We start from the raw sequence: 144,179 nt of genomic DNA, 5'->3' as shown, positions 1-144,179 counted from the left end.
CGGATCATTTCAAAATACAGTAGGGAGGATACTGAGGAAGCCAGGTCTATGCACATCTCATGTTTCAATTCTCAGAACACGAGGGACTTGTGACTTTTGTTGATTAAAACTGGTTAATTGCACCTGGACCCCCTTCTGGAGCTTTGGACAGAAATAGAGATAATGTAACATCTTAGCTAAATAGCCATTGGGGTATTAGTCAGTTTAACTCTGTCAGCACCATCCTAATTCCTTCAAAATGTGTTGTGACCTTGCGGGTTTTGCCTTTATGAGCCTGCCCTCCTGCTCGTGTCTAGAGCACACTTTGAACTTCAGTCCAATCCCTAAGACCCCAAATGAACCCTTTAGTTGCTAATAGCCTCTTCTCCTTGGTCAATCAGACTTTACTGTCATATAAAATAAATATGGTAAGGACCTAAGGAGACCTAAGCAATGTGCTATGAGAACCTTTTTTTTTCTTTTAAAGTTTTATTTATTTATTTGGGGGGTGGGGGGAGGAGCAGAGGGAGAGTCTTAAGCAGACGCCGTGCTAAGCACAGAGCCCTACCCAGGGCTCAATCTCATTTCACATCCCTGTGATCACAACCTGAGCCAAAACGAGAGTTGGCCACCTAACCGACTGTGCCACCCAGGCGCCCCGAGAGCCATCTGTGGTGATGGAAGAAGCCAAGAAGATTTCAGGGAAACCATGGCATTTGGTCCAGGCCAATGGATGGGTAGAATTTTGACAGAGATGTCAAGGGCGATCGAGGCAGAGGAAATGGAGTGACCAAAGGCATAGGAGGTAGGAAGGTGCAGGTGACCTCCAGGAACTGGTCAATGGTCCAGTTTGGTCAATACACAGGATACAGGATTGCCAATTTCAAATGTGGAACATCGATCAGTCCATAATGATGCCTTCCACATTTCATTCACTCATTCATCGCCCAAATACTTACAAGGTGCCCACTCTTCTTGGCAGGGATTTAAGAGAATTAAAAAAAAAAAAAAGTAAATGAGGGGCACCCCGGTGGCTTGGTCGGTTGAGCGTCTCTCGGTTTCAGCTCAGGTCATGACCTCAGGGTTGTAACATCAAGCCCCTAGTTGGACTCTACACACTCAGTCCAGAGTCTGCTTGTCTCTCTCCCTCCCCCTCTAGCCCTCCCTCCCAGCTCGTGCTCTCTCTCTCTCTCTAAAATAAATAAATAAAATCTTTAAAAATAATAAAATAAAATATAAAAAATAGTTACAAGTAATCCTGCACTAATTTTTCACGACCCTTCACCAGAGTTGTTTATCAAAAAATCACCATGCAGGGACGCCTGGGGGGCTTGGTCGTTAAGCATCTGCCTTCGGCTCAGGTCATGATCCCAGGGTCCTGAGATCCAGTCCTGCATCGGGCTCCTTGCTCAGCAGGGAGTCTGCTTCTCCCTCTGCCTGCCCCTCCCCCTGTTTGTGCGTGAGCGCTCTCTCTCTCTGACAAATAAATAAATAAAATCTTTAAAAACAAAATCACCACACCTGTCTTAGGATTACAATAATATCATAGTTGATGTTGCTAAACATTTCTGCGTCCAATGTGACCTTTGTGAAGAAGTTGCATCATTCCAAGGGAGGAACAGAACCAGCTTGTTGGAAGAAACTAGTTCAAAGCACAAAGTATCAATGCATAAGGCATTCGGGCCATTACCACATCCCAACTGTACCTCCCAAAGCCTAAAGAGTTGGGTGTTTAAAAGGGTGAAATGTATGGGACACCCGGCTGGCTCAGTAAGTAGAACATGTGACCCTTGATCTCAAGGTTATAAATTCGAGCCTGGTTGGGTGTAGAGATTAGTTAAAAATAAAATCTTTCAGGGGCACCTGGGTGGCTCAGTCAGTTGAGCGTCTGACTCTTGGTTTCAGCTCTGGTCCCAGTCACATGGATGGAGCCCCACATTGGGCTCCATGCTCAGCAGGGGGATTTGCTTGGGGATCTTCTCCCTCTGCCCTTTCCCCGCTCTCTAAAGTAAAAAAACAAATCTTTTAAAAAATGAAATAAAGGGTGAAACTTAACCGTTTCGCTTAGAACTAGCCACTCTGTCAATTCACTTAAGAGCTAGACATGCACCTTTCATTTGAAAGGAAAAAAATAATATCCTCAAACAATATCGTCCAACTTGATGGATAAAAGAGAAATAGAAACACTTGCTGGGTCTACTCCATGGATTCAATGTAAGGATCAAAAGTGAGGCAGCAACTGAGAAGTGACCTGTAACCCACAAGCCCTGAGTAAGTATTAGCTGAGTCAGGGCCTCCACAACCCTCTCCCTGAAGATGGGCCCCGGCAGGCACCACAGGGCACACACTGTATTCTGCCAGTTGGAAGGCTTAAGCTGTTTCTTGGGTTTGGGAAGAGGGTGGGGAACTGTGTTGGCCACCGATCGGTCCAGGGAAGCAGTCGCAGTCACAGCAGCAGTGAAACTCAACAGGTATCTCTGAGAAGCTGCAAATTTGCTAATTACTCGGGAGTTTCATGGAGCCGTATCCTTGCCAGTAACATTGAGATCAGGGGGCCGCCGGAAGGAAAACTGAATCCAAGGTAGGGTGAGAGCTAGAAAAGGCGCATCCATCCAGGAGTCGTGTGAGGCATCACCATTGGTTCAGAGTCATGTCACACGCGTAGTTTGGCTATATTAGCTGAGCCCCCAAATGAACAAGGACATCAGGTCAGCACAACTCATTATAACATCATATTTGCTGAAACTGAGTTACCTAATATTTTTCTAAACCATCTTTGCTGGTCAAAGGTTATTAATTAAAGACAGACAGATAAAAACCAACAGTTATTAACTGGTTGTTCTGTGCCAAGCACTCTAATTGGTATTTACACATTAATTATCTCGTGTCACATCCAAAAGACAGATGCATGCCAGGGGGTGTATGATAAAAAGTAATGCTTCTGTTTCTGCTAAGTTGTTATAAACATAAGTCTCTGGCTGGGACTCGCCCAGTGTCCCTTGACCTCTTCCCCCTCCCCCCCCCCCCGCAGCATTTTCTAGGACTTTTAGAGGTCATCTGGAAGACTAGAGCAGAATTGAGGATGAGGCCAAGTCCGCAGAGATTTGCGACTGCTTCTCTGGGGAGTCAACAAGGAGGGTCCGCAGAAACAATTACTGAGGGCGAGTAGAAGGGATTCACCGCAAACAGATCAACCTGACATCCTAGCTTCTTCCAGGGTGAGGAGAATAAGGGACACAGCCTCAAGATTCCCATGGCCTTCTCCGGGAGAAGAAAGAGGTAGCTACAACAGTAACAACAGATATATTAAACAACGCTCAAATTTAAAAGGCTCCTCTCTATGGTACATTCTCCAAAGGACACAGAGGTTAAGTTCTTTGTGAAGGAGCTTGCTTTCTTGAAAAATCCACATCGGGGGAAGTCCATGGGTTGGCATGGACTAGAATAAGGAGGTAGAGCTCCTGGTTTGTAGATAACCAACAAATGAGAGCTCTGAGAACTAATTTCGCTCTTATTCTTACCCATAAAAGACCTTCTCTTTTCATCTTCAAGACAATGCTACAAACTCAGCTCCACCGTGACGACCTCCCTGCAAAGTCGCCAAGCCCAAAAACCACATGATGAGACCCCTGAACCGCACTCCCTTCCCAGAACCAACATCCTCCTCCCTTCACTGCTTTTGTAAGAAAACTGACGTTCTCCTTACTGAGTCAGTGCATTGGAGATATTCAGGAAAGACATTTCACTTTATAGAATACATGGAAATTATTCATCGAAACCCACAAAATAACTATTAAGTGTAATACTATAATGCTATGATCATAACAAGGTATTTCTTTATTATTTAACCATTTTAAATATTTAGACTAATTAGAGAATCAATCTGAGAGAATATCTTAAGTATTAGCAAAATGGGTTTCTGAAGATCCCATTAAGAGACTAGATGTTTTATACACGCATGGAAACTCTGTCCATTTCTTCCATTGGACCCTGTAAGGACCACAAATATCTTCCTGTGAAGTGGATTTTAGGGTGGTCTGAAGAGCAGGTGAGATCATTCATGTGAAAACATTCTAAGCCTGCAGGACATAATGCAAACCTAAAAGATTGGCTCCTTTTCTGTCATGCCTGTTCTTCAGAAGAGACTGACTCACAGGCAACAGGGATAGAATCGGAGGCTGTCCCCCTCGTAAATAACACAATGTCTCAACTGCTAAAACATAGTCACGACTGCTCTATGCTAAGGTTGCATTCAAATTAATGTGGCGTCTACCAAGAGCGTCAAATTGAATTATGCAAAATTGCCGATATTCAATACAAGAGTGCTCACTTCATCGTTCGACCAAATACAAAACATTAGCTTTACTTTAAAGATCCGGTGAAACGACAGACTTCATAAAAATTCATTTTTATTTAACCTGGGTTAAGCATCGGACTCTTGATTTCGGCTCAGGTCATGATCTCCGGGTAATGAGACTGAGCCCCATGTTGGGCTCTGTGCTCTGCGTGGAGTCAGCTTGGGATTCTCTCTCCCTCTCCCTCTGCCCCTCCCCCTGCTTGTGCTATAAATAAATAAATAAATAAATAAATAAATAAATAGTTTTTTCATTCATTATTATGATTCTGATAGGATTTGTATTTATAGATGAGTAAGAGCTATACTGTTCTTCCAAATGTGTCCTCCATAAGAACTGGGAGGAAGGAGATAGGGAAGGGGCAGCTTTTCCAATTGAGTCTGATTGGAACTTACACATCAGGAGGGGACCAGCTTTGTAACGGAAACCCCAGATATAATACAGTCTATGCTGTCATTTGGAGACATGTTGCTATCAGCCTGTAAAAGGATGTTGAAAGACTCTCTCTTGTTTCACAATTTCAACTAATGCCCAAAGCTGGGGATAATAGGCACTAAAAATCCCCACATTCTAAAGAGAACTGACAGACACATGTCTACAGAACTTAAAAGTCGTGCAACTATCACCCTTGAGTCCCGCCGGCCTGTATAAGTGATAGATTTGAAATTCTAGAATTCTCATGTGTTACTGAGTTGTTGGCCTAGCAATGGTTCTCAAACTGAGTGTGAGTTGGAAATGCGAGAAGGCATTTCTGGGAGTGTTCTTGGCATTGAATGGGCAGGATCCAAGCATGCTAAATATCCTGCAATACAAGCGAGACCCCTGGACAGCGAGGAATTTTTCCCACCCAGATCTCCTGTAGCACTCCCATTAGGAAATACCGGCATAAGGTGAACGTCCTGTGGCTTCTCCATTCCCCCAGGGACAGGGTCACTCTCTTACCCTAAATCCAAGCAGTAGGGATTTAAGAAATTAACAGTGGCTGCAAAAAGGGGGTGACTGACATCCATTCCCCATGTGGACTCTACCTATGAATGGACTTCTTAATTGGTCTCTGTGCCCCTTTGAGAAGAGAATACAAGGGAATCGATTGTGGGAAGATGGCTGGCTGAAGAGAGGGTCAGCAATGGAATGGACTGCCCCCCACCTTTAGTTGTACCTCCTGTAGGCCAAGTGGACACCAAGGAAGTCATCCAAGCTTAAGGCAAGTGGCCAGAGGGCTGCTCACTGAGCAATAAGAGCATGGTCATTTGATGTCTGCCACATGGAGAGCGTGGCTAGCCAACGAAGAAATGCAGGACTCTTATGTAGGAGACATCTGTTCTTCCTCCGTTCTGCCTCCCAGAATCTAATGCACTAGAGGAAAGGCAAGTCCCAGGAGAGAGAAGGAAAGAGTTAGAGAAGGAGACAAGGAGCAAGCCAGCCTTCCACCAACACAGACCTTGTGAGCCCCTAGCCAAGCCTGGTGAAGAAGGGTACTCTATAAGATAAGAGGCTGGAATTGTAGCCTGATTGAATTAAGCTGAACTGGACTTTTATGCCCCAAAGTGTCCACAAAACAATGGGATCTCTCCAAGGTAGAGTTGAGATGGGAAAGACTTGACAGCTCATGTTCAATGGCAGAAAAAAAAAGAAAAAAAAAAAGGAAATAAGAAACAAAACTGTTTCATACTTGCATCTCACCAAATCCTGGCTAATAAGGAACATTCCTGGCTGATAACTTTTCTATATAAAGTATAGCAGTAATGCTAATACATGAACAGAGAGATTTTTAAAGAAACTAAAAACTGCTTTTAAAAGTTTTAAAAACTTAATATTAATAGCTATCTGTGTTGGCCAGGGTCAATAACCACAACCATTAGCTCTCTTAGGGAAAGAGTAAATTTACCAAAGAATATTACAAGCCTATAGTGTTCATTTATTCAATAAAAACCTACCAAGTACTACTATGTGACAGGTATTGTTCTGGGCATCAGGATACAAGGATACAGGATACAAGGGACAAGTTCCCTCCCTTCAAAAAGCTCAACTTCCAAGGGGCGCCTGGGTAGCGCAGTTGTTAAGCATCTGCCTTCGGCTCAGGGCGTGATCCCGGCGTTCCGGGATCGAGTCCCACATCGGGCTCCTCCGCTGGGAGCCTGCTTCTTCCTTTCCCACTCCCCCTGCTGTGTTCCCTCTCTCGCTGGCTGTCTCTCTGTCAAATAAATAAATAAAATCTTTAAAAAAAAAAAAAACCTCAGCTTCCAATGGGAGACTCAGATAAAACAAATAAGAAAATAAGAGCATGGTAGATAACTCTTAAAAAAGAAAAAAAAAGCACAGATGAGGAGAGGGAGTTTGCTTGGGGGATTGGAATGCGTATTGCATATTTTTCCTTTAAATAAGAATGGTTCTGGAACATAACATAAAGTTGACATTTGGGCAAAGACCCAGCGGAGGTGGAGGCACTCGGTGAAATGCCACCACCGCTAGATGCTGCCATCGCTACAGATGAACACTGAGGGCTGCAGCTACCAACAAATTCTAACCATCTCTTCATTTTTTTCTCTCCCATTTGTTCCACCCCCTCACTTTTGAAGGGAGGGGGAACATCTATGTGGCTGAAAGAAACCAGAATATGTCACCCCAAGTATGCCTCTTTGACATAAAAAGATTTTGAACTGAAGGCAATTAAGAAACAGCAAATGCAAGAAAAGTTCTCTCTATCCTCCCCGCCCCCTTTCTGGAGACAGAATCTTATCAGCCCAGAGACAGAACCAGAGGAACCTGCAAACAAATCTCACTCCATTAGTTTCCTCCCATCGATTTATCTTCCCATGGTTTGCTGTCCTTGGAAGCCTAAAATCCCTTTCCTTTCTCTATCACTTCTCCACAAATGTATTGTTCTTCACTGAAGATGCTAAACAAGCTGGAGTTCTAAGCCACCACTTTGAGTTACTTTCTATAAAAAGTTGTGCACTGCACACATTGACAAGCTGTTTGTCTCTTGCTAATGTTTTTGGAAAGAGTCCCAGCTGAAAACCTAAGACGGGAAGAAGTAAAGTTTTGCCTACCCTATATGGCCAAGCCAGGGTTATGTGTCCCACTGCCCTGTATCAAAGATGGGTGGAGGGAGGATGGGCTGCAGTGACATTCACTGGGGTTCCCTCCAAATGGGAAGAATGGATACACACCACACTGCTGTCTTTGAGAACCCACTCTGTGACACAAACTTGCCGAGAGGTGATTATGACTTGACAGAGGTTAAATGGCTTGCTCTGGCACTGTGAGGTGGAGTAGGGACTCAGAGTCAAGTCCCAGCTAACTCCAAAGCCAAAGCCTGTGACCCTAATCACAATGAGATGTGCTTCTATAAGTGATAGATTACTCGTTTTCTCACCAGTATGTATGGCAGGAGGAAAGTGTCCTCGAGGCCAGTGTCGACCAAAGACTCCCTAAAAAGCATCTCACATCAAGTCTCAAGACGCTCACTCTCATTTTAGGCATTCCTTCTAGGTTTCCTCACCTCCTATTCTCTCTGCAAGTGGCCGGTTCCTGATCAAGCCAGGTAGTAGTCTGCTCAGTGTGGTCCTCATAACAGCCTCACCAGCATCATGAGGGAACTTGTTAGAAACGCCAGTTTCAGACCCCACAGCCAGATCTGCTGAATCAGAAACTGGGGGTGGGGGCTGCCATCTTTGTTTTAACAAGCCCTCCAGGTGATTCTGATGGAGGCTTAAGTTTGAGAACCACTGCTACAGGTCTTACAGCTGTTTGAGATGCTATAACTTCCCAGTGTGGTTCCCCACACCTGGAGCAGCCAACTGCCTGCCTCTCATCAGACCCCATCCCCCTCTCCCAGGCACCTGCTGACGTCTCTCATGAAGCTTCCCCACCCTGGGCACAGGAAATCTCTGCCTTAAAAATTCATTAAGAACCTGTCCTTACCTTTAAAGTTCACATCAAGCCTACAAAACCTTAAGAGAATAAAACATGCAATATTGTATTTGACAACCAAAGGTAGGATGGATGCCATGGTACCTTGAGTTATGAGGCCATGGAGAAAAACCACGTATTTTCTGTATGGCACCCAAGACGTCGGCAGTGCTTAACAAATATTTTCAAAATGCTTATCTACTTATTGGAACATTTGAATCCTGACTGTATTGTTGGGTAACCACCTATCATAGGCTCTCTTCAGGCACAGAGTTCACTCACAGTATGATGAAATCCATGTAATGGTGAGATGATTAAAAACAAGGTTTTAGTAAAAATTTTATAGCTTTTTATAAATGCAAATTTATACCCCTAGGTAAAGCTTCATGTGGTCCTTTTTTGCCAGAGCAAAATTAGACTCTTCATGTTTCCATAGATTTATAATTCTCATGGGTCTTGAGAAAAACATTCTAGTATTCTTCCCCAGTGAAATTTTACTTCAGAATACCTCATAAAATGACTTTTTTCCTACTTCTCTCTAATTCCCTTGCACAGGTCTTTTGATAAGTTAATTTCTTTATTAATAACATTTACTTTTTCTTACAGAAACTATATATATATATACATACATATATATATATATAATCACTATAAAATGATAGATTGATTTCACATCAGTATTTTGTGTTTTTTTATTTTTATAACTCAATTTTGTACTTAATAGTATTTACCAGGAGAAAGGAATAATTCTGTAGGTCATAATTCAAGAAAGCAATTTAGACCATCTTTCTTTAATGCCCAAATGACAATCTCTCTCCTTATTTTTAAAAAGATGTTGATCACCAATATTTAATAAAATGCACACTGTATTCCAGTGGAAGTTTATGGTCAAATTAAGTAAAATATAGTTACTTAATATGCACTGACTATCTCTCTATATAATAAATGGAGTCACATTTTTGCCCAAACTCTTAAGGCAATGAATACAAAACTCCCCCCCCCCAACTTTTCCAAGGATTGAAACCTGTTTCACAGATGATTCTCCTGAGAAAATCTAGGACCAGGATGGTCTCTAGAACCCAACAGGGCCTCCAACCAACAGACGCTAAGAAGTGTGGTCCCTGTCGTTCAGACACAGGAAATGAATTCTGCCAACAACCTGAGTTTGGAAGCAGACTCTTGCCAGTCGAGCCCCCAGCTGAGAATGCAGCCCATCTAATACGTCAACTGCAGCCTCATGAGGGCTGAAGCAGACAGCCCAGAGACCCTTGCCTGGACGCCCGGCCCACACTAACTGTGAGATAATAGATGTGCATTGTTCCAAGTCACTAAGTTCATGGTAACTTGTTACACAGTGTGGAAAACTAACATACAGAGTCAACATGGAGTCCTTTTCACTTCGAATCAACCAAGCTCAGTAACCTCCTTCCCTCATTTATATGTGATGATTCCAGCCCTCCCTGTAGGATGTGCGGCATTAGTTCTATGAGGTGTCCTTCCCTTCAGAAAGGTCTGAAGTTGCAAATTAACCCCCAGAGAGAGGCGCCTGGGTGGCTCAGTCAGTCCACCTCTTGATTTCAGGTCAGGCCATGGTCTCAGGGTCCTGAGATCGAGCCCCCACATTGGGTTCTGCACTCAGCGGGGGGTCTGCTTGTCTCCCTCTTCCTCTGCCCCTCTCCCTGCTTGTGCTCTCTCTTTCTCTCTCTCAAATAAATAATAAACAAATCTTTCAAGAAAACACACACACACACACACACAAAACCCAGAGATACCTTTTCATTCTTTCACAGAGCTAAGGATCACGTCTACTGGAAGACTACTGAATTTAGTATAGCTCCATGCTCCTGTTAGGCTAACTGTAAACGATGGAGAGAACTAGAAAAATCAAGACTAGAATCATTGATCTCTTCACACCCTCATTCTATAAAGCAAAAACATAAGGATTTACTTAAACAGCAACAGTGACTCGGTTAGCTCTTCTTTCAATATACACAACGCAAGAATAGAAATTGCAAAATAACCCCTGAACAAGAAAGAATCCCAAAGGGGCTTTTATCTTTATAACTTTCGTATACTTTTTGTATGACAAACATATATGGAAACATGTACTTACCAGGCTCAAGGGGTCAGAGATGATTTTTCACTCATTCGACAAATATTTACAAAGATGTCTATGTGCCAGATATTGTTCTAAACACTTTTTTTTTTAAAAGATTTTATTTTTAGGTAATCTCTACAGCCTGGGTCTCAAACCTACAACCCTGAGATCAAGAGTTGCACACTCTACCAACAGAGCCAGCCAGGTGCCCCCCTAAACACTTTTTAAGTATTTTAGTCAGTAAATAAAACAGCAAAGAACATTGCCCATTGAACGGTTTAGCTGGAAGAACAAATAATAACCCATAAGACTAGAAACAACTAAGTTATGCCTTTAAAAGTGATAAGCATAATAAAAAAATACAGTAAGGAACGGGTAGCTGAGCACGGAGGAGGGGGGCTGGGGTACAATACGAGAGATAGAGGTGAGCGTAGGCCTCCACACGTAAGGACTTACCACAAAGGATGATTTCAGTTAAGCAGAAATCTGAAGGAGGCAATTTCGGATGGAGAGAACAGTGAGAGCAAAGGTCCTGCGGCAGGAGCACGTCTGCCATTCCTCGAGGAAGATCAGGGAACCACTTACAACGTTAGCTCAGAAGTTCCCTAATTTTCTAAGTTCAAGTCCCTCTTTGTGTCTCGGTAATTTTTTCACCCCTATGCCACAATACCTAACTGCTCCTTTCATTAAGTCGTAACATCCAAAAAGCCAAATAAGTATTTATGTCCTAATAGTCGAGTAGCCATTTGGAAAAACGATTCCCAGACATCGAAGGGAAAATTGTTCCATTTAATTATTAAATAACCGTAATTAATTACTTACGAAAGAGATGTAGATGCCTCTTGGATACTGCGTCACTCCTCAAACATCGGCATCAGGGGCACCGGGGTGGCTCGGGCGGTCATGATCCCGGGGTCCTGGGATTGAGCCCCCCATTGGGCACCCTGCTCAGTGGGGAGTCGGCTTCTCCCTCTGCCCCTCCCCTCCACTCGTGCTCTCTCTCTGGTTCTCTCTCTCTCTCTTTCAAATAAATAAATAAAATCTTTTAAAAAATAAAAATAAATAAACATTGGCACCAGATTAGACAATGACATCTTTACTAACTATTCCACACTGATTTTTTAAAAGATTTTCTTTCTTTCTCCCTTCCTTCCTTCCTTCCTTCCTTCCTTCCTTCCTTCCTTCCTTCCTTCCTTCCCAGCACCCTGGGATCATGAACTGGGCCAAAGGCAGATGCTTAACTGACTGAGCCACCCAGGCGCCCCTTCCATACTGATTCTTACACAGACTTGCTTTCTATCCCCTCAACATCTGAAGACCCAGCTTTGCAAAAATAGGATGTCACCGGAAGGAAAGTAGTGCAACCTAACATTTCTCTCAAAAATCAGAATGTTTCAGAGTATCCCTGTGAGTCCGCTGTCGTGCCCCCCGGGCTGTATAGCACACAGTTGAAGAACTGGGGAGTTAACATATACCTAAACTCCCTCTCTCTCGGGGCACCTGGGTGCCTCAGTCGGTGGGGCATCTGACTCTTGATTTCCGCTGGGGTCGTGATCTTGGGGTGGTGGGATGGCCCCCAGTCAGTCTCAGCACCGAGTCTGCCTGTCCCTCTCCCTCTGCTCCTCCCCCTTTGCATGCACGCTCTCTCAAATAACTAAATAAATACAATCTTTTAAAAATTAAAAAAACCCACAACTTTTCTTTCTTTCTCATGGATCCAGCTACCTCTAGCCTCATGAGTAGCTTCCTTTCTAAAATTTCTCCTTCCCAACTGCCTTTTTGAGTAGCCCACACCCTCTTGATATAATAATAATGCACGAGTGGGTAGGGGTGAAGATGTAGAGTTATATAGACCACTGTGCACCCGATTCCGTGAATGCAATTGTTCCAAGGCCTCCACCCTGGAGAAGGATTCATCCCCCTCACTCCCTGAGTTCTTTAAAGGACTTAAGCCCCTCCCCCCCCCCCCCCCCCCGTCTGAACGTTTTAAACACCAAACAGATCAGAACGTAATTAATACATTAAAACAGGTCCTCTCACACCTATAAACAATGGAAGGCTGAGAGGAATATTCTGTGTCTCCACAAAGATAATTCTAGGTTTCCTGGAAGTCAATGATCTCATCTGCTAGAATTTGCTTTTAGACATGACCTTAAGGCTTGACTGTTCAATTATTTTCAAAATCATATTAACCATCTGAGTGGCTGCAAACTATTTTTAAAGGGCAAAGAAACATTTTATTTTATTATTTATTTATTTTTAAAGATTTTATGTATTTATTTGACAGAGAGAGAGAGACAGCCAGCGAGAGAAGGAACACAAGCAGGGGGAGTGGGAGAGGGAGAAGCAGGCTCCCCGCTGAGCAGGGAGCCTGATGCGGGGCTCGATCCCAGGACCCTGGGATCATGCCCTGGGCTGAAGGCAGACTCCTAACGACTGAGCCACCCAGGTGCCCCGGAAAGAAACATTTTAGCCCATTATGGTACTTTCCAAGGATTAGGAGAAAACGAACACAGTTGACCTTTGAACTAAGCGGGAGTTAGGGGCGATGACCCCGTATACAGTCCAGAATTCCCATAGAACTTTTGGCTTCCCCCAAACAACTAAGAATAGCCTACTGTTGACCAGAAGCCTTACCGATCACACAGCCGATTCACACGTATTTTGCACATTATATGTGTCAAGCTAGAGGCAAGAAGATGGTAAGAAAATCATAAGAGAAAATACCATTTACAGGGCTGTCCTGTGAGGCGCAGTGCAAACCTGCCTTGCTCAAGGGTCAACTGGACTTTTATTCCAATGGAAATTAAAGTGACATTAGCTTCAGAGAAGGAAAGACGTTCTCGTTGTTAGACTCGATCACGCACCCTCATTTCTCCAAATCTCAAGTCACCTTCGACTGCTCCTGTGACACAGCGTTAGCGGCAGGAGGGAGCCTGTCATTGCCCCTTACCAAGGCCACACGCGGCGAAACACCAGCAGCCGGACAGTCTGTCCCTCAACGTGAGAATTAAATCAAATTGAACTCGCTTTATGCAGAGGTAAACCCACACAGTGGATCCTTACCCCACCCTTCAAAAAATAAAAAAGGTCGTGATTTCTTATCAAGTGAAATGAGGAGGAAATGACTTAAAACTCTTGCCTTCTTGACCAATTACAAAATCAGAGAGGTCCGTCCCCAGCCACCAACGCCAGGGGCCCGTCTTCCACGGTGACATAGCGCCATCTAGTGGCAAGATCCTCTTAAGGGCATTCCAAAGCACGTGAGGGAGTAAGGGGGTCCAAAAAACCGTGGGTAAAATAAAATCAAATCAACAAATATTTATTGAGCACCTACTATATAAATAGGATACGCCTGGCTCCCCCCCCCCCAATTCTGCATGAGCCTTCTGAAGCTTGGAGTGCCCTGCGTTCTGTGGAAATTATTTACATTGTGGTCGAAGGAAAGACCGTCTCTGTTGGAAGTTTCGCCAGCGATTCTATCAACATTAAATATGAGTGTGGAGGTGGCCATCAGGCGGCTCAGCTTGAGCAGAGCCCTGATTACATTTACTCCACCTCCTCCCAGAAAAATATGTGGCTACTTAGCATTTATATTGCACTTTGCATCTCCAAGCCACTTTGCAGAACCTCTCTGATTAATTCCCCCAACGCCCTCGCAAGTACTTATTACTCCATACTATTAGCTTCTTTATGAAAGCTTTTGATGGTCGTTTCCACTGCATGTGGGTGAGTCGCATTTACCAAAGAGAATTTCTCCAAAGACTCGTGGCCAGAGTCAAGGAACAATTACCATCTGAAACCTCCATGTTTTTTCCCTTTTTCCAGAGGGGAAAAAAAAAAAAAAAGGCGGCTCATAATTAATGTAAGCAGTGGACATAGTACCCCTTTCCTCTTCAAGAGTAAGAATGTGAAAATAAAGGAAAGCCTTGGATTGTATTAGGTTTCTCTCCAGTTCCTCCTCACTGCTACCCGAGAACTCTCCCCTAAAAGAATGGCGTTGTTGTGTCCTCAAAATCAAGAAAGCCCAGGAAATGAGTAACAAGGGCAGGCTGCTGCGGAGGTCCTTATAAATTAAGACTCTGAGACATCGAGGAGCTGACTTTTTTTTATTTCCAAGCTAAGCATGCCTCACTCGTAACTTCCTCCCCTTTCATAACCCGGCTATTCCTCGTAACATTTAAATGAGCAGTGTGATTCGGAACCAAAAAGAAAATAAAGAACATGGGAGCGAAGTTGTATTTTAAGTGAGTAATATTCACATTTTTTTCTGTACATAATTCAAGTTTGAGCACCCTAACTGGATCCTTCCTTTTTAAAAAAAGAAAACAATAAGGCATTTTTAAAAGCGCATCTCCTAGAATGACTCCCACACAATATGCGATAAAATGTGAGTGTCCCAAGAGAAACGACCCACGTGAAGAAGCATCCCAGGGAGAAACAGGACAGAGCAAGGAGGACAAGCAGGATTCTAAGCAAAACTGTGACATCGGTCAGGGGAGAAGCCAAGACAAACCAACATCGTCAATGAAAGGCCTGCCCCCATCCCATCTATTTTTTTTTTTTAATTTATTCATTAAAGAGAGAGATCACGAGGGGGAGGGTCAGAGGCAGAGGAAAAACAGGCTCCATGCTGAGCAGAAAGCCAAACGCAGGGCTCCAGGGCTCGCAGGGCTTGATCCCAGGACCCCCACTGGGGTCATGACCCGAGCCAAAGGCAGACGCTTAACCAACTGAGCCACCCAGGCACACCCCCCCCCCATTTATGTTTCTGCTTTCGTGTTTATTTGCCTTCATCCCTGGGATTACCAACCAAACAGACACATGTGACAGGGATGTCAGAACGCACATCTGATGATGGGAAAACATTTGACATTAGAAATAATCATCCAATAATTTCGGCTAAAAAACCCCCAAAAAACAAAAGCAAAACAAAACAAAAAAACTGTTCCGAGGTATATGGGAAACAGTAAGTCAGAATTAATGTATCTCATGTTATTTCCAAAATCCTTTCTGCAGAGCCGAGAAGACAGTTTTGGTGATGTCTCAACACCAGTTTTTTCAACAGTCTCTACTTCTAGCCACTTCCGTGGAAGGACATTCATCACCATTCTGTTACCCAATGTATTTTAGGATATTTTAGGATTTAGGAAGAAAAAGTAGATAGTGGGAATGGAAATAAAAGCTCCAATGAACATATTCATTAGGCCAGATACTTTCCTAACCAGAAAACTTGTAATTTTCATTAACAAGAGATTTTACTTTGGGTTGTTGAAGGGAGCAAAGACAGGTCCTGTTCTGGGAGCAGTGAGTCCTGCTTGGACAAACTGGAAAGTACTAGTGAGTAAAAGGGAAAAGAAGGTGTAGTCACAGCACAGGTGACACTACCAACCAATGCTCGAAGGCCCCCCACATTGCCGGCCAGATGAAGTTTAACTCCTTAGCTGGTGTAGGCTACTCATTTACTCACTCTGCCTTCCCCTGTGGCCAGAAAGCTTGATTTCTTCTTCCTAGAAGGCCGGCCTGATCTTCCTCCTCAAGCTCCCACCTAGCTGAGAAGCATGGAGAATTTCGATTTGCAATTAGTAATATTTTTTTAAAAAGATTTTATTTATTTATTCGACAGAGGTAGAGACAGCCAGAGAGAGAGGGAACACAAGCAGGGGGAGTGGGAGAGGAAGAAGCAGACTCATAGCGGAAGAGCCTGATGTGGGGCTCGATCCCATACCACTGGGATCACGCCCTGAGCCGAAGGCAGACGCTTAACCGCTGTGCCACCCAGGCGCCCCGCAATTAGTAATATTTTCATCGCTTTTGTTTGCACCAGTTTAAATGACTTCATTGAAATACTCTTGTCTATTCAAAGGACAGTGAGTTTCCATGACCTCCTTTGGATGACAGAGACCCTTCCACCAAATATTCAGTCTTACAGATTTTGCTCCTGCACCTCCAACTTCCCCAAGATGCCCACTGAATATTACTGTCCCCTCCTGGCAGCAGCAGGGCGGGGTCCTCAGGCCCCCAAGCCTTCCTCTGGATCCACTCTGATTGTTGTTGCAAAGTGGTGAGATTGCCTAAACCCCTGAGGTGTTATTGGCCACATCTGGCTGTTTGGGGTGATGGGAGACCATCCACCTCTTGGTCCCAGCTATTTGTCCCCAATGTAGAGGGCCCTACCCATGGTAATCTCTCCATTCCCACCCCAGACTGCCATTAACTCCTCGGTACCTACCCATCTGGACTGTCCTATAATCCTTGACACCTGACCCACGTGGCTTCCTGTCACCCCTTCCGTGGAGGGGATGTCGGGACCTCAGACTTTTCTTCCTCTTCGTCAGTGCTTTCAATCCTTTTCCATAACAAACACAAATGTGGCGGTATTTGGTCTGCACACTAGGCTAAACTGGAGGAGATCTGGCGACATCTACAGGTGGCTTTCTGAAAAACGTATCACATTGTTTTTATAATAGGCGATTATAATAAACAAAAGGCCAAGTATTAGGAAAGTTACTAAATTTTGTATGTTTATAAAACACACAAAGAAGATACTCTCTAATCTTTTAAGAGAAACTCGACATTGATCCCATGCACATAAATTGTATATCAGCTCAACATCATTCGCCCTCAGGGAAAATGCGAATCAAAACCACAATGAGACATCACCTCACACCTGTCAAAATGGTCAAAATCAACAACACAAAAAACAGCAGGTGTTGGCAAAGATGTAGAGAAAAAGGAACCCTCTCGCACTGTTGGTGGGAAGGCAAGCTGGTGCGGCCACTGTGGAAAACAGTGTGGAGGTTCCTCAAAAAATTAAAAATAGAGCTTACCCTACCAGCCAGGAACTCATGCTACGGGGTTTTTACCCAAAGATACAAAAACGTGAATTCAAATAGATATATGTTCTGCTTGGCTTATTGCAGCAGTATTTACAAGAGCCAAAATAGGGAAACACCCCAAGCGTCCGTCAGTAACTGAATGGATAAAGCAGATGGGGCATATACAGAGTGGAATATGACTCAACCATAAAAAAGAATGAAATCTTGCCATTTGCAATAATATGGATGGATCTAGAGAGTATAATGCTACGTGAAATAAGTCAGTTAGAGAAAGGCAAATACCATAGGATTTCACTCATGTGGAATTTAAGAAACAAAACAAAGAAAAAAGGGGACAAACAAAAAACCAGATTCTTAACCATAGAGAACACACTGATGGTTACCAGAGGGAAAGGGGATGGGGGTATGGGGGAAACAGGTGCAGGGGATTAAGAGCACACTTACTCTGAGCACTGAGAAATGTATAGAAGTGTTGAATCACTGTATCGTACCCCTGAGACCAATGTAACACTGCATGGGAACGATATTAGAATGTAAATTAGTTTAATCATTAATTTATGCTCGAAACAAAAAATAAATAAATCTTATATCAGCTTTTTTTCCTAAAATAGGCCCCCAAGCAATCCCTGGTCAAGTTTGTAATGATGAACTGTTCAAACTCCAGAGTTGATATTGATGAAAACTCTATTACCACAAGTGGGTGATACATTTAAAACCCTTTTTGACACCCAATATTTTACAACCATGTGAAATTTTGGAATTTTCCAAAACTCCAAAAGTTACAGTAGTTGAAATCACATTTAAAGACTCTATTGGCATTTTCTTTTCTTTCGTGGGTGAGTGTACGTTAAAGTTTTTGGTGATCACTCAAAAGCACTTGAATTCCAATCAAACTTTTGCCCACATTAGGTATTTGGACTAATGGTAAATTTCATTGGCAGGAGGCTCGTGCGTTGTGAGGGCAGCCACTCCGTTGCTAGGTGGGGCGCTAGAAGAGGGTGCCTCTGTTGCACTTGGGCAAAAGTAGCTGACGTATGGAAAAACAGCTTCAAGAGGTCTACCAGCACTCCCGCCAGGCCTCCCCCCTCCTCTGAACCTTGACCACAAGCCCTCAGATTGCACCCCACGCTCCTGAGCTCATCCTGGAAGAAGAACAACCCCCAGCAGCATCAGAGACTGTATCCACAACAGACAGCAACACACCCTACCCCTTGGCTCGCTGCTGAAGTCCATGCGCGAGTGTAGAGCGTCTTCTAGGCCAAGCACAGGGAGAGTGCCTGACTTCATTTTGTTTAAGTCCCAGACAAAACTGTTCATGTCCAGGGGCGCCTGGGTGGCACAGCGGTTAAGTGTCTGCTTTCGGCTCAGGGCGTGATCCCAGCATTATGGGATCGAGCCCCACATTGGGCTCCTCCGCTATGAGCCTGCTTCTTCCTCTCCCACTCCCCCTGCTTGTGTTCCCTCTCTCACTAGCTGTCTCTATCTCTGTCAAATAAATAAATAAAATCTTTAAAAAAAACCAAAAAACTGTTCATGTCCAGAAGCTACCAGCCAAGGGGCATGGCGATCTCGGGTCTTTTTCCCAAAGACCAAGGGTTGGAAGGTGCCTCTAACCTACCAGCCTGACACAGGTTGGAAAGCTCCATTCTGTCTTATTCTTGATTCCCATGTGGACATCAAGCCTCTGGGCCCAGACAGGCCCCAAAAGGGACCAAGGAATCTTTTAAACACTGTAGCACAATCCTATGATGTGAGGCCTCTGGCGTCTGTTCTCTGCCTGATAAAGGAAATCAGAAGGTTGTCTTCCTTTTAAGACAAAACCTGGCTTCCGAGCTCATTGTCTTGCTGCTAAATTCTCTTTTGAATTTCATAAGCTAAATATTAACACTGACTTTTCATTTCCATCTTAACTTTCAGAATGCTAAGTCTCTGCTCCCAAGGAAGTCGTAGGCTTTGGCTGAGCGCAGGGAACATCAAGAACGTGGGGATAAGAAAGGGAAAAGCTCATCACTCTTTTTCGGCTGACCCTGCTGCTCGGGTATTCCACGAACCTCAGCCTCGGTCTCCACCCTCATCTCTCCCTGCCCTTCTGCACCCTGGAATGTCCCCAAACTAGACAACAGGGCATTTCTGGAACAGGTACAGTACAATCCCCCTTTGCCTGGAAAACCCTTCCCTTCCTGTCTCCAGCCAAAAACCAAAACCAAAACCAATCTTTCCTTTTCCGTCAAGACCCATCTGCCGAGGCTTCCTGTTTCTTTTCTCCATGCTGCACTTGTATGTCCTTCACCTCAAAACTCCTACGGCATTTTGCAATCCTTCTGCATTTCTCCAGCTTGACCTTGTGCTGGTGCGAATTGGCTTGTGGGCTCCACGTGAGTAGCGATGAGGTCCTGTTTCCCTTTGTGTCTACCCCGTACTTAGAGACTCGAGTTTGAAATGATTAGGATAGCAGGTGTCAGTTAGAAGCAGGTTTAGCCTTACTTAAAGACAAAAGACTAGAAGCTTAAACACAAAAAAGGGAGGATGGTATCAGAAAAGATGAGCTGAGCATAGGGCTGTTTGCTAAGGGTAGGCAGCCCAGGGCAGGGATTTTTGCTCCAGGAAGTTCTCAGAGACCCAGCCTCCTCTTCGTCTCCTGCCTTGCCAGCCCCAGAATCTGACTTACACGGTCAAGGACATCTTGCAGCTGCTCCCATTGTCATATATGAATTATAGTCAGCCAGAAAGAGAAAACAGGAAAAGGAGCAAAAATAGTACACCTATATCTCCAAAAATAAAACCTCAAAAACTGAGGAAAACAAGCCACACACACCTACACACACAATATACTCGACAGAAATAGAAGTCACAATTTGTGCCCGTTGTTTCGGGGAGTGAAGGGACACGAGGGAGACTGTCACAGGCAACCTGGAGAACAAAGGATTCAAATTATTGGCTTTGGTGCTTCCAAGTCCAGATATGAAACTCACAGATGACTACTTCCAGCGAGACTTTCCCACCCACGACGGGGGCTGTCTCAGCTGCAGAGTATAGTCAGAAGGGAAACAAGAGGACCAGAGGCTGGTCCTGATTAATTGTGTCCCTGGTGACCACCTGTGCCCTCTTCAGCTGAAAGGATCCAATGTTGAGTTTGGGGATGTGTGATCAGACAAAATCTGAACTTTGCTTCCTAAATGAAATCCTAGAATTCACCCACACTCTGCAGTGGTGGAACAGAGATGGTGACCAGCCAGAGGGAACTTAAGACAGCCCCCACTGAGGTCTCATGACCCGCTGTGGCTTGGAAGAGCATCACAAGCCTCCTTCACCTGATCCCGTGGAGACCCCATGTAGCAGAGAAAGCCCAAGAACCTAAAGAAGTCTTGAGGTGAGTCAGACTGAAGAAGCAGAGAGTATCTTCTAGAACTTGCACTTGAATCCATTTGCGAAAGCCCATGTTTTGCAGAGGCCAGCAAGGATGGAAGCTGATGACCAAGACGGGCAGGAAGGAGCCATTGTGACTGACATGGTCACGTGCCAATAGGACCGATGACCCAAGAATAGGATTTGCCTTTCCCTCCCTATAAAAAGAAGCAGGATGACTCAGAATTCACTGAATGGGGCTCAAGTTAAATGTTCAATTCTGTTTTTTAAAAAACACAGTTATATTTTTTATATATAGTGTCTTTAAAAACTACACCATGCCAACGGTGAGGAAGTAAGTGCCTGATCCTTTTGCGAAAAGGCTTGAGGAGGGGATGGCGTGGCTGGGCTGAGGAGGCTTCACAAAGCGGCCTCAGATCCAAGGACGAGGACCGACTAAAAGTCTACCTTGCTGACGAGATGGAGTCACAGGAAGACGTTCTTGGCGGAGGGTCCTCGGACGTGGAAGGGGTGGTACCTCCAAGATGGAGGGAATTGCCCTTGTGGGAGACATGACCTGGGCTCCTTAGATCATTCCCACCCTTCTCCTTCCTTGGGTTTTGCTTATTGACACTCTGGTCCGACTGTGTGGCGTTCTTCCTTTAATTCAGAAGTCCTAGCTCCTCCGAGAGTACACTCTGGCTCTAGAGAAGCAAAACCTTGATGGAATTAAAAATTTAAAGGAAGAGCTTTGGATACTAACTAGAGAAAGTGAAACTGATCTGCTTATGGAGTCCACGTGGGTGTTCGTGTCTTCCTAAACTGGAGATGTCGGACTTCAACAAAGGCATTTTGAGGAGGCACAGTTTGGTGCATAAAAATGTTATTGACCGGGGTGCCTGGGTGGCTCAGTCACTTAAGCATCTGTCTTCAGCTCGGGGCATAATCCCAGGGTCCTGGGATCAAGCCCCACAGCCTGCTTCTCCCTCTCCTCCCCTCTTGTGCTCTCTCTCACTTTCTCTGTCTCTCTCTCTCTCAAATAAATAAATAAATAAATAAATAAATAAATAAATAAATAAAATCTTTATAGAAAATGTTATTGACTAATTACTTCCTGTCAGAGGTTTTGAGGAGTTCTGTAACTGTTTGTGTAACAACTCCAGAATACACCATCCTCCAGGACCAAGGGTGAGAGGAAACATGTTTTGTCTAAAGCACCTCAGCTTTGGAGGAGTACCATGGGCATGTTTGACAGTAGCATACTGTTCTTATGTGGTCATCACTCCTCTTCTAACTTTTCCTCAAGAAGGTCAAATAAATATATTCCATGAGTACACAGCCATACCCACTCAGAGATACTAATTTACAGCCAGACTACAGTTAAAAGGGAAACACTCTCGAACTGTACTTCCATGGGGTAAAAGACACTTGGAAGACTCATCCGTCAAAACACTGCAAATTGAACAGGTGTTCTTCTCCACTACCTGCCAAAATCCCCAAAATAACATTAAAGAATAAAGGGGTTAAAAGAACTAAAGGACAGAACATAGGAAGACGATGGATGAGCCATGACAAGAAAATTCTAGAAGATGGAGAACAGAGGAATGAATGGTCTTTGACTACTCTGGTTAACTATGGGTGGATAACAAATTACCCCAAGACTTAGTAACTTAAAACAACTATTTCTTGGGACGCCTGGGTGGCTCCGTCGTTAAGCGTCTGCCTTCGGCTCAGGGCGTGATCTCAGGGTCCTGGGATGGAGCCCCGCATGGGGCTCCCTGCTCCGCTGGGAGCCTGCTTCTTCCTCTCCCACTCTCCCTGCTTGTGTTCCCTCTCTCTCTGGCTGTCTCTCTCTCTCTGTCAAATAAATAAATAAAATCTTAAAAAAAAAAAACAAACTATTTCTTGTGTGCTTACCAATTATGCAAGTCAGGAATCTGGAAAGGACCTGGCAGGGAAAGGGACAGCTTGTCATTCCACCATAATGTCAGAGGCGGCAGCTGGGAAGACTCAGAAGTTGGGGTTATTTGACAACTGGGGTCTGGAACTATCTGGAGGCTTTGTGACTCATGTCTGGGGGGGTGAACCCTGACTGCCAGCAGGGATCTCAGTTTGAGCTGTTGGGGGAATGCCTGCATAGGACATGTCTATGTGGTCTGGGCTTCTTCAGAACATGGCAGCACAGGACTTCTCACATGGCAACTCAGAGACCCAAAGATGAGTGTCTCAAGAGAACCAAGCAGAAGGTCTATCTTTTCTGATCTAACACTTCGCACTGTTTCACTGCACTCTACTGGTTAACCAGTCATGGAGGTTGGCCCATATTTAAGAAGAGAAAACATAGACCTCGCTGCTACCACTTTTCATTGGTAGGAATGTCAAGGTATTTGCAGACAGCTTTTAAAAACACCATGTTGGGGCACCTGGCTGGCTCCATCGGTGGAACATGTGACTCTTGATCTCGGGGTTGTAGGTTCAAGCCCTGTGTCGGGTGTAGAGATTACTTTTTAAAAAAATAATAAACAAAATCTTTAAAAGCACCACATTGACTTAGCAGAGTGGAAAAGCCTGGAACTTTCGAGTTTGTAAAGGGGGACACCAATAAAAACAAGGCAATCAATCCTGCAGAATCCCACTAAGTCTCAGGAATTAAATACACCAGATACCAACATGAGGGGACAGAAGGGACGGATGAGGGTGAAGCTTGGAACAGGAGGACTTGGGGAACCTCTGCATAAGGAGCACTTGGACCCCCAGATCCTTTCCCCAACCTGCAAAACAGACTACCAACCCATTCCCATCCCCAGCAGGAGGAGGGGAAGTATGCTTCCATGAGCAGCTCTCAAAGTGTGGTGTCCCCAGGACATTTTTGGGGGTCTACAAGGTCAAAGCTATCTTTACAATAATGCCAGAATATTATTTGCCTTTTTTACTCTCATTCGTCAAGAGTACAGTTTTCCAGAGAATATAAGCAGAGCAGATATAATCCAGCTCTCTTCTATTTAAACTAGGCACTTAAACAATTTGCAAAAACATAAAACAATGCTACCCTTCTCACTAAATTGTTTGCTTGTTCTGAAAATTTTAACTGTTTTTCATAAACATGTGTTTTTATTAGACTACAATGTGCTTATTATAGTTATTTTTAATGAATTAGTAACTACTCTTTAACTCTCTGTTTTAAATTCTAACATGGTTAAATATCAATTGATATTTAGTCGACGTAAACAGACACTCTCTGGAGGTCTCCATCATGTTTAAAAAGATCACGTAGAGAGATTTTGAAAGCAAAGACTTCGAAAGCCCCTACGCCGGAGAATCAAACTGGAAAGACTCTGGATGTGGGGTCATCCTGAAAAGCAGAAGACAAAAATGAGGCACAAAACAACAACAAACGTCTGAAGAGCCCACGTACTGACCTACAGAACCTCTCTACCCCTTCCTCCATTCAGCACCCAGGAATCTGGGATTCTATCTCCTCACCCCAGGCAGGAGGTGGAATTCTTTTCTGGAGAAACCAGCCAAGTAAGGGGGAAAGCCTGACATGTGGGAGTTCCTAGTTCCCTAATAAATAACCCCGGACCCCTAGGATCATCCTATAATGAAGCTACCAATAGGCACAGAGCCTATGTCAGCTTGTTAATGCCTGACTTAGAAACAAATGGACAACTTGGGGAAAGCTTCCAATGTGAGCGATAAGATCAAGACAGGCCAACCAGACAAGAGAAAGGCCACGGAGAAAAGAAAAGAAAAACTTAAAAGAGAAACTTAAAAAACAAAATGATCATTGACATCCCAAGCAAGAGACGACTTCAAGCAACAAGGAAGGGTCGCTTCACGAAACAGAGACCTTGGGAATGTAAAACAAATTTGTGAAAGATCAATGGAAGTTTGGAAAATCAAGTTGAGAAAAATGTCCTAGAAAATGGAGCAAAAACAGAAAAACACGGGAACCAGGGAAAGGAAAGGCAGCTGGAGGCCTGGTTTAAAAGGTGCAGCGTCTGACTTGAAGAACAAAACACAGACCGATAAACAAAGCAAAAGAAACAGAAAATATAAGAGACGAAATTATTAAAGAAATAATTCAAAATAAAGCTTTCCCAGAGCTAAGTGACATGAATTTCCATGTAGAATGGACTCACACAAGGATTAGCCTCTAGAGAGGAAAAATGTCATAAACAAAGGATGAGGAGTCCAGATGTCATCGTAACTTCCCAGGAACACTGGAGGCTTCGTGACAATTGAACGATGCCTTCAAAATATTAAGGGGAGCATTATTTGGTCATAAAAAAAAAATCTGCCATTTTTGACAACACGGATGGATCTCGAGGGCATCATGCTTCGTGAATTAAGTCAGACAGCAAAAGACAAATACTGTACCAACTCACTTATACGTGGAATCCGAGAACAAAGCCCAAAAAAACCCAAATTCATGCCCAAAAGAGAGTTTCCGAATGCCAATCAGAGATCAGCAAAACTAAAATACAGGGTATTCTCTCTGTTAGAAGACATTATAATGAATCAGAACCCCTAATCATGGAAATTTGTCTTTGAGACAGAATCAAACACTCAGGAGCATATCTAGATACACGGACTCCCCACACCAGCCTAAAGCCATCCATACCTGGTATCCTGCTGACCACGGCCATCCGCCAGCGATTAACCTCTGCCCGCCCCCCGCCCCCACCACCGTGGAATGCCAGGAGTCAGAGACGATATGGTTGTGAGGACTGAAGATCTGTAGCTGCCCCCAGAGGACAGAGCTGGCAGATGAAAAGAAATTCTACCCCATTTCCGTTGTCTGACCCCCTAACTAAGCCACTGTGCCTTCCCCTAGGATTCCTCAGTCAGTCATCGAACTACCAGTTTGGGGGAGGCCAGTTGGACTCTTTTTTTTTCCTTTTGGCCACAACTGAAAAAGTCCTAAATGATACAAAAATAACAGGATACTTGAGGGGTGCTTGGGTGGCTCAGTCGGTTAAGCATCTCCTTCGGCTCAGGTCATGATCTCTGGGTCCTGGGATCGAGCCCCAAGCAGGGAGTCTGCTTCTCCCTCTGCCCCTCCCCCCACTCATGCTCACTCGCTCGCTCTCTCTCTCAAATAAATAAAATAAAAATCTTTTTTAAAAATATAAATAAAAGGATAGAGGAGATTTCCCTTTAGCAGACGATGGCCTGCCACGCCGTTACTCCAGCCCAGCTCCCCACAGGGGAGACTTCTGAACCTGGGATTCCAAAGCTGCCTCTAGCTATGATGCAAGTGTGGCGAGAAGCCTCATTTATCAGCTTTATCCCTCATGCTAGCATCTGCTCTGCTGCTCCACCAGCATTAGGTAATAGGTTAGTTTTCTGTCGCTGCCATGATAAATCGCCCAAAATAGGGCGGCTTTAAACACTGGCAATGTATTCTCTCAAGGCTCTGCGGGCCAGAAGTCTGCAACCAAGATGTTGGCGGGGGGGCCCCCCTCCCTCCAGAGGCACTAGGGGAGATCCTATTCCTTGCCTCTTTCATTCTTGGACTTGGCACACCATTCCAACCTCTGCCTCCGTGGTCACGTGGCCTTCTCCTCTTCTCTCTGACTTATGGCCCTCTGCCTCCCTCGTATGAAGACACCTGTCCCTGGATTTCAGGCCCACTCAGATAATCCAAGATGATCTCCTCACTCAAGATCCTTCATTTAATCACATCTCCTCAAAGACCCTTTTTCCAAATAAGGTAACAGAGGACATGGACGTATCTTTGGGGGTGCCACCAGTGAGCCCACGACAGGTAATTAATGTCCTGGCAAATCTGTCACAGATCATGAAGTGTCTGCTTGAGGAAACACTCTCGGGCAGGGTGCTGGCCTGGCGGCACCCCATGCCGACTACATTACAATGTCTGAAAGTGAGAACCCGGGAGTTTTTTAAGATTTTCCAAGTCATTCTGACACGCAACAAACTTTGGGAGCCCTTGCTTCCTTTTTTTTTTAAAGATTTTATTTATTTATTTGACAGAGAGAGAGACAGCCAGCGAGAGAGGGAACACAAGCAGGGGGAGTGGGAGAGGAAGAAGCAGGCTCATAGCGGAGGAGCCTGATGTGGGGCTCGATCCCAGAACGCCGGGATCACGCCCTGAGCCGAAGGCAGACGCTCAACCGCTGTGCCACCCAGGCTCCCCAGCCCTTGCTTTCTTAACAGCTCCTTGTTTCTGTGTTTTTTCACTCCTCTTCGAGTTCAAAATGCTCCAATCTACTTTTTCTGTTTGTTTATTAAGACTCTTAAATGTTTTCCTTGTGGTTTCTCATATTCAAATGAAGTCATTTTACAAAAGCAAAACAAAAGAATATCTTCTTGGCTATTTGGTTATTCCCCTCCTCCCCACCCCCCGTGGTGGTGTTTCTAAGAACTAAGAAGAGCTTTCACCCTAGAGACCCATACATCTGCCCTTCCCTCTGCCTCGAGTAGACACATCTCTGTCAAAGGCAAAGGCAAGTTGCTTTGGATTGAATTCCTTTGAGTGAAGCTTTGTACCCATTTGAATTACATGCCATTTTCAAAGAATTGCTCTAAATCCTAAAAGGAATGATTAAACATTTAATGTCTGTAAAATACAAACCCCAGAGAAGAAAAGCAAGGGATGGGGTTTTGCAGGAATCTTGATATGAGTGTGGAAAAGAGATACTCTTATTCCTTCTATTTCTAGAGAGGTGGTTTGGAATGTTTTCAAATGAGGTCTCTGATCTTCAAGAGAAGTGTAGGGCGCAGCATTGGTCCTGAGACTGAGGGCATTCAGGTAGATACCTTGCCTCTTTGTACAAATAGAAATTTACGGGGCGCCTGGGTGGCTCAGTCAGTTAAGTGTCTGCCTTCAGCTCAGGTCATGATTCCGGGCTCCTGGGATCGAGCCCCAAGTTGCGCTCCCTGCTCAGTGGGGAGTCTGCTTCTCAGTCTCCCTCTGCCCCTCCCCTGCTTGTGCTCTCTCTCTCCCCCACTCACTCTCTCTCTCTCTCAAATAAATAAATAAAATCTGAAAAAAAATAGAAGTCTACCTTGAGACGCATGTAGTTAAGCTAGTCTCATGTCACCCATCTTTTCCCTTTCTCCTCGTTAATTTTTTAATGAAATTTGCCATCATTCTAGTCAAATATTTTAGGCAAAAATATTTCCCAGTATACGTCTCTCTGCTCACACTAAATCTGGAAGTTCTCAGGAAAGATATAACCAAAAGTTGTTGCATGATCCAAAGGCCCAGAACCGACTGGAACACAGTTTATATTTACCAAAAGAAGGACTTTGTATCTATTTTTTTAGCTATTTTATATTACTGAGTGATTTTCCCCACATTAGAAATTTGACACCAGTAACAAATGAGTTACTGACACTGTTCACTTTACTATGTATTGACTAGATTAAGAAGACTTTTACATCATACTTTAATATTCGCTAAAGACTTGAATAAAATCCCAGATATCGCACTCTCTGTCTTCCAAAGTCGTATAGCCAGAGGACGCAGGAGAACTCAGAGTAAAGTCAACAAGAGCCATTATTTCTTGAGTGCTTACTGTATGCAATGCATTTTTCCAGGAGTGAGATACCAAGAAGTCCAATGCCCCTCCCCCCCCCCCCCCCCACGTCCAGGTGGGAGAGATCTGCCGGTCCATGACTGACAACGAGGACTCAGATAAGAAGAGCAGCTAAGCAAGAAAATCAGTAGGAGAGTAAAAGCCACAGATACGGAGCTACACGTCCTGGGAGCAGACGTCTGGTTATTGTTTGCCCCTCGTCCACAACATCCTTTTCAGGCAACTGCATACAACGTCCCTTGGAAGATCCACTCTCAGGGGCCACAGTTACGGATGGTGACAGAGTGATAGAGTAGGTAGGTCGTTAGACAGGAGCTGGAGGCAAAGGCGGTGACAAACAGGTGACCCAGAAGCAGCCCGATCCGGGCACAGCATCCGGATTTTGTGGCTTTTAACATCCTGACCTTACGGTTTCCATCCAGCTACCCGGCTGACAGACCAAGAGCCAGGGGTGCAGAACACACGCTCTCCTCTTCCATCTGTGCCCCAGGGGAACCTATAGCTGCATTAGAATACATTTACATTGTGGTCTCAGCCCCCTCTGGGGGGAAGATGGCCATGACAGTTCCGGGAAGAACATGGTAGGGACAAAAACTCCCCCTCCCGACCAGCAGGGGGAGCCCTTGAGACGACTGGAAACCACCTGAGTGGGAGACCGCCCTAACTATAATCCACACCCCTGCAAACATAAAAAGAGAAAACACCCCTAACCTTGGTGCAGTTGTCCCCTCTGCCCTCTGTCCCTTCTTGAGAGTGTACTGTCCTTAATTCACTCCTTTGTGCTTGCTGGCTTCCTTCTGGCTGCCTTCATTTGAACCGGGATCCTCACGTGAATCTTTCGTGGGGAATCCAAGAACCAAGACCTCTATTTGCCCGACACAGACTCTCCCACCAGTAGCAAGAAGACGCAAAACTCCCGGGTCAGAGTCAAAACACTTGGTTACTCACAGCAATGGCAATTGCCAAAATATTTGCATTTCATTTATTTATTTATTTTTAGCGGGGGGGGGGGGGCGATGGGGAGACACGAGAAGGGTCAGAGGAAGAGGGAGAGAGAGAATCCTAAGCAGGCTCCAGTCGGAGCCAACTTGGGGCTCAATCTCACAATCCTGAGGTCATGACCTGAGCCCAAATCAAGAGTTGGTTGCTCAAATGACTGAGCCACTCAGATGCCCCATTATTTGCATTTTCTTATGCCAATTCCCTGAGCCCCAGTTCCCAGAGGGCAATGCAGAGGGACTCAGGGGACACCTGCACACAGGGAAGTGTGTGAAAAGTTGACATGACTGCAGCCATTTTAAAATAGAGCCAGAGCTGGTATTGCAGAGAGATTGCCTTTCCCACCTTTGGAGTGGGCAGAAGGGCAATTGTTTCAAGCAATTGCCGGGAAAGTCAGCAAAAGAAAGGACGTCCTGATGCCAAGACTGAGAGTTTTCGACTTTTCGAAGATAAAATCAGTAGCCAATGTCTAACCCAGAGTCGCTTAGCTTGTTAATACCCATAGGAAGCTTTTTTCTTTCTTCCTTTTCTTCAACTCATGTAGCTGCCCCCTTACCTTCTCCTCATAAAAACCTCTTGCTTTCAGGGCACCTGGGTGGCTTTGTCAGCTAAGCTTCCGACTCTTGGTTTCAGCTCAGGGTCTTGAGATTGAGCCCTGAGTCGGGCTCCATGCTCAGAGGACAGTCTGCTTGAGGATTCTCTCTCCCTTTCCTTTCTCCCCTCCTCCTCTCTGAAATAAATGAATCTTTTTTAAAAACCTCTTCTTTCACCCTGCAAGTGGGACACTATTTGGACACTATTCTACCTGAATCTATGCTCCACAAACTGCAATTCTTATCCCAAATACGCACACATTTGTGCCTTGTTGTCACTCTTTATTTTCAGGTGAACAGGTGTGTTTGCAGGAACCCAGCTTTTTATAAGGGCCTTTCACCTGCCAACTCTGTTCCAGAGGGAGACCCTGCTTCTGTCTTCCAAGGCTGTTGGTATCCAAACATCACCGAAAAGATAGCCCAAAACAAAGTCACTTGGTGGCTCTGCTCACAAGACGGGCAGAAACGCAAGAGACACGGGAAAAATTGTCCGGCAATATTGTCTGCCTGTTTCTCTTTTTCTTTCTTTCCTTCTTCCCAGGAAGGGTGCTGCGTATACAAGCACTCAATTAAAAATGACTCGTCGGGCGCCTGGGTGGCGCAGCGGTTAAGCGTCTGCCTTCGGCTCAGGGCATGATCCCGGCGTTATAGGATCGAGCCCCGCATCAGGCTCCTCCGCTATGAACCTGCTTCTTCCTCTCCCACTCCCCCTGCTTGTGTTCCCTCTCTCGCTGGCTGTCTCTGTCAAATAGATAAATGAAATCTTTAAAAAAAAAATGACTCATCATCTAGAGCTTGTTTCCTTAATTCACCGGGGAAAAGTAAGGACCAGAATATCTATATTCAGTGCTATGCTTAACCACATCTCAGAAAAGCGCAGAAGCCTTGCTGGGAAATTTTGTCCCAGACGACGATCCCCAGACTTTAGCTCCTGAGACAGGGCTCTGGGTTTCACAGGGAGAGACGGCGTGCAATCATTTTAAGAAATCATCTATGTTGTTTCACTGGGGTAGAAAGAAGAGTGTCTTCTGTGTTTCTGTAAATAGTTGATTTCATTTGCTAGGTTACGATCAAAAGATCTCATTTTCAAGATGAGTCTGCATCATTGAAATAAAAATATGTCTTTTCTCATTTCATTGTTGGTGAAATAACAAAGGAAAACACCTGTGCTTGAAAGAGGTGGTTTTATTACAAATAAAAGGAGGGGTTTTTTTCTTAATGAAAAACCGTAAGCAAAAACTGAGGGAGACCATGACCTTGAAGAGATCATGCCAGTGTGCTTGCTTGAGGGCCACAGAATCTAAAATTGGAAAGTAGGGGCACCTGGGTGGCCCAGTGGGTTAAGCATCCGACTCTTGGGTTTGGCTCAGTTCAGGATCTCAGGGTCATGAGACGGAGCCTCGCATCAGGCTCCATGCTCAGCGTGGAGTCTGCTTGAGATTCTCTCTCCCTCTTCCTTTGTCCCTGGCACTCGTGCTCTGTCTCTCTCTCTCTCAAATAAATCTTTTTTTAAAATTCTTAAAAACTAGAACAATACACAGAAGATTAGCAAGGATGTGCAAGGATGGTACATAAATTGTGAAGTATCCCATATTTTTATTTGTGTACTCCTGAAACTAATATAACACTGTACATTTATACTGGAATTTTAAAAATAAATAAGTGAATGATTTTTAAAAAGATCAGGCCAGTGGATTTTTTTTCAAAGATTCAGACACATTTCTGTGTGAGAGATGGAAACCAGCTTACAGGGAATACTTAAATATTGGAGGCAACTATACCTAGCCGCGAGATGAGCTCTACCGTGACATTAAAAACATAAATACTAAGCTACTCCGTAACTGGTTTATTATGTTTCATGATCTTATTCTGACCTCTGAAAGTGGCATTTAATATGATCGAACGCAATGGGATTCTCGTTAATGACCCACTCATGTTAATGACCCATTCATAGCATTGTCTTTTTTTTTTTTTTTTTTTGGCTCGTTCCTAACCAGGTGAAATCATGATTCACCATCTACTGAAGAATGTGCACATTCAGAATAAAGTACGGCAAGTACACAGTCCTAGGACTCTCACAGAGAAGCCCCTCTCTCAGGACACCCGCCGTCTACCTACTCCCCGGCGGTTCCCTCCGGTTTATGACCTCACACAAGGCAATAGATAGTTCACATTTTTTAATGAGAGTGAATATTTATGAGCACTTACTAAACCGTTTATGCATATTAAAACCACCCAGAGGAGCTGTTAGATCCTCCCACCTTCCGAGGAGGACACTGAAGCGTCCAGCGTCTAGCCCGAGCTCCAGGGCAGAGAGTGGGGGAGCGAGGAGTGAAGCCCAGTGCCTATGCTCTCACCTCTGCATGCACCTGCCTTAGGAATCGTACTTATTACTCCCTACCTGGTAAGATACCAGTGAGAATCAACACCCCAGGGTATATACCATTTTCTCAACACGTTTCTAGAATTTTAAAAAATGTCTAAAACTGTCCCAAGGGTTTTCTTTCCCTAAATGTTGTGACTATCATTTGGCACGCTATCTAGTTTGGGTTTTTTAAGTGTTTTATTGATTTCTTGGAGCTGTAAATTTCTCACCCTTCGCTCAGATGGGCAGAGAAAATGTACATTTTTTTTTTATCATGACTTTATTTTTTTTTTAAAGATTTTATTTATTTATTTGACAGAGATAGAGACAGCCAGCGAGAGAGGGAACACAAGCAGGGGGAGTGGGAGAGGAAGAAGCAGGCTCATAGCGGAAGAGCCTGATGTGGGGCTCGATCCCAGAACGCCGGGATCACGCCCTGAGCCGAAGGCAGGCGCTTAACCGCTGTGCCACCCAGGTGCCCCTTATCATGACTTTAATTCTTCCGATAGTGCTCACAAGCACCCACCAGCTAGTAGCAGAGGGAAAATTTTTAGTGCAATCTAGCAAATCTGTCTGGGACTTTGAGGTATTTCTTGAAGTAGTATCTCTTTTGAAGACTGCAAGGCAGAGCCCCCGGCCAGGATCACACAGGAGATAGAGCCAGATTTCTGCTGCGGACTCCCGGGCTGGAACAAGGCCAGGCTTTCAGAAAGCCTCCCATCCACCACCCCTGCCCTCAGATGGGGGCACTCACTCATGGCAGTGGAGAAGAGATCTCTGATCTAGGTGGTATCATTTTGCTTCTATGATCTCTACATCAACCACCCAAGTTGGACTGGTCACTTCTCCCTATGCCGACATTTATAGCATAAATTTACACTTACAGTTATGGTACCTGGTATAATTCGTGGTTTGGTCTCTTGGGCTTGCTCTGGGCTTAGCAGTGTTCATTGGCTTACTTGGCCCCTGGAAGACTTGCGTGTGTAGGGGCCAAGGGTAAGGCACCCCAAGATAAGCCACTTTGGCATGCCGATAATTTCAAGCTGAAACGATTAAGGCCCAAAAGACTCCAGAAGAAACCCTGACCTTCCCCTTAACCACCTAAAAGAATTTAGGCATAGAGGACCTGTTCCAGGGAAAGAGCGATCACCATAGATCACTACATTATAATAGGAACTAGGCGTGATAGACAGGGAGGAACCTACCAAGGCCTGTTTGACCAAAGTCCTCTCTCTGTCCCATTGTTTCTGAGTGGCCCAGCAAACATTTGTTTGTCAAACATTTATTTCTTTTATCTCCCTGTGAATTGCATTCCCTCCCTTCGAAGTCCCAGATCCCTACCCCTTCTCCTTAGTTCAGGATGATATCTATATCTATATATAGGTATATATATATATATCTCATTCTGTCTCACTGTCTTTGAAATCTCAAGTTTATGTGGATTTCCTATAAGTACAAAATTAACTTACTAATGTCAACTTAATTCTTAGACCAGCCAGAAGAATTTTGAAGGGTAGGGGAAATTTTTTCCTCCCCAATATGTGTCTCCTGCGTCCTGGCCCAGGGACTCTGCCTTGCAGCCTTCAGCTACATGGAAAGTCCCCCACTCTCTGCCCCAACCTACAGCAAAATTTTGTGTCCTTCCTAGAGAATTTTGGAGGCTTCTAGATCTTCTCTAAGGCCTCCCACTAACGAAAAGTGAGTGGGAAAACTAAGCTTTGGTCCCTTTTTTATGCCTAACATCACTGAGTCACCAAGTTTAATTTGATATGGCTTCTGCCACAAATTAGGAGGGAAAGTACAAACAATCCCCTACCCTCAACACCAAAATACCAATCAAGGATGCACCTCCCTGCCCTTGGCATTCTTTTCATATTATTTAATGTATTTCAGCCCAGAGAGGAAAGATTGGGATGTCTCTCACTCCCTACCTACCCTGTGTCTCTTGTCCCTCCTTTTTCCATAGTCCCTCAGGAAATAGGATTTCATTCCATCCTTAGAGCACCAAGTCTCATGAAATAGGCATCATAGGTAGATGGGAGAATTTTATGGAAGAAACTCTGACACCCTGGTCCAGTTCTCCCTGTTTGGTTCTTGATACGCTTAAAATTTGAGAAAATTGTCTCTTCCTCAATAAAGTCTATCTTGCCTATTTCCTTCAAAATTCTGTCTGCAATGGCAGAAATTGAATGGTAATGCTTTCCGTATATTCTTTATATGCCTGCTGTCACAACAGCCTATGAATACCTCACCTCAGCCGTATGAATCCCTCAAGGTGTACAAGAAAACTACATGGAGAAACACAAAAAAGAAAAACACAAATATTTTTAATGCCACTCCAGCTCCACTCATATTTTTTTTAACTAAAATAGAGGATGATTTTATTTCCACATTTCACAACACAAATGAAAATTTTTCTTTCTTTCTTTCTTTCTTTCTTTCTTTCTTTCTTTCTTTCTTCCTTTCTTCCTTTCTTCCTTTCTTTCTCCCCCTAGTCCCCTACAAAAAATATTCTCTTTGATAGGAAGGGGGAGCAAGTTAGAAAACACCCAGAGTCACAGCACCATGATTCCTGATGAATAGAACAAGTAATATAAAAGTAATATAAATGGATATAAAGAAGTTCCCATCTCTCCTTATCTGTCTGGCCAAGTCATTCCTGGCCGAATGGGCACCATCATGGGAAGGGTGGGAGGTCTCTTCACCTGGGTCCCAGGCATCATTGGCCTGTGGCAGCCTCATTCCAGGAGGAGGAGGGCCCATTGTTGGTATCATGGGAGGGCCCCTATATGGGGTGCTGGCATCGTATCTGGGCGAGAAGGACCCAGGAGACTGGGGGGAGGCAGGATCATTGCCCCTGCAGGAGGAGGAGCAGGGAATGGAGTGGGAGACATCTTTCCTTGTTGAAATGCAATGGTGGCTGTGTTGATCAGGCTCTGAGCCCGCTTTTCCATCTGTTTCTGGTAGTAACCTTCACATTCTCTTTGTGTTTCCTACCACTGCAGTGTGTCTGTCTCGCAGATGGAGAGTCACGAGTGAGGTATGGGTGGCAGTGCTCACAGTAAAACTTATGCATGTTGCTCTGCAGGTCATTGGCCACTTGGTCCCACGCCTCCCAGAAATGGCCCGGTTGCACTCACACTTGACAGCTGTAAGTGTGTGCATATTTTCCATGACTCTTATATGTAAATACTATTCCTTTTATTTTTTCTTTAAAACGTTTCCCTATTCAACTTTGGAGTCGTTCTTTTCTCACCCGTGCCTCTTACAAGCTTTTCGTAGAGCAAGAAGGTGCATTTAAGTCTTTACTATTGAGATAAAACTCCTGGGAATAATTAAATTAATGCCAGAAAGTGTTCTTCATCTTCTCATCATTTAGCAACACTTTGCTTTAGGTATTGTTTCATTTCTGAGCCATTTTGATCCCAGTTACTGTGATTCTGATGGTCTGATTCACAGTGTATTCAGTGGGTGTGGATTTTCGTAGGTGAGGAACTTACCTCCACAGTTTCTCTCCGTATCAAACAGCAGCAATAGGAAGGCAGTGGGGACACCCGGGTGGCTCAGTCGGTTAAGCATCTGCCATCGGCTCAGGTCATGATCCTGGGGTCCTGGGATTGAGTCCCATGTCGGGCTCCTGGCTTAGTGGGGAGTCTGCTTCTCCCTCTGCCTGCTCTTCCCCCTGCTTGTGTGCACACTCTCTCTCACAAATAAATAAATAAAATATTTTTTAAAAAATAGGAAGGCAGAAGCAAATGCCTATGAGCTTAACTCTTCGGCACCAAAGAGAAGCAGCGTGAGTTGCTCTAAGAACTTGTAGAGAAAGCACAGAAACGATGGCGGCTTCTGTGTGGGGGGAAGAGCCTAACTGAGACACAGGAAAGTGCTCATTCTGAGGAAAAGCCCAGCAAAGTGTGTGTGGTGGGGGTAAAATACACAGTTCTCACTTCCCAACACTGGCTGGGGACAGGCTCCAGCCAGGAACCGCTGGGCGCTCACACTCAGGCTCAGAGCCCTGAGCTGCCTCCGGAAACACGCAGCTAAAGCCAAGAAGAACATTAGGATTTGGAAAGTCAGACTGACCAACACTCTCTAAAGTGGATCGGGGGGCGCCTGGGTGGCACAGCGGTGAAGTGTCTGCCTTCGGCTCAGGGCGTGATCCCAGCGTTCTGGGATCGAGCCCCACATCAGGCTCCTCTGCTGTGAGCCTGCTTCTTCCTCTCCCACTCCCCCTGCTTGTGTTCCCTCTCTCGCTGGCTGTCTCTCTCTGTCAAATAAATAAATAAAATCTTCAAAAAAAAAAAAAAACAGGAAAAAAAATAAAAAATAAAGTGGATCGGCAGCAGACTAATCTGAGAAAGATGTTGTCATCAGGAAAAAATTGTTCAACTAGCGTTAATGTCCAGGCTCTGCACAGCAGACTACCAGACTGTGTCCAAGGGCTTGAGAAGATCCCCCTGCTCTTATGCTGGGACGCTGTTCAAGGATGAAGACATTAACCCAAATGAGAATAATGCTCCAGCCCCACAAACTGCAGATATCATGTCATTTTTCAAGATGAAAACGCTAAGCGTCTGAACAGATAGCGGTTCCCCCGTGTCTGGGCAGCATTATTCACAACAGCTGAATGGCGGAAACAACCCACATGGGTATCGACAAGTGGATGGATAAGCAAAGTATGCTATCCACACAACAGAATATTCTTCAGCCTTCAGAAGAAAGGAGACTGTGACGCATGCTACAAAACGAATGAAACTTGATGACGTAGTAAGTGACGTAAGCCAGTCCACGAAGGGACAAATATTGTATGACTCTACTTACGTGGGGTACCTAAATATTCAAATTCACAGAGTCAGAAGGAATTGAGATTGCCAGAGCTGAGGAGAGAGAAGAATAGGGACTCAGTGTTCAGTGGGTAGGGAGTTTCAGTTTGGGATCAGGGAAAATTTCTGGGGACGGATGGGGGCGATGGTTGCACAACAGTGTGAATGTACTTAGTGCCACTGAGCTGTACATTTAAATATTGTTAAAAGGGAAGATGTTATATTATATATATTTTATCACCACATAAACACAGACACGCATCCCAAAGCTGTGTCCTTGCACTGATGTAAAACGTTCCTCCGCCATGCTCTTATATTTGCTTATGTACGACTGAGGATTTCCTTTTCTTTCCAAGGTCCCAATCATGGAAAGCACACTTTCACCAGTAGTAAACCCACTTCTTCTGCCTCAGGGGCAAGCTCTCAGCCCACGCACGTTGGATCGGAGGAGGAGGACGACCCCGGGACCTCAGTCTCTCAGGCTAAAGCATCTTCCTTCACCTGTGTCACCTCCCTGCTTCCCCCAGGTGACAGCTACCACTCTTGGTGACAGCTGACCTCAGAGGGCTCCTTGCCTGCTCAGAAAACAGCCTGACAGTGACAGGTATCACTCTGAAAGTGCATTAAAGATTCAGAACAGCTTGAAACTTTACAGTGAGAAGCAGGGAAGGACGACAGCCAGGACCTCCCGGGTCTCACCCTCGCTCCTGACTGAGGAAGGAAGGGGAAGGGTCCTGATGGGGAAGTTAGAGAATTCTCTAGTTCCCCTTCCTCCTGAGCTTGCACAAGACCATATGAATGCCCTCTAGGTGGACCCTGACCTGCATGGAAGTACCCTATTACCCCTACACTCAAATGCCAGCCACATAATGGAGGAGCAAGGGTTACAACCTAGGCATTGTGCGGCCTTAAGAACGTGCCTTCTATCTGGAATTGGACTATGACTAGAAACATATGCTGAGGTCCTGCCATCCAGACAGCCCCATTGCCCTGGGCTTCATCCTGGCCCCTCTGTCAACATCTCATCCAAATGGGGGACTCCAAGTATCAGACGTGAACTTCCTAGCTGGATCAATGTAATAAACGGACTTTTTAAAATATATATAAATATGCCTTTTGACAAGACTCGGTCAGTCTTGGTGTCTTTGCAGAGCTCATTCATCTCAAATCTGTCTGCGTGTTCCAGTGCTCACAGTGACAAGGTCTGGGACCTGAGACCTTTTGCGGGAGATTCAAGGCAAGAGGCAAAAACAACACAATCTGAACGGGGACAGGAAAGCACTTGGGATTGGTTCAGCTCAGGCTTAAATTAAACCATTCAATAAAGCTCTGAATTTCCTCTAGGCATTTGGCAGCAATTTTACCCACAAATGGCTTACAGCGTCACTTAATTTCCCATTGGAACTTTAGAGGAAATAATGATGCTAAGAATAAAATGAAATAATAGATGTGTAAGCACCTAGCTCAGTGCCTGGTACAATGTCAGCACCTGGTTGAATTTGAAAAACAGTTCTAATTTCTTTCATTCAACCAGTGATAAAGCATTTTCCTGTCAACACTTAATAGCAGTGTTGAATGGGGATGTTAATCTGTCTGTTGGTTGCTTCAGTCTCAAACACATGGAACTCCTGGGCCTGTGACGGAAGACACGCACAGGGCCCCTACACCCCCCCACTTAGCAGGAAGCAAACCTAGAGGGTTCAACTCAACTCTCTCTCCTAACCTCCAAAAATCACAATGCTTCAGGAATGGGACAAGTCTAAGATGGAGCAACTGGATGAAAAACATCACGTGACTCCATTCTCCCTCTTCCCCAAGCTTATGCATACTAGGATTAAAAATGCTAAGCGTACAGTACACCCCATGGAAACATGACTAATTTATCTTATGGACTTAGGGAAAGAGCTACAGGCTCCTTGCACATCATCAGCCCTCTCAAGAGTGAAAGAGAATTGCCAGGCCAAGTCAACTGTACCGATGAAGGCTTGTTTTCCCAAAGGATGACACTTAACATGACAGGGCTTAGTTTTATGAGCCTAAATGGGAAAAGCTTCCACAGCAGATATTGAATTCCTCCTTATTCATAACTTGCTCAGCTTAATGGCCTGTTTCTTTTTTTTTTTTTTAAAGATTTTATTTATTTATTTGACAGAGATAGAGACAGCCAGCGAGAGAGGGAACACAAGCAGGGGAAGTGGAGAGGAAGAAGCAGGCTCATAGCAGAGGAGTCTGATGTGGGGCTCGATCCCACAACGCCGGGATCACGCCCTGAGCCGAAGGCAAACGCTTAACTGCTGTGCCACCAGGCGCCCCAATGGCCTGTTTCTTATATCACCCGAGCCACCTGAAAGTTTTCACTTTTGATGTAGCCCTTTGGCTTTGAGCACTAGCCCAGCCTGCATTTCCTGGGTGCTTTCAGCATTATTTATTTTACTTGGTCTTATTTTCTAAAACACTGTTGTCCTAGATTCTAATCCACCCTGGAGCCCATTTTTATGCTTGAAAACTGATGGTGGTTTCTTTCCTTTGTTGTTGTTTCCTGATTTTTATGTTGAGTGGGTATGAAGCCTCATGTTATAGGGTATGCCAGTGTCCTCGTATTATCCACATTCTTATTTCAGAAGCTTCTAGAATGACCTTAGAGAATGTGCAGGCAGAGAAGAGAGAAACTGCAATGAAGCCATGCCTGGTGCAGGGTTTGTAGAGAAGACAGAAATATCTGAATATGTTCAGACCTTCTCTCTTGATCACGAAAAGAACACGAATTTTCTGGGTATAAGGTATCTTTCTTGAGCCCACAACCGTGTCTTCCCCTCTCAGAACCATTTTTTTTTTAAAGATTTTATTTATTTATTTGACAGAGACAGCCAGCCAGAGAGGGAACACAAGCAGGGGGAGTGGGAGAGGAAGAAGCACGGTCCTAGCAGAGGAGCCTGATGTGGGGCTCGATCCCAGAATGCCGGGATCACGCCCTGAGCCAAAGGCAAACGCTTAACTGCTGTGCCACCCAGGCGCCCCAGAACCATTTTTAGAAGAGATTGAAAGCTTTGATGAGAGGCTCTGGGTTTGGGCTGGTGCACAACTTCAACACTCAAGACCTTACAATTCTGCCTTAGCCTTCACCTCTTGCTTGCCTAGGGCCTCAAGGCCAACCAAAGGTGAGAGACGGAGGCCTTCTCAAGTCTTTTCCGGGTGTGCTCACAATCCCATTGATGCACATGGCCTTCTAGATTCCCAGGAATAAGTCAGAACTTTTCAAAGCCCCCTGTGTATATCTTCTTTCCCAGATTTTCGTTTTAAGTTTCTGGCCAGGTTTGTTTGCCCCAACTGGTATCACAGCTTCCAGAAGCAAAGATGTCAAACAATTGCTGTTTATTGTTCTTGACAAACGCCTTGGAGATAAGAGCTTTTCCCACAGTTTTGAGAGAGGTCATGTAATTACAGTGCTGTTCCTCTGACTAATTGTATTTTTTTTTAAAAGATTTTATTTATTTGACAGAGATAGAGACAGCCAGCGAGAGAGGGAACACAAGCAGGGGGAGTGGGAGAGGAAGAAGCAGGCTCCTAGTGGAGGAGCCTGATGTGGGGCTCGATCCCATAATGCCGGGATCACGCCCTGAGACGAAGGCAGACGCTTAACCGCTGTGCCACCCAGGCGCCCCTGACTAATTGTATTTTGTTTCAAAATATACAGTTATTCTTCATTAAAAGTATGCTGTTTATGTTAAAATGTAACTAGTGACTTTTTAAATGAAATAAATATTGAATACATTAAACATGGATACATTGATAGACATCATCCACATAAACAGCATCTCTTTTGAGTCCTCAATGATTTTTAAGAATGTCAAGGAGTTCTCATATCAAAAACTTTTCAAACTATCGGTTTAGCTAAAGGTAAGAGTCTAAGCTTAATGGATTTTTCCTTTAACACTTCAAAAACGGTTCTACATTCTGTTTCTGTATTCCGTGTCATTGAAGAGAAGTGAGCATCCATTTTATTCTTGTTCCTTTATGTTCTTTCCTTTCATATCCCTATATGTTCTTTCTTCCTGGGAACTTTTAGAATTTTAAGTGGTTTTTAGTTCTTAAATTTTATGACGGTACACATAGGTATAGGCTTCTTCTTATCTATCCTATTTTGTACTCGATGAATTCTTTCTGCTTTCACTCCTTCTGGAAAGTTCTCAGTCATTATTCCTTAAAATATTTACTTCTCTGCCTATTTTTTTCTTCTCCTTTGAAGCTTCCTATTTTTATGGAGATGCTAATACAGTTCCTTTTACTATTTATATCTCTGGACTTTTTGTTCATATTTTCTACCTTTTTACCTTTTCCTAATCAGTGGAAGTTCCTCCAAGTAATCATATAGGGTTCTAATTTTTATATTTATATATATATATATATATATATATATATATATAAAGATTTTTTTTATTTATTTATTTGACAGAAATAGAGACAGCCAGCGAGAGAGGGAACACAAGCAGGGGGAGTGGGAGAGGAAGAAGCAGGCTCATAGCAGAGGAGCCCGATGTGGGGCTCGATCCCATAACGCCGGGATCACGCCCTGAGCCGAAGGCAGACGCTTAACTGCCGTGCCACCCAGGCGCCCCAAATTATTATATTTTGGAGTTCTCATTATATACAATTATTTTCATCTCTTTGGTTGTGAAACACAGCAAACACAGAGGAAAATACGTAAATATAAGTATATAGTGTAACAAGCTTAACAGATTATTACAGAGTGAATACTCGTACGCTCACCCCCCCAAGACTGACTTCACAGGCATGAAACCTGTGCAGTCACACAGGGACCCCCACTTAGAAGGGTGCCATGCTTGGTCTGATGACCTGCTGTCGCTGTCTTGGTATTTCTAATAATTTTAAAAACAAGGGGCCCCACATTTCCATGTTGTACAGACGTCACAATTTGTGTAGTTCACCCTGATCACTGTCCACGTCAAGAAATAAACAACTGTCATACTTCAGAAGCCCCCAGCTTGCCCCTTCCCAGCTACAATCCCTTTTCTCCCCATGAAGATAAGATCTATCCCGACTTTTATGGTAACTACCTCATTGCTTTATGACCTGTGTATGATCCTCGGTACTACAGTTGGGTTTTCCCTGCCTTACTGCACATCTCATATTGTGGTACACCATTACGATGACAGAAGCCACTAAAATACTATTTGTGAAAATGATAGGGAATGGAAAACCTGACAAGATGGCTAATTATCATAGGCTCTTGCTTCCTCCCCCCAACCAACCCTGACGATGATATATTGAAAAGAGCCATGAACGGAGCTAAGGAATTAATATAAAAAGAAGGGGACAGGAAGGCGACAATATCCCAAACAGCATGTCACGATGGTGCACCTAATAGGGTACCCGCACAAGCAATATTGAGCAAGGCGATCACACAATGAATGTGTGTGATAAATGTTCGAGGAAAAAGAACCTGGTGCCGCAAAAGCAGATCATGGGGATCTGCCTGAGCCTGAAGTATCTGAGATCTTCCCAAGAGTAACTTCGGCTCTGCGGTCTGAAGGAGTTAACTGAGGTGAGATCCCTGCTTTTGGAAGGAGCACGTCACAGCTGAAGGATTCTAAGAAGACAGCACGGGTAGCCATCAGACAACCCTGGAGAGATAAGCAGGGTCCAGACCATACAGGCTTTATCCCAACTGTAAAGATTTAAGATAGGTCAATGATGGGATCCAATTCTGTTTTAAATGGTTACTTGAATTGTAAGAGAATATGCTGGCCGGGAAAAGTAGAAAGGGAGAGACCCATTACGTGGCCACTGCAGTACTCCAGGTGAGATATGCTGATGGCTCGTCTAGGGCAGTGGCGATGAAGGTGGAGAGATAGACAGATTTGGAAGATATTGAGAAATAAATATCTTGATATTTACAGAGGTTGAAGCCAAAGAATGTATCTGGATTAAGAACAATGCCCAGTTCCTGACATACCCATCTGGGGGAGCTGTGGTGCCATCCGCTGAGCTAGGAAACCCAAAAGGGGGAACATGGTGGGGGGGGCCAATAATGAGCTTGGTTCAGTTTTTGACATGGTGATTTAGCTTTCCTTCAAGACATCCGATGGAGACGTTGAGCAGGCAGTGTGGACCTCTCATGTGGCTTCTGATCACACTTAGTTGTTCGTCATTTTGAAAAAAGAAAAGGCACAGACACAATATTCTCTTCATGCACCTTTCTTACTCCTTTCTCCAGTTTCTAAGGAAATTATTGAAGGCACAGGCACTATTCTTACTAGACAGTCTCTTTCCCAGGCCATGACTCCATCTGAAGGGCACTGCAGCCTGTAATGTCTGCATAAATATTCCCAATCCCTGGACATTAAATAACACTAATACTACTAAAAAAAAAAGAATGGATTTAATTCAAAATGACTTGAGGGAGCTCTTTAAAGAGCATTGTATAGGTTCTGATCTCTTATTATTGGGTCCTTATAATCATATTGAATATATATTTTTAAGATTTTATTCATTGGGGGCACCTGGGTGGCGCAGTCCTTAGGCGTCTGCCTTCGGCTCAGGGCGTGATCCCAGAGTCCTGGGATCGAGCCCCACATCAGGCTCCTCCACTGGAAGCCTGCTTCTTCCTCTCCCACTCCCCCTGCTTGTGTTCCCTCTCTCGCTGGCTGTCTCTCTCTCTCTCAAATCAATGAAGATTTTATTCATTGATTTGAGAGAGAGAGAGAGTGCGCACAAGCAGGGGGAGGGGCAGAGGGAAGAGAGAGAAGCAGGCTCCCTGCTGAGCAGGAAACCCGACGTGGGGCTCCTCGATCCCAGGACTCTGAGATCATGACCTGAGCAGAAGGCAGACGCTTAACCAACTGAGCCACCCAGGCGCCCCGCCTGTAATCATATTAAACATGGGTACTCAGTGGGAATGGCGATGAGACTGTACACAGAGTTTTCTTACTAAAAGAGAGCAATTATGTAGAAGAATGTGACTTTCTATACCAAAGACAACACGTGCATCACTTTTCCTTAAAAAGCTGCAAATGTATTCCATGTGAACGTAATACGTACTGATCGTTAATAATTCAAGAGTTCCCCTCATACCATTAGTCTAACAAAGTTTGAGGACTTCCATAGCATCAGTGATCAGTGTCTGAAAGATGAACATTCATTCTACCATCGCAAGGGGATGGCGGGTAAGCAATCTACCCGGCCGGCATGTTGGCCAAGGTCAAGCCACCCTTCAAGCTTTCCTTTTGTTCTAATAGCATGTCCCTTATAGAAACAATCATTTCTTACTTGCTGTTTCTGCTTCTCCTTGCATGATACATTAAATTCTCTTAGCACCAAAGTATTAATTTATTAATTATCACCGAGTAAAAATCTGTTAAAAATACCCAGAGGACGGGTCCTATAGGTTCACAGCTGCAGACCCAACAGAGTTTATGAACTCGTTGCCAATGAATTAGTTGGCTTCCATATGCTCAGAGGCCATTATCTGAACCAAAAATAAAATTTCTAATTATTTCCATCTATAAAATGTCCAGCCGAACACTAGGCTGTGCTAATTTTAAGAATATAGAGGAATGTAACAGATGTCATGGGTGGGCTACTACCTGGGAGGGACAAAATCCTTCAGTGAAGGAAGCATTCTTTTTGCCATTATCATGTTTCATGAGTTATGAGCTCTCATTATCGAATAAGAAACAACAGTGCATTATTGGAATGCCCTCTTCGTCCCAGACTCTGAGCCAGGTATTTTCCATGATATCTTGCTTAATCCTCACAACACCTTATGAGGCACATATGACCTGCGTTTTACAAAGGCAAACCCCGAACACATTAAGAAACTTGCCCCAAGTCAAGCTGATAAGTAAACAGCAGAGCCGTAAATTAATGCCCTGTCTTTGGACTACAGAACCTCTATAGGAAATAATGATAAGGAACAACTGGTAACCTGCATATATTAGAAATCTTAGAGAGAGAAAAAGAAAACACCCAATGACAAAAATTTTCAATTGTTTGGGGCGCCTGGGTGGCACAGCGGTTAAGCGTCTGCCTTCGGCTCAGGACGTGATCCCGGCGTTATGGGATCGAGCCCCACATCAGGCTCCTCCGCTATGAGCCTGCTTCTTCCTCTCCCACTCCCCCTGCTTGGGTTCCCTCTCTCGCTGGCTGTCTCTATCTCTGTCGAATAAATAAATAAAAATCTTTAAAAAAATTTTTTTTTCAATTGTTTTTTCACCTCAATCGATTCTTGATCATCTCAGGATACAGAAATCAGAAAAGCTCTAAACCATGGAAATCCTGGGAAAATCTCCAAATTTGCTTTACCGATTCCTTTTCTTATTTGGTGTAAAAGAGGTTACATTAGGTTGCAAAGAACGAAAGCACCAAGATCTAACATTAACTTGAGTTACAGGGAAATAATAGTCAAATAGAATTGGAGTCAACGGTGCATGTAAGCAAATGACTTCAAAATTATTCTAATCTCCCTCTTTCTCTATGTCCAAACCAGGAATTAGACATTTCCTCAAAACAGAAGAGCATTGAATAGCACCACATCTTCGCAATGACTTTCTTTCTCGATCATTGGATTGTCAAAACCACTTGCTTTAGAATATCTCTGCCACAACCTTCATTTTCGTTCTTAGTTTCTGGATGTTTAAATTTTGGTTGGGGGGGGGTGCTTTCCACTGAAACCTTGGCTTCATATAAAATCTTTTCTTACAAAACGGAAGAATCCTCTATTATGTAACCATACTGGTTCTGTGAGGGTGCTCTCTCAGGGTCTCGGCAACTCTGCAAGTTATCTTGTTCTGGGGACAGGGCTCAGACAAGATCGGGTGGCCACATGATCCCTTTCAACATCATCTCCCTTGATACCTTCTGGAATAGAAATGTGCCCAAGGTCCTCCCTAATTCTCCCTGATGTACCCATGAGATTAATCCCTTCCCAGTATCAGAGGATACAGGAGTCAGCTCTGAGTAGACCTCTTCAACTGGCTTCAAACGAAGAAGATATTCTTTAACCTGTGGTGTGGTATTTAGCTGTTTCCTAGTTTCATTATAGATATTTTCTCCCCATATTTGATTCTTTCTGTACATTTCTGTAGTTTTCGGCGAGAGGAATAACGTAAGCTTGCTTTTATTTTATCATCTTTCTAGAAATTTCTCTAATTTGAATATTTAAATATCTAATAAAATAATTGACTAGCCATCAAAATATTGATTAAATATTGTATATTTTAAAAGGCAGAGCCATCCACTTTTAAATATCAAGAAAAGACACCAAACATGCAAACACCTGCAACCTCTTCTGATAGTCATTGTGGAGAGGACTTACCTAAGCTTTGTTCAAGTGGGAACCTCTGACACGGGCTTGGGAAATCACGTCACTCCTCCCTCTTAACCACTGGCTTGCCAGGAGCACTGGTCTTGTCTACACTGTGCTAGGACCCTGCAGGAACACAGAGATAGCAGGAGGATGACTAGTCCGCTTGCACATACTATACGTACGAATCAGCGATGGCGTGGTCAACAGGTAAGTAAGTAAATCGGTTTGAACTCTAAGAAGGAACCACAAATGACTGGTTTGCACGTCATCTACTAAGGAATTACATGACAAGCAGCAGCAATGAATTTCAGGGCGTGGATTCCATAGTTAGACCCTGCTTATCAACTGAACCTGGACCACAGTATGAACCGGCGCCAAGACCACGTGGCCTGGGTCACCAGACCACATCACAAGCCTTGACACAATGGGCTACTCGCTCCTCTATATGGCCCACAAACAACCTTCTCCCTGAACTTTTCCATTTCTGCCTGTCGATGTTATCCTATCCCTCCACATCCAACCCAAATTCTTTCCCCTGCAGGAAGCCCTTATCATCACTCTCTCCAGTCAAAATGGGTTGATTTCCGTACTTTGCATCTCCATGCTACCATCTGCCCTATTTCTCCATCCATTCCGTAATGATTACTCAGCACCCACTGTATAGGCCAAGCCCTATTCTAAGGAGTATGGCTACAGTGCTGAAAAAGGCACAATTCTTGCTCTGGGAGCTCGTCTTCAAGTGGATGATACAAACCAACAGTCAAAAACAATCTCATGTCAAGTGCAATTTGATGGTGTGAAGCAAAATTAAGCTAGGTAGAGGGTAAGATGAACAGCATGACCCTGGAAGGGGTCTAGGAAGACCTCTGTTGAGTAAGTGACATTTGAGCAGAGACTAAATGGAGTGCGGGAGTGATCACGCTAAGGTGAGTAGAGAGCTTCCCAAGTAGAGAGAAAGGCCTTGCAAAGACCCCAAGGCAGGAACCAAACACTCGACTTCTTTAGGAACCGTTAGAAGGCTAGCACTACCCTGGGGGGTGAGCACAGTGGAAGGACATGAAGTTTACAAAGGCCATGTCGAGCAGAGCTTTGTAGGCCATGATAAGGACTGTACCAACTGCACTGGACCCCTCATCTTCCTTTTCTTTGGTGAATTCCCACCCTCCCCCATGTGGTTCTATGGAATCTCCATCACGATACCCTGCCCGATCCCTGGCTGCAAGTACAGGACCCACGTCAGGCCCCTTCTCAGTGAGGAAGTGGTCACATGACCCACACAAGGTCAAAAATTTCAACAACCGCATTGCTATCTCGTGCCAGAGGCTGTCGGCACCCGACTCACCACTGCTGATGGGAGTCGTCATTGTCAAGCCATAATCCAGATCCAAAATCCTATCCCATCATCTGCATGTCGGGATTACTTCTGGCACCAACCGTCACAGGTTGGGTCCGACTCTGAGGAGGAGAATGGCACGCAGGGGTGTTTAGTGACAGACACCAGGAAGGGGGAGGCAAAAAAGCAGAGCTGGTCAGAGGAAGACGAGACACCAGACAGTCTCTCTGGTGGTCCCTGTCCTCCCCACTGGAAGTCTTGAGGCTGGGATGACTCTTCGGAGTTGTCCGGAGTTGGGACATGAGGGCCGAGCCTTTACGCCCCAAGCATCAATCGGCCACTGGAGATGGGCCACCCCGGGAAGGGGACATGACTCGGGCAACGCCACTCTCTTCAGGCGGAGCAACACCTGTGAGGCTCTGACATCTAAGGGCCTCTGTCCGCAGCCCACCCAGTACTGGGGGAGTAAGTTCTTCCTTCCCAGTGGGGCACCGAGTAACCAATCACGGTGTTCATCACAGAAACTATGACTAGCAGGACGTAATGCATTCTTATGAGAATGTTTTAAGACACATACAGGGCACACCTGGGGGGCTCATTCGGTGAAGCGTCTGCCTTCGGCTCAGGTCACGATCTCAGGGTCCTGGGATGAAGTCCCGCATCGGGCTCCCTGCTCAGCGGGGAGCCTGCTTCTCCCTCTGCCTGCCACTCCCCTTGCTTGTGCTCACACACTCTGACAAATAAATTTTAAAAATCTAAAAAAAAAAAAAAAAAGTACATATACAACAATAACGTCAATGCTCAACTATTATGTAGTTGAAAAGCCTCCATTCAACGTGGCATGTCCCTTATGTGCCATCCATACTGCTTATACATGTGTTTATAGGGTCACCGTGGGCTCTGCAAAGAACACAATGCACACAATTGTGTGCTATGTCTAAAGCCAACCAGGGAAGGGCGTGGGAGGGGGTTAGTCACAAGGAGGAACTAGGAACTGCCCTCCTTAACTAAATAAAGCCCTCCTCAACACCACCACCATCGGGCAGGGGAGAGGGACCACCCTTCAGGTCATGACTGTAACCAAAATATACAAATGTCTCAGAACCAAAGAATCTAAAGTCCACAAGCAGTACCACCCCCGGTCCTTGCGCGGCCAGAGGCGCAGCCTTCAAGGACAGTTTGGTAGGAGAGCCCCGGCTCCCGCGCTGTTCTTCCCCTCAGCGCATCCTTCTGACTTTTCCAAAGCTCTGGTGTCGGTCAAAGCTCTTCCTTAACCTTTTGGGCATCAGGTTGTCTATCTGTAAAACGAGATGGAACTAGGTGATTTCAGGAGTTCCTTCCAACCTACAATGAACTTGAGGACTTGCCATTTAAACCACGATGCTTTTTCACTCAATTAAATCAATGAACCTTGTGATTGGTGTTTGAAAATGCGCACAGCAGCACCATCTAGCGGCAGAAGGTAGTAATACCAGCGACAATGAATACAAATGAACTGAAATCTCACAATGAGAAAGTAGAACATTCCAGGGAGGATCTCTTAACTTTTTGTAGATTGTGGGCCTCCTGGAGAAGCTAACAAATGTTATGGACCCTCCTGTCACCCAACAATGCAAAAGGCACTCATACCAAAATTCTGTGTATAATTTCAGGGAAGACGTGGCCTTCCGCAGTCCTCCCCAATCATCCATGGCTCACAGTTTAAGAACCTCCACTGTACATGTTATTAGGAAAATGAAAAATCATCCTGTAATCATCAGGAATCAACAAATGTAACAGATCCATGACTTTTTTTTTAACCTAACTATAACCCAAACCTCCTTTCTATTTGAGGGTATAGTTTCTTGTTTTACAACTGGTGGGAGGCAGAAGAGGCCAGATCCTTTTTTTATTTTTTTAAAGTAGGCTCCATGCCCAAAGTGGGACTTGAACTCACAACCTGGAGATCAAGAGTCACACCCTCTCCCAACTGAGCCAGCCAGGAGCTCCTCCCCTTTCCTGCCCCGGAACCTTCTCTCTCCTACTGTTTCGCAGGAAGGGTACCCATTTGGCCAGTCATTTGCTCCCACCAACCTTGATTCTTCAGAGAGTGTAACAAAAATACAGGGGAGGCTGGAAAACCACTGAAAAAGAAATGAGAATCTAGCATTGGTAGTGTCCAGTAGCAGCAAAGTCAGGGGTGAGGTCCTGACCCAGCCTTTCCCTGGCTCTAATTCCATCCCCCCCTGCCCATTTCCATACCTGATTCTTCAATCCCATCAATTCTGGGAACTGTTTGACACCCTTCCAATAAATCCCTTTACCACTTTAAGTCAGAACGTGTTACTTAGAATTAAGTAACACCAAAGTTTGTGATTGATACACACACCAAATTCATAAGGGTGACCAGAAAAGTAACTCTTCCTCAATGCAACATATTTTATTATGTACTTAATAGCACTTTCACTTAAAGCAAAAGACCAAAAGCTAATTAAAATTTCCAGAACTTGGGGCACCTGGGTGGCTCAGTTGGTTAAGCAACCCACTTTTGATATTGGCTCAGGTCATGATCTCAAGGGTGTGAGATCGAGTCCCGTGCTGAGTGTGGAGTCTGCTTAAGATTCTCTCTCTGCCCCTTCTCTCTCTCTCTCTCTCAAAAAAAAAAAATTTTTTTTTTAATTCCAGGAGCCACATTTTCTCTAAAGGTGATCCAAGTATTGGCACATTATGGGTGCCCTTCCTCACTGGACGACCAACCCTACACTATGCTGTTTAGACAGTCCTCCAAGAAATCATTTCTTGTGTTGTTATTTTCCCCAACATGTCACACCAGAATTTAAGACAATCTCAAATCCTTTTTGAAACAAGACAGTATTTTACATATTTACATACTCACATAAGGGTTTCTGATAGTTAGCCAGGATAAATTAAGAGTGGATGAAACATGTTCTTAGAAAAAATAAATTGTAACTATAGAATTGTTTTAAAAGAAATTATTGCCACATGGAAGAGAAAGAACCACCAACAGTAAAAACAGGTGTTTGTTTTTTTAAACCCAAAGATTATAGGCCCAACTTTTTTTAAAGATTATTTTCTGGGGCACCTGGGTGGTTCAGTCAGTTAAGCACCTGACTCTTGCTCTCAGCTCCAGTCTTGAACTCAGGGTCGTGAGTTTGAGCCCTGCATTGGAGCTCCCCACACAGCATGGAACCTACTTTAAAAAAAAAAAAATTAAAAAATTAAAAAAAATAAAGATTATTTTCTTGATTTAAAAATACATTTGGGGGTGCCTGGGTGACTCAGTTGATTCAGCATCCGACTCGATTTTGGCTCAGGTCATGATTTCAGAGTCGTGGGATCAAGCCCCGTGCCAGGCTCACACTGAGAGTGGAGCTTGCTTGCGATTCTCTCCCTCCCTCCGCCCACCCACCCCCTGTGCGTGCTCTCTCTCTAAAAAATAAAGTTAAAATTAAAATAAATAATGCTAAAAAAAACTTCTAAAAAATAAATAAGTTTTAAAAAATTTACTCAGCTATAGCTACAACCATTTCTAGACCCAAATCATCCTGCTTACAGAACTATATGCTCCATGGGTAGCCAAGTATACTTTAAAATAATGTAATATAATTGCTCATACCGTTTCATCTAGTAATACCATTCCTGGGTACCTGTCCTAATGAAATTATTTAAAACAAGAAAATGTTTGCAATAATACTATTTATAATAGGAAAAAAAATAAAATAATGGATTTTATTATAATAAATAAAATGTATTAAATATCGTATACCCATTACTATGAATGAAACAGAAGTCTGCAATAGCATGGGGGAAACATCATCCTATAATGTTAAATGAAAACAAATAGAATACAATATTACACCATACTAAAAAGAGACTAAGTAAAAGTCATATGGAATAATGACTTTTTCTTATTTTCTTTATTCCTCTAAGTAATTTCTTAAACAATTATGTATCAAATGCCTGCTAGATATTGTGCCAGAGACTCAGTCTATAAAATGGAAAGATTCTCCAATTCCAAGGAGTGTAGAGTCTGTGCGGAAGGAGGCAGGACATGAAAACAAGGAATACAATTACTGTAACGAAAATATGCAAATCGGGAAAAAACTAAATCAGTACCTAGGAGTGGAATGTGGTTAAGGACATGTTTAACCTTTTCAGAAAATGTCCAGCTACTTTCTAAAATGGCTGTATCATTTTACATTCCCACCATCAGTGGGTGAGAAGTCCAGTCCCGCACATCCTTGTCAGCACTGGGCAGGGAGAGTCTTTTTCATGCTAGCAGCTCTCATCGATGCTGGATGGTAACTCACGGCGCGTTTTAGCTTGCATGTTCCCAGTGACTAATGGTGTTGAGCATTATTTCATGTACTTATTTGTCTTCTATCTTCTTCGGTGAAGTATCTGTTTAAATGGCCCAAATTTTTAATCGGGTTGTTTTTTTCTGAACTGTAGAGTTTTGAGAATTTTCTTTAGGTTATCTGGACGCAAGGCCTTTATTAAATATATGTCTTCCAAATATTCTCCTGCAGTGTATGGCTTGTGTTCTCTTTCTCTTAACAGTGTCTTTTGAAGAGCAGAAGTTTTAGAATTTGATGTAGCCAAATTTATCTTTTTGTTCTTTTAGAGATAGCAGATCTAAGAAATCTCTGCATAAGCCAAGATAAGATTTTCTCCTGGTTTCTACCAGAAGTTCCCTAGTTGTAGCTCTTACCTTTAAGCCTATGATGTATTAGGAGTTAATGTTAGTATATCACGTGAGACAGAGATCTAAGTTCATTATTTGGCATAGGGATAGCCAATTGTTCCATCACCATCTGTTGGAAGGACTATACTTCCTCCATCACATTGCCTTTATGTCTTTGTTTTAAAAAAAAAAAATTCAATTGTCCATAGATGTTGGGTTCACTTCTGGACTCTCCATTATGTTCCATTGATCTGTCTATCTTTATGCCAATATCAAGTTGTTTTGTGTACTATAGCCTTGTAAGTCTTGAAATCAGGTAGTGTGAGCCCTCCAAAGAGGTTCTTTTTCAGAGGTGTTTTGGCTAGTCTAGATCCTCTGCGTTTCCATATGAATTTTGGAATCAGTTTGTCAGTGTCTACAAAAAAAGGCTGCTGGGGTTTTGATTGGGATTGGGTTAAACCTATAGATTTTGGAGAGAATTTACATCCTAGCAATACTGAGTCTTCCAACCCATGAACGAGGTAAATCTGTATTTGTTTTTTAGGTCTTCTCTAATTTCTCTCAGCAATATTTTGTATCTGTCGGCTTGTAAGTCTTTTAAATGTTTTGTCAGCTATTATTCCCAGGTATTCGATATATTTTATGTTATTATAAATGGTATTGTTTTCTTTTAACTTCCAATTGTTTGTTGCAATTACATAGAAATTTTAAAATATTTTGGGGTACAGAGGTGCCTCCGTGGCCTAGTCAGTGAAGGATCTGCCTTCGGCTCAGGTCATGATCCCAGAGTCCTGAGATCAAGCCCTGCATCATGCTCTCTGCTCAGCGGGGAGTCTGCTTCTCCCTCTCCCTCTGCCTGTTGCTCCCCCTGCTTGAGCTTTCTGTCAAATAAATAAATAAAATCTTAAAATATATTTTGGGGTATTTTGACCTTGTAGACTGCAATCTTGATAAACTCACTAATTAGTTCTAGACAGTTTTCTAGAAAAAAAAGTTCTAGTTTGGGTATTGGATAGCTAATAATTTTGCCAGCCTCAGAGTTTTCATTCTGGTAATATTTGATATTCCTTTAGAGAACAATTTCTCTCCTATTCTTGGTCCATGTGTTTGGGGTGAGCATTTGTTATACATTTAGCCAATTACCATAGTGACTGTGGAGTGGTGTGGAGATAAGCACATGACCATTTGATCCAATGAGAGTCAATCCTGGAACTTATGGGAAAACATTGCGTTTTCTAGCTAGTTTGAAGTCAGACATTACTCATTTATAATTTAAGACCATTGTGGTCAGAGAACACACTTTGTAGCACTTGAAGCTTTTTAAATTTATTGAGAATTTTTTTAAAGATTTTACTTATTTTGAGAGAGAGAGCACACACAAATGGGAGGAGGCGCAGAGAGAGAGAGAGAGAGAATCTCAAGCAGACTCCACGCTGAGTGAAGAGCACGACACGGGGATCCCATGACCCTGAGATCGTGACCTGAGCTGAAATCAAGAGTCAGAAGCTTAACCAACTGAGCCACACAGGGGCCCCAAACTTATTGCGATTTTTTTTAAAGATTTTATTTATTTATTTGACAGAGACAGCCAGCGAGAGAGGGAACACAGGCAGGGGGAGTGGGAGAGGAAGAAGCAGTCTCCCAGCAGAGAAGCCTGATGTGGGGCTCGATCCCAGAACACTGGGATCACGCCCTGAGCCGAAGGCAGACGCTTAAGGACTGCGCCGAAGGCAGACGCTTAAGGACTGCGCCACCCAGGCGCCCCATGTTGCCATTTTTAAAAACAAAATTACCATATTGATTCAGCAATCCCACTTCTGAGTATATATACAAAAAAATTGAAATCAGGATCTCCGGAAGATACATGCATTCCACGTTCACTGCAGTGTTCTTCAAAATAGCCAAGACACTGAAACAACCTAAATGCCTATCAACGAATGAATGGTCAAGAAAACGTGGTATATGGGGCGCCTGGGTGGCACAGTGGTTAAGCGCCTGCCTTCGGCTCAGGGCGTGATCCTGGCGTTACGGGATCGAGCCCCACATCAGGCTCCTCCGCTATGAGCCTGCTTCTTCCTCTCCCACTCCTCCTGCTTGTGTTCCCTCTCTCGCTGGCTGTCTCTCTCTCTGTCAAATAAATAAATAAAATCTTTAAAAAAAATGTGGTATATACGTACATTGGAATATTATGCAGTCTTAAAAAAGAAAGAAACCCTGCCACACACCACAATGTGAATGAAGTTGGAGAACATTATGTGAATTGAAATAAGCCAGGCACAGAGAGACAAATACTGAATCATGCCACTTACATGAGGTATAGTCCAAATCATAGAAACAGAGAATAGCAGTTGCCAGGAAATAGGCAGAGAAGGGAACGAAGGGCTGCTGTTCAAAGGGCGGAAAGTTTCCATTATACAGATGACCGCATTCTAGAGATCTGCTGTACTGCATTGTGCCTGCAGTTAACATTATTTTGCACTTAAAAATTTAAGAGGGTAGATCTTATGTTAAGTGCTCTTACACAATAATAAATACATTTGAAATTTGTTCTGTGACCCACAAAATGGTCTATCATGCTAAATGTTCTGTGTGCACTTAAAGAACGTGTATCCTGCTGCTGTTGGGTGGTATGGTCTGTAAATGTTAATTAGATCAAGTTGGTTGATAGTATTCTTCCAGCCCACTGTATCTTTTCTGATGCACTGCTTATTTCTTCTATCAATTATTGAGAGAGGGGTATTGAAATCTCTGACAATAATTGTGAACTTATGTATATTTTCCCTTTCAGTTCTATCAATTTTTACTTAAGTATTTTGAAGCTCTTTTATAGGTGCCTATGTGTTTAGGATTATTATATGCATTGACCCTTTTATCATGACTAAATGACTGCTTTTATCCCTGATTATATTCTTTGCTCTGAATTCTCTTTTGCCTGATATTAATATAGATATTAATTATAGAGGCTTTTTTTTCATTAATGCTAGCAGGGGATAACTTCTATTTTTTTTAACTTTTGTGTCTTTATATTTAAGTACACTTCTTATAGGCATCATGTAATTGTGTCTTGATTTTTTTATTCTACCTAACAAGTTCTCTCCCTTTTAATTGGGATTTTTAAATTTTTTATAATTTATTTAAGAAATCTATACACCCCTGGGGCGCCTGGGTGGCACAGTCGTTAAGCGTCTGCCTTCGGCTCAGGGTGTGATCCCAGAGTTCTGGGATCCAGCCCCACATCAGGCTCCTCCGCTGGGAGCCTGCTTCTTCCTCTCACACTCCCCCTGCTTGTGTTCCCTCTCTCGCTGGCTGTCTCTCTCTGTCAAATTAATAAAATAAAATCTTAAAAAAAAAAAAAAAGAAATCTATACACCCAATGTGGGGCTCAAACCCACAACCCAGAGATCAAGAGTTGCACACTCCACTGACTGAGCTAGCCAGGTGCCCTTTAATTGGGATTTTTAGACTTTTAATATGATTATTGATTTTGTTAGGTGTGAGTCTATCATCTTGCTACTTGTTTTATTTTTGTTCGTTATTTTTGTTTCTTTTTGTTATTTCCATTTGTTGCTTTTTTCCTCTTTTCTGCCTTCTTTTCGATTTTTACAAGTCTGGCTCGTGGGAACAGGTACTATTCCCTTTAATCCTTTCAAATGATTCTTTTCCTGACCATTTCTGCACACACATGCATGGGTCAGCACTCTGCTGAATATTCCAGGGGGACTGTCTACGCATCTCTGGGGTTCTCTCTGTATGCAGTTCTCCCTCTGGTATTCTGTTCTGTGAACTCTAGCTGTTTGGTTTCCCCACTCTCAACTCTATTGCCTCAGCTCAGGACTGTCAAACTCTGCTTCAACTCCCCCTCCCTATTCCATGGCCTGGAAATCTCACAAGGCACTAAGTTCGGGCAGGTCTCTTTTTTTCTCATCTCTCAGGGATTACTGTCCTTCACTGCCTAATGTCCAGTGTCTTGGAAACCATTGTTTCATGTATTTATGTATATTTTCTTTCAGGCAAGAAAGTAAATCTGGCCCATGTTACTTCCTTTTAGTTAGAAGTGCAAGTCCTTGGGGCTCCTGGCTGGCTCAGCCAGAGAGCATGTGACTCTTGATCTTGGGGTCATGAGTTAAGTCCCATGTTGGGTGTAGAGATTACTTTACATAATTTTTTTTTAAGTGCAAGTCTTCACTACCCAATTTTTAAAAATTGCTCTAAAGCACCAATAATCAAGACTACAGTGGAACATAATAGAGCCCAGAAATAGAGCCAAACAAACATGGCAAACTGATTTTTTACAAAGGTACAAAAACAATTCAATAAGGAGCAGTCTTTTCAACAACGGTGTTGGACCCATTGAACATCCACATGCATAAAAATGAAGCTTAACCTAAATATCACAACTTGGACAAAAATTTTTTTTTTAATAATAATTTTTTATTATGTTATGTTAATCACCATACAGTACATCCCTAGTTTTTGATGTAAAGTTCCATGATTCATTACTTGCATATAACACCCAGTAAAAAAAAGGTCTTATAGAAATTTGACTTTGAAAGTAATGATATTAGGCAGTAGCTAGACGACTATGTAGGATCAAGGGAAGATTTTTTTTTCATGGGAAAGACTTGAATACATTTATATTCTTAAGGAAAGGAAGGAACTGAGATAGATATGGGAGAGAATGAACTACTTCCTAATAGATGAAGGAACAGATAAATTTATTGGCTTACCACCTACTGTATGCTTCACTGACCTAAATTAGCGATTTTTTGGATCCTTTAGTTCTTTTTTTTTTTTTTTTTAATGATTTTTTATTATATTATGTTAGTCACCATACAGTACATCCCCGGTTTCCGATGTAAGGCTCGATGATTCATTAGTTGTGTATAACACCCAGTGCACCATGCAATACGTGCCCTCCTTACTACCCATCACCGGTCTATCCCATTCTCCCACCCCCCTCCCCTCTGAAGTCCTCAGTTTGTTTCTCATAGTCCATAGTCTCTCATGTTTCATTCCCCCTTCTGATCACCCCCCCCTTTCTTTATCCCTTTCTTCCCCTACTGATCATCCTAGTTCTTATGTTCCATAGATGAGAGAAATCATATGATAGTTGTCTTTCTCTGCTTGACTTATTTCACTTAGCATTATCTCCTCCAGTGCTGTCCATGTTGTAGCAAATGTTGAGAACTCGTTCTTTTTGATAGCTGAGTAATATTCCATTGTATATATGGACCACAACTTCTTAATCCAGTCATCTGTTGAAGGGCATCTCGGCTCCTTCCACGATTTAGCTATTGTGGACAATGCTGCTATGAACATTGGGGTGCATATGGCCCTTCTCTTCACTACGTCTGTATCTTTGGGGTAAATACCCAGTAGTGCAATGGCTGGATCATAGGGTAGCTCAATTTTTAACTTTTTAAGGGACCTCCACACTGTTTTCCAGAGTGGCTGTACCAACCTGCATTCCCACCAACAATGTAGGAGGGATCCCCTTTCTCCACATCCTCTCCAACAATTGTTGTTTCTTGCCTTGTCTATTTTTGCCATTCTAACTGGCGTAAGGTGGTATCTCAGTGTGGTTTTGATTTGAATTTCCTTGATGGCTAATGATTTTGAACATTTTTTCATGTGTCTGTTAGCCATTTGTATGTCTTCATTGGAAAAGTGTCTGTTCATATCTTCTGCCCATTTTTTGATTTGTTTATTTGTTTCTCGTGTATTGAGTTTGAGAAGTTCTTTGTAGATCTTGGATACCAGTCCTTTATCTGTAGTGTCATTTGCAAATATATTCTCCCATTCCGTGGGCTGCCTCTTAGTTTTTCTGACTGTTTCCTTGGCTGTGCAGAAACTTTTAATCTTGATGAAGTCCCATAAATTCATTTTATCTTTTGTTTCTCTTGCCTTTGGGGATGTGTCATGAAAAAGGTTGCTTTGGCCGATGTCGTAGAGGTTGTTGCCTATGTTCTCCTCTAGAATTTTGATGGATTCCTGTCTCACATCGAGGTCTTTCATCCATTTGGAGTTTATTTTTGTGTATGGTGTGAGATAGTGGTCAAGTTTCATTCTTTTGCATGTAGCTGTCCAATTTTCCCAGCACCATTTATTGAAGAGACTGTCTTTTTCCCACCGGATATTTTTTCCTGCTTTATCAAATATTAGTTGCCCAAAGAGCCGAGGGTCCATTTCTGGGCTCTCTATTCTGTTCCATTGGTCTATGTGTCTGTTTTTGTGCCAGTACCATGCTGTCTTTGTGATCACAGCTTTGTAGTACAGCTCGAAATCCGGCATTGTGATGCCCCCAGCTTTGTTTTTCCTTTTCAACAGTTCCTTGGAGATTCGGGGCCTTTTCTGGTTCCATACAAATTTAAGGACTGTTTGTTCCAGTTCTTTGAAAAATGTCCTTGGTATTTTGATCGGGATAGCATTGAAAGTGTAGATTGCTCTGGGTAGCATGGACATTTTAACTATGTTAATTCTTCCGATCCATGAGCATGGAATATCTTTCCATCTTTTTATGTCTTCCTCAATGTCTTTCAAGAGTGATTTATAGTTTCTAGAATATAGGTCTTTTACGTCTCTGGTTAAGTTAATTCCAAGGTAACGTATGGTTTTTGGTGCTATTGTAAATGGGATGGATTCCCTAATTTCTCTTTCTTCGGTCTCGTTATTCGTGTATAGAAATGCAACTGATTTCTGAGCATTTATTTTGTATCCTGCCACGTTACTGAATTGCTCTATAACTTCTAATAATTTGGGAGTGGCTTCTTTTGGGTTTTCCATATAGAGTATCATGTCATCTGCAAAGAGAGACATTTTGACTTCTTCTTTGCCAATTTGAATACCTTTGATCCCTTTTTGTCGTCTGATTGCTGTTGCAAGGACTTCTAGTACTATGTTGAATAATAACTTGGACAAAAATTAACTCAAAATGGATCATGAATCTAAAAATATAAAATTACTTTTATAATTATATATATATAATAAATATACTATATTTGTATTTTATATTTCTATTTATTTCTATTTATATTATATTTTATATTAAAAAAACTTTTAGGAAGAAACATAGAAGAAAACCTTCATGACTGGGGATAAAGCGAAGAGTTCTTTAGACATGACATCAAAATCACAATCCATAAAAGGAAAAAATTGGTAAATTGTAGTTCATCAAAATTTAAAACTACAAAAAAATACCATAAACCTACAAAAAATTACTGTGAAGAGAATAACAAGACAAGCTACAGGCAGAGAAAAAATATTTGCAAATCACATAACTGACAAAAAACTTGTACTCCGAATACAGCAGCCCTCCCTACCCAAGGTTTCAGGTACCCACCGCCACTCTCAATCCAGGAGATGTTCCTCCTTCTCGGGTACGTACCATCAGGAGAGTAGGACCCAACACTACAACACAATGCCTACATCATTCCCTTCACTTCATCTCATCACGTAAGCATTGTATCATCTCACGTGATCACAAGAAGGGTGAGTACAGCACAGTAAGGTATTTTGAGAGAGACCACATTCACATAACCTTTGATACAGTATATTGTCATAACTGGGTATTCTTGGCTTGTTCCTGATATTCAATGAGACTCGTTAGTTTTTGGGGGTTTTTTTTAAAGATTTTATGTATTTATTTGACAGAGAGACAGCCAGCGAGAGAGGGAACACAAGTGGGGGGAGTGGGAGAGGGGGAGAGAAAGGGGGAGTGGCAGGCTTCCAGCAGAGCAGGGAGCCCGATGTGGGGCTCGATCCCAGGACCCTGAAATCACGCCCTGACCCGAAGACAGACGCTTAATGCCTGAGCCACCCAGGCGCCCCATGAATCATTCAGTTTTTTACCATTTTGTGGCTGTCGATTTTTTGCAGGTATGCTTTATCGAATTGAAGAAGTTACCCTTTATCCTACTTTGTGGAGCACTTTTATTGTGAAAGATTGTTTTATTAGTTGTTGTTAATCTCTTACTATGCCTAATTTATTAAACTTTATCATGGCTGTGTATATATAGAAATGTAGCCCTGTACGTAAAGGGGGAGTACTCTATATAATGAACTCTTAAAACTCAACAGTAAGAGAACAATGGATTTGATTTTAAAATGGTCAGATCACTTGGAGAGACACTTCACCGAAGAGGATAAATGGGTGACTGCGATACGCTGAATGTTTGTGTCCCCTTCCACCATGTGAGGACACAAGAAGCAGCCAGCAGTCTGCAACTGAGAAGAGAGCTTCACCCGGAACCTGACCATGCCAGCACCCTGATCTTGGACTTCCAGACTCCAGAGCCGTGAGAAATAGATTTCTGAGGTCTGTAAGCCACACCGTCTGTGGTAGTTTGTTAGAATAGCCCGAACACGCTGAATGACAGAATGAGCACATGGACGGATGCTCAACATTAGGGGCCGTTAGAGAGACACAACCTACAACCATGATCGGGTACCACTGCACATCTAAAAGAATGATAAACGCAAGAGATATTGACAATAGAATGGCTAAAATCAAAAACACAGGAAACAACAAATGTTGGTGAGGATGTGGAGAACAAGGAACCCTCATGCACTGTTGCTGGGAATGCAAACTGGTGCGGCCACTCTGGAAAACAGTATGGAGGTTCCTCAAAAAATTAAAAATAGAACTACCCTATGATCCAGTAATTGCACTCCTGGGTATTTAACCAAAAATACAACAACACTAATTCAAAGGGATATATCACCCCTATGTTTATTGCAGCATTATTTATAATAGCCAAATTATGGAAGCAGCCCAAGTGTCCAACAATTGATGAATGGGTAAAGATGAAGTGGTACATATATACAAGGGAACACTATTCAGACATAAAAAAGAATGAAATCTTGCCATTTGCAACAACGTGGATAGAGCTAATGAGTATAATGTCCAGCAAAATAAGCCAGAGAAAGGCAAATAGCATACTCACTCATATGTGGAATTTAAGAAATAAGACAAACAAGCAAAGGAAAAAGAGAGAGACAAACCAAGAAACAGACTCTTAAACTATAGACAACACACTGATGGTTACCAGCAGGGAAGTGGTGGGGAAAGGGGGAAACAGGTGATGGGGATTAAGGAATACACTTTATCATGATCAAATAAATAAAAAGAAACGAAGAGAGGTTATGAACATATCCTTCTTAGATACACTGGATTACCTCAGCAGGTGTCTCGGTTTAAACTGATCAATGACAGTGTATTTATATTTATGAAGTTACGGTACCAAATATGACAAAATCACATGCAGAACAGGCATTTTGTAGTGATAGTTATATTATTCTTCAGTGGAATTTAGCAACGATTTCATAAAATTGATGTGTATTTTCAACTTAAAGAGAAAAAAAATACTGACCATAGTAAGTGCTGTCGAGCATACGGAGCACCTGGAACTCTAAAGCATTGCTGGTAGGAATGCAGACTGGTGTAGCCACTCTGGAAAACAGTTTGGCAGTTTCTCATAAAACACACTTACCATCGTTGATTCGGCGATCCCAGTCCCAGGTATTTACTCAACAAATGGAAACCTGTTTCCACACAAAAACCTGTGCACACATGGTTAGCTGTTCTAGATACCATCACGTGGGTATGATTGACAGGTAAATGTCTTCAAAAAAATGTGGCACATTCTATACAACGGAATACTACGGGGCAGGAATAGAAAATGAACTTTGATAAACACAATCTGGATCAATCTCCAACGCCTTATGCTGAGTGACAGAAGTCAGTCCCACCAGGTTACATCCTGTAAGATTCTACCTGTATGATGTTCTCGAAAGGAGAAAACTAGAACAGGGAGCAGATCTATGGTTGGATGGCATGAGTGGTGACAGGAAGCTGTAACTCAAAGGGTTGGCATGAGGAAGTTTTGGGGGTGAAGGGACCGTATCCTAATTGAGGTGAAAGTTCCATAAATCTGTGTTTGTGCCGCATTGTCCACAATAGCTAAATCGTGGAAGGAACCGAGATGCCCTTCAACAGATGACTGGATTAAGAAGTTGTGGTCCATATATACGATGGAATATTACACAGCTATCAGAAAGAACGAGTTCTCAACATTTGCTGCAACATGGACGGCACTGGAGGAGATAATGCTAAGTGAAATAAGTCAAGCAGAGAAAGACAATTATCATATGATTTCTCTCATCTACGGAACATAAGAACTAGGAAGATCAGTAGGAGAAGAAAGGGATAAAGAAAGGGGGGGTAATCAGAAGGGGGAATGAAGCGTGAGAGACTATGGACTTTGAGAAACAGACTGAGGGCCTCAGAGGGGAGGGGGTGGGGGAAGGGGATAGGCTGGTGATGGGTAGTAAGGAGGGCACGTATTGCATGGTGCACTGGGTGTTATACGCAACTAATGAATCATCAAACTTTACATCAGAAACCGGGGATGTACTGTATGGTGACTAACATAATATAATAAAAAAACATTAAAAAAAAATTCAGAGTTGCACATCTAAAGAAAAGTTGGCTTTACTGTACGTTACTTCTAAAAGTTAAATAAGCTTTACAGAAAACTTTACAGCAAACCTAACAACTACATGGTGACAACCAGTTGGCCAAACAGATATTCTGGGAAGAGCATTCCAGGCAGAGTCAACAGCTCACACAGGTCTCTGGGCTGGAACAGGCCCAGTATGATCAAGCATCAGTGGGGAGGCCGGTGTGGCTGGAGTGGAGGACGCAGAGGAGGGGAGAGACGGCCAGAGATAGAACGGAGGGCCGAATCATGTCATGTTGGTGCCATTGTAAGAACTTTGGCTCCTGAGAGAAATGGGGAGCCACTGCGGGGTTTTGAGCAGTCAAGGAACGCAAACTGACTCTTCTGAAAGGATCATCGGTTTCTGTGTGGAGAACAGACTGGTGGCAGGGGGTAGAGGTTGAAGAGGGGATGCCCCTTAGGAAGCGATTACAGTAACCCAGGCGAGGAGGACTAGGGCTCAGTCCAGGGTGGCTGGGACAGATGTGGGGAGAAACGGTCGGGGTTTAGGTCTATTTTGAAGGTAGACCCAAGAAAATTTTCTGCTGGGTGAGACTGAGAGAAGTGAAGACGTCAAGGATGACTGCAAGGTTTCTGGCCTTGAGCGATCTCAAGGATGGATCTGGCGGCAGCTGAAGAGCGAGCAGCTTTAGGCGGAGCAGGCTGTAGGAAAGCACAGTAGTTCCATTTTCAATACGCAGCATTTGTGATTTTATGAGACAGCCAAGTGGAAATTTCACTCTTGGCTGCAAAGACCGAGGCACGCCCAGGGGCCCTGGGCAGAAGTGAGTGCACTGTGTGTGGTGGGCCTTTGTGTGGAGAGCAGCTGTGGAAAGTTCTGGAGCACGGTGAGCACGTGTACTGCGGGAAGCTCACAGACTGGAAGGCGTCGTCACCTGTCACTGATGTGTTCAGAGGCAGGATGTGTGCCCCGGTGTTGATTCAGGGTGAAGCTCGTTTGACTTGGTCCTCCAGACTCTCCCTGTTGCAGGAAATAAGGCCTTAGATGGTGAAGAAGGAGCCTCTGAGCTCAGTCTTAAATGAATCGGTCTTTTCTTGAAGTACGCACTTGAGATTTTGCTTTTCTGGCTGCCAAGCTTTGCTGTAATTGGTAGAGTGAGGCTGGGTGTGCAGTGGATACAAGGGCACGTTACCAAGATGCAGTGTCCTGATGGAGGACACATTCAAAAGATTTTATATTGAACACATGCCTTGAGCTTTTTTTCCTTCCCCTGATGGTAATAAGGCAATTTTTTTCAAGGAGGAGATACTGATATGAAATCACCACCTTCTGTATCAATTTAGTATTCTTCAAGGTGTTTGAAATTCACGAGTATCTCAAGGGATACTGTTGATCATTGTTACCTTAGCCCTATTATACAGTGTCGGAAATAACAAGATCTAGATATTTTTAACAGAATTTCATTTAATAAGTATATTTAAAGTTCATCTCTTCCAAAAACAGCATTTTAATTACATTCAAATTGTGTTCATTTTAAATATCAACAAACTCATCATTTACATACAGAGCTAGATATTAGAAAACAGAAGGAAAGTAAAACAAGTTTTATTTTGTTCAAAGTCCTCACTTCCAAATTTCGAACACCGTAAACTGCTAAATATATACCTCGACAAAATGTATATACATTATCAGAAAAAACACAAGTTGCTCTAAGAGGAAAAGAACTGTAATACGCATACAGCAGAACATAATTCACATAGGCTCCATTTACAGGCATATCTCTCAGAGTATCAAACAAACCAACAAAAAACCAATAACTGCAAATGTAGGCAAACAGCACAGCTGCCATTCTAAACTACTGTGCTAACAGACAGTGCTTTCCAAGAGAAAGAAGCGTTCTCAAGATCTTACGCTGACCCATGACTTTTCACTTCTTTGTTCTCAAATGCAGAAGCGAAAAACTTAGAGGAGCTGTCTTCCTGTCTTTAAATTAGATTCAGGTTGGTTTTTCTTCACATAGCAATAACCCAAATATATCATGAGAAGTGCTATCAAAGCTGTTCTCTTTAGACTTAGGAACTAAGACATTTCTTTCATTTTTCCCTGTACCTCTACGTCCCTTCAAAAAGCCTCAGGGAAAACTTTCTAGACAGGGGTGGTAAAGATATCAAATAAAGCTGAGATGAGAAAGAAATAGGAGAGTTGGCACTAACACAGGTTTATAAAAAATTACCTCCCATTTATTAAGCCATAAATGCAAAAAAAAAAAAAAAAGAAATCCAAAAATCTAAGTAGGACGGAAAGTCCTAGAAAACAAACAGGAGGCATTTAAATTGTGGTGCTGTGGGCTTTAGTGTGAAAGACAGACACCAACCAAGCTCTCAGTAAACTGCTGGGCACTTATTTTTTAACGCGTTTAATTCGTTTCCATTTTTAACTTGTTTAAATCAAGTTTCTCTAGCCAAAACGAAGAGGACGTAATGACTGCGCTCACGTTAGAGAGGTGTGAAGGCTGCACCACGGAAGGAAGGGAGGGGTGGGGCACACACCGGATTAAGAGGCAGGGCCAGGAGTAAGACAAGCACAAATCCGATCTGATCAAAGACAGGGAGGGACACCCAGGGTTTCCTTCAGATTTTACTGCACTTCATAATCAAAGATAAAGAACATCTCTCCTTTTCTTCTTAATGCATCTCAGGTTTAAAATGGCAGCATGAATAGTCCTTAATCAGCACACACTATTTTCAAAAGGGGCATTTTTAGAATTGGGTTGTTTGCTTGTTTTTTCCCAGCAAATCTTAAGCGCTGACTGTTCTAAAATGGTGCTCAGATGTACGGATACACTCAGGCTTTTCTTACAAGGAAACCATTTCCTTTGCACTAGAAAAAAAATCCTCAGTAAGAGTTATAAGTCAGTGTTCTCAACAAATGAAACATTTAACTTCAAATCGAGTATGTTTCAAATAACTGCTGTTGTGCCAGATAATGAAACTACTACTATTTTATTCAATTATAAACATATAATTAACGAACATTACATAATCATTCTTTACAATCACTATAAAAATTTAAATTACCCTTTTCTCTTTTATATGAAGATGGTGGGTCTTAAGGGACACTCTCGACCAGAAAAGCCCATTCACTCATAACACACACGTCCACCTCGGTTTCTGGAAGTCAGCGCTTCGGTGGTTTTAAATAGGTACGATGTTCTTCTGTAGCTAAGGGCTCTGAAGGAGGTTTAAAAAAAAAAAAAAAAAAAGATAAGTAACGTGATGGGTGTCCTTAGGGACCACAAACAGTGCCAGTTCTCGGAGGCGAGGAGAGCGTGACCTGCGTTCAGTCGGCTGCGGCTTTGTCCCCCAGCGGAAGGCGCTCCCATAACTGCAGCAGCTGCTCGCCGACCTGGGGCTCCAACTCCTGCACGAAGCAGAAGGCAGAATAAACACGCAAGGGTCTGGACTGAACTTTTTTAAATCCCAAAACCTATGCGGTTAAGAATCTAAGAAAAGTCCACTGCATTTCATTTTTCTACCAGAACGTGATAAAATCATATGGCACACACTGCTCTAACTCTCTGCGTTGGGGTTTGTGACGTTCCCTTGCAGACTTCAAGATCAGAGCTAGCCTGCGGATGTAGCAACTATTTGCGGCAAAATGGTAATTTCCATGGAGTTCTCCCAGAACTTCCATCTGGAAATAATGGATTTCCTTTTTAATGGAGATTTACCAACAGCACTCAGCTTCAGCTTTCAAAGGTTCACTATGAAACCTAGCTTATTAGACGTTTGGGGGTTTTAAAGAAATTATCGAGAGTATATGATATTCTTACCTTAGGAATTAGATTTTTTTCAAAATCCTTATGATAGAACAAAAATTAAAATATTCCAATACAATTGAAAAGAATGTCATTTATAGTCCTCTTGTGACACAATGTACATTTAAAAAGAATCCGAACACTTTTCATATGGTGATTTAAAGTGAGTCACACTGGTTTAAATAAATTATTAGCTGTGTGACCTTAGAATAATTTCTCCTGTCTATTTCTCCTAACTAAAACTGGGCTAATAACTCGATATGCATTAAATTAAATTACTTCGTATAAAGCAGCTAGCAGCATGGTCCATATATATGGTTATTTCCATCCCCTTAACTAGTTCAAAATGCGTGTCAGCAGCATGATAAAGGCAAAAGCAAACGTAACAGAAATAAAACAAGCCACAAAAATATAAAAAGGCTGTTATTTATGTTACATAATTAGTTAAAGGTACAAAGAAGTCAGGTACCATTGTTATCCTAAGACTTTGGTGAAATTACTTCAGAAGCACGCTCAGTTTTGAGCATATCTTCCATTAGTAAGACACCAGGAGCCTCCATGAAGTAACTCATGAAAGATTTTATGTGTATGTAATGACAGAGGGAAGCCAAAGTTACAAAGTGTCAGAAAGCCATGCGCTCTGTCAAACATGGTGCAAGCAGGTTTTCACCAGCTCTTTCACAAAGGTGACCCACCATCTCCCGTGTGCAATGGAACCTACGATCTGTACTCTCACATTTCCTCCTCAAACCACCAAATAACAGCAAAACGAAACAAAAAGAAAAGCAGAAGACAAATATCAAATGCCACTGTATACCTGGCCGTCTCTGCTGATCTGGACTTTCTTGTTGTCGTTCCAGGGATTGAGTAAGTGGTGAGCAAACTGAAAGGGAAGACTTTCCTTCCGGACCCACTCCACCTTGAATACTCCTCCCAGTCCAGCTGAGCCCCAGTCCTGGCTCTTCTCCCTTCCTATCTCAGAAGACATCCTAGAAAATCCCTGTGGGTATAATGAGGGCAAGGGGAAAGGTGAGGATGATATTAAAATTGTCTGAATTCAATTTATCTGAGAAAGCTCTGAGGTTTTTTAAATTTCAAGGTAAAAATGTAATACAAAAGTAATAGATATCTCACAAAAACGAGTTACTTATTGCTTTTTATAAAAAGACGTATTAGCAAATTTTAGAGGGAAGACTGATTCCAGCCCTCTAACATAATTTCAATATGAACAGATACTTTCTAGATAATGTATTAACAGCCCTAAACCCACATTTATTCCATGATAAACAGATACACTCTAACCTGTAAGTTTTTACTTCCAAAAATTATAATAATATCAAATAATAAATTCCTTAGTTTCTAAATTCAGATAGACATCGAGTCAAGAGGAGTTAAGAAACACACTCAGTTTCTGGATTATCAATTCTAACTTCCTTGCCTATTTAAATAAATATTTTACCAAAAAGTCAAGCTTCTCCTTACTCTTAATCCACCTGAAATAGTAAATCTAAAGTTGTCCTCAGAAGGAGAAATATCTTATCTAGAGAGGTTCTGGTAAGACGAGGAAAACAACGGGATCCCTAGAATCGTTCCCTTGAAGAGGTAACGCTACCTCCCTCATGCGCAGTCAAGCGAAATGTGTTCTTGCATCCCGATACAATAAAAAGCCAGGGTGATTTTGGGGTTTTGTTTTAATCTGCGTGGTCTAACCTGCAGCCAGAACAACCCCATTTTACTGGTTCAGGATGGCTCACCTGGAAATGTCCAGATCCTTGAACAGAAAATACCAAGTAAACCATGCTGCTTTCCCAAAACGCTCGATTTAGCTTCCGCTCATTACTAGGGGTTGTAGACCAGATACCCTTCTGTTGAGAAATTTCAAGGTTTCTCAAATTGCTACTCTTCATTATGAAGTATCGAATAGGCATGTTTGGTCTTGGTGAAGGAGATTTTGAGCCCTATAAAAGAATGCATAAGTTCTTGAAAGGTAATTTGACCTTTCGAAATCAATAGGCTCCATTAAATAACATCTTCATAAACATATAAACCAAAATATTTTACCAAATGTTCAACAAATGCAAATAGCTCCATCACGCCTGAAAAGCTACAGAAGACTCCATCAAAATGAGGTTAAAGAGCCAAAACCAAGCACTCATTTTCAAGAGCATTCGAAATCCCTTATCAGGAAAGGATCCTGGATTACGAACTTTGATTTATGCTCCAAACGTACTTTCAGAAAATATTTTAATAAACTTGCAAAGGCTGAAAACAAAACAAAAATTGCTCCAGCTTACGTACGGCCTGGGTACAGTTTCCAGGCAACAGTGCAGGGACAAACAGAACCCCGGTCTCCCTGAACGGCAGAGATGGAGCCTGGAGTCAAGAGGCCCAGGTAGTCAGTCAGTTTGCACAGCAGCGTGCTGGATAGAAGAGAGTTGCATAGAAATAGGGTTCCGAGGAACTGCAGAGGGGTCCCCACAAGTTTCTGACTACGTAGTTAGTGACCTGTACAGGAGTCAGAAAACATGACCTAACGCCAGGGAGATCCAGTGGAAAGCAGGAGACTCCACCATTGCCCGGGGCTCACACAGGGTTGGAAGTATCCCACGTTATCCCCAGCTAGAGCGCAAAGAACTGCTAATACAGAGAGCATTAGCCCACAGAAGCCTCACACCTTAGTACTGAAACTAAATTAATACCAGAATGAAAACTGCTCTGGACTTGCCGTAACATTGCTAAAAAGTAGATCTCGACATGATTAAACGGATTCCAACTAACTTAAGCTATGTACCAGAATGATGTCTGACAGTACTTAAAGGAACACAACAAAAATCCAGCAGCCAAACAAAACTAGAAGGAATGCAAAGAAACAGGAGAACGTGACCCATAACCAGGAAAAAAATGAACAAACAGCGAAAGATTCAGATCTGGCAGATGATGGAATAGGAGATGAGAATGTCAGAGCAGCTATTATAAATCCAGGCACTGTGTTGGAGAAAGTAACGTGAACTTGAACATGCTTTTTGAAAGGAGAAATGGAAGGTATTTTTTGAAAGACCCAAAGGGCACTCTGGAGATGAAAATATGATACTTGCAGTGACAAATACAGTAGAAAGAATACACAGCCAATGAGACAGTACAGATAAAAACCTCAGTGAACCCACAGACATTGACAGAGAAACCATCTCAAATGAAACGAAGAGACAAAAACAACTGAAAAAAGTGAAGAAAGCTTCAGTGACCTGTGGAATAGTATCCAAAGTCCCAAAAAGGCGGGGGAAGTGGTGAGATTAAAAAAAAAAAAAAAATGTGAGGAAATAATGGTCCTAAATTTTCCAGAATTGATGCAAACTATAAATACATAGATTAAATAAGAACTACAAATAGTAACATACCAAAATCAAACTGCTGAAAATCAGTGATAAAAAGAAAAGCTTAAATGCAGCTAGAGGAAAAAAAACCAAACATTATATACAGGGAAATAAACATAACAATGACAGGAAGCCTCCCTCAGAAACTGTAAATGAAAAGATAAAGGAATGACATCTTTGCATAAAGAAAACCACTGTCAACCTAGAATTATATACACAGTAAAAACATCTTCCAAAAATAAAAGTGAAAAAGGTTTTCCAGACGAAAGCTTAAAGAATTCATTTCCAGAATATCTGTACTAAAAGAAATGTTAAAAGATTTCTAGATAGGAGGCACCTGGGTGGCTCAGCCATTAAGCGTCTGCCTTCAGCTCAGGTGATCTCAGGGTCCTGGGATTGAGCCTGCATCGGGCTCCCTGCTCAGTGGGGAGTCTGCTTCTCCCTCTCCCACTCCCCTTGCTTATGTTCTCTCTTTGTCAAATAAATAAATAAAATCTTAAAAAAAAAAAAAGGTTTCTAGAGAGAAGTGTATTAAGGAGGGCACGTATTGCATGGTGCACTGGGTGTTATACGCAAGTAATGAATCATGGAACTTTACATCAAAAACTGGGGATGTACTGTATGGTGACCAACATAATATAATAAAAAAACATTATTATTAAAAAAAAAAAAAGAAGTGTATGATCCAAGATAGAAATTCACATCAACACAAAAGAATAAAGAGCACAAGAAATGGTAAATATTGAATAAATATGGAAGACATTTGACTCTTTTTCTAACTCTTTGTAATTTACTATGAAGTAATAAAAATTAGTCGTCTGTGTACATTGTAGTACACTGTGACATTTTTAACATATGTAGAAATAAAATGCATGAGACCAATAACACAAAGGACTGAGGGGTAAAATAAAAATACACTGTTGCAAGCTTCTCAAACTATACCTGAAGAGGCATAATACTGATCCGAGATATGCCAAGGAAAGTTAAAAAGAGCTTCAGGAGTGAATTCTAGCAAACATTTAAGGAAAAAAAATCGTATCAATTCTAGGCACCTCTTCCAAAAACCTTAAGTGAAAGGAAGACTTCCCAACTAATCTTATGAGGCCAGCATTACCCTGATACTAAAACTATGCAAAAATCACACAAGAGAAGAGAACTACAGAATAGCCCTCATGAACAAAGATCCCAAACTCGACAGAAGTTTTGATTAAGCAAAATCAAACCCAATAATACTTAAAATAATCATCATGACCAACTGAGGCATAAAAATTTAAAAATCAATGAAATCCACTTTATTAATAGAAGAAAAAAGAGAATTGTGTTATCATTTCAGTAGATGTAAAAAAAAAAAAAAAAGAGCACTGAACATACTTCAACATTTATTCCTAATAAACCCTCTCAGCAAACTAACTCCAAAAGGAAATGTCCCACAGTTATGTTATCATAAACGGTGACATGTAACTAGGGACTACCTTTTCCTCTAAGGTCAAGGCAAAGATGTCTACTCTCAACACTTTGTATTCGACATTTTGCTGGAGGTTCTAATCAGAGAGAACAGGCAAGAAAAGAAATAAACAGAATCAATACTAGAGAGAAAAAAGAAAAACTACCTTTATTAACAGATGAAAGGATTATGCATGTAGAGAATCCTGAGAAATCTACATAAAAAGCTAACAATAAATGGAATAAGATCATGGCATGCAGGGTAAATACACAAAAGTCAAATGTATCTCTATATGCTAGCAAGGAACAACTGGAAGTTAAAAATTTTAAAGAACAGCATCAAAAATATAAAATACTTAGAGATCACCTTAACAAAAAAATGTGTAATACCTGAGCTCTGAAATTTACAAAACGCTCTTGTGAAAAATCAAAGAATATCAAAAGAAATGCAGATGTATACCATGCTTATGGATTAGGAAACTAACAACTGTTCTCGGTTTTCTTCCAACTGACCTACAGATTCAATGCAATTCCACTTAATACCAAAAAATGTTTCTGTAGCAATTAACAAGCATTTTCTAAAGTTTATATGAACACCTAGAACACTAGAACACCTAGAATACCAAAACAATTGGACAAAGTTGGACAAAAAAAATGTACTGGTTTCAAGACTTAATATAAAGCTACTATAATCAACTCGCTGTAACAGAGGCGAAACGAGAGGTATACAGATCAATGCAACAGAATATAGTCCAATAAACAGACCACATTATTTATGGTCAATCGATTTCCGACAAAGGTGCCAAGATAATTGAACAGAAAAGGTAATCTTTTCAACAAATGGTGCTAGAACAACTGCACAGGCAAATGCCAAAACATTGTGACCCACTCATACTATAAACAAAACTGAAGAGCATATAGCCAAATATAAGAGCTCTCGCTGCGACATTTCTAGAAGAAAACTTGGGGGAAAATCTTTGTAATCCTGAGTTAAACAAAGATTTATCTTTTTTTAAGATCTACTTATTTGAGAGAGTGAGCCTGCGCACACGCACGCATCAGAGGGGAGGGGAGGATTGTCAAGCAAACTCCCCGCTGGGAGTAGAGTCCCATGGTGGGGGCATCTCGATCTCAAGACCCTGAGATCATGACCTGAGCCAAAACCAAGAGTTAGATGCTCAACTGACTAAGCCACCCAGGCATAAAGACTTCTTAGGACACAAAACACATGAACCATAACAGAAAAATAGATGAAACCAAAATAGAAAAAAAATAGCTACAATGGACTTCATCAAAATTAAAAGCACTGCTCTTCAAAAAACACTTGTTAAGAAAATGAATATGCAGGCACAGACTGTAAGAAAAAGCTGCAAAGCATATATAATTAAGATCTGTATTTAGAATATATTTTTTTAAATCTTACTATTGAATAAAAAGGACAAACAACCAGTAATCAAAAAAAGCTTAACAAAAATTTGAACAGATAACTTCACACCAAAGAAAATCCAGGAACGGCAAATACGCACATGAAAAGATGCCCGACTTCATTAGTCACTGGGGAAACGCAAATTAAAACTACAATGGGGTATTCACTATGTACCCACCAGAATGGCTAACATTAAAGAGATTGATAATGTCAAGTATTGTCAAGAATATGGAGCATATGGGACCCTCATAGATGACTGAAGGGAATGGAAAAAAGTACAGCCATTTTGGAAAATATGGATAGTTTCTTGTAAAGTTAAACCTACACTTAACCATACAATCCCACAATTCTACTCCTGGGTGTTTACCCAAGAACAGAAACCATACGTACACACACAGACTTGTCCTTGAATATTACCCAGCTTTATTCATAACAGCCAAAAAGTGGAAACAATCCAAATGTCCATCAACTGGTGAACAGATAAACATTCTATGGTTATTAGCCATACTATCCAGCAATAAAAAGTAATGAACTAATAACACACTGAATAATTTGGATGAATTTCAAAAGTGAAATAAGCCAGTCACAAAAAACTACATACATATGATTCCATTCAGAGCAAACTGCAGAAAAGGCACAATTCTAGAGACAGAGAGCAGTTCAGTGGTCATCATGATTCAGGGCTGGTGGGAAGGTCCTGTACGTGGCTGTGATACGTTTACATAATTGTATACATTTGTCAAAATTCACTGAATTGTACAGTTTAAACTGGTGAATTTTATTGTGTATATACCTAAATATATTTAAATATAAAACACCCTAAAACCTAAGAATGCAAATCCACAAGAAACATTTATTTTTCTCTTATTTAACAAGAGTGTTTCAGCAGACACTTTTCCCAGAACACAACATGTACTTAAATAACCTTAATCGAATACTTACTCAGTACCAACAACACAGGAAATTAAAAGTAAACATACTCTCAACATTTGAAATCATTCGTATTACAAATTTTTTCAAAGACACATAGTTCTCAATTCCCTACCAACACTTCCTATCTTCCTAACCCACCCTATCTTGTACTTTTTAATATAACCACTGAATTGGAGAAATCAATTAGTAATTCAAAGAAACCAGTGTTTTCAATTCTGAAATCACAAACCAAAACTAATTTGAGATCATCTTGTTATTTAACAAAAAAAGGTTCTAATGATACAGAAAGGAAAGGGTGGACAGCTGAGTTACGTGCTATCGGTAAACCATCTGTTAGTTTGAAAACATCCCAAGATGGTGCTAACCAGGAATCTCTGGCAAGCAGGAAAAATTAAAGAATTTATGCAAGGTGTCTCAAGTCTGCCAGATTCAACTTATAACGAGAACAAAGACCACGATTAGTAACCGCAAGTAGAACTGTTTTGTCATCTTGCTTCCGTATGTAATGTGAAATGTGCTAGCAATCTGTTCCTTGCTACGGGAACTTGTAGATACTCTACCTTTCCTGAGGATGGAGGAGAAGGGCTAGCACAAGGACTTGGGTAGCTACTGCTGTCTGTAGATTTCACAGAAGATTGATCCGATCGGTCATCAGTGCTTCGCTTAGGATGTAAAATTCCTCTATCTTTGTACTTCTGAGGTGGGTGCAGTGCTGGAGATGGAGATTTCATCAGTACTCTTGAGTGGGAAGGAGGAAACAGAGACCAGTGACACACAACTTCAGAACACAAAGCAGATTCCATTTCAAACCAAAGTTCCAGTGGCATTATGATATACGAAATAATATTTAAAAAGGGAATTTCATTCTTCTCTCACATTTAGAAGTTAAAAAACATCTGAGATATTAGGGTGCCCTTACACAAACAATAGGTAAAAAAATATTTTTAACAATCTACAGAAGTTCTTAACTTAATGTTAACAAAGACTCAAAGTATTATTTCCCTTACAAAATTACTAACCTCTTGTATGATGCTATCGGAGAGGTCTTCAACATTATATAATTATTTAAATACATCTATGCTAATGGCCCTTGCTAGAATATCACCCACTCTACTTCCCTTCCACTTTCACAGAACATCTTAGAGCCAAGTAAAATACATTTTAAAAGCATACCAAAAAATTATGGTATGATAAAGTATTAAAATACTGCTGGACTAGAGTCAGGAGAGAAGACTTCTAGGACAGTACTAAATTTACAACTACCTAAGTTATGTGATCCTGGGCAAGTCTCTTAACTTATCTGAGCTTTAATTTACTTATGTGTTAAAAGTAATCCTTTTAAGGATTTACTAGATAAACTGTAAGGTTCTTCTATTCTAAAATTCTGTGAATAAATGCAGCAAAGTTGGCAGTCAGGAATTTTATAATTTTTCTAAAAGACATTAAGAAAAGAAAAAGACATTGAGTACTTCCTGAAGTCATGCAATACAAAGTTCACAGCACCACCTATAAAATACACTTGCCAAAATATTAGCTCTCATCAAGCCCTGAGAGCTAACTACCAGTTTAGACGAAATACACATGGTATGGCAACAAATAAGACCAAGAAGAAACAGACAAATCCAGAATGTGGTATTATCTCCACAGTACCACCAACCCACTTTCTTCAAAAAAGTGAACAGAGGGGGTGTCTGAATGGCCCAGTCGGTTGAGCATTGCCTTCGGCTCACGTCATGATCCTGAGGTGTCCTGGGATTAAGGCCCGCGTTGGGCTCCCTGCTCAGCAGGGGAATCTGTTTGTCCCCCTCTCTCTCCCCCTCCCTTCCCCCTGCCCCGCTCATGCTCTCTCTCTAATAAATAAAATCTTAAAAAAAAAAAAAAAAAAAGGTTAACAGAGGAACTACTCTAGATTACAAAAGCCTCAAAAACGTGACGACCTGATGAGTCTTCCCTGGATGCTAATTCAAATAAATGTGTAGTATGACAACTGGGGAAATTATCATTTTACTGGGATTGATAACTGGATTTTGATTATGTAGGAAAATTACCTCAATTTTTTTTAAGTAGGCTCCATGCCCAATATGGAGCCCAACACCGGGCTTGAACTCACAAACCTGAATTCAAGACCTGAACCAAGATCAAGAGTCAGATGCCTAACCGGCTGAGCCATCTAGTCACCCCAAAATTCCTCTATTTTTAAGAGATGCATATTTAAATATGGAAGGGTAAAATGACATGATGTGTGGGATTTATTTTGAAATATGGAAACCAAAAAAGAAAGCCAAGAGCAAATGAAGAAAATTTGGTTAGATACAGCAAGCAGGTAAAAATCTTGGTAACTGCTGAATGTGGGCTATGGAGTTCATTATGGCATATCATTCAGTTTGCTGTGTTTAACAATATTTATAATAAACAAGTTTAAAACAAAAAAAGATGTGTTTAATAATTCAAAAACTTCCATAGACTCCTGCAATCATAATTACTCTTCCTTCAAGAATAACTACCTCAGATCCAGGATTATTTCTTTCACAAATGAAATAAAATAGCTAATTTAAAGATATTAACAAAAGACTATCTAATGAACGCACATCTGAAACATCAACAACCTGCTAAGAAGTATAAAAAACCTTTCAGGGGTTTTTTCCTCTCGTGAATTGATGTTCAGTGCATTATGTAAATTCAACCCCCCTAAAATCACATCGTTCTTACCCTGGCAACTCGGTGACCTGAAAATTAGGCAACAGAACTTAATGCGAGTAAAATCTTATTAAAATAAAAATGTATTTTCCTGTCTACCTTTTGGTTTTCAAACTGATCTTTTAATCTGAGCTCCATTCTAGCTTCTCTCTCTCGTATTTGGCTTCCCTGGAAAATTCTATTAAGTTGGAAACAAAGCCTTCTGTGAGCCCCTCAACCTAAATTTTCATTTAAGAAGTTCTGACACGGAATTCATTTTACCTCATTTCTTTCATAGAAAAGATGCACTTGTCCTCTGCCATCAAATTATTATTTAGAAAATGACAAGCAAAAAACACATTGGTTTAAGATGGAACATTGGCAAGCAATTTCTATTATTTTAATAGTTTCTTAAACTATTTTAAAATAGTTTCAATAAGATGTTTTTATTAGGGGTGCCTGAGTGGCTCAGTTGTTAAGTGTCTGCCTTCGGCTCAGGGTGTGATCCCAGAGTCCTGGGATTGAGCCCTACATCAGGCTCATCCACTGGGAGCCTGCTTCTTCCTCTCCTGCTCCCCCTGCCTGTGTTCCCTCTCTCACTGGCTGTCTTTCTCTCTGTCAAATAAATAAATAAAATCTTTTAAAAATTAAAAAATAAAAAATAAAAATAAAATTATTTAATCTATACATCTTATCACTGTAGAGTGAAAACTGTAACTATAAATACTTTCTCTCCAAGAAGTAATCTCACAAAGACTGTTAATTTCTCCCTTCAAAAATAAACCTTCCTAAGAGTCCTCATTCTCTTCTCCACCAAGTCCATCAACTCCAGGCCTTATCTATTAATACTACCAAAAGTCTGAAGGTAGATGAAATTCCAGAACTCACTGTTCAACAGGTATACCAGAAAATGAAGAGTGCCAGGCTACAACTTGTAAGAAAATGAAAATGCTGGATCCCAGTATCACAGGTGAAAAACTAAATTTATAAAACAATGTATATCTGAATTATAACTAATATTACATTTTATAATTTTGATTTTCTTAATTGTATTAAATTTCTAACTTTTATTAAATAGGCATGTATTGGGGCGCCTGGGTGGCACAGTAGTTAAGCGTCTGCCTTCGGCTCAGGGCGTGATCCAGGCATTATGGGATTGAGCCTCACATCAGGCTTCTCCGATGGGAGCCTGCTTCTTCCTTTCCCACTCCCCCTGCTTGTGTTCCCTCTCTCGCTGGCTGTCTCTATCTCTGTCAAATAAATAAATAAAATCTTTAAATAAAAAAATAGGCATGTATTACTTTAAGAGGAAAGGAAGTTTTTTCCCAAAAATGTGTGTGTGCAAATATATGCACACACACATATACATTTGCATTGATACACACACATACACATACACACAACACACAGAGTCTCTATGAACCTAACGGGTTTTTATAGATGGCCTAGGAATAACATTACCACATAACAATTTCTATGGAAATCTAGTCCCACATTCTAAACCATTATTCAAGTAAGCTTTTAGAACCATCTTTCAAAAAGTGGGTAGTAGCTAAGAAGAAAATGTGCATTTTACTCTTCTATTGCCCGGCAGAACCTACATCAGAGAGAAACATTCAGGAACACACATTATGAGAAGATTTTCTTGGGAAATCACTGCATTATTCCTCAAATGTAATATCTGAAGAACTTGGAAACCAGTATGGATTAGTCCCCTATAACTGAAGTCTGACCTGAGAAAGCCGTATGCTTCATTCAAACATGCCAATCTGCCCAAAAGAAGACACTAACAGTCCCATCTGATCCTTAAAGAACAGTAAACATCACATATCTCTTATGTTTTCACCGTTTCTATTTTCAGTTTTTCTAACGCTGAAATATTCTTACCACACAGACTTTCTACCAATATTGCCAAAACTAGCATTATGGACAAGAATATTGTTTTTGTTATCAATTTTAACAGGGAAAAAATATTTTAACTGATACAAAGAAACTTAAATTTGGTTCTAACAAATATTCTTTCACAACAAATATTTTTGAATCATGGTCAATGATTCATTACAACCACTATTATATAATCAAAACACATTTTTGGATAAATAATTCAATATAAAAGCTCTCTTATTTCTTTTTTTTTTTAAGATTTTATTTATTTATTTGACAGAGGTAGAGACAGCCAGCGAGAGAGGGAACACAAGCAGGGGGAGTGGGAGAGGAAGAAGCAGGCTCATAGCAGAGGAGCCTGATGTGGGGCTCGATCCCATAACGCCGGGATCACGCCCTGAGCTGAAGGCAGACGCTTAACCACTGTGCCACCCAGGCGCCCTAAAAGCTCTCTTATTTCTAATTGCTAAATGCTGGAAAGAAAAGAAGAATTTGGCTAAAGTCTAACAGATTTTCCCCTTACAGTAAATTTGTTTACTTATTATCTGCCTCCCTTGGATAAAAGATGAACTCTATGAAGGAAGAGATCGTGTCTGTTTGGTACACTGCTGTATCTCTTACACCAAGAACAACACGCGTTTAATGTGTCACTGAATAAATGAATGAATAATTGATCTCCTGTAGGAATACTAGTCAGCAATATTGATACCTAGGTAAGACTTGTGAGGAGGTAGTTCTTTTAAATGGCCACAGCCCACACTTCTTGCTGTAGCATATCTGGGAAAGATATTACTTGACATGCATCAATGAAAATACGTGATTTTAAAATATTGGTAGCTTTTTAACAGATCCTAAATTTGAGAATTCTTGAAATTAAACATTTTGAGTTTTTCCTGATAAAAAAATTTCCTTATTAAATGACTCGTAGATATCAGTAGCTTAAAATCCTTCATATTATCTTAATACTTGTAAGAACTATGTCTTAAAAGTAAAAAATTTGGGGGGCGCCTGGGTGGCACAGCGGTTAAGCGTCTGCCTTAGGCTCAGGGCGTGATCCCGGCGTTCTGGGATCGAGCCCCACATCAGGCTCCTCCGCTGGGAGCCTGCTTCTTCTCTCCCACTCCCCCTGCTTGTGTTCCCTCTCTCGCTGGCTGTCTCTCTCTCTGTCAAATAAGTAAATAAAATCTTTAAAAAAAAAAAAAAAAAAAAAAAAAAGTAAAAAATTTGGGGCTCCTGGGTGGCACAGTCGGTTAAGTGCCCAACTCCTGGTTTTGGCTCGGTTTGTGATCTCAGGGTCGTGAGATCAAGCCAGGTGATGGGCTCTGCACTCAGCAGGGAGTCTGCTTAAGACTCTCTCTCCCTCTCCCTCTGCCCCTCCCCACCTCAAATAAACAAATCTTTAAAAAAAAAAAAAAGTAAAAAACTCTTCCCATTTTCTTGTACCCTTTTTGTATATTTTAGATTACAAGTAATTTTTAAATATTACAAAAGCACATGATTCTATGATAAATAATTCATTTTCCTGGGAAAAAATGTCTCCCGTTTTGATGAAATGGTATCAATTTACCTTTCGGCAGTAGCAGACTCGTCCGAAAAGTCAGTATCTGCTGAAGTTTTCCTACTATTATTTGACCTCCAAGACGATGCCAGAGGAAGTTCTTCTGAAGACATAGGCCTCGGCCTCTGGCCGATTCCGGATGGCTGCTGTAAGCCCGCGGACTGTTCTTCAGTGCTGAGAACAGCTATGATGGCTCTTATGGTGGCTTCATCAACTTGAGACCAGGGTTTGGACGGAGCTCTCATCCGGCGTAAAAACAAGCTGTGCCACTTGTGCCTGAGCTGCAGCAGCAGACTGGCCGCCTGCAACAGAACACCCCCCTCAGCCACGCCGGTCCCAGCAAGATGGAGGCCCCACCTGCAAGACACCCACTCACTAGTGAAGGTCTGCAGCTGTCTGCAAAGGACACTTGGCCACTTGTCAGGAAGTAATGCATTTCATTCTTTTTGTTGCAAGAATGAGATCAAATTGCTGCTTTACCATATCTGAGGACTAGAGACACAAAATCACATGGAACAGTCCAATGGAAGAGATGGCAAATAACGTGTGGGTAGAGTGTGATTAAAACTGGAAGAGTAACAGCAGAGCAAATAAAGAAAAATACATTTAGTTCCTTTCATATTTTATTTTAGTGCCTGTAGAACATCCACATGGTGATCCAGAGGGCAGCCAGACTCACAGGTGCAGAGAAAGGCCGGAGCTAGAAATACAGACAGACTTGGGAGCCATCCGTGCATTAATGGTTACTAAATCTACGCACAGAGGTGAGGTCCCTAGGGATTGTGCAGAGACATGAAAAGAGCAGAGTAAAGCCCTGAGTACTGGAGAGTATCTAACATTTAAGGCACAAACACATACAGCAGAGTCAGTGAAAGAACCTAAGAAGGAATGACTTTTTAAGAAAGAAGAAGAATCAGGAAAGATTAATGTCAGAGTAACTTGTTAGGACAGGGGTGAGGAGGAAAAATGGGGAAGGGCAGAATTACACAAGGAAGGGTATGGACAACAGTGCCAAACATGAGAGAAAGGGTGAATTCAAGGACAGTGGGCTAGCCTTGGACAACGTGGGGGACATGCTGACCTTGGCAAGGACAGTTTCAGGGAAGGAAGGGCTGGTGCAAATGAAAGTGGGGCTCCCGGAGGCTGAAGCGATGAGTGAACAGAGAGTAAAAAAGTAAACCTAGCCATTTGTAGACTATTGACAGCTTTGCTGACCACCTGACCCCTCAAAAAAATATATATATATATATAGTAGGATCTCTTAAACACAGAGAGAGAGCTTTTTCTATCTTTTGTAATTATGCGTCCTAGCTAAGGCACAGAAGACTGAATGAATGCAAGGATTCATTAACTCTCTGAATTTGTTACATACTAACAGTTGACCATTAGGAGTGGTTCAATGATATGAGTCACATCGCTTCAACTTTTTCTTTGTTGTAGTTTTTAAAATTATCGATTTTTAGCTATTTGACAGATTGAAAGCAAAATAATCATGCCATATTTACTACTGGAGTTCAAGTCTAAACCTGTGAAAAATTAATGTAGCAAATTTTTAATATGGCAAAGCAACCTTAAGCTCTATTTTAGCCAAGTGAAACATAATCTGAAATTACATTAGAACATTTCCCTTGTCTCCAAACTATTTGGTGCAACAACATATAGCTCGGTGGATTTCACCACTTACTGCACATCTTCTCCCTTCCTTCCCCCAATAATATGTATACTGGAAAATGTGCATTTGTCTGAGGAATTATTTTGTTTGCTACAACTTAATGAATCTCAAAGCTTTAAGTAAATGTACCTCAGGCTACTCAGATTTTTTTATGAACTTTATAACTACACTTAAAACCCTTAATTCCTGGGGCACCTGGGTGACTCAGTTAAGCATCTGACTCTTGATTTTGGCTCAGACTGTGATCTCAGGATCATGAGATCAAGCCCCCCATTGGGCTCTGCCCCCAATGGGGAGTCCGCCTGAGATTCTCTCTCTCCTTCTCCCTCTGCCCCTCCCCTCGCTGATGCACACTCTCTCAAATAAATAAACCTTTAAAACAAAAAACCCTTAATTCCTATTTCTGCATGTTTGCAAGTCTGATTGCTATGAGGTAAAAATTTATTACTCTAGGTATTCACTAGCCAAATAAACATAGTTCTTGTTTAGCAAGCATATACTGTTCCTCAGCTCTTTTCTCCAGCTCTTGTAGTGTCCTGGCATCCTTAAAATACTTTGAAAATATAGCCCTCATCCATGGACTAAATTAGTATCCGAATGAATGTGTTGATGTTTTATGGATCAGATCCATATAAATGGGAATACAGCATATATCTGGGTATTCATATAGTTATCTTTTTAATATCTTATTTTTCATTAATTACATATTAACATCAATTTTGTAATGTGTTGAGCATCTGTACTAATTGATTTGATGGCATAAGGTTAGAAAATAATGTACTGCCCCTTTTATTCCTGTTCCAAAAGGAGAAAACTATATAGAAAGATAAAGGGGGACAATAACAATATAGATTTGAATACCTTGGAAAAAAATAAAGGTGGAGATGGAATGAAGGGAAAGCTTTGTCAAGAACATTTTTAATTTGAAAAAAGAATTCATCTGCCCCAATTCAGAGATATACAAAAAGAGAAGACAGAAGAAACTCGTATCTTTTTTTCAGAAACAGAGTTATACGAAATAAAGGGAGTTCTTATATACCACCCAATACTTGGCATTTTCTTATATACACAGAAATACTCAGACATCACTGTGCTTAAATACGAGCCACACCGAGGCTTTTGAAATCCTCTACTTAAATAAACCCCAATATGTCAGAGAATGCATAAGAGCCCTGTGAAAACTGAAATACAAACTATATTCTCTAATACTAAGGGCTCAATGGTAAAGGTATAATTTTCAACATACTGTATGTCAATTCATACTCACTGAATGAAAGAAACTTACCATACTACCGAAAAGCAACTTACCTCAGGCTCTAGTTTGAAATTGAGCCACTCATCAAGTTTCAAAGCTGCTAAATTAGCAGTCGTTCTATCTTCCATTTCACTGTCACTACTGTCATTAGGAATACCATCCGCTGTCCAAACACACATTGAAGGGAAAATATTTCACTTTTACCATCTTATAGCAGAAGTAAGTAAACACACACACACTGTATTTACACAAATCTGCCCTGATATACTAACAGTTTGGGTCGGGAGCTCTTCAAATCCAACAGTCTCACAAATTAAGTCTCTAAAAAGGGGGGGAAAGGCATTTTAAAGACTACAATCTCTAATCAAAATGCAACGAAATAAAAAAAAAAAGACAAAAATGGGACACCTGGGTGGCTCAGTCGGTTAAGCTCCTGCCTTCAGCTCAGGTCATGATGTCAGGGTCCCAGGATCGAATCCCACATTGGGCTCCCTGCTCAGCGGGAAGTCTGCTTCTCCTTCACCCTCTACCCCTCCTCACCCCCCCCCACCTGTGTTCTCTTTCTCTCTCTCTCAAATAAATAAATAAAATCTTTTAAAAAAAGACAAGAACTTAAAAATCAAAACACAATCTTTAAATATAATAACTGGATGAAGAAGAAAACTAAGGACATAAAGAAGGGAATGAAAACACTATAAATCAAGAAATGCTAATGTAAATTCACAGGTTTCAATTTAAAAGAAGAAATGGAGATTTAGCGCCTGGGTGGCTCAGTCAGTTAAGTGGCTGACTCTTGATCTCATCTCAGGTCTTGATCTCGGGCTCGTGAGTTCGGGCCCCGTGTTGGGTGTAGTGATTATTTAAATAAACAAATAACTTTAAAAAAAATAGGGGCGCCTGGGTGGCTCAGTCGTTGAGCGTCTGCCTTCGGCTCAGGGCGTGATCCCGGGGTCCTGGGATCGAGCCCCACATCAGGCTCCTCCGCTGGGAGCCTGCTTCTTCCTCTCCCACTCCCCCTGCTTGTGTTCCCTCTCTCGCTGGCTGTCTCTCTCTCTGTCAAATAAATAAATAAAATCTTTAAAAATAAATAAATAAATAAATAAATAAATAAATAAAGATGCCAAATGTAATATACAATCATGTAAGCTTTCTAAAACAGCATAAAGATAACTTAAGAAATGGTACATATGAGGGGAAAGCTGAGAAATATAATAACTGAAATGCAATATAAACTGAAAGGAATCAACATGAGATTAGATGAGTAGAATGGGTCCGGGATCTGGAAGACAGGGTGGTAGAAATCACCCAAGCTGAACATCAAAAAGAGAAAAGTATTTTAAAAAATTATTCAGCAAGCTACCACGGCCAAAATCCTGGAAGTTACTGACTCCTCCCTTTCACTCACCACCCATTCAATCCAGCAGTTACTAGTACCTCCAAAGTAATTCTGAATCTACTTCTCTTCCTATCAGCTGCCACCACTGTAGTTCTGAGCCATCATTATCTATCATTAAGACCACACACTGCACACTCCTAGCTGCATCCTCCCTTCCATTCTTCCTCCTTCAACAACCCATCCTCACAGCCACAATGATCTTTTTGAACATAAATAACACCACATCGCTCCCTCACTTAAAATCCTTCAATGTCTTCCCTTGCATTTACCATGGCTTACAAGTCCATGCCTTTCTTTCAACCTTATCTTACCCCACCCTTCTCTCCCCTTGATCATCACGCTCCCAATCCCATAACTTTTCTGTCAGTGCCTAGAACATTCCCTAGTGGAGAATCGTGGCCCTCTGTGCCGTCTTCTCCTGCCTACTGGTTTATCTTCACATGACTGGCGGCTTCTCATCCTTTAGGTCTTATACTCAAATCACACCTCCTCAGAGATATTTGTTCCAGGGTCTCTTTCTGAAGTAGGTCATCCTAAGGCAGTCCTCTTTATTTCCTTCATAGTCGCATGCAGAGTATTTACTTCTTTGCTGTCTACCCCCACTACCGTGTAAACGCCTAAGGACCAAAACACCTAGTCTATCCTGTTTTCTGCTACATCTTCGATGCCTAGTATCCTTGACATATAGGAGTTGACCAATAAATACTTGCTGAATCACTGAATAGCAAAAAATTGAAAATAAGCAAGTGTAAAGGAACACTTTAAATGCATTAGGCCACTTTTAAGTGATAGAATATTTTGCAGCCATTAATATAAAGTATTTTTGAAAATTTATATTCTGCACAATGAAAACAGGAGAATGTAAAATAATACTAAAAAGTGTTTGCATGAGGGAAATGGGGTCCCGCGTCACTATTATTATTTCCCTTAAACAATTACCTTTATGCTAAACTATTATTTAATGTCAAGCGCGAGGGAAAAGTAAACGTCTTATCGGCGAGATCAATCAAAAATGCACAACTCAGGGGGCGCCTGGGTGGCACAGCGGTTGGGCGTCTGCCTTCGGCTCAGGGCGTGATCCCGGCGATCTGGGATCGAGCCCCACATCAGGCTCCTCCGCTATGAGCCTGCTTCTTCCTCTCCCACTCCCCCTGCCTGTGTTCCCTCTCTCGCTGGCTGTCTCTATCTCTGTCAAATAAATAAAATCTTAAAAAAAAAAAAAATGCACAACTCAGTAACAAGTTACCTTAGAAATCAATTTTAAGAACTGAGGTATACTTTAGTAATTTCTAATTAGTCTTAATATACCAAAATTACAACATCAATTTTTGGAATTTCAAATTTTATTTGGTCTAGTAAAAAAAAAAAAAAAAATCACTTCAAATAGATTTTTATTTCCTTATGATAGATTTACCTCGAAACGATGAAGGCTCCTGAAGAGCATTACTTGCCAACCTCGCGGGGCCACAGAAGACCAACACGGTGACGGGGGTCACTGCCGAGCAACATCTAATATTAGCTATTCTGTGGGCTCTGGTCATCTCATCATAGATAAGCCAATCTGTGGGCAGTGCCTGAATCGCAGCAGCCTGACCATTGGCTGGAGGAATCTATCAGAAAAATAAATCAAAACCTCGTTAACTGTATTTACCACCTAGTTTACTGGCCATACTTTTAAACTAAAAAGTCCCTCAGTGCAACAGACGATGGATATTAGCAGCCGGCAAACATTCAAGCAAGTCACTGCTCGTGCAGCTGGAACGCAAGTCCTCATTACCTAACACATTACCTCTTCCAACTCTAAGATTTCACCAAAATTTTGTTCCGGTGTTGGATTATACATATATAACCAATTACTTTCTTAAAGCAGGTTGGTATCTGACGCATCTTTTTGCTGATCTTCAACTACGTAAATTAGATTAGTTTCACCTCAAGGCCTAAGAGCATTAAAAATGTTTTACCTTTTTGTATTGAGGCTGACTGAGAACTGAAGTGGGATGAAACCGAACTTTTTTCTCCTTTGGCCCTGTCAATACTACATTCTCTCTGTCCACATGGACTAAATTAGGATACATGCCTGCCACCAATGCAGCTTTAACAACAGCCCAGTTCTCGGAATTTGTGTTAACATCTCGAATGTCACCACCACCTCGTGCTCTAACAAAACCTAGAAGGAGGAAAAAAACCACACCAACTTTTTCTATGGTGCAAAATATACTTTTAAACATGTGCGTTTTTTACAAAAATTGTAATAACCCATAGAAGTGTAATGATATTCAAATTCCACAATAATTAATAAAATCTCCTCTGTAAAGTTTAAAATACACAATCAATGTTCTAAGAAAGTTTAGGTTTGCTCAGGCTAAAGGAAACAGAAGATTTATTGGGGACTTGGGGACTTTTAAAAAATACACATTCTTGCTATAAAGTTCTTCATAAACTGCTATCAGAAATGTACAAAAGTCAAAAAAAGAAATGTACTAAAATCACAGCTGAAAATCTAAACCATTCCTCTGACTGGTAGCAATAACATTTTGGTTATGACAGACAGGAATTCTAGAGTGAACTCAATAAATATATTCTTGCTTGAGTTTCCAAAGCCCTTCATATTTCCCAGCATTTGAGACAACTCTAAATCCTTTTCCTTCGCTCCTCATAGTACTTTGGCACTTGAGCTCATCCATGTATCCAGGCTCCGGCACTCTTCCTCGACTATTTTCTCAATGTACTATCCTACTCAAAAGGAAATTTAAAGAAAGAATTCTAAAATGACATAACAATACTGGCATTCTCTTAAAAAAAAAATTACGTGCCTTAAAGAGATTTACTAGCTGTTTTATGTTCCACAAATATGAAGACCAGCATTTGTATCAACCAACTTACATATTTAAACCTATTATAGAGCCAAGCAACTGTTTATTAGTAGTGATAAAACAGAACTACAAGACCTAAATTGCTTTTTGCCAACAAAGATATTATAACTTGCTCATTGCCGACAGTATCAAAAGGTATTCATATGTTTCTCAGCTACAGCTTCTACAACTATCATTTTTTTAACCAACAAAAGCTGAGATCACATAGGAGTCTACAAACCAGTTCATATATATAAGATATATAATGTGAAAATGTCATAAAAATAATATAAGATGGCATCAGTTAACACTAAAAATACTACGAGGTATAGGTAAGGTACTCTCAGTGGTCTAAATAAGTTCTCTGGGGAAAATTTTACCTGATGCTCTAAGTTGACCAAGCAACTGAGTTCTCATGCCAATGATTATTTCCATGGTAGCTTGTGAAAGAAAATTCTTCTCACAAAAGGCTCGCTCCCACCCATCACTTCGGGCTTTCTGCCACGCCTATGAAAATATAATTATATAACAAGATACATTTACTAAACTCTTTAGTTAGGCAGCAAAGTAACTGAAAACCACTACTTAGCTACTCAAGGTCAATTTTCCTTCTAATTATTTGAGAAAATCTAGGCCTTCATTTAAAACCAAAAAACTCAAAGACAGAGAGATCAGACTGGTAGTTGCCAGAGGCAGGGGAGGAGAGAGAGTGAAATGGGTAAAGGGGGTCAAAAGATACAAGCTTAAAGTTATAAAATAAGTAAGTCCTGGGGAGGTAACTTACAGCATGACCATAGCTAATAACACTGTAGTATATATTTGAAAGTTGCTAAGAGTGTAGATTTTTTTTAGAGATTTATTTATTTATTTTAGAGAAAGAGAGAGTGCACAGAGGAGAGGGCAGAGGGAGAGGGAGTCTCAGGCAAGCTCCATGCTGAGTGTGGAGCCCAACACGGGGCTCAACCTCATCACCTGAAAAGAAAGATTTGGATGCTCAACCTACTGTGCAACTCAGGGGCCCCAAGAGTAGATTTTTTTGGTAGACTATTTTTTTAATTGAGATATCACTGACATTTAACATTATATTCATTTCAGGTATACAAAACACTCATTCAGTATCTGTATATATTGTGAAATGATCACCACAATAAATCTTGTTAACATACCAGAGAGTAAATCTTAAAAATTCTCATCCCAACAGAAAAAAATTTTCAAGTTATGTGCAATAATGCATGTTAACTAGACTTATTGTGGAGATCATTTCCCAATTTATACAATGATAGTATTATTATGTTTTACACCTAGAACAAATGTTATACGTCAATGACATCTCAATTTTTAAAAAATATAAATTTTTAAATCAAATATAAAAAAATAAAATCTAAGGTTTTATGATCAAACAAAATTTATCATTAATTTACACTCAAATGCTATGAAAGCCACTGAGTTTATAAAATTACAATGAGAACTAAGTATCCATTAACCTAAATGACCAACTATGTAAAAATATCTACCTTTTCAGATGTGTCTGCTAATTTTCTTCCACTGAAGTGTCAGAGGTTTTTAACTAAGCCATCATAACACTGTTTATATGTAAGGATTCTACCACTCCAGTCCTCCAAAAATAACCTCTATATCAACCTCTTAATTTATCTGAGAACAGGAAGTGGGATTTCTAGAAACCATCTTTATGCAGTATAAAAAAGCTCCTCTTTGAAAACAACTTTTCTTGCTTTGGAATATAACTAAAAGACCAAGGCAGTAATTTATCCTCTCTGCTTCTGAAGGAGCTGGGGGAAAAACAAAGAATACACAGAAATTCTACACCAAATCTCCCTCTATTATCCACTCAACTAATCTACTATAACATATGGTATCTAATAAACTTAATAGCACTGCATTACCCATTGTTCAATAATGCTCACAAAAGAGCTTGCCATTATTTTTTTTAACTATATATAATGGAAAAACCCTGAATGCCTGGAAAAGAGTACTTTCTGCATAAACAAAATGAAATTTTTTAAAAAATGTACAGTCTACATTCGAGAGAATTTAATGATAAATAACATGTCTACCTTTTCAGGAAATAACATCACCTTCTCCACATTATTTGAAATTCTAAATTACGTATCATTTCCTTTCCTCAGAATCCCATTTTCCTTATCTTTTCTTTCCCATTTATCACACTCCTCAGTTTCTCACTACCGTTATCTTGAAAAGTTTTAAGTGATATTTCGATTTTACTTTATAAAATTAACTTCTTAGCACAATGTCATGAGCACACAAGAAAAAGATGTACTCTAAAAAAGTCAATAAATAGATACTAAATTCAAGATAATTTTATTCCAAGTTTCGTTCTACATACTTTGAATAATATATACATTGATTGCTTCTTAACTAAAATTTTAGAGCATTCCCTGCCCAAGATATGATTAAAAGATAAGGAACCCGGGTATTAGAAAATGAATACAAGTAAATAAACATAAATATACATATACACATATTCCTACATGGAAAAAACTGAGAAAACAAAAGAAAAAAAAGTAGAGACAAACGGTGATAATTCCAACACATGAACAGTAGGAAAGTTATTTCTCTAAGCTAGCAATAAAATGTGACTTTATAATGAAACAAAATTAACGGAATCGTATCTCTTTTGTAATTCGTTACACTTGCCCTAGATATGTGTTTAAAAGCAGCCACATGTTCAGAAAGGAGATGACAATATTAAACAGTACCTGGAACGCTCTGAGAAGGGCCATGTGGTCACTGAAAGTTCCCGCAGTGAAGCGTTTCCTACAAAGCATAGCTGCCCGTTTCTGAGAGGCCTGGGTAGGCAGGACAAAAGGATCTCGATAGGCTAGCGTGCAGGCAATGGTGAGGATGGGGTCCAGGCACTTTAAAACAACAGCGCACAGGACCATTTTCCCAAGATGTGGTTCTACGGGCAAGTCAGCCAAATGATAGCCCAGCTCAGTGAGGTCCTCCCACGTATCCATCGCATCTATTGTCTAAACAAAAGAACACAGAACAGAACTTGACACGACCAGAAACCTAGGTTTAATCAAGTCACATGCCTAAAAATCATCAAGAAAGGAAAATGTAAATTTTCCTTTGCCACATCTTCTAAAAACAACATAGTTTGCTTCCAATATTTTATATAAAAAAGAACTGTAATTACCATGACAGCATTATTCAAAGTACATAATTGTTCGAGATAATATTTTTAAGTACAAAAGTAGGTAAGATGTATCCTCACTGTGTTTAAATTTCAAGTAAAATAGGTAAAATAAAACTATGAAGACACCAACCTTCAGCATTTGTACAGCATTTCTTACAATTAAAGCTGGTGGAGGCTCAGGAGCTTTCATTAGGAAATCAGCAATAGGACAATTCACAGGGGCTAACAGCTTAGTATGCAAACAAAGTTCCTGTAAATGAGAACAGCAAATAATTTTGAAATGTTGGAAATTTATGTTGATGCTGACTTTCAAAGAAATCATGGGAGAGGCACCTGGGTGGCTCAGTCAGTTAAGCATCTGCCTTCAGCTCTCCTCCCTCTCCCTCTGCCCCTCTCCCTGCTGATGCTCACTCTCTCTCAAACGAAGAAATAAAATCTTTAGAAGTTTGGAAGCCAGCATCTAGTTCAGCACACCAGAGAATCAAATTAATGTATTTCCGGTAGTTTTCCCTAGAAACTACAATGTCTGGCTCTTCCGTGAGGTCAGAAAACTTAAAGCATGCAATTAATAAAGGCCAGGAAATCTCAGTGGACCCATTTCCAAACTACCAAGGTTAATTTCAGCATCTTAAACTGAGATTTTGCTATTATCTTTTGGAATTTAAATAATCTGTTTTCTTTTATTTTTTTTTTAAGATTTTATTTATTTATTTGACAGAGAGCCAGCTAGAGAGGGAACAAAAGCAGGGGGAGTGGGAGAGGAAGAAGCAGGCTCCCAGTGGAGGAGCCTGATGTGGGGCTCGATCCCAGAACGCAGGGATCACGCCCTGAGCCGAAGGCAGACGCCTAACGACTGCGCCACCCAGGCACCTAAATAATCTGTTTTCTAATCCTCAATAAGAATGTGAAAGGTGAACACTATATGGTTGTCAGACTTCTAAAATGTTGATTTAAAAAAAAAACAACAATGTATCTATAAACTGTACCATAATTTAAGTGCACTCAAGTAATTCTTTAAAATTTCGGAGGTTTACGGATTAAATTTTGTCTAGAAATAAATATTAGATACATAACCACCTCCCATCATATACATTTTATAATTATGTTTTAGGAATTGATCATTTAAAAGTCCAACTGGTATTAAGCTGAAATGGTCCCTTCTCCTCCCTCACCCATAAAAATAGCCCTTTTGAGTTTAGTAAATTTCTACCTGTAATGGCATTCTCAAAAGTTCTGGAGTCTGAAATTCCAACATATTCTGGAATCGGAGTCTACTGAACAGCCGGAAACAAATTCCAGGTCTGCATCTCCCTGCCCTTAAAAGTGAAATAAAAAATTAAGATTCAAACAAGGAATAAAGACTAGACCAAGGCAACTCTAAAAGCAGTGTGCTTCAGGAGACAGAGCCATGGACCAGTGTCAGGACATCTGAGTGTGATTCCCTACTGTGGTATTGCTCCCCTCAGAATCTTTCCAGAAGGCACTCATTCATCTGGGACTCATTCGTAAAAACTCATGAATGACACCTACCTGATACACCTACTAGGGTAATGATTCAAAACAAATTTGTAAGTGACATACATATGAAAGTGGGTAAAACTAATGAAAAAATCCCTGGTGATATACATTTCATCAGCTTTACTCAACTGACACAAGCACCGTGCTCAAGCCGGCTGTTCAGAGCTGGGTAAAGTAAGCATGACACAACTCCGCGGGAGTGGCACTGCCTGTCACCAGAGAGACTTGTATCATTTTCTGGGAAGTAGGAGAAAAATACCTTGAAGAAAAGCAGCTTCTCGTCATTTCCCCCAGAGTCACTGTATCAGCTAATGGCCAGGCTGAACACGCTAAGTGATAGAGATCCAGAAATATCCCTACCCTCTCAAAGCTACAACACACTGATACGAGCTACAAAATGAGACATTGGACCATGCTTCCTTCGTCAAGCACTGTCCTCACTATCAACCCATCGGCATTCCTCCTATCCAGCCTCCTCTGAGACATTTCTATCCTTTGCCAATCCTTAAATGTTGTGTTCCTGTGAGGCTGGACCTCAGCCCTCTGCTCTCCTATTGTAGCCTCTCTCCCAAGGGGATCGTAATTATCCTCCTGACTTCAATTTCCATCCACGGGGATCCCTTCATCCTAACTCTACACCTATACTTCAGCAGCCTCTTAGCTCCACTTGGATTTTCCAGCCGACCCAAACTCAACACAACCAGAAGTTAATTCTTCTCACCAACGTAATCACTATTCCCATTTTCCCTGACGATGGCACCACCATCCACACAAGTCTCCAAGACAGACACCTGTATGACGTCCTTGACTCCACACTATTCCGCAGCCCTGGACATATGATCACCAATACTGCTCTCCTTAATATCTTCTACCAACGCTCTCGCAATCCAGACAATTGTCATCTCTCCCTTACTGTAAATGCAAGTATTAATGAAAAGAGCCTCCTCCTGGGTCCTCCTGCCATCAGCTTTGTCTCTACCAATTCATTCTTCAAAGAGCTGAAAGAATTCTAAAATCGTGCCATCCTTTGGCTTATTAAGAAAAAAGAGAGGAGACACAAAATGACCCTTAAGGACATATCCACAACTTACCTCTTTCTGCTCATTTTTCACTATTCTCCTCTAAGCTAAACTCCATCCAAACAACTCTGTTGCTCACTCTTGCCTGTAGGCCTTTGTGCATGCCTTGCCTCTGCTAGAACAGTCTTTCCACAACACCTCTTTATTCGTATTTATCTCAGATTCTACCTTCACTCCCCTAGAAGCATTATCCAGTCATAGCACAAATCACATGGTATTAAAATTGCTCACTTCACTGGATTCCAGGATGGACTGCACCATTCCCCCCCCACCTCAAACTTTACTCATCAGACTATAGTTTATTCACCATCGCATCCCTAACCCTTGCACAGTGATGGCTGTCAAAAAAATTGGTTGAAAAAGATGACAAGGAAAATTCCTACAATTTCTGATTTTCCTCCTAGATAACATACAATTAGCCACCTATAAACCTAGCTAGTGTATCAAGCCACTGTCATAAGAAAACAACTGGTATGGTAACAGCAACAAGCCCTCAAGAACATTCTATGAGATTATAAAGTACAGAAATAATGTATCCCATCTTCAGCATATGAGGCACTGCTTTAAACTCAGTGTGTGATGTTTTCCCATTAGTAAAAATGCAAAAAAAATTAGTCAAATAATTACTGAAAAATAGGATACTTTTTAATCTTCCCTTTTTTAAAAAAGAAAAAGCAATGCAAGCACGTACTAAAATAACCAAGCTACAAAAAAATAAAATGAAAATTAAATCTCCTTCCTTCAAAGAGCCCCCAAAATCCTCCTTCTCAGAGTCAACAACTGTTTTTTAATGTTTCTCTCAAATCTGACAATGCATTTCTGCCCTAAATATATACATACAAATATATATTTATTTTATATATATTTAGCATTATATATATATTTATTTAGTTCTCTCTCTCTCTCTATATATATATATATATATTTAGCACAAATACTATAGACACATGTTCTACACCTTACTTTTTTCAACCAATAATATATTCTAAGAACTCATTCCGCATAACATTACATACATCCACATCTTTCCTCGAACAGTTATCTACTATACCATTGTACAGCTACAGCATAATTTATTTATCTACAATACTTCCAGAGTTTTCACTATACAAACTGTGCTGCGGAAAACATTCTTCAACACGTCTCTGCACACATGCACAGGTCCACTCAGGATAAATTATGAGAAGTGGAATCCACCGGTCAAGGGTAGATTTGGACAAACAGTTTCAAACTGTCCTCTGAAGAAGTCACAGCAATTGACACTCCCATCAGCAAACTAGGAAAGCTTACTGGCCCACGCTTTTGCCAACTCCGTTGTAGGTACTGTTAAACATTTTCATCAATGCCAATCTGGTGATAAGCAAAAAAATTTCCTCATTAATTTGCACTTATTCTGGCATATATGAGGTGTATGTGAGGTTAATGTCTTGGTCTTTATGAACTGATTTTTAAAGAGTTTTTTGCCTGATACAGAAATTAGCCCTTTGTCCTATATTGCAAATGGTTAAAATATTTTCCTTTTAATTTTGTTTTTTAAGTTTCTTACATCTTCTGAGGACAGATTATACTAGTCAAAAATTTCTAACATAACCTGAATTCAACTTTTAAAGAAAGTATTAAAATGGCTTGCTTTGCAGAAACAATATAAGAATTAAGACTCACATGAAAATTTTAACATTCTATATAGAAAGCAGAATATACGTTAAATATGTAATACATATCAAAATGTTTCCATTTTATAGGCAACTGAATGAATGAATGTACATTAAATATACATTACCTGCCTTTTCGTTGTATGGCACTAGCTTTGGAAATCCACACCATTTTTAACATTGTAACAAAATTCAGTGCATCAAAGGATTTCTGTAATATTTAAGTTATCTTCATATTAAAACTTTTATAAAAGGTGTTTAAGAAGAAATAGCAAGAAATATTATGAATATATTTTAACATGCCAAGCTTCATTCAAGGCCCCTCTTGATTAGATAATTAGGATGGGGCATGGATTAAAGAAAAAAAACATCCAGATCTCCGGTTACAAACATTCTAAGGAAAAAGAATGAAAAATAAACTCAGAAGAGCTGTAAAAACGTCCTCATTCCGTGCCTTGCTTAGTTATTGTTTCTCTCTGCTACAGTTGGATAAGAGCAGTCAGTACTCATGGACATCAAGACTGAAGAAAACCAATCTATTCTCTTGAGGTCATTTCCTATCAGATTGCTAGCACCACAAGGGATAGGAGTGATCAGGGAAAGACAGTTTCTAAAATGCATGCCGGAGAGCTGATCTGGAGGAATAATAACAATAATGACTGAACCAATCCTATCTCCAAAGTGAAGAATTTGTAATCTGTTCCATTTTACCCCTACTGAGCTATGAACGCAGTTAGCCTATCCAGGATGTTACAAAAGAGAGAATAAAAAGGAACCATTATTACCTCATATTCCCTAAACATCTAAAGCCAAGATTTACTGTAGAGAAAGATTTTAAAAGAATGCATTCCTAACTGGAATATATACTTAATCATTCAATGACTTATACTTTCCCTTTCATAAAATAACTATATAGAGCAAATACAAATGTGGTCTCATAACAGTTTAATTACGGGATTTTAAGAAAAGATGCTACTTAAGTAGTTTTTAATAAAATGTCACATTTGTCAATTTTGTATGTAAATTAACTTCTGACACTACCATCATGTTCTAAACCGGGGTTTACCTGATGAATGACACCCAGAGAAATTTCAAAATCCACTTCATCAGCTTTAGATAATTTCAGGGCAATAAAACCTGAATTTTCACTGACTCACCATTCAGACTTTAAGTGATAATATTCATCATTATCCTCTTACAAAACAAATAAAATGTATCCCTTTCTTTATAGTATCCAACTATACTGAAATGTCCAAATTTTATACTAAAATTTTATTTTCTGTAAGATACTCCTAAAAATTACATTGAAAATATTATAAAGCAATTAACAAATTTTTTCCACGTTAAAACATGAGCATTTCTATCCACTAGAACAGACAACATTTGCTTTCCACAACACAGATAGTATCTTTCCTTGAAAATCAACCACCTCTATCACTTTCCATCCTTTCAGTGAAAGGATCCGCCAAAGTGAAGGGGATAGAGAACTGCTGAGCATTTCAATGCTGAAAGAAAATAAGCGCTGTCTTTTCTTCATATCAGGGTTGGCAGTAAATATTTTAGCCTTTGTAGAGGGTCTATTTTACAACTATTCCAGTTGCAGTGTGAAAGCTACCACAGACAACAGGCAAAAGAGTGAACAGGGCAGTGTTCCGGTGAAATTTATTTTTACAAAAGCAAGTGCTGGGACCGTGCGGCTGCTAACTGGCCTTTGCTGAACTCTGGTTCTGACCACTCACACTGTCTCAGGATGGTTCTCTTGAACGAAATATCTTTTGAAAACCTAGTACATGTGGAGCCCTGGAGATTAACACTGAACAAGCGGGACATGGTGCGTGCCCACATGTAGTAGGAAAGGACGGCATACAAAATATGTAATCCAATTCCCACACTGTGTCAAAACTTTCACAGTGTAACTAGCCAACGCTTTACTTTCTTCCTAGTATTTAATCAGCAGAAGCTAGTTTTTTTGTATAATCTGTTACAATAACTAGATCCTACATTCTGAACTGCTTAGGGTAAAATATTCACTTTAAAGAAATCAACAATTACTATGTTAAATTCATGCAGAACCAGAAATCTTCCCACTAAAGTGAATTATAAAAGCACTTATTGGAATGTAACCTAACGCTCTTCATCTAAACAAAATACAACTTATCCATACATACCTCTTTCACCTTACCAGAATCAATAACAAAGACAACATCGTTGACTGTGATGCTGGTTTCAGCAATGTTGGTGGAAAGAATCTGCAAGGGGATGTTCGTTACAGTTAATAGGAGCACAGGACCAATGACTACTGAAATGGACAAAAGAAAAGTTTATGAAGCTTACTATTTTTCGAACGCCAGCAGGTGGGTTTTTTAATACTTTCTTTTGATCAGATGTTTGCATATTTGAATGAAGCATAAAGACTTGGTATCTGTTGACAATGGAAAGGGAAAATACACTATGATACCTATCTGTTACTTAAAGCAACAAATATAAAGCTTTAGCTTTTACCTATGTGTGTTGTCAGCAAACCGCTTGTCATCAAACAGGATGCGGTCCCTCAGTCCAACAATTTCATCATATCCAGGTAGGAAAATTAATATTGCACCTTGGAGAAGAAGGATTTTTTTTAAATAATAAATCTCTGGTTTTACAAACCAGAACCAATCGACAGGCCCAGCTGTAATGAGCTATATCACAAGTTTTCAAATACTGCTAAACTGTAATACTTAGGACACTTAGGAGATTATTTATGCAATATTGCCAATGGAATTCTGTAAAAATCTGCACATGCAAAATATTAACTTCGAAATCGAGTACACAGTGCTATCCGAGTTCTTTTAGACAGCACTCACTCACCGGCGTCACAGCCGTGGCAGATATTGTACAGAAGGTGCATGATCAAATCCAAGTCGACTTTTTCGTCATCAAAACTGTGATGATACGCTTTCAGGAGCTCTCTGTCTTCTGCACTGAGGTCACTTCCGTTTGTGTGAACCAGAGAACTTTCATCTAGATTTCCAAATTCCAGTGAAGCACTTAAAAAAAAAAAGAAAAGAAAGAAAAGAAAAAAAAAATGACCAACTCATTTTCATCATCAAAAGGAGTCATCTTTTAAGGCCACATGATTCCCATGATGTCCTTCTTCCAATACGGAATATACCCTAAGGAGGGTAAGTGGTACTTAATGTCCTAGCTACAATTCATGTTTTGGCTCACAGTACATTATCCAAAGTAAACTTTGCCAATAAGTGCTTTTTGAAAACACAACCTGAAGACATTTCTCCAAAGAAAATACACAAATGGCCCATGAACACACTGAAAAGATATCCGACATCATTACTCATCAGAGAAATGAAAATCAAAACCACATGAGATACCACTTCACACCCATTAGGATGACTATAATCAAGACAGAGAGGATGGTAAGTGTTAATTTAAAGAGGGTGTGGAGAAATTGTAACCATCATACATTGTTAGTGGGAACATAAAATGGTAAAGCCACTTGGAAAAACAATGTGGCAGTTCCTCAAAATATTAAACACAGTGTTACCAGATGCCCTAGAAATTCCACCCCTAGGCGTACAAACAAGAGAAATGAAAATATATGTCCACATAAACCGCTGTACACAAATGTTCATACCAGTATTATTCATAACAGCCAAAAAATGTAAACCACCCAGATGTTCATCAATGGAAGAATGGTTAAACAAACTGTGATCTAGCCACAGAACAGAATATCACTCAGTCAGGAAAAGGATGCTACAACGTGAATGAGCGAACCTTGAAAACATTATGCTAACTGAAAGAAGCCAATCACAAAAAGACCACATACTAAATCATTCCACTTAGATTAAGTGTACAGAACAGACAAATCGATAGAAACAGAAAGTAGACTAGTTGCCTAGGGCTGGAAGAGTTGGGGAAGATGATTCCAGAATTCCCTGGGGGGGGGGTGATGAACATGTTCTCAAAATCGATTGTCGTAATAACTACACAGCAAGGGGCACCTGGGTGGCTCCGTCAGTTAAGCGTCCGACTCTTGGTTTCGGCTCAGGTCATGATCTCAGGGTCGTTGAGATCAAGCCCTGTATCGGGCTCCGTACTCAGTGCAGAGTCTGCTCGAGATTCTCTCTCTCCCTCTCCTGCCCCTCCCCCAGCTTGCCCTCCCTCTCTCTAAATAAATAAATAAAATCTTTAAAAAAGGCGTAACATGGCAAACATACTAAAAGCCACTAAACTGTACACTTAAATGGGTGAATTACACAGGTGTGAACTTTGCCTCAATAAAACTTAAAACACACACCTTTGATCATCATTTGTATTTTCTTTTTTCTTTATTTAAATTCAATGAATTCACATATAATGTATTACTGGTTTCAGGAGTACAGGTCTGGGATTCATCAGTCTTGTATAATACCTGGTGCTCATTACCTCACATGCATCATTTGGATTTTCTTAAAAGATTGTTTCTAATTGTTCACTCGTATAAACAATACTCTGAAGCAAAGTCCACATTTAAAACAAAACAAAACAATTCTACAGGCACCAGCATAACATGACTGCTAGTTTGGTTATCCCATACGAAAAGCAGATTGATTATGCTATTTTCCAAAAGCCCCAAATCAGCATAAATTACTGAAATAATAGATTGCTTCTTCATCCCATATGTAAAAATATAACCTTCTGCCATCACTAGTAACTATCAGTACGATTTCTAGGAAGTTCAGTTCAGACCAGTTTCTCTTAAAGAGCTTAGCAAAAAAGTAACTAAGCCTGCTTTCAATAGGGAAAATATTAAAATTCTAACTGCAGTTATTTTAAACTTTAAGATTAATTTTAAAACATTCCAAATTTTTTGTTTTCTTACTTCTTAACAGCTAAATGAATAGGGTATAATGTCTTTGTTTAAAGCCCTAACTTGAGGGGCGCCTGGGTGGCTCAGTCAATTAGGCGTCTGCCTTCAGCTCAGGTTATGATCTCAGGGTCCTGGGATAGTGCCCCTCGTCAGGCTCCCTGCTCTGTGGGGAGAATGTTTCTCCCTCTGCCTCTGCCCTCCCCCCACTCATGTTCTCGCTTGCTCTGTGTTCTTTCTCTCTCAAATAATCTTTAAAAAAAAATAAAGCTCTGGGGTGCCTGGGTAGCGCAGTCGTTAAGCGTCTGCCTTCAGCTCAGGGCGTGATCCCGGCGTTATGGGATCGAGCCCCACATCGGGCTCCTCCGCTATGAGCCTGCTTCTTCCTCTCCCACTCCCCTGCTGTGTTCCCTCTCTCACTGGCTGTTTCTCCGTCACATAAATAAAAAAAATCTTTAAAAAAAAGAAAAAATAAATAAATAAAGCTCTAACTTTAATGATCTATCAGTTATCAATAATCCTGCAAACATCATTAATTTAATTTTAAATATTTGAAATTTATAACCGATAATTTCATGATCTGTAGAGTAAGAAGAAAGCCCAGTTAGCTAGGATAATTAGAATCCTATTCAGATACCTGCTATTTGATCATCTGTAGTGTCTACTGAGCTATTTCCAGCATCCTAAGAATGTTCGGAACATTCAAAGCATTAGCACTAAAAGGACTGCAAGTTCTGCGTGCTATTATTGAAATGACAACAAAACCTGCTATACCATAATTTACGTTTGGGTCTGCTAAGAACTTTGTGACTCTAACCTTCATGACCATTTAATGAAATTAAAATGACAAGACTAATTTCATACTTCAAACATTCCCTTCACCTGAGACTGTTATCTGTAGAATAAAATACAAAAACCAAACTCAAAACATTTTTAGAATAAAATACAAAAACCCAACTCAAAACACTTTTATGTTCTTGTATAAAAGATATTTTAGTATATTTTAACTTCAAATCCATTTTTTTTCTTTTTTGATTCTTATAGGTTGAAAACATGCTATCAATGTATTATAAAATATATTTTCTTTGAATATCTTTTCCTTTAAAATTATCTTGTTCTCTTCTTTAGATATCTCATCTAAGATCTACATAATCTATCTATACATCTAACCTAACTTTAGCTAAAACCTTTAGTTACCTACATGAAGGATTTGTTTCATAGGATTTTGAAAGTATTGTCCAATTCTTTTTTTAAAATCAAAGTTATACATATATGACCTCATTCATATGTGGAATTTAAGAAACAAAACAGAGGAGCATAGGGGAAGGGAGGAAAAAATGAAACAAGATGCAATCATAGATGGAGGCAAACCATAAGAGACTCTTAATCATAGAAAACAAACTGAGGGTTGCTGGAGGGGAGGGGGGGGATGGGGTATCTGGGGCATTAAGGAGGGCACGTGATGTAATGAGCACCGGGTATTATACAAGACTGATGAATCACTGACCTCTACCTCTGAAACTAATAATACATTATATGTTAATTAACTGAATTTAAATTTTTAGAAAAAGAAGCTAAAAAAAGAAAAATAAGATGATGGGCGCCTGGGTGGCTCAGTTGGTTAAGCAGCTGCCTTCAGCTCAGGCCATGATCTCGGGGTTCTAGAATCGAGTCCTGCACTGGGCTCCCTGCTCAGCAGGGAGTCTGCTTCTCCCTCTCCCTCTGTCCCTCCCGCCTACTCATGCACCCTCTCTCTCTCTTTGTGCGCGCATGTGTGCACATGCACACACATTCTCTCTCAAATAAGTAAAATCTTAAAAGATGAATAAGTTCTGAAAAAAAAACTGATGAATCACTGAACTCTACCTCTGAAACTAATAATACACTATATGTTAATTAATTGATTTAAATTTTTTTAAAAAGAAAAAAATTTATCAGAGTGTGGCAGGTCCTACAGACCAAAGAAAAAGCAGAATAGGTTAAGAAGGATCAATAGCACAAGGAGGTAGGCTACAACAGCAGGATAAATTTAGGTAGCCCTCATAAACATAACATTTGAATAAAGATTTGTGTTCTGTTCCTGCTTCACAACACATTGTTTCTGTTTTATGAATATTTTCTATTAGTTTTTGAAGTTTTCTTCTGGTCACTGATGCTTAGTCCCTCCAAGTTCCAGCACATTGTTTCTGTTTTATGAATATTTTCTATTAGTTTTTGAAGTTTTCTTCTGGTCACTGATGCTTAGTCCGTCCAAGTTCCAGGGGTTTTTTTTTTGCTATTGTTGTCTGATCGTGGGTACTTTTCCCCCTCAAACATGCCTGGTGATCAATCCTTAGCACTTTGTTCATCTTCAAAGAGAATGCACAAAAAACCTCCATGTGCACAGGTGGGGACTGTTGAGCTATCTGGCTTAAAGAAGAGATAGGCCGGTGATGGGTATTAAGGAGGGCACGTATTGCATGGTGCACTGGGTGTTATACGCAAGTAATGAATCATGGAACATTACATCAAAAACTAGGGATGTACTGTATGGTGACTAACATAACATAATAAATTATTATTAAAAAAATTAAAAAATTAAAAAATAAAATTGCCATTCTGACCTCTAAAATAAATAAATAAATAAATAAAGATGGTCATTTCACTGAAAGAATATCAAACCCTCTATAATTCTAATTCTTTTCCCTGAGCTTGGTCTATTTTCCCAGGAAAGAATTCTCGCATTTTCTGCTTCAAACAGGAAACGGTGACAGGGACAGCAGCGGAAGGGAGTGGATGGTATCTCAACCTTCAGTCTGTAAGTAGACTTTTCTGTTTGATACCTCACTCGCACTCCCCCACTGTGCCTGGTAGCCCCAAGTCCAAAGCTTCTGTGGTTTAATTCTTTAATAAACTTCCCACTTCCTACCAAGTTGGGGAAGGGATATCTCATCTAATGGCAGGGGAAGTGGGACTCTCGAATTCGAAATGTTCCTCATAAAGAATTTCAATTTCAATTTCGATCAATTCTGGGTGGGCTTTTTTGTTTTCTTGTTGTTGTTGTTGTTGTTGTTATTGCCCTTACTTTCACCGTCCTTCAGATGAAGTTAAGTAAGCCTCTAAGAAGCTTGTTTGTTTCTCAATGGCACTTCCCTCTGCAGGCACTGAGCTTTCAGTTTTCTTAGCTCTGCTAAGTCAAACACCACTGATCCATTAGCCTTCTTTTTTTTTTTTAATGATTTTTTATTATATTATGTTAGTCACCATACAGTACATCCCTGGTTTCCGATGTAAGGCTCGATGATTCATTCGTTGTGTATAACACCCAGTGCACCATGCAATACGTGCCCTCCTTACTACCCATCACCGGTCTATTAGCCTTCTATTACCCAAATATGTACTCCTATCTTCCATCAGTTGCTATGTCCTCTTCCAATTTCTTTGACTTTGTCATAGCTTGCACATTTTATATTCCTTCCCTATCATTTCAATGAGGCTTTGGGAAAATGCAAAAATAAATGACGTGTGTTGTATCTACCATGTTTAACTGAAAATCCCCCTTCTGTTTTTCAAAATGAAATAAGATAAAGTACTATAGCACACTGGATCTTATTGGTATCCTACCAAAAACAAAAAACAAAATCAGGCAAAAAATTCCTTAGAATTCAAAAAAAAGAAAAAGGAAAATCCCTGCGTAAGAGACTATGGCCTACCTTGTCATAGTCTGTGATTTACATGGCTAAGCGTTTAAAAAAGAAGTTAGGTTAATTAAGCACAGTATAAACTTTTACCTGTAAGATTCTAGAAGATCCACAATTTCAGTCTGTCCAAAGTGTTTAGCCCAATCTAAAGCCATCCTGCCAAAATTCAAAGAGATCAAACTTAGAGAAATAATGATCTCAAAATCATAAAACTAGTCAAACTATTCATTCACCCCTTAGAGATGGACCAGCAACTACTACACAATAGTTTTTAATATAAAGACAAGTGTAAGGAATCAAAAACGGTATGTGGAGCTATACAAAGATCTACAAAGAATGCATGCGGTTTAAAATTACCAGCCATTTGATGCTTTACTATGAACGTTGGCTCCCATACTAATTAGCTGCTCTACTTGACTTGAAAAACCTCGTCCTGCAGCAACCATCAGAGCTGTTGCGCTGGTTTCACTATGCCTGTAATCAACTAAAGCAAGGGAAAGAGAAATACAGGTTATATGTCCAAACAGTTTTCAATCATTTTAATTTCTTTTTAGCTTAAATGAAAGATGAGTGTCAGGAGAATTAACCTGGGACTTGCTCCTTCACTTAACTACAGGAAACAGTATTATATAACCCTTGGCTCAGATCTATTATTAATATGCCCTTGTATAAACAGGATGGAAGAAGGACTATCATTTGCAAGGCAGGAGAAGGAGAGATGGTTATTTCGCTGTCTTAAGCTCACCACGATAATTAAAACAAGAGGAAAGCTAGTAACTTGCAGAACCCTTAAATAATCTTCCTAAGCCTAGATATTGTCTTGACCCCCCAAATGACAAGATATAATTAAAGAATTTAAAAGTTAAGGTTCATCAGTAACTGGAAAAGAATGCTTAAAAGCACAAATGCATGGGGCGCCTTGGTGGCTCAGTCATTAAGCATCTGCCTTCAGCCCAGGGCATGATCCCAGGGTCCTGGGATCGAGCCCCACATAGGGCTCCCTGCTCTGCTGGGAGCCTGCTTCTTCCCTTCCCACTCCCCCTGCTTGTGTTCCCTCTCTCATTGGCTGTGTCTCTCTCTGTCCAATAAATAAATAAAATCTTTAAAAAAAAAGTGCAAATGCAAAGTTCAAGACCATTTTTTGTTGTTCTTTTGTTTTGCTTTGATTCCCCCATCATTCCAGACTGTTATTTTCTGAGATACTTAATGGAAATACTGGCAGAAAGTTAACTTCCCATTAAAGCCCTCCATGAGAAAAATAATTAAAGTTCTATTGAATTTAATTTCCTTCCTAGAATATATTTCTCAAGAAATGCAATATAATTGCTTAGCACCAGTTTGCTTAAATTACAAAACTAATGATTTTAAAAAGAAATCATCACAAAAAAAAAACAAAATTCTGCAATAAAACTGAAGATAATGACAAATGAGAAATGTTAATTTTCCATAGATACCCAATTATCCTCACTGTTTAATAATACTCAAAAACTTGGTAACCATTATTAATATAAGCCAACAGTTCTTAAGGTGGGGAGGGCTTACAAGAGAATTACCTCAGGCTTTTTATTTCTGGAAGCACAGATAGCCATGACTGACTCCTAGATTTAGAGTCAGTAGGTCTGGGATGGCCAGGCACATGTAATTTTAAAAAGGTCTGAAAAGATTATGCTCTGTACTCACTATATGAGAATTACTGCTTCAACTGAATATTCGTTTGACAAACTTGGAGAACAGAACAGAACCAAAATGTGTATATTTTGAGCAGCAGGGCGGGACTAAGTGTGTGTGTTTTAAAACAGCCAACAATTCTTTAGCACTCCTCCCTTCAAGAGGCGGAGCCTAAACTGAGTATGAGTAGACTAAGTGACTCACTCTAAAGGGTACGGACAGCTTCCTGCTTGCTTTTTCTCCTCCTCTTTTGACTCGCTTACTCAGAAAGAAGCCAGCTGCCAGACGTAGGCAGAGTAAGACAGCCAGCCCTATGAAGGGGTCTAGATGGCAAGAACTCAGGCCTTCCGCCAAATGCAGAGGCGACCGGAAGCCTCTTGCCAATAGCCACGTGAGTGAGCCTCTTGGAAGCTGCTCCGTGAACCGTCAGATGACCACACCCCCTGACAACAGCTTCACTACTACTTTATCAGTCACTGGAAGCCAGAACCACTCAGTTATGCCGCCCTCAGACTTCTGAGTCTTAAAAACGACGTGAGATAACCCATGTTTTAGGTTGCTAAGGCTGGGAGTCATTTGTCATGCAGCAGCAGATGACTAGGACAGTAAGCACGACAAAGAATGCCTGTCTCACTCGTTACCAGCTGCTTCGAAGGATTCCATGGAGAAACTGATGGCATCAAAAAGAAACCTACGAAGCAGCGAAGGTTCCTGGATTACATGAAGTATTTTCCACTCTGGTGCCAATTAAGGGTAGAGATTTTAGAAGAGCGATAAAAAGATGGGAAGTCACTAACTGTTCAAAGAGCTCCTAACATTTTTGTTTACTTCACATAGCTTAAGACATTAGAATACTGCACTCTAGAAAATGTCCAGTGAAACTTTTTTTTTTAAAGATTTTATTTATTTATTCATTGGACAGAGACAGAGACTGCCAGCGAGAGAGGGAACACAAGCAGGGGGAGTGGGAGAGGAAGAAGCAGGCTCATAGCGGAAGAGCCTGATGTGGGGCTCGATCCCATAACACTAGGATCACGCCCTGAGCCGAAGGCAGACGCTTAACCGCTGTGCCACCCAGGCGCCCCTCCAGTGAAACTTTTATAAAAATGAGGGACCCAGGGATCATATGACTCAACTCGGGGTTGTGAGTTCGAGCCCCATGCTGGGTACAGAAATTACTTAAAAATAAAATCTCTAGAAGAAAAAAAAAAAAAAGATGAGGAACCTGATCCATAGGATGATGACATCAAAGTAATAGCCTAGTATACACTAAGGAACTACCTAGAAAGAAGGTCAAGAATAATCCATTTTTGCTTCATAAATATTTTAAAGCAACATGCCTCAGAATTCAAATTTTCCTAACTTTCAGTTAAGATTGCTAAACTTTTTTCTATAGAGGGAAAAAAAAAAGACTGTCAGAAAACTGGAGATAAACAAATGTCCACATTTCCAAACATAAAAAATTACTTTTCGAAATACAGATAATTTTTTAATGACCAATAAGCTGAAAAAAAGTAGAACAATAGAAACTGAAATACATTTACAAAGAACAAGAAATGCCAAAAGATCTGTTTCCTTCTTAAGAGGCTTGTTAGATTAGTAGGTGCGTGGAATTATAACCACTTGAACCACCACACCCAAATGTTGACCTCAAGCATACACTGCACGTGCTGAGTGACCCAGGCCTCTTGAGTTCATACACTGAGAAAGTTTATTAATATATTAGGTAACAATTAGAACTGAGGGGGAAAAAAAAGTTGTGAAGCAAAAGCAATGGGCCAAATCTAATTGTGAGATTTAAAAGAAATAAATAGACTGTTTTAAACTCAAAAAAAAAAATCAGAACAACAAGTAAATGATAGGAGGGATTCATTTAATAAAATCACACATTAAAAAAAAAAACTAGAAGTTTCAAAGGCAGCATGAATCAGTTAAGACAATGTGGGTGGCAAAGAGCTATACTGACCACAGGCTGAATTACTGTAAGTAAAGAGTAGACGTTTTTAGGCTGACTGACCTACTCTACCTGAAGCTAGTCACTAAGATTAACACTCAGGACTGGACAGAACGCTTTTTAAAAGGGACAAACTCCACATAACCAGAAAAGGCAGACAAGGGCAGGAGAAGACTAAACAGCATCTCGTATTAAAGACAAACAGCTGAAGTCAGGTCAGGTCTGGTCACCCAGAAAACAAAGAAAGCAGAAAGAATAACAGTCTTCATACCTGAAAGTCTGTCAGGTATAAACAGGTACTAAATTTCATTATCACCCCAAAGGCAGAAGAGGGTAGAAGCCATATAGGTAGATTTCACTTCACTCTTCAGAACATATGAAAAATGAACAATTCAAGGAAACTAAATTTGAAAAAAAAAGTCCTGAATAAAGGTAGTGAGCTTCCTATCACTAAACATGTTCAAACAGATGATCACCTGGTAGGATGCTTAAAAGTTGTATCATTTTTCAACAATTATTTATTGGGCACTTACTACAAAACCTCTGGGGATAAGAGATGAGTAAAACAATCAAGGCTTCCGCCCTCATATTTCGTTTACATTCTAGTGAATGAGACAGAGTAAAACAAAATTAAAAATACATGCTGTCAGATGACGAAAGTACAATAGTGAATAATACAGAGGGGTATGGAGAAAGAGCGAGAGAAGGGCACAGTTTCAGTAAAATGACCCCAAAGAGGCCTCCCTGGGAAGGCAAGATCCAGGCAGAGACCTCCATGAAGTAGACTTTGGGACATATGATGATCATCTGTGGGGACGGCATTCCAGGCACAGGAAACAACCAAAGCGAAAGCCCCCAGGTGAGAACGTACCCACACAAAGACGAGCAGGAGGTAACAGTGGCAAAAGGTCTAGAGTCGTAGGAAATGAGGTCAAAGAGGCAGTCAGAGACCCAATCAGGGAAAGAACTCTGATTTTTATTCAAAGTGTAATAGAAAGCCACGGGAGAGTGGAAAGGGGGGAAGGAGCATGATCCAGGTTTTTTTGAAAGGATCAGTCGGATTGTTCTCTGGAGACTACAATGACATAAGAATAAAAGCAGTTCACAGGCTACTGCAGTCGTCCTGGGAGAGAAATGTTGGCTTGGACTAGAATGGCAGCAGTAGGGGATGTGAAATGGGGTCAGATTCAGGATTTATTTAGAAGGTAAAACTATCAGGACTTGCAAATGGATTATGTGCGGAGTATGAAAACAAAGTCAATGGGGCACCTGGGTGGCTCAGTCGTTAAGCATCTGCCTTCGGCTCAGGTCATGATCCCAGGGTCCTGGGATAGAGCCCCACATCAGGCTCCCTGCTCAACGGGGAGCCTGCTTTTCCCTCTCCTGCTCCCCCTGCTGGTGTTCCCTCTCTCGCTGTGTCTCTCTGTCCAATAAATAAATAAAATCTTTAAAAAAAGAAGAAAAAGAAAAAGAAAAGAAAACAAAGTCAAGAATGACTTTATGGAGGGGCGCCTGGGTGGCACAGCGGTTAAGCCTCTGCCTTCGGCTCAGGGCGTGATCCCGGCGTTGTGGGATCGAGCCCCACATGAGGCTCCTCTGCTACGAGCCTGCTTCTTCCTCTCCCACTCCCCCTGCTTGTGTTCCCTCTCTCGCTGGCTGTCTCTATCTCTGTCGAATAAATAAATAAAATCTTTAAAAAAAAAAAAAAAGAATGACTTTATGGGGTGCTAAGCATCTGCCTTTGGCTCAGGTCATGGTCCCAGGATCCTGGGATGGAGCCCCTCATAGCCTCCCTGCTCCGTGGGGTATCTGTTTCTCCCTCTCTCTCTCTGCCCCTTCCCACCCACCCACCCCCCCGCCATGCGTGCACTCTCTGTCTCTGTCTCTCTCAAATCAAATAAATCTTTTTTAAAAAATGACTTACTTTACGTTTTGTTGCCTCAGCAACTAGGTGAAAATTCAGTTTCAAAAAGTCTGGGATGGCCAGGCACACGCATTTTTAAAGAAATCTACAAATGATTATGATCATTTAGGAAACACTAAGGAAAAGGCAGGTCAGGAGGGAAGAGAGAAGGGAACGAAAAGTTGTTTGGGGCATATCTAGTTTTATTCCCCTGATAGACATCCAAGGGGCGACGTCAAGTGACCAGGTATACTCAAGTCAGGGGGGAGGTCAGGACTGGAACAGTAAAATTAGGAGTCATTTTAAATAAATATTTAAAACTATTACTAGATGAGATCCACATTAGAAGTTAAATGTAAATAGAAGCAACACCAAAGGATTGAGGCCTGGGCCATTCCACATTTAGAAGTCAGGAAAAAGGGGAAAATTCTGCCAAAGAAACCAAGAAGTTCCAGCGAGGGAGATGAGAAAGAAGAAAATAAATCAAGCATGGAATATGAGAGGTTAACTGAAGAAAATGTTTCAAGAAAGGAGTGATCAATAATAATTATAATAATAATGCTGAGAAGTTTAAATGAGGGGATAAATTATTTGACATCTAAATCCTTTTCAGTACTGATCTTCTATGATCTTTCATTCTGTCTTTTGCCTAGAAGGCTTCAGGGCTCTGAAACTGACCTCTGGTTACCAATATCCACTATAATCAACTAATAAAATCAGGACAGGTCATTATCACACACATCACATGACATAAAGCATATGCATGTGAATTAGTACTTGAGCTTATATAATTAAAGGTATGCTGAAATTCTCCATTTACTAAATACAAAATCTAGAACAAAGTTATTAACCTTTCTTTTCCTTCCTTTTTGAAACTGCAAATTTCTTAAAAAATCCAAGATATTCCCCTGGGAGGGAAGGGGAGTCTATTTCTATGCACAATACCTGTACATAAACATACTTTTGCATATTACTGTCATATATTCACAGACCCCACATAACCCTTCTGGAGACAAATGGATTAAGAATCCCAAGATTTAGGGGCACCTGACTGACTCAGTCGTTAGAGCATGGGACTCTTGATCTCAGGGTCAAGAGTTCAAGCCCTACATTGGGCATAGAACTTACTTTAAAAAAAAAAAAGAAAAAGAAACGCTGATTTAACACAATATTTATTTATTCTACTATGCTAATAAGATCCTAATATGTCCATGTGAAATAAGTACTCCAAAAGAACAAACTATTGGTTATGAACAAAAAATGTAGTACACACACTTTGAATTAAACTACACTTCTACCATAAATAACCGTAAGAGTAATAAAAATCTGTTTTAAGAAATTATACATACCGCTAACATTTTCAGTTAAAATAAGGTGAAAGACCTGAGCAAAGGCATCAACATCTTTATGTAGCCATATGTCAGAGAGACAAGCATCCATTTCCTTTATTAACCATGGTTCAAGGCAATTCACATCTTTTTCTGTCTTTAAAAAAAAAAAGCAAAGATTATAAATTACCCAACAGCTTAACCTTTATGTGCAAAAAATGTGAGATGACCATAATGGCCACCAAGAACTACTAACCATATATTACAGCGCAGGCTTTGACATAAAAGTTTCTCATCTCAACACAAATGTTCCACTTATAATACGGCATCTTGTTCTTACATTTATCTTTTATCTGAGAATGAGTTTGTAAACAAAGGAGGATGATTCAGTCAAAACATTAACGAAATGTGCTTCTGGCAGAACGTTGTGGAAACCTGCACCCCAGTGGTTCTCTCTCCCAGCTGTGTTTTCCAACACTGATGCTGGGTCCCACCCCAGAGCAAGTCGTTAGAACCTCCGCTGATGGAGGCCAGTTTCCACAGGGCTTTAGAAGTTCCTGAGGTGATGCTAGTGCGTACTCAGGCTTAAGAAACACTAATTTTATGGTCAAAATGCCGTTCACTGAACCAAATGGATGTTCCCTGTACTATGTAACAATGTCTAAACATTCTTCAAAAGCATTTTTAGAAACATGTGTAGTTCATTGGGATGCATTAGAACTTTAAACATATCTGTTTAGGTACCTGCATATGTACTTCTCATGCTCAAAACGGTTAAATTTTCTAGAAAGCATACAGGCCCAGCAATATTTTGCCTCACACTAATCACCAATGCCTTTTAAAGAATTCTAAGCCAGAACGAAAGACCAGCCGGGACTGAGAAAACCAGCTAATTCTGGTTTTCAAACAGATTCCATGAAACCCATGGCAGCAGAGGCCGCACAAGGGATGGGGGCGGGCACTGAGGGTGAGCACGCAGGCTTCTGTGAAACATTTCAGCTGTAAAAGATTCTGTGGCAAAATAGAATAAAGAAAGGGAGCAGAGAAGAGACTGAGGTCTACGGTGTGTAACTGATTTTATAAAGTCACACAGCTGGTTGGTAGATCATATCCTCTAATATCAACAGCCTTTTCCCAATTTTCTCTTAACTGAGCTTATCTTACATTGTTTAGCTCACAGGTTCTTACACTTTTGAGATGATAAAATAGCAATGATAACGTATATGCATAATATCTATAACTATCTTCTTCAAAAAATTTATTTTATTGAAATAAGTTAAACTGAGGAATAAAACAAAAGATGCCGCATTATTTGCCCCCAAAAAAAGTACGTTAGAAAGTTGTTCTGAAAATATGTTGCAACCTAAGATAAACTAAGAGAATTACACTGTAATAATGCAGTAACAACTATCATCTCATAAGATGCTCTTTATAAACTACGATTTTCACTCAAAATATCGGTGTGAAACCAACCAGGTCTTACCAACTGGCTGAAGACAGCATCACCGCCGTCATCCAATAAGTCATATTCTTCAGTCACATTGGGAACAGTTCTCTGCCTCTGAGACTCAGGCTTGAAAGTATTCTCTTGAGCTGAATACCATTCTGTAAGGGTGGTTTGTTGTTTCTCTTCTAAATTAATACCAAAAGAAAGAATAAGTAGATAAAGGCTTCACTTTGTTTACAAAAATTAAGTGAATTTGAAAATACTAAAAAATTGGCCTAATTTTGAATTTACTTTTTCAAAATACATTAACAAAAAACATCTATGGACTCTGAGAAACAAACTGAGGGCTTCAGAGGGGAAGGGGGTGGGGGAATGGGATAGACTGGTGATGGGTAGTAAGGAGGGCACTTAGTATTGCATGGTGCACTGCGTGTTATACGCAAGTAATGAATCATCGAACTTTACATCAAAAACTAGGGATGTACTGTATGGTGACTAACATAATATAATAAAAAATTATTATAAAAAAAATTTAGTAAAATGTGTTATACTGAAACTTAAAGGACACATGAAACTGCTTAAAAACATCATCTAGTTCATGTTATTAGTGAGAAGTTTACTTCTAAGTAAGTCCGAATTCAAAGAATAGTATTTTAGCCATACACTAAATATTGCTTAAATCAGTGACTAGTATTCATACAGCACTTTGTAGAAAACCATTTACTGAACTTCTACCACCATGCCAGTTATTTGGGATAAAAGTTATATACCATTTTCACCTTCAAAAATTTAGAGACCTACTAGCTTTTTGATCTGTATATTAGTGCTTCGGCACTGCACTGTGAAATAGGCATTGCTAATTGTTTTTCTTCAAGTGGAGAATCCAAAGAACTCAAGGCATCTGTCCAAGGTCATACAGACTAAATAAAGGAATCAAAGCTTGAAGACAAATCATCTATCATGAATAACGTAGTTAAAAGTCAGCGAAAAAGGGGCGCCTGGGTGGTTCAGTCATTAAGCGTCTGCCTTCAGCCCAGGGCGTGATCCCAGAGTGATCCCTGCTCAGTGGGAAACCTGCTTCTTCCTCTCCCACTCCCCCTGCTTGTGTTCCCTGTCTCGCTGGCTGTCTCTCTCTGTGTCAAATAAAGAAATAAAATCTTAAAAAAAAAAAAAAAATCAGCAAAAAAGAATCTCACCCAACTCAAAAGCTGAGAGATAGTGTAAGTCATGATAAGAGATGTATTAATGGGCAAATAATGCTAAATTCTAAGTACATATGCAGCTCATAACAAAATCAAGGTTTGAGGGGCACCTGGGTGGCTCAGTTGGTTGAGCATCTGACTCTTGATTTCGGCTCAGGTCGTGATCTCAGGGTCGTGAGATCAAGCCCCGTGTTGGGCTCCGTGCTGAGCTCCCTCCTCTTTCCTTCTCCCTCTACCTCTCCGCACCCCCCGACCCCCTACTCAGGCTCACTCTCTCTCTCCAAAAAAAACAAAAACAAAAACAAAAAACAAGATTTGAAGACTTGACATTTGTATGAAAGATAAGCCTGTTATTACTCACATGCGACTCTTTCCAATCCTTCCGCCCACGCCCCCTCCCGTCCTATGAGCCCTGCTGTGGCATACCGCACTCTTACCATACGTGGCCTATCATATACGCAGCAGCCCATCCCCTTCTGCCCCCTTACAACAATGGTTGCATCTCTGGATACAGACACACTCCTCCTCGACCCTGGCATCCACTTTCAGTTCCTCTCTACAGATTATAATTTATGAGCACAAACCACAGTGTAAAAAGTATGCTCGGGACAGAATTCTAATATAATATTATACGATTATATACAAAGGAAAAACACTTTCAAGTGTCCTTGTACCTCTGTAGTACAAGACTCTAAAAACCCAGTATCAATAGTACTTTATTATTTGTTTGATAAAAAGCTTACCTCGTTGTTTTTCCTTTTTGTATTTTAACATTTCTTTGTTTGTGTATCCAGTAGTTCTTAAGATGTCTTCCAGGAACATTTCTTTTACTTCAAATGGTCTTCCCTGTACTAAATAATAGGAATACTTTAAAGAGTCGATTTGCATCTTAGAGATAATGCACATAAAAACATGAGAATCCTGAGTTAATGAACCCGAGTATAAAATCCAAAAGCAATTCCACAGGGCAAGTGATCCTCATGATATCGCCCTTTAAACAGAATTCTGATTTTTATGTTACAGAATTGTTCATTTGCTTATTTCTTCCAGGGTGTATGACCTACTTATCATGTGTCCGCCATCACGCTAAGGACCAGGAATACAAAGCATAAGAAGTAGCACGGCTGCCTCCTAATCACCTGCAGCTTACATGCTAGCAAGGGAGACAACATTAATCCAATAACCCAGAATATAAAGGTAAAAACAGAGTTGTACTAAGTCCTCTCAGAGAGAAGTACAAGATACCACGACATAACGGGGGATCTGAATGAGCTAAGAAAATCATCGTCTTACAGAAGATGAGGACCAAGACAAGGGGTAAACAAAATACTAAACTAATAGGAGAGGGAAAAGCATACAATGAAGAAAACAAAAGCATGTGCAAACATCCTATGTTGGGCAAGAGTATGATATTTTCAAGAAACTAAACAGCCAAGGTAGTTGGAACATGGCGGAGACAGGGAGTAAAGTAGGGATTGCAGTTCGAGATGAGGCAGAAGACACAGGTTAAGTCTTATTAAGGATTTAGGTCTTCATCCTGAGGTAAAGGTTACCCAAAGTCTTAAGCTCAAGAGAATGTTCAACATCCTTGGAATTCCATGTCAGAAAAGACCACTCTGGCTGCAATGGAGAGCACAGATTTAAAAGAGAGCAGAAGGGGGGCACCTGGGTGGGACAGCGGTTAAGCGTCTGCCTTCGGCTCAGGGCGTGATCCCGGCGTTACGGGATCGAGCCCCACATCAGGCTCCTCCGCTATGAGCCTGCTTCTTCCTCTCCCACTCCCCCTGCTTGTGTTCCCTCTCTCGCTGGCTGTCTCTATCCTGTCGAATAAATAAATAAAATCTTTAAAAAAAAAAAAAAGAGAGAGCAGAAGGGATGGAACAGACTGAGTTATCATTCCAATAATTCACGTGAAAAAGAACAACATTTGAGTGAAACTGGTGATAAAAATGAACAAGAGACAGACTCTAGAGATAGTCAGGAAATAAAATCCACAGAACTCAGCACTAAATTGGATATGAAGGCATGATAAGAAGCATCAACCATGTGTCTTGGATGTCTGGCTCACAAAACTGGGTAGATGATGATGTCATTCTCTGAGGTAACAAGGAAAGCTGAAAGCAACAGGTTGGCCGGTCGGAGTCGGGTTTGGTTTCAGACATGTCAAACATGAGGTGCCAAAACAAGCTTTCAGTTAGCAGACACACACATTTTATGTGTCTTATTATCCAAGAATATTATGAGAAGAAGGACAGGTTTGTGACTTAGGTGACTAGGTTGATGGTCTGACTAACTAAAACAGGCAACACATGAGAAGTAGACTTTGTAGAAGAGATTAAATATTTAGCTTGGGGCTTATTAGAAATGGGCTGCTTATAAGACATCTCAGCCCAAAGCTCTGAAGAGTTTGAATTGGAAATGAGGATTCAGGGGTCATTAGTATAAAAAAGAAAGTAGAAGCCAAGGGCATGAATGAGAGCTCCCAGGGACATTACCTGTGCATCTCCAGTACCTAGTAGAGTAGAGCACAGAGCAGGAAAAAAGAGGAAAAACAAATGGAAGAAGGGAAGGGAAGGGAAGGGAAGGTGAGTAAGGAAGAGGGAAAAAAAAATGGATCAAGGGAAGAATCCCATAAAATACCAATATAAGCACACAAAGGAGACCAAGAAAATATAGGCTCTAGTGCAGAATACAAGACTTAGAGGAGGCAATGTTGTCAACGAAATTGAGATGTGAGCATTTCACACACAAAAAAGGGGGGAGGGGCCAACCATGAGAAATACAGAAAACTTAAGATCTTTGTGTAAACCTGGTAAGAATGCACAAATGAACAGCCCCATGCACTACAGAAATACATATAAATCGTTTCAGCTCTTTGAAAAAGTACAGAGGCAAAATCTGTTAAAATTAAAAACAGATACACTCTTTTTACTCAACGATGTTACTTTCAGGAGTATCTCCCTAGAAATAAAAGCGCCAGTATATAAGGATATACACACAAGGATGTTTATTACATCCTTGTTTACGGTGGGGGGAGAGGAGAGTCTAGAACCAATCTGAGCATCCAAAGATAAATGGTTAAATAAATCATGGTATATTCGTATTATGAAATATTAAAACAGCTGCTTAAAATAATGAACTACATCAAAAAAAATAATGAACTATACCTACAGCTACTACCCTGGAGGACTTTTCGTGACATACCATCATATGAATAAAGCAAACTGCAAAATAATGTATAAGGCATGTGCTCATTTCTCGAAAACCAATTTCTGTACGTCTCATGTATATGGGTCTATCTGCATATGTTGTGTGAGCCTGGACAACGTGTGAAAGGATATACATGAAGCTTTAACATCAAGTAATCTCAGGAAAGTAGGACATAAGCTGGAAAAAGGATGGGGCAATTCTGAACCTCTCTCCTATATATATTGGTACTATATCACTGAGGTAAACACAGCTTTTTCAATTTTTAAAGAGGAATTTAATTTTTTTTTTTTAAAGACTGGTGTCAAAACCAGTTTGGGTTGAAGGACAGAACAAAAGTGAAGTGGCAGTCCAGGCAGAAGCACACAGGAAGTAAGCATGGGGGTGCAGGCTACTCTTCCAAGGAGTCTAGCAACAAAGGGGAAAGTGTAGGACAGAATTAAAGGGGGTACGGGACCCAAATGAAGCACATTTCCTTTTAAGACTGGAGAACCGCAGGGGCACCTGGGTGGCACAGCGGTTAAGCGTCTGCCTTCAGCCCCGGGCGTGATCCCGGCGTTCTGGGATCGAGCCCCACATCAGGCTCCTCCGCTAGGAGCCTGCTTCTTCCTCTCCCACTCCCCCTGCTTGTGTTCCCTCTCTCGCTGGCTGTCTCTATCTCTGTCGAATAAATAAATAAAAATCTTAAAAAAAAAAAAAAAAAAAAGACTGGAGAACCGCAAAAAAAAAAACTAGAGAATTGCCCTCACAACACAGCACCAAAGAGTATGGATGGCAAAGGAGAAGATGAAAAAATCTAGAGAGATGAATAATGAGTAATACCTCAGAGCAAACAGACATGCTCTCTACTTCGGAACATTCCCCAATTCCTATAATAATAAATACAGTCATGCCAAAAAGTATACTTTCATAAAAATCCTTGAAGAAATCTGATCGTTTAACTTACTATATATCACTGGGCAACTTCCAAAATATCTTATAAAAAGATTTACATCCAAGGCAGCACTAGAAAGAATAAGTTTCAAAGTTGGATGCTTTTGCAACAGATCTCTTAACTTTGTAAGTAAAAAATCACTAAATCGATCCCTTTCATGTACTTCATCCTGCAGTAAACAAAAACAAAACCACAGAATAGTTAAAACATTACGGATGACTAAGTCTTTAAAAGTATGGAGCTGCTAGGTTTTATACTAATGCAAATTAAATGTGACTAAGGCCCATCGGTACTCATGAAAATTTTGTATTATGGACAATTCAGAAATAATCAGACATGAACAACCGATTGTGGGTAACAAAGCACTGCCTCTTAGACAATGTAAAAGACACACAAACTACAACAAATTCGGAATTACTGGAGTCTAATTTAATGTATTCTTAATACATATAAAATGTATTTAAATACGCTTCCGTTAGCATCAGAGCACAGGTGCACCCTTTGGTTGGCATGCAGAGAACTAGTAAGTTTCCAAAAGCTACTTATTGCAAACTTATACAACTTAATCTAATGTTTTTCTGACATAAAAATTAGAATTTTTTAATAAGGTGATAATTCATCTACTTCATCAGTAGCTAGTTAATTTAGCAGCTTACCTATGAAGTTAAAGGACTATAAAGTGCACCCCTAAGACTGGGAAATACGTATTAGCTAAAGGAGGAATCAGATGAGTAAGCACAGAGAAAAAAGAAAACCACTCACCATTCTGGGGAATGCTAAGCACATGTATCACTTTCCCATACAAAAAGCACTTTTGAAAAACTTACCTACTTTAAAACCTGATAGTTGTGAATATCTCTACGTAACACAAGTATTTATTTCCCACAATTACAGGCAATATAAAGTAACTTGATTAGGAAAGCTGTTCAAAAAAATTGGTTCTCATGCATATCCTAGCCTAAAAATGTCATTACATATTCAAAGTTTTAAGCAATCTGAGTTGTACATGGCAAACTCAGCAATATTCTTACCACAATAACATGCGTCACAGTTGACAATGTACTATCTCCTGCCATCAACGTACGAAGCAATACCCCATTAGTGCAAAATGTCAGAAGTGTCTTTGGAGAAACCCTTTTTAAAAAATAAAAAAAAAGCATGCAATTACAACTCATATGTAATGAAAACACGATCACATTAAATGTTAGTCCCATATGTACTTGTTTCTTAAGGTTACCAATATAAGGGTGAACTGGTATGCATGCTTTATGACCCAAGTTATGTGAAATATGTATTTCATACCTGATAATCTTACAAAATTTTAATTAACAGTCTTTAATTAATTAAGGGATTATTTTGTTAAGGAACCATAAAAAGATTTTTTTTAATCCTTTAACACTTTTTGCTCAGGGAAAAAAGTGTATCATAAATGAGGAGCTTTTTGAAATTACTACATCCAAACTATTGAAAGGAAAGAAACGGTACCACTCATCGAGAAGGTACTACTAGTACCACTTCTAATAATCAATTCAGTTACTACCATTTAGTTTACTATAAACTTCACATCAAAGCTGCTTTTATTGGCCCCATTCTATAGATGAGAAAACCAAGGTTCAAAGAGGTGAAATAACTTGTATTTGATCATGAAACTATGAAAACGGATGTGTATCTATGGCCCAACTCTTTCTAAAGCTATGTATTCAAAACCTTACTAAGTTCAGTCATGACCTCAACATCTTATCAAAGACTTACTTGAAGCAAAATGATCATCTAATTTTTCAACCAACATATCCTCTGTATTTAATGAAATAGAAACATTAGTCTTTTCGAAGAACAATCAAAGATAGGCTACAGGAGAACCAGCGTTACCTGCTTTCTAATCGGATCTGATATCCAATTGTTTGACCAATCCTTTCTCTTCTCTCTGCAGCAACTCTTTCGGCCACAGCGATTGCCGCTAACCGTCTTGGTTGGGTACAAAATATACGGCAGGGGATACCATTTTTAAAGCAATCATCTAAAAGGAACTGAGGAATCTGAAATGACAGTTGTTAAGTCCTATAAGATGACATGATTGTACACCCAGAAGGCCCAAGTCAACCACAATGGAAAAACTACTGGAACTAAAAAACGATCGACAGATTTGACTAAAGAAAAATGTAAAACTAATACATAAGATACCATAAGCAAATCTAAAAAACAAAAAACTGATGAAATCATTTTTAGGATGTCTAACAGTCAACAGGCATGTACCCATAATATATAAAGATTAAAAATAAATCCAAAATGATTAAGACAAATGCAAAATGAGGGGCGCCTGGGTGGCACAGCGCTTAAGCCTCTGCCTTCGGCTCAGGGCGTGATCCCGGCGTTCTGGGATCGAGCCCCACGTCAGACTCCTGCGCTGAGAGCCTGCTTCTCCCTCTCCCACTCCCCCTGCTTGTGTTCCCTCTCTCGCTGGCTGTCTCTCTCTCTGTCAAATAAATAAATAAATAAATAAAAGCTTAAAAAAAAAAAGACAAATGCAAAATGAGATATAAACAAGCAACTCACAGAATATACAGAACAAACACAAATGAAAAGATACTCAGCTCTCTAAGAACCAAGGAAATGCACATTAACACATTTTTTCTTGCTTATCAGATTAGTAAAGGTAAATCATTGCTGCCCAAGCTTCAGAGAAATGGGAACTTTCAATACGTTCAATTCTATTTAAACACAACTCTTTTTGAGTTAATAGACAATAACTAGTTAATCTAGCTGCAAAAATCTAACTGCCACATTCTTGACCAAGCTTTTCCACTCCTAGGAATTTATCCTATGAAAACACTCCCATAAATTGGCAAAGAAGTATTAGAATACAATACTAAAAAGTACAATACAAGAATAAGATCCCTGCTCTGCCACTTCCTAGCTATGGGAATTTGGACAGATCAATACTTATAAGTTCCAGTTTTTATTCCTCACCTGGAAAAAGAGATAATAAAAGGCCTACATGTCTTGAGGTTATTGAGAGGTTTAAATGAGAGAACTCAAAAGTTCAACACATAGAAAGCTGTCATTTTTTTATCACTGTTAGTGAAAAATGTTTGGGATTACTATAAAATTGCTTAAAAAATGAGTTCTAGGGGCGCCTGGGTGGCACAGCGGTTAAGCGCCTGCCTTCGGCTCAGGGCGTGATCCAGGCGTTATGGGATCGAGCCCCACATCAGGCTCTTCCGCTATGAGCCTGCTTCTTCCTCTCCCACTCCCCCTGCTTGTGTTCCCTCTCTCGCTGGCTGTCTCTATCCCTGTTGAATAAATAAATAAATAAAATCTTTAATAAATAAATAAATAAATAAATAATCTTAAAAAAAAAATGAGTTCTATCTCTAGCTAGTGAAAAATATCCAGTATCTATTAAGTGAAAAAAGCAAGATACAAAATGCATATTATTCCATGTTTGTTTTAATATATATATATATCTCAATGCTCTAAAGAAAATTAAAAACAAAGGTGCCAAGAAAAATTTTTTTTAAAAACAGAAATACATACTCCCAAGTTTCTGACAAACATGCATGTAGAGTAGCAAGAGAATGAGAAATCTTTCACTTTCTATGTACTATTTTCCATAATGTTTGAATTTTACATAATGAATATGAACAATGAACATGAAAATGCAAAAGGCAATTAACTTCCTAATGTTACTAAAGGCAAGATGAAACTGGCTAATGATATGACCTTTAAATTCTGTTACATTTATACTTCATAAAACAGACACATCAGTAATTTTACTTTAACTCCTCAAATAAGATGCAATCTTTTCTTAAGTGTAACCCGTTAGATTGTTTCTTCTTGAAAAGCAAAAAGCAAGTAACTAATTTCTAATTCTCAAGTATCTTCATACCTAATAAAATGATATACATAAAAATAAACATACTTAATGCCCATATACAGAGATCATTTAGCAAGGATATTCAAATAATTTAAATGAAAACATATTTATTATATTTGTCAAAACTTTCATAATCTCCATTGGGTATATGTGCTGCCAAAGTAAGCACTCATAATCTCTGTTCAATGTCATTAGAACCGGTACAATTAAAACCTACTGGCAAAACTTAACTCTAATACCAAAACAACCAACAACTGAACAGATGCTCTGGAAGGACTCCATGGAATTTCAAGCCATCACAAAGGACTCACACTGAAGAAAAATCTTATATACGGTGCTCGGATAAAAATATCACCGTGTTTTTCATTATTTAGTTTTAAAGGCTCAGGTTTTAGAAACCGTCATACTTCTGTAAAAATGGTTGAGTCCTTCAGTAAGTAAGTGGTCAACTGTATAGTCCACTTTGCCTCCACCCCCTTGCCTTACCTATGGACTAGGTTTCTCACACCAACCAATATGACCATAGGAAGTGTTAAGCAACTGTCAAAAGCAAACGTAGGTGTCCATAAAAGAAAAAATGCAAAATTATATTGACTATTCTATCTGAATTTCTATCAAAAGCAAAGTAATTTTACTACGTTAACAGGTGAACACGTAAAGAACATTAACAAGGTCAAATCACTATACCATACTTATTTGCAATCCGTCACCCAGTGGGGGAAATGGCATAATGAAGTACTTTGATAGTAAACACCCAAGTCAGACTTGTCATATTAATCCCATTCTACGGTCAACTTTATTTTTCTTTAAACTGTATTATTATAATTATTAAAGAATCTACTTCTACACCTGTCATGAAGCCCAGGCTGGGTTAACAGTAATGAGTCCTGGAGGTAATTACACCCGACTCTGGACTTTCTGGTTATAAGCACCGTCTTCTCTCTCTACCTCAGCCAAAAACCCAGACTCGTGAGGCCTCAATCCCAGCCTCCCTGTTCCCAGAAGATGCCAAAGCCAACTATGTAGGAGGCTTTCTCAGAGGAGAAGACGACTTTGTCTTCCCAGAAGACAAACCCTCTACTTTATTTTATGAGGCAGATAGCAACCCCAAACCACAGACAGGTTGGGACCTGCGCAGGCCTCAATGTCTACAGTCGATTTTATATTAAGACATCATTATTAATATTGCTGTTAATTTAGCTGCTACGTACAAAACACTGATAGGCTCGTTATAGACATCTCTAAAGTTCACCGTAAACGGCAGCAATTATTAGCTCCATTTTACAAATGAGGGCTCTGGCTCATGGAGGTTACAAGGCCAGCCTCGTCCATATTCCTTTATGATGCCCAATCACATCCCCACTTCTATTTAAATGAAGGCCCAATGTGCTAGCTTAAAAATAAATATTTTCAAACACTTCCTTTCTATAAATTCTCAATATGTACTCCCAAAATACTTCTGAAGTAATCATTAAAGTAACCAAAAGAGGGTTTTTTGATTAAAATACATGTAGTATAAATTTGATATAACACTATCCTGTGGGATAAAATATTTTTTCTTCCATAAACAACAAAGAAGAAACAAACCTGCGTAGTCTTTCCAGACCCAGTTTCTCCTACAATCAAAACTACTTTATTTTCCTTAATTATTTTAACAATTTCTTCTTGTTTCTCAAACACGGGCAGAGACTGCCTGAAAGAATCAAATTCAGATTCTCCTCTTTTCACTGGAATCTGAGGTATGCCATTGTTGAGTCGCCCGCTTGTTTTGCTCATTTCCCGGTTTTCTTTGAAAATGAATAAAAGAACAACAACAACAAAAAAAATTTATGGTCAACAATGTTTAAAAAGTGTGGAAAACAAAGATAAGTAATTTCCAATGTAATTCCATTTGAGTGTTCCTTCTATATTCCGTCTACATAAAGTTAACAAGCAATGCACGACTGCTGTGCCCCTACGCTTAAAGCTCTCTAAAAACAAGTTACAAATTTCGGTTCTCAATGAAGAAGCAAATTTCTAAAAGTATTTCTGGTGCATAATGTTTACAAATGAACAAAAATCAATCACTCCATAACCACTAAAGATAAAAGGGGATTCTGATAACCTCAAAGAGTTTTCATGCTTGGTTCTATCAAAAACGACACAAAAAACTAAAATGGGAAACAATGTGCATTATAACATCTGTTATGTATGGTATGAAAACACATCATGAAAAAAAATATTCTGCATGTTTAAAGTTAAATATGTAAGATTTTGTGATCAAATAGAATAATATGTGTAAATATAAGGTCCTGATTCTTAAATTTCCTAATTGAGAGTTTTAGCCGGTATCTATATTTAATTAATAAGCACACAGGAATAAAAAAGAGGCATGATGTGTTTTATATTCCTCGCATAACTCAAACCATTTTTGTGGGTCTGTATTTAGAACTTAAATTCCTTGCTATCTATAGGACCATGTACTTTCTACACTCTGCAAACCTACTCCAACAGACAATGAAAATTATGCATATCTGTCACTTTAGGTAATTAATGATTTTCTCACTAAGAAGTTTTTTCCAAATAATAAAATTACAACTTCATTTCAGAACCTAAAAATATTATTTAGCTACCTTTCGGCAAGTTAGGGTACTGAAGACTCTGTCCTTTTACCAGAAGCTAACACCCCAATTCAAAAGCTCACTCATTAGCGTGTCTTGGCAGCATAATATAGGAAAGTCCAGACTCTGGAGTCGAATCCCAGCTCTGCGGTTTAGTGACTGGTTGAGTAGCCTGGCACAAATTATTTAACTGTTCTGAACCCATTTAATCATCCCTGAAATAGAGGAAATTCTTACCTTGCCAGGGTTGCTATGAGGCCTGATATAAACAGTTTAGCATACTGCCTAGCACACAGTAGGTGCTCAATAAATGATAGCTATCACTGTGACACTTAAAGACTTGTCTGACTTCATCACATGCCTTAACGCTGCATTTCATTCCAAAATTTTCACAGTTCTTTCTCATTTCTAACAGACGATTGAAACTGAGAAATCTTATTTCATCTTAGTTTCTTTTTTTAAATAAATTTAAAATGGTAAAAGAACAGGCATCAAATAATAGGATAGACAAGGAAGCTCCCCAGAAAATACATACCAGCTTCAACTGCAAACACATTTCCTCTTTCTGTTTTAGGCAGAAGTTCAGTACGCTCTTTATTGGTGACAGGAAATCTCTGAATTAGGCTCCTAACAGCATGTTTTGTATTATGAGTCAAATTACAGGTCATCATTGCATGAGCTGTTTCTGATCCATCTTTCTTCTTCACAGTTAGGTATCTATTTGCTCCCTTTCTGAATATTAATAAAAATCGTTTATTTACTATATATAGTCAATTTGTTCACATATGATGTATTGCCTACTTAGAAAACATGTCTCAAGCAAAACATTGAAAAAAATCAAAATGCTTTGGGAGAAGATGCTGAAAATCCCAAAAAAAGTCAATAAGGAAGGGGTGTGGTGCCGAAGTGGCCACAAGACCATTTTCAATTAGAATTTTTAAATGCTGCAAATCCAGTTTTTAAACCTCAAAAATGGCTTACTTACCCACAAATGTTAAAGTTTGTCTTAGCAGACTTCATGGTGGATGAAACATCACCAGTTGGAAGCATACAGAGGGAGAAAACCAATCTGAACAACAGAATCTAAAAATGGTAATAAAAAAGTTATGGTTCACTGTCCAGACTAATATCACCCACTGAACGTTTCCATAGTTTGCTGGTATGTCACATCCCATGAACCTGTTAAGAGAACCAAGCTTAGTGGCTGGACCAAAAAAGTATAAATCAACATTACTTATAAGTATTTTCATATGCATCTTGGGAAAAAGAAATTTTTCAAAGCTTCAGGCCCTAGCCTTCAGTTATAACGTAATGATGATTTATAACTGTTTTCAAATTATTTGATGTAGGTATATTCGTTTCTTCAATGGTCCAGGACTGACAACGTCTTTCATGACTTTTGTTGCTCCAAGAGTACTAGGTACAATGTTATATGCACAGGAAGTCCTCCAATGTGTTCTGGCTGATTTAATAAGGCATGTCCATAATCTAGTACAATATAGCACTCATAAAGCACTCAGGCTCTAACAGCATTACCAACCTGGGTCCGAATCCTAGCTCTACTACTTATTAGCTGTGGGACTATAAGCAAAATATTTAATCACTCTGAGCCTAAGATAATAGTAATACCTGCCTCAAAGAATTACTCATATGATTAAATAAGATAATGCATATAAAGGGCAACATCTGTCACAAAGTAAGTATTAAATGAATGAAAGCTATTATTATATAATCTGGGAAAAAAGCACTTATTTTTAAAAAGTTACCCAAAATATTTCATAAAATGTTCTATCATTTGTTAATGTCACTATCATATTACAGAAGTAACAAAACCACAATACAACAAAAAGTACATGTACACTTTTCCTAATTTTCATTAGATTTAAAATTTTTCAATAATATTTTCACTGTAAAAACAATATAAAACTGGAGATTAACCTACACAGTTTTAGCTGTCTAAGCCTTCTTAAGTGATTTACGAAGATTTTTAATTTCTAGAAACTTTTTATGGAATGCTTTAATGAATTATGTGTTCAGTACTGTCATCTACTCCTTAACAAGCACTTAGTGATCTTTAATTATGGGATAAAGACAAAATAACTAAATTTAACCTGACCTAGGATTTCAGTTATTTCTATGGTAAATAAGAATTGCTGGATTCTAAAGATGATCTCTGCAGTAGGTTCTTTTCTCACGGACCTTTCTGAAAATTCAGCACAGTCGTTATAGACACAATCATTCCTTCCCCTCCTATGCTATTTACTTCATAAAACTTTTAACTACAGAAGGCAGGAAATGTACTGAAATGAGCACTAGAGCCAAGAGTCAGGAGGCTTGTGTTCAACTAACTAGCTATGTGATCAAAAATCATTTTATTTCTCTGACACTGTATACAAGTTAATTTAAAAATCTCTACTATTTCTATCGGCTCCAAGATGCTTTAATTTTCTTGAAAACTGTCTCTGGAAAGTTTTGCTGTATTTCACCTTTAGCTAACTTTATTTCATTAATTCATTCAGTCAGTCATTCATCATATATTGAGCACCTACTGTATGCCAGGCACTATGCTAGAAGCTGGGATTACAAAGTTGTAAAATACACTCTTCTCAACAAGCTCACAACTGAAATGGGTCAGATTCAAACTTTCCTAACATAAGCTGCCTACTAATCATACAGCATTCATGTACAAAAATAATTCAAAGTTAGCATGTACGGGTACTTAACCATTACCATTTAAAACTTACTGAATTCATTTTGAACACAGATGGTGGGATACAAAGATATAATCAACTTGAAAGGTTGTGTTTTAGGAAGATGCTACTTGTGGTTCTTAGGGCTCATTCCTACCATATTCAGCACCAGTGACACTGGGAAACGATAAAAAGATTAGTGAGATGTTTGGTAAAGTATTTGTCTCGTTGTTGTGAGGAGGAAAACATTCCATACAGCAGAGATCTGCCCTACTTCATAAACTCACACACTGAGATCTCATGCTTTCATTCCAAAGTAGCACTATTCCTTGAAAAAAACCGTGAAGAGATTTCTTTTCAAAGCAAAATTAACTAGAAACGAGCTGCAGGATGTGGAAAAGATGCTAAATAAATTAATGTCACAATAATTTTTTCCAAATAAAACGCAAGCTCCACCTGCAATTTGTAAACACAAATGCACTAATATTACAGGCAAGAACATCGTAACATCTAACTTTCAAAGTGTAAAAGTAATCAATGCATGCTATCAGAAGTTTTGGCATTTCAATGGCTTCTTCTTTTTAAAGAAAAACTATTAACTCATCATGTTTGATGCAATTTTAATATGAATTTATCAATTTACACAGCATGTTACCGAACATTTAACTCAGATACAATCATATGCCTTACTATTCTCCACTCTCCAAATCTGTCAACAGTTTAAAAAATCAGCTACGGGGCACCTGGGTGGCACAGTCAGTTAAGCACCCAACCCTTGGTTTCAGCTCAGGTCATAATCTCAGGGTCATGAGATTGAGCCCCTCATGGGGCTCCATGCTGGGCATGGAGTCTGCTTGAGATTCTCTCTCCCCCTCTGCCTCTCCCCTCCTGCCCCTGCACATTTGTGCACGCATGCACACTTTCTCTGCCCCTCCTCCGCATACGAACACACTCTCTCTCTCTCAAATAATCTTTTTTTTTTTTTAATCAGCTAAAAAGCCAAAATCTGAAATGACAACTTAAAAAGCTCACAGCCACCAAGGAGCTAACGTCTCAAAAAATAATCCACGTTTATATGATGCCTTATAAATGCAGCATTTCCTATTTCCTTAATTTATACTTCCACTAGGCAGAAAGATGCAAAGACCTAACTCCAAACCATTTTCTTCCCAATACTGTAGCCTAGAATTGTAAATTTATTAAAGTTTATATCATACTAATTTATACTTTCTTTAATGACTATGTGGAAATTAATAAACCGATCAGCTACCTTTGTCACTAAACAAAGTTGTTCTCATGTCATGGACACTATCATGATGGTACACTGGTTTATTCTGTGACTTTGGACTAGAAACAACTTAAAGACAAGACCTATCTAATATTTCCATTTTAACTCCTCACAGCTCCTACGACACTGCTGTGAACCCACTGTGAACAATCAAAAATTAATGAAACATTACTATGTTCAAATCCTGGCTCTGCCCCTTGCTAGCTGTGTGATCTTGGGAAAATTGCTTAACATCTCCAACCCTGAACTGCCTCATCTGTTACACAGATACCAGATGTTATTAATAGAATCGACTGATTAAGACTATTATGAGCATCAACTAATCTACTTAAAGCCACTAGCATAAGGCCTGCTGCATAAGAGCACTTAATGAACGTGAGCTGTCGCTATTATTACTATTGGGCACCACAGGCTGTTTCTTTTCAACGGATGCCCAAAAAATCAGTAAGACACTTAAGTCACTTTTAACCCATTTTTCCTATTTTAAGTAGGGGTAGAAAAGGAAAGTGCGGTACACAACCTTCCCAGGCAAGAGGCAAGGGAGGCAGGAACCTGAATCTGAAAAGGGGGCTTTCTTGCAGGATAGAGCCTTCCCGTCAGGGTGACTAGAACACGTGGATACCTAGGAAGCAGGGACATCAGCAATCACAGGGTAAGAAACCTGTACCTGGAAAACCTATTTTCATGTACTTTACAGTTTCTCTTTCCACAAGTCTTTAAGTAAGTTCATTTTGTAAATTTCATTTTGCATAACTTGGACTAGGAAGAACAGGAAAGAAATTCTGTTTTGTTCATGAACAAGTCCAAGACTCAGAAAAGTGTGCTCTTAAAACCAAAACTCAGACCTCAGTTGGGGAAAAAAGGAAACAAATCATAAGGAAGTGAAATTCAGGTATGGGAAAGCTTGACTAAAATTTCAAACAAAACTTTAGTCTACGCTAAAGAATACACTATGGGGACGTCACTCCGACAAGAGCATTTTCACCAAAAGATGAGCGACTATAAAAAGTAATCCAAAATAAGTAATCAATTGCAAAATCAATTCAACTCTTCAGGAGGAAATGAAAAACAAAATCCAACACACACGGCTGCATTCTGAAAGAAAGGAGAGCAAAAAGGAGTAAGTGATGAGGGGCGCCTGGGTGGCACAGCGGTTAAGCGTCTGCCTTCGGCTCAGGGCGTGATCCCAGCGATCTGGGATCGAGCCCCACATCAGGCTCTTCTGCTATGAGCCTGCTTCTTCCTCTCCCACTCCCCCTGCTTGTGTTCCCTCTCTCGCTGGCTGTCTCTATCTCTGTCGAATAAATAAATAAAATCTTTAAAAAAAAAAAAAAAAAAGGAGTAAGTGATGAGAAAAAACAATTGTCAACTTTCACACAGTAAGCCTGGAATCTATTTTTAAACCTCCTAAGATACTCAAACTACAGAATCATAGAATCTGAACTAGGAATAGGCACTAGGGCCTAGATGAGAAGGCAGGGTTACCTGGCTTCCCTTAGCATCTTTTCTCCTCTCTGTCCAGTGTTTCCTCGCCCACCTTTTTTTGTCCTGATAACTTATCTTGCTCTCTCCCCTGCCCCAGGTTTCTCCATTCGGGACCATCCCTTAAACAACTACACTACTGGATAAAAAGCAGATGTAGTCCATTCAAATGGACTGCTTTTCTACGGGTGATTTCTAATGGTCATTTCTACATTAACTGTTCAGAATTCAGAACCCATTTAACCATAGAAATGATGTAGCTACGGAACTGTGCCCATACAATAGATGCTTTCTACTGAGGACCCACAACCTCTTATCTGCAACTCTTAACCCAAACAACAATGAAAACTGGAAGATTTCTCTAAGTTTGCAAGGTGAACACTAAAGTGGAGGGGGGATGCTAGAAAGGGAGACAGGTAAGGAAAGCCAAGCTACTCATGTCAATTACAGGAAGAATTGTCAATTACAGACCCAACTGAAGACTCCTCAAGAGGAAAGAAGCTTGGGAGTGCCTGGGTGGCTCAGTTGGTTAAGTCCAATTAAGACTCAACAGTCCACTCCTGATTTCGGCTCAAGTCATGATCTCGGGGTTGTGAGATTAACCCTGTGTCGGGCTACATGCTGGGTGTGGAGCCTGCTTAAGATTCTCTACCTCCTGCTCCCTTTGCCTCTACCCTCTCCCGCCCCCACCTTCTTTCTCTCTCACTCTAAAAAAAAAATAAAAATACAAAAAGGAAAAGGAAAAGAGCTTCAATTACGGGCCCCAACAGAAAAGATTTACATTGCTGCTGCTTCTTCTTGTAGAAGAAATCAACCCCCCCCCCCGAAACCCAGCCAATGAGAAACCATCATCACCCTCCTGCTTCTCCCCAGTGCACTTTTGTTCAAAACCACCTCTCCCAACTTCATCCTCCTTCTCCACAAAATAACGCTCCTCTCTCTTGTTTGTTGGACTTGCAGATGGTTTTGTTGTAGCTTGCTGGTCCCAGATTGCAACTCTCTACTTCCAAAGAAACCCATCCGTTGCTGGTAAAATAACTAGCAGTTTTATAAGGTTAAAGGCAGCAACTTCATTTGGCAGGAAAGCCTGATTACATTGACATGAGTCTATTTCTAGTATTTATTTATCTTATTGTGAATATTTGTGTTTGCCAGCAGAAATATTGTGATTAAAAGTGATGCCTGCACCTTAGGAGGGGTATTACATAACATTGCAAATACACCTTAAAATGTTTCTAAAATCTGAACCTCAAAATCCACTTGTTCTAGGTGTTTTTGGATAAAGGATTATGGCACCATACTCTTTTCACTTCCAAGTGCAGTATTTCACTTACCCAAAGGACTACGATACAGGCATGCTTAAAACCTACCACTATTTAAAGCACTGGCCTTGGGGATGTTCAAAATACACATTCACCTAAGTTAAATCCCATCTTACTCAGTAATGTATCGCTGTGGGCATTCAAATGCCAGACATTCTTACATCAGATACTTTCATCTTAGGACCTTCCTGCTGTTTATTGAAAAGACTGACCTCATAATCTTTTGTTTTCTCTCTTCTTAACCTAAACCCTGGTAGGCTGAAATTTTATCTTTCTTTCCCCCTCCCTGGTTCTTAACCAGAGGCAATTTTGCTCCCCAGGGAACATTTTGGCAATGTCTAAAGGCATTGAGGGTTGTTACAACTGCGGGTGGAGGTCTACTGGGTAAGGTTAGATACGCTACAATACTCAAGTCAGCCCTCCACAACATTTACCTAGTTTGAAATGTTAACAGTGCCAATACTGAGAAACCCTGCTATATATCAATCCCACCATCCTTATTCCCAAAACGAAATCATTCCACGTAATTTTAGACTTCTTCAATTTGGATGGTTCAAATGACTTTTTTCCCCTACAGATCAGTGGCCCTCAACATATATATACTGTTTCTTCCTGGTCCATTTTATTTAGTCATTTCTAATCATCAGATTCTTGAGCTGGTAGGAAAGAAAACAATGATTATGTATTCTAAAGTTACCATTACAGTACAGTAACATCAAAAGAAATAGTTCTGTAAATAATTGTACTTATTATCTTTAGTCCATCCATTCTTTTTTAAAAAGGAGACTTAGTTTCTATGAAAAAAGAAAATATTTTCCTCAAGCAAGCCACTTCGGCTTTTAAACTATTTTTCTTACATTTTAAATTTTACTTTTTTTTTTTTTTTAAACCCCTAAGGGAAAAGAAAAAAGGGCAAGATAGGAGGAAAAGCAAAGAGCTGAGTTTGGTACAGACATGAATCAATTTATGTATAATATAATTAAGAACGTGAATCTAAAACAGGAATAACAATAGAGTCAGGAACTTTTTTTTTTTTTTGGTAAATAATTCTTTTTAAATAAGAAAAGCTATCAGCTTACCCTTTACTTTTAGAGACCAAACCAAGAGACTGACTCAGTCGATGAATAAAGGCTCTTTCAGTGCTGGTCAAAGAAGAAGGAAATTCCATTTCTACGTGGGGAAAAAGAAAAACACACACATACACTAAGTACCATTTAGGAATATAGAATTTTCTTTCAAGGTGCTTCAATAAACAGAGATATAAAATACGGAAAAAATGGGTGCCTGGGTGGCTCAGTCAGTTGAGCACCTGACTCTTGATTTCTGCTCCAGTCATGATCTCAGAGTTGTAAGATCCAGCCCCAAGTGGAGCTCCGTGCTGGACACGGAGTCTGCTTAAGATTCTCTCTCCCTCTCTCTGCCCCTCCCCCAACAAGTGCTCTTAAAAAAAAATCATATAAGCATATGTGATTTTGTGAAAAGGTCATTTTCACATTATGTGAAAAGGTCATTCTATGTGAAAAGTAGATATTAATTCAATTAACTAACTACTGAATGTCTACCAGAGTAACCATATTAATAAAAATTAAATCTTAAACATGAGAGAGGACTCTCCTGTTCACCAAAGAATACTCCTCTTGTTTGTGCTGGAATCTTCAATTGGTATGATGACTGACTGACGAACATATTTTACTATTTTAACTTAGTTTAGTCCTTACTTGTTTAATTAACAAAAGGTTCTTTCCCTTCCGTGATGAGCGACGCTCAAATATTATGAATGTTCAATGTCGAACTCCATTGTCTTTGTTTTCAAAACTGTACATAATTCGTGTTTCACTATCTCAGACTGGATTTGTTGCTTCATATTGCGAAGGCTTGGTTTTGTGTAAGTTCACTCTGTCCAAGTCATTGCCTGTTCTGGCCTGTATGGTGCCAGAGTCAACGGTCCCCTACTTAGGCCAGCAAACCGGAATGGGCCTAGTATGTTGTACGGTTCACCACGGCTCGGCTGCGGGTTCTGCACTGTATGACCCAAGCCAATTAGCTTTGTACTCTTAAGAGGTGTGAAAGACGTTTCATCTACCAAAACCAGTTTAATTTTTTGAAGCGTTTAAGCGTGATGCTTTCGGGATTTAAAACATTAATGCACTGCCAATGCATTTACTTGTCTGATATCCTCTGCTCTTCTACTTCTGTAAACATTAGCCTCAGCTAAGCCTAACACAATTTCCTTTAAAAAAAAAAGGGGGGGGGGTACCAATACCTAAAAGCTGTGCCTTTGACGCCCCAAACTGCCTACGGGCCTCTCTCTGGAGGAAAGAAACGCCTCCTGCAAAGGAGGAACGCGACTCTTTCCACCTTCTGATCAGTGCCAGGCAAGTGCTTTAACCCTGCCGAGCTCTACCAAGCGCGGCCCCTGCCCGCCGGGGAGGCGGGCTCCAGTGGGTCCGGGGGCCGAGGGCGGCCCAGACCTTCCCTCCCCCCTCTGAGGCGGCCCCTTTCACACGGTGGGTCCCGGCGTGGGGGAGGCGGGGTAGCCGGCGGGGTCCCTTTCGGGAACCTCACCTCTCTGGTCCCCGTATCGGAAGCGCTCCAGAGCGATATTGACTGCGATCTTCACCTCCTCGTCTATCCGAATGTCCTTCAGCCCCTTGGCCCGGCCCCCGCCCCCAGGGCCGCACTGAGCTGGGCCGCCCCCGCCGCCGCCGCCAGGAGCGGGCGGCCGCGGGGAGACGCTGCTCGGCCTGGACATGGCCCTGAGAAGTTCTCCCCGCGGGGGAGCGGCCAGGTCTGCGGGCGGACGGTCAATGACAGGGACGGAGGGCCACTGCCGGGACTTGACCCCTCCGCAGGCGGCCTGCACTGAGCCGGGGTCACCAGAACCCCCCAGCCACCACAACAGCCGAGGAGACGCCGGCGCCACTGAAGCCCCGGCGAAGCGGAGAGCGCGGGCGTGATGACGTCACCAGGGCCACGGACGCCCGTGACCTCAGCGCGTCGGGCGCTCCTCGCCTCCCGGCCGCTGCCGGCTAGTGTCGTATCCCCACGCCGCAGGTTCTCTCCGTCTTCTCCCGTCCGCACCTCCGCACCAAGGGGCTCCCGTGCATCCTTTTATTGGGTCACCCACTCTTTCCTTAAACCCTTCATTAATTCCTTCCGTGAGCTGGTGCGGGCTCCCACTGTGTGCCCGGCAGGCACCGCGCCGCGACCTAGGCGTGGGACCAGACAGACCTGGTTCCAGCCCTCGTGGAGTTCACATTCTAGCTGGGGTGGAGTTGCCAGACTGAGCACATAAAAATGCAGGATGCCCTTTTATTTGCATTTCAGATAAGGAATACTTTTTTTGTATTTCCCATGCAATATTTGGAAACATGAAGTTAAAAAAAGTTATTCTACTGAAATGAGATTGTAACAGAGCGCCTGTATTTTATGTGGGGACCCTAAATGAGAATGGCAGACAATTAAAAAGAAAAGAAGTACATGCTTAAATGATAGTTGTAAGTGCTATATGCAATGATGGAAAAAAAGTGGAACTCTTTCGTTTTGGAGGTCAAAGAAGATTATGAGAATTTGCTTGTATACAATTCCACTGACATAAACCTAATCCCAGCCACCCTAACTGCTTCCACTCTGGTCTTCCCATGGTCCATCCTGCAGAGAGCAGCCAGAGTGATCCTTTTAAAAATACAAGCGAGGTAGGGGCGCTCTATTTTTGACTTTTTTTTTTTTTTAAAGATTTTATTTATTTGTCAGAGAGGGAGAGAGCAGGGGGAGTCAAGCAGAGGGAGAAGCAGACTCCCTGCTGATTAGAGCCTGATGCAGGACTCCATCTCAGGACCCTGGAATCCTGACCTGAGCTGAAAGCAGAGGCTTAACCGACTGAGCCACCCAGGTGGCCCTATTTTTAACTTTCTGAGGAACCTCAATACTATTTTCCAGTGTGGCTGCACCAGCTTGCATTCTCACCAACAGTGCAAGAGGGTTCCCCTTTCTCCAATCCTCGCCAACATCGGTTGTTTCCTGCGTTGTTAATTTTAGCCATTCTGACAGGTGTGAGGTGGTATCTCATCGTCGTTTCTTGTTTTGTTTTGTTTTGTTTTGAGAGAGAGCGTGTGTGCACGTGCACACGCACACTGGGGCTGGCGGGCTGGAGGGGCAGGCAAAGGGAGAAAGAATTCCAAGCAGGCTCCACACACAGCATGGAGCCCAAAGCAAGGCTCGATCCTACTACACTGAGAGCAAGACCTGAGCCAAAATCAAGAGTCGGACACTCAACCAACTGAGCCCCCCAATGCCCCTCATTGTGGCTTTGATTTGTATTTCCCTGATGATGCATGATGTTGAGCATCTTTTCATGTGTCTGTTGGCCATCTGGGTATCTTCTGTGGAAAAAATATCTATTCATGTCTTCTGCCTGTTGCAGAAATAGGTGCTATATTCTGGCCCCGGCATAGATACCTCTGAACTGTGTGAACATTTACTACTACCTGGATCTCTGTGTATCGTAATTTCTTTAGATGCGCCATAATAATACCCGCCATTTATAAAGTGCCCAGGGGCACTGTCTTTATTTTCCCAAGCTTCACAAAACCATATGAAGTAGTTATATTACCTCATGATACAGATAATACAGATGAAGAAGCAGGCTGGATGGGGTTAAAATAACTGGCCCAAGGCCATGCTATTAGTAATGAATGAGGTAGAGATAGAAAGCAGACCCAGGGGCGCCTGGGTAGCGCAGTCGTTAAAAGCGTCTGCCTTCGGCTCAGGGCGTGATCCTGGCATACCGGGATCGAGTCCCACATCGGGCTCCTCCGCTGTGAGCCTGCTTCTTCCTCTCCCACTCCCCCTGCTGTGTTCCCTCTCTCACTGGCTGTGTCTGTCACATAAATAAATAAAAAAATCTTAAAAAAAAAAAAAAAAAAAGCAGACCCAGCCTATGACGAAGTGTAGCTTCATTCCAAGACAAAACACAGATGGTAGATAATATCTGGATGCACCAAATATGTAGTGATAAAACATTTTATAAGGGGCCAGGCACATAACTGTTCTCAATCTCACTCCAAAACTTCATAGTTCCACCATTTATTGGCGCCATCATGTATTAGCTTTGTGGCTTGACTACTTTACTCTGACCTTCAGATTTCCCCTCTGTAAACAAGTATATTCAATACTCATAGGGTGGTTGTGAATATGACGTAATATGTAAGTATCAAGCATTGATTTCATGCTGTATTCCTTTTTACACTCTTTCCTTTCCTTTTGTTTTTGTGTCTTTTAAGTTTCTTTTTCTTAGTAATCTCTACACCCAACGTGGGGCTCGAACTCACAACCCCAAGATCAAGAGTCTCATCCCCCTGAGCCAGCCAGGTGCCCAGTCATTCTTTCCTTTGTTTTTGGATGAAGGCCTAAATGCTTTATTTGTGGTGCCTGGTAAGAGTATGGAACATATTCATTCAAATAAAAAAAGAATACTTGGGACGCCTGGGTGGCTCAGTCCATTGGGCATCTATCTGCCGTCAGCTCGGATGCTTCTCCCTTTCCCCGCGCCCCACTCATGCTCTCTCCCTTGTCATCTATCTCTCTCAAATAAATGAATAAAATCTTAAAAAAAAGCAAAAAAAGAAGAATACTTGCCTAAAGTTATATAGCAATAAATCGTAAGGTACATCAGCTCTACATTCTCTGGTATTTTTCCACACCCCTGGAAATTTCTGGGTGCTTAGGGTGAAACACTGCAATTCTACTTTTTTACATATGCCACAGAGAAAAATTAAAGTGGGGAAGGTATACAATATTCACAAATGATTTCAAGTTACCCTTTGCATAGAATAGACCTAAAGCTATCGTCCTTGTTTCTACCACTTAGAGTTGTGTGGCCTCGTGCAATGATTTAACCTCCCTACCCACAAAACGGATATGATAATGTCTATGTCACCGTGTTCTTATAAGGATGAAATTAGATTATATTAACTTTATGCGGATGAAGCGCTTACCACAATTCCCAGCTCCTGACTCAGCCTAGCATTCCAGTAGAGTTAGATGCTTTTTACTTCACCTGACAGAAAACCCAAGCAAACAAAGGCCCAAAGTAAGGACATTTCTTACCTTATGTAACAAGAAGTCTAGGGGTAGGGTGGTTCCGTGGCTGATTATTTCAACACGGCACACCAAAGCCTTCAATCACCCAGCATCTATCCAGCTTACCACCCTGCCATTTTTAGCGTCTGCCACTCCCCTCTTGGTTACAGCTCGAAGTCATTACATCATAACACGCCACCAGATAAAGGCAAGAAAGATAAGTGCCTACATCTGATGACCTTTAAGAGAGAGAGAAAAACCTTCTCAGAAGTTCCAGAAATAGACTTCCTTACATCTCTTAGCCAGAACATGATTAATGCACTAACTCCCAAATAGGAATGAATGGGATTACCATGAAAAGTCCAGTCTTTCCTAAACCAGATGTCACCCAGAAGAGAGGAGACAGAATTGGGGTTCTCTTAGCAAATAGTGAGGGATGGGGAATGGCTGTTGGGTAGGCCACCAAGGGTATTATGATAGTCCTCGGTGATGGTCACCAAATATTTCTGGTTTTCTTCCTTCTTCCTAGCAGAATTGTACTTCCTGGCCCCCTTACAGTTGGGTGGGAACATACCATTAGCTCTGGCAAATGTTTAGTGAGTTGAAATGATATGTGTCATTTTCATGTTGGCCCCACTTTTCACTGTAATTAACCACAAATAACTAGCAAAACATGTACAAGAAAGAAACTGAATTATCTTATTCCAATTGATTTAAATAATCAAAAACTACAAAAGAACATGCTCAGAAAAATTAAAGATCTACATAAATGAAAAAATACACCGTGTTCAGGGACCAGAAAACCCAATAATGTTAAGATAGCAGTTCTCGGGGCGCCTGGGTGGCACAGCGGTTAAGAGTCTGCCTTCGGCTCAGGACGTGATCCCGGTGTTCTGGGATCGAGCCCCACATCAGGCTCCTCTGCTAGGAGCCTGCTTCTTCCTCTCCCACTCCCCCTGCTTGTGTTCCCTCTCTCGCTGGCTGTCTCTCTCTGTCAAATAAATAAATAAAATCTTAAAAAAAAAAAAAAGATAGCAGTTCTCCTCACATGGGTCTACAAACTCAACACAATCCCAATCAAAATCCCAGCACATTTTTTCTGTCTCCCTTTGTTTTAAGATTTATTTATTTCAGGGTGGGGGGGGCAAAGAGAGATGGAGACAATCCTCGAACAGACTCCCCACTGAACCCAGAGCCTGACACGGGACTCATTCACAGGACCCTGAGATCATGACCTGAACCAAAATCAAGAGTCAGACACTTAACCGACTGAGCCATCCAGGTGGTCCCTCGGCAGGTTTTTTTCTAAAAAAATTAACAAGCTGATGCTTCATATTAAAATGCACTAGAATAGCCAAAACAACTTGAAAATAGAAAAAAGTTTGAGGACTAACACTACCTGATTTAAAGACTTGTTATAGGGACACCTGGGTGACTCAGTCCATCAAGCGTCTGACTCTTGATTTCAGCTCAGGTCCTGCTCTCAACATTGTGAGATCAAGCCCTGTGTCAGGCTCCACGCTGGGCATGGAGCCTGTTTGGAATTCTTTCTCTCTCCCTCTCCCTCTGCCCCTCCCCCCACTCATGCATGCACTCTCTCTTTCTCCCTGTCTCTCAAATAAGTAAAATCTTTAAGGGACACCTAGATGGCTCAGTTGGTTGAGCATCTGCCTTTGGCTCAGGTCGTGATCCAGATTCCTGAGATCAAGCCCCCATCAGGTTCCCTGCTCAGGGAGGAGTCTGCTTCTCTCTCTCCCTCTGCCCCTCCCCCCTGCTCCTGCTCTCTTTTTCTCTCAAATAAATAAAATCTCTAAAAAAAAGATTCCACATATAAGTGAAATCATATGGTATCTGTTTTTCCCTGTCTGACTTACCTTACTCAGCATAATATCCTTTAGGTCCATCTATGTTGTCGCAAACAGCAGAATTTCATTCTTTTTGTAAGGCTGAGTGATATTGCATTGTATATATATATGTCATATATACACCATTTCTTCTTTATCCATTCTCTGTCGATGGACACAGGTTGCTTCCATGCTTGGCATTGTACATAATGGTGCAATGAGTATAGAGGTACATATATCTTTTCAAATTGGTGTTTTCATTTTCTCTGGGTACCCAGCAGTGGTGGAATTACTGGACTGCATGGTAAGTTCTTTTTTTTTTTTTTTTTTTTGAGATTTTATTTATTTATTCGAGAGAGTGAAAGAGAAAGAGAGAACATGTGCGTGCAAACAAGGAGCGGGGCAGAGGGAAAGGGAGAGGGACAAGCAGATTCCCCGCTGAGCTGGGAGCCCAATCCAGGGCTTGATCCCAGGACCCTGGGATCATGACCTGAGCCGAAGGCAGATGCTTAACTGACTGAGCCATCCAGGTGCCCGTGAACTAGACGGCAGTTCTATTTTTAATTTTTTGAGGAAACTCCAGACTGTTTTCCACAATGGTTGCCATCAATTTACATTCCCACCAACTGCACACAAGAGTTCCCTTTTCTGCACTTCCTCACCAACACTTGTTTTTTCTTGTCTTTTTCATTCTAGCCATTCTGACTGCTGTGAGGTGATATCTTATTGTGATTTTGTTTTGCATTCCCCTGATCTTGAATGATGTTGAACATATTTTCATGTGTCTGTTGGCCATCTGTATGTCTACTTTGGAAAAATGTCTATTCAGTTCCATTGCCTATTTTTTTTTAAAGATTTTATTTATTTATTTGACAGAGGTAGAGACAGCCAGCGAGAGAGGGAACACAGGCAGGAGGAGTGGGAGAGGAAGAAGCAGGCTCACAGCGGAGGAGCCTGATGTGGGGCTCGATCCCATAACACCGGGATCATGCCCTGAGCCGAAGGCAGACGCCTAACTGCTGTGCCACCCAGGCGCCCCTATTGCCTATTTTTTAATCAGATAGTTTGGGAGGTTTGGTTTGTTTAGTGGTTTGTTTGTTTGGGTTTTGTTTTTTTTTTTTTTTTTTTTTTGGTGTTGAATTGTATGAGTTCTTCATATGTTTTGGATATTAACCCCTTATCAGAAATATCATATGCAAATGTCTTCTCCCATTCTGTAGGTCGCCTGTGCATTTCGTTGATGGTTTCCTTGATGTGCAAAAAGCCTTTTAGTTTGACCTGGTCCCAACAGTTAATTTTTGCTTCTGTTTCCCTTGCCTTGCCTTCCCTTCCCTTCCAAAAATATGTTTCTAAGGCCAATGCCTAAGAGATTACTGCCTATGTTATCCTTTAGAAGTTTTATGATTTTAGATCTTGTATTTAGGTCTTTAATCCATTTTGCATTTATTTTGTGTGTGGTGTAAGAAGTGGTCCAGGGGCGCCTGGGTGGCATAGCGGTTAAGCGTCTGCCTTCGGCTCAGGGCGTGATCCCAGCGTTATGGGATCGAGCCCCACATCAGGCTCTTCCGCTATGAGCCTGCTTCTTCCTCTCCCACTCCCCCTGCTTGTGTTCCCTCTCTCGCTGGCTGTCTCTATCTCTGTCGAATAAATAAATAAAATCTTTAAAAAAAAAAAAAAAAGAAGTGGTCCAGTTTCTTTTTTTGCATGTAGCTGCCAGTTTTCCTAACACCATTTACTGAAAAGACTGTCTTTTCTCCATTATATATTCTTGCCTCCTGTGTTGTGCATTAATCGACCATATAAGCAGGAGTTTATTTCTGGGTTCTCTATCCTGTTTCATAGATCCACGTGTCTCTCTTTGTGCCATTACTGTATCTTGTAACCTTTTCCGATTTAAAGTCTATTTTGTCTGATACTGGTATAGTCTCCCTGCTCTGTTCTGGTTACTGTTTGTGTGGAATAGCCTTTTCCATTCTTTCACTTGTATCTCCGGATCTAAAGCAAGTCTCCCCTAAACAACATACTCGGGTCATGGCTTTTATCCATTTTGCCAATCTTCATCTTTTCATTGGAGAGTTTAATCCATTTACATTTAAAGTAATTACTGATAAGGAGGGACTTCTGTCATTTTACTATTTGTTTTCTATTTGCTTTATAGCTTTTTTGTCCCTCATGTCTTGCATTTACTGTCTTTTTTGCATTTAGTTAATTTTTTAGTAGTGAAACATTTAAATTCCTTTCTCATTTCCTTTAATATATATTCTATGGTTATTTTCTATGTGGTTACCATGGGAATGACATTTAACATCCTCAGTTATATCACCCTAATTTGAATTTATACCAGTTTACCTTCAGTAACACCCAAAAACTCTGCTCCTTTAACAGCTCTGTTCTTACCCTTTCAGTTGTGAATATCGCAGAATTATATCTCTATACATTGTGTGTGATGGTTACTCCTTACTATAAAAAGAAGCTGTGAAAACATGCAATAAACTGAATAAATATCCAGAGAATTATACTAAATGAAAAAAGTCAATCTCAAAAGGTTGCATACTGCATGATTCCACTTATATAACATTCTTGAAATTACAAAATTATACCAATGGAGAACACAGATTACTTGTTGTCTAGGGTGAAAGATGGGGTGAAGGAACAGGGAAGTAAGTGTGGGTATAATAAGTCAACATGAGGGATCTCTGTGGTGATGGAAATGTTCCGTGTCTTGACTGTATCAATGTTAATATTCTGGTTATGATATTGTATTACACTTGGGCAAGATGTTACCATGGGGGAAACTAGGCAGTGGGTCACTGGATCCCTCTGCGTTGTTTCTTACAACCGCATGGGAATCTATAATTATCTCAACATAAAAAGTTTCATTTTAAGAATACTAGAAACTGGGGCGCCTGGGTGGTGCAGTCGTTAAGCGTCTGCCTTTGGCTCAGGGCGTGATCCCAGCGTTATGGGATCGAGCCCCACATCAGGCTCCTCCGCTATGAGCCTGCTTCTTCCTCTCCCACTCCCCCTGCTTGTGTTCCCTCTCTGGCTGGCTGTCTCTCTCTGTTAAATAAATAAAACCTTAAAAAAAAAAAGAATACTAGAAACTATTATTATTAAATATTATAATTTATTAATTATGTAATCATTTTTTAAATTTCTAATCAGGGCACCTGGGTGGCTCAGTCGTTAAGTGTCTGCTGGGATTGAGACCCCCATCGGGCTCTCTGCTTGGTGGGGAGCCTGCTTCTCCCTCTCCATCTGCCTGCTGCTCCTCCTCTTGTGCTCTCTCTGTCAAATAAATAAAATCTTTAAAAAAAAATAATTTTGAATAGCGGTTACATTGGCACTAATAGCATAACATAGTTATAACAGCGCTAAGAAAACACAACCAGCAATTCACAGAAGAAATCAAATGACCGAGAAGAAACACTCAGCATCCGAGGAAGTAAAAATGAAAAGGATAGGAAGGAAAGAAAATAAATGGAAAGTAAAAGGAAATACAACTTTTCATTCACTGGTTTCACAAAGATTAAAAAGGTTGAGAACGTTGGACCAGAGTGTGGAAATTAGAGAACCCAAATTAGAGAGAAAACCTCCAACTTCTATGAAATCTTGAGGTGGTACAAACAGAAACTGGGACCGTACAGACCAGATCACCATTTGTGTCATTTTTTCAAAGTTCAGAGGGGTTTTTTTTGTTTTGTTTTTTGGGTTTTTTTTTGTTTTGTTTTGTTTTTTTTTTACTTTTTCTAGAAAGGGAGAGCTGGGGCGGGGAGGCGGGGGGGGGGGGGGGGCGGCAAAACAAGAGGGAAAGGGAATCTCAAGCAGATTCCACCTGGAACCCCGATCCTGGGGCGGGGGGTTCAACCCCAGGGCCCTGAGATCATGACCTGAGCAGAAATCAGGAGTAGGTGTTTAATCCACTAAGCCACCTAGGATCCCTGTTTTTTGCTTTTTTAAAGTAGGCTCCAAGCCCAGCTGGAGCCTAACACAGGGCTCAAAATCAGGACCCAGGAGATCAAGACCTGAGCTGAAATCAAGAGCCAGACGCTTAATCCACTGCGCCACCCAGACCCCCTCAAAGTTCAGTTTTTAAAAATAGAAGCAAGCCCAAAGTGTAAAAATGCACACACGTGGAGAAAAGTCAGGGATCCTCGGTTTCAATCCTGTATCTGCTCATAATTCACTCTGCCACCACAAGCATACTTTGTTACTTCCGGCATTTGTAAAAAGCTAATAATCACTACCACTCGCCAGCCACCACGACAATCAACGGAAAGAAGGTTTCAATTCTGGGCCCCCAATCCCACTGTGAGCAGAAGAGGTTTATCAGGTAATGCTTCGCTAGGGCCGAGGGCATCTCGGGACTTGTAGTCCAGTCAGTGGAACTCGCCATCCCGGCAGGCCCTGCGGCTGCGTCAAGGTTACGCGCTGCCGCCGCCGGCGCTCTGGGGACAAGTGCAAGGCTACTGCAGAGCGGGTCTGGAAAGGGTGTTTTGCGGCCGTCGAGGCGCGCTTTACTTCCACATCCGGGAGACCGAAAAGGAGTGTTTTATTGAGGAGATTCCGGACGAGACCATGGTTATAGGTACGGGTGGATGGGGAGAGTTTGGAACAACTTTTGGGGCGGGGGGCGCGGGAGAGTCCGCTCTTCCACAGCGGGGAGCAGCCGGTCTCTCCGCGTCCTGGCGGGGGCCGACTTGACCCCACCTCGCGCTCCTCTGACCTGGGTTCGCCGTGCTTCTGAAACTAAAGAACGCAACTGTATGACAAGCAGCGGGAGGAGTACCAGCCGGCCACCCCCGGGCTTGGTATGTTCGTGCCAGGTGAAGGACCCAAAGGACAAGGTGAGCCGGCCCCTGAGCCCCGCCGAGCCCTTCGCTCTGCACTCCAGCGCCAGCGCCAGACCAGGCAGGTGCCGGTACTTCCCCTCCTACTCGCGGCAGCCGCTCAACTGCTGAACATAGTTGGGTGTTTGTTGCTGAGAAGATCCCGGATTTTCGCTCTAGGCCAAACTTGGGCTGCTGCAGTGCTAGCGGCTGCTCTCTGCTTAAGCCTTCCTTTCCCGACTGCTGCAGGACTCGGCCAAGTCCCTTGCCTGCCCGAGCCGTTTTCCTGGCCTGTGAGATGGAAACTCACCTGTGTTGTAGGCGTGATTGGTGGGTTAACTGTGGTGTTGGCCATCAAAGAATTTTGTTAACTCTAGTGCCGTGACATCTAGACTTCAGGAGTTCACAGAACGGGGTGCTTTCCAAAACGAACGAGCAGCTTTTAATTCCGACAAATAAGGATATTAAAGCAAAAGAATAAAAAATCTTTAGTTGTCACCTTTCGTTTAAAAAGGAACACACCAAAAGAGCAGAAATGGCAGGAGTGCTGAATAAAGAGCCCTTTCCAGGAGCAGTCACATGTCATCTCCATCTCAGATGCTTCACCCGTGCCCCAGAAAGTTCTCAGACAAGCTTTTGGCAACTGCTGGGGAGCAGCTCTGGACCTTTTAGTGTGGTGAGGTGCCTAGGGCTCTGTTTGCCAACTTTGAGGCACCGAGAGCCTGAAGCCCAGTTTCCTTCCAGCCCCATCCCGCCCCCCGCCCCCCGCCCCCAACACTCACTGAAAGCTTTTCTCTGCAGGTCATCCTGGCCCGGCAGTATGGCTCTAAAGGCAGATTCAAATTCACCTCCCATACCCCCGGCAAACACCAGATCTGTCCTGTGGTTTCTCTTAGAGTCGGGATTATGATATAATGGCCTTCTTTTGGTTTCTCAAACTGCCATATTCTTTTTTGCTCTAGGCCTTCTGTATGTGCTATTCCTTCTGGACAGAACACACTTTCCCCCAGCTAACTCCTAATCATGAATGCAGTTCTAAAAAGCAGCCTTCCCTGACTATCTAGACTAGACCAGAGCTAGTATCACGTCATTCTTAGCACATACCCTTCTCAGAAGCACGCATCACCTTTACCTGTTGTTCGAGCCCTGCCTCATTTGGTATCAGACCATAGGCTCCATGTGCAAGAATGTGCCTGTCTGGATCACTCCGCTTCTCCGATGGCAGAGAGCAGAGCACCCCCCCACACACACACACACCCTTTCAGGTAAGGGTAATGGGCCCTAAGATCACATACTCTGGTCTGAGGTTACTCTCCAGGGGTCTCCCACCCTCCCCAGCCTTCAGCTCAGTCCACTCATACTTTCCAGAGGCCAGTTATGACCACACCCACAAATGAGCAACTCTCCAAGGCTTGCAGTGTTCCTCAAGCATATCCTAGGGGGGGATGTGTCTGTCTCCGGGGCCAAGTGCTCAGGCTGTCCCCACATCCCCCTCCTCATGGCGGGGTGGGGGGGGGTCTCCCTTTATTGACATCCTTGGCCTTGATGATTTGGACTTCGTTTTGTCGAGGGTGCCAACCAGTGAATTTCAGAAAATGTCAGATTCACATG

General features: G+C 41.0%; 1 protein-coding gene and 2 pseudogenes across 2 annotated transcripts; 1 reads left to right on the top strand and 2 right to left on the bottom strand.

Moving 5' to 3' along the window:
- The first annotated feature begins 31,192 nt into the window (after positions 1–31,192).
- Positions 31,193–31,286, top strand: LOC113261965 (U6 spliceosomal RNA; annotated as a pseudogene).
- Positions 31,287–34,689: 3,403 nt separating this feature from the next.
- LOC113261476 (U1 small nuclear ribonucleoprotein C-like) lies at positions 34,690–35,129 on the bottom strand (annotated as a pseudogene).
- Positions 35,130–64,122: 28,993 nt separating this feature from the next.
- On the bottom strand, positions 64,123–132,754 carry YTHDC2 (YTH N6-methyladenosine RNA binding protein C2). 2 transcript variants are annotated; one of them, XM_026507774.4, is made up of 30 exons: positions 132,380–132,754; positions 130,894–130,984; positions 123,568–123,764; positions 122,020–122,219; positions 118,428–118,594; positions 117,590–117,692; positions 116,571–116,727; positions 113,161–113,268; positions 111,252–111,400; positions 109,790–109,925; positions 103,273–103,399; positions 103,006–103,071; positions 97,240–97,418; positions 96,892–96,988; positions 96,724–96,811; positions 96,558–96,638; positions 94,518–94,600; positions 91,351–91,456; positions 90,271–90,390; positions 89,698–89,970; positions 87,340–87,466; positions 86,069–86,274; positions 85,522–85,717; positions 82,765–82,874; positions 79,794–80,086; positions 74,227–74,404; positions 68,248–68,451; positions 67,311–67,493; positions 66,010–66,096; positions 64,123–65,906 (listed from the first exon to the last, which is right to left on the bottom strand). In XM_026507774.4, exons 1-29 carry the CDS (start codon positions 132,564–132,566, stop codon positions 66,016–66,018), a joined length of 4,293 nt encoding a protein of 1,430 aa, XP_026363559.2. In that variant the 5' UTR covers positions 132,567–132,754; the 3' UTR covers positions 64,123–65,906; positions 66,010–66,015. The 2 variants fall into 2 exon arrangements, with proteins under 2 accessions (XP_026363559.2, XP_044243269.2); XM_044387334.3 differs by lacking the exons at positions 122,020–122,219; positions 123,568–123,764; positions 132,380–132,754 and having other exon boundaries at positions 130,894–130,982.
- Between the last annotated feature and the right edge of the window lie 11,425 nt (positions 132,755–144,179).

The sequence above is a fragment of the Ursus arctos genome, unplaced genomic scaffold, assembly GCF_023065955.2.
Source record: "Ursus arctos isolate Adak ecotype North America unplaced genomic scaffold, UrsArc2.0 scaffold_5, whole genome shotgun sequence".
Taxonomy (NCBI): domain Eukaryota; kingdom Metazoa; phylum Chordata; class Mammalia; order Carnivora; family Ursidae; genus Ursus; species Ursus arctos.
The sequence above is the reverse complement of the archived record's forward strand: the minus strand, read 5'-3'. Positions and strand labels throughout refer to the sequence as shown.

Excerpts from the sequence above, each read along its gene's own strand:
- YTHDC2 (XM_026507774.4), bottom strand. The coding sequence starts at position 132,566 with ATGTCCAGGCCGAGCAGCGTCTCCCCGCGGCCGCCCGCTCCTGGCGGC. Across the intron at positions 96,989-97,239 it reads CTGCCACGGCTGTGACGCCG|GTGCAATATTAATTTTCCTA; the intron begins GTGAGTGAGTGC and ends TTCTTCTCCAAG. Across the intron at positions 94,601-96,557 it reads ATTCTGGTAAGGTGAAAGAG|AAATCCTTTGATGCACTGAA; the intron begins GTATGTATGGAT and ends TAAATATTACAG.